This window comes from Hypanus sabinus, chromosome 1 (genome assembly GCF_030144855.1).
Source record: "Hypanus sabinus isolate sHypSab1 chromosome 1, sHypSab1.hap1, whole genome shotgun sequence".
NCBI classification, from domain to species: domain Eukaryota; kingdom Metazoa; phylum Chordata; class Chondrichthyes; order Myliobatiformes; family Dasyatidae; genus Hypanus; species Hypanus sabinus.
In genome coordinates this window covers 115,008,939-115,115,804 of record NC_082706.1, presented here as the reverse complement: position 1 = coordinate 115,115,804, position 106,866 = coordinate 115,008,939, and the positions used below count along the sequence as shown (strand labels likewise).

General features: G+C 43.8%; 1 protein-coding gene and 1 long non-coding RNA gene across 3 annotated transcripts; one reads left to right on the top strand and one right to left on the bottom strand.

The window, feature by feature from the left end:
* The first annotated feature begins 12,397 nt into the window (after positions 1–12,397).
* LOC132396934 (CMP-N-acetylneuraminate-beta-galactosamide-alpha-2,3-sialyltransferase 1-like) lies at positions 12,398–79,279 on the top strand. 2 transcript variants are annotated; one of them, XM_059975056.1, is made up of 7 exons: positions 12,398–12,989; positions 52,384–53,119; positions 64,373–64,566; positions 66,263–66,442; positions 66,980–67,025; positions 74,310–74,429; positions 74,849–79,279. In XM_059975056.1, exons 2-7 carry the CDS (start codon positions 52,859–52,861, stop codon positions 75,020–75,022), a joined length of 975 nt encoding a protein of 324 aa, XP_059831039.1. In that variant the 5' UTR covers positions 12,398–12,989; positions 52,384–52,858; the 3' UTR covers positions 75,023–79,279. The 2 variants fall into 2 exon arrangements, with proteins under 2 accessions (XP_059831039.1, XP_059831045.1); XM_059975062.1 differs by lacking the exon at positions 12,398–12,989 and adding an exon at positions 16,637–16,834.
* A 10,742-nt stretch (positions 79,280–90,021) lies between these two features.
* On the bottom strand, positions 90,022–98,812 carry LOC132396979 (uncharacterized). Its single transcript, XR_009513207.1, has 3 exons — positions 98,503–98,812; positions 97,702–97,823; positions 90,022–91,743 (listed from the first exon to the last, which is right to left on the bottom strand). It is a non-coding gene; the product is annotated as an uncharacterized LOC132396979 (long non-coding RNA).
* Between the last annotated feature and the right edge of the window lie 8,054 nt (positions 98,813–106,866).

The following is a 106,866-nucleotide window of genomic DNA, read 5'->3' as shown; positions in this document are numbered from 1 at the left end:
GGATAGGCTGCACCTGAACTGGAAAGGGAGCAATATCCTGGCAGGCAGGTTTGCTAGAGCTGTTGGGGAGGGTTTAAACTAGTTTGGCAGGAGGGTGGGAATCAGAATGTGAATGCAGAGATTAGGGTAAAAGGACAAGGGCATGATGCTATGTGTTCTGCGTTGGTGAGGAAGGACAGGCAGGGGACAAAACATAAAAGTAGCCAGTTAGAGGGGGTGAAATGTGTCTATTTCAATGCTGGCATGTAGGATTAAAGAGAACCCCAAGGAATTCTATGCATATGTGAAGAACAGAAGGATGACAAGAATGAGGATGGAACTGCTAAAGGATAAAGAAGGCAACATGTGCCTGGAGGCAGAGGAGATTGGGGAGGTCCTAAATGAATACTTTGCTTCAGTATTCACAAGTGAAAAGGACCTTGAAGAGTGCCCCAAAGAATGAATGACATTTAGAACAATAGAACCCCCTCCCTACTCCCCACCCCCATGCACAAGCAGCAGCAAAGCAATGGCCCTCCCCCACTCCCACCCACTTCTGCAAAAAGTATTAGCACTCACCACCTTGTAATTATTCTATGATTTGGATTTTCCAGGGAAATATGGTTAGAGTGAGAAACACAGTTGCCATGGGAGATATAAACCCTAAACATCCATTGTTAAAAATATTTACAAAGCGCACCCCTGTTGCATCATTTTGTTCTCTCCACTTTTCTATCTTTGCAATTTAAAACATATATTTGAGGAAACCTTGTACTGTAAGTTCTGATGGGTATATAGTAGGGTCTGTTTTATTGTTGCAGTACCTTGTCAGGCCAAATATTTGTTTAGCTACCCCTGCCTAAACTCTCTGCTCAGTTTGTTCAAGTTACTGGCACTCACTAACCCAATTCTTCTGGACCTCTTTCTAGCTTTAATGTTCCTCTTCCATCTCATTCATGAATCACTCCACCACCATCTCCCAATTGCTCAATTTCTTATCTAACTCAATTATCTCTTTCTGGAACTTTACCCTTGTGTAGTTTAATCCGACCAAGTGTGAGGAGTTGGGAGATGAAATCTAAAGGGACAGAAGAGTTAACTGTTTCAAATTGCATCTCTTTCAGACACTTCAGCTGTGATTAACAAGCCCTCATTCTCCCTAAACCCTTAATATTTGTTACGCAGTCAGAACTTGGGGTCCTTATCCACAGATCCTTGAAAAAGGCTACACAAGTTGATGTGGGTTAAGAAGAAGTATGACATGCCTGCTCTTATTAGTTAGAGAACGAAGTCCAAAAATCAGGAGGTTTTGGGTACAGCTTTATAAAATTGGCTTGGCTGCATCTGGAGTGTTGTATTCAGTTCTGATCATCCTGTTATAGGAAAGATGTGGAGGTTTTGGAGAGCATGCAGAATAGGTTTTCAGGACTCTGCCTGGATTAGAGGGCATGTGCCCTCTAGAGCACACCTATGAGAAGTTAGACAAATATGTCCTTGGAAACTGAGGGTAGACCTTATAGAAGTTATTTTTAAATTACAAAAGTACTTTTTCATAATGAAAAGTAGTAGTAGTAATGAGATCACTTGGGGCAGGTACTGTATGATGTATTCCTAAAGGATTGTCTATTGGTGGACCCTCAAGTGGCTTTAGAGAATGAGATCCATATAATCTGGGATGTTAGGGTGGACCCACTCAATGGAGAATGCCTATGCATAACTTGGTTTAACATGGGGAGGCTGATGTGCGGGGAGCCACCACACAGTCCTTGACGGATTGGGGTAACTGTCCATTGTCATGAAGTGCAAGATGCCTGGGGACCCTTCACTGCTGCTGCTTTCTTCCATCTTCACCGCCATTGTGATGAGTCATCATCTTCCACCAATTCCACCACTGAAGTCTTGGTTGGATCACTCTTTGTCTGAAGCCTCCTCTTTTGACCTTACTGCCATGGATGGCCCTACCAGGAGCTATGTGCCAGATGGATAAACTCCCAATGGCATCACTCTTGGGATCTTAGCATCTCACAAGCCTCTCCATTACGATAAGATGACAATCAAAGGAGATCCTCAGATAGTAAAAAGTATATAGAAAAGAAACAGTGTAAAATTTATGGTTATTACATTAAGTAGCATTGACTTATATATTAAAAAAAACTCATGTGACACCCTGAGGCGATGACCCTTTCATTGTCTGAGGGCTTCACCATCCTGCTTAGCCTCCCCATGTGAAGTAGCTGAAGGAGCCTCGACTGTGGTCCTTCCCCAAGTTTATAAGATTATGAGAGTTGTGGACAGAGAGGCATAGATAGAGTCATACAGTCTGTATTATTTTCCCAGGGTTGAAATGTCTAATCCTAGAGACGTGCATTTAAGGTGAGATGGGGTACATTCAATGATACATGTGGGGCAAGGTTTTTTTACAAAGAGAATAGTGAGTGTCTGGAATGCACTTCCAGGAGTGATAAGTATGACAGAGGGATTTTAGATGATGTTAGACACATGAATATGCAGAGAATGGAGGGATATGAACTTGCATTGGCCAAAGGGATTTGTTTAATTGGTTCAGCACAACTCAATGGCCAAAAGGCTTTTTTTCTGTGCTCTTTTGTGTTATGTCCTATGTCCTTACACTAGGAGTTCTTTGCAGAAAATCACTCTACTTTCCGACTTGCATCCATATTTCAGACTCAATTAATGCAATATCCCTTTCAAGGATAATTTGAGTCCATCTCCTTGAGGGGTAGTTTACTAGTGAAACACTTTTGTGTTGCAATGGACAACTGGGAAGCGGACCCAAGTGCAGGACACAGACACGTAAGTGGTACTAATAGAAGTGAGTTTATTAATAGTTGCAAGAAAGGCCAGGAAGCGAGGATTAGATGCTTAAATGGACGCGAACTTTGGACAACAACCCGATGGAGCCTGGACCTGAAGTTTGGTCATGGAGCCTATACTTGGATTTGAAAACGGAATCTGGACTTGGACTTAGACTTGGACATGAAGCTGGGACTTGGTCTTGAACCCGGAGCCGGGACTTGAACATGAAGTCTGGACTCGGACTTGACTTGGACTCAGAGCTGGGACTCGGACTCATAATGACAAAAACAAACAACAGCAGACAATTCATATCTTGGCTTGGAAGAGCAGCAAATGGCCAGCAATCCTCAGCTGGACACAAGATGACAAAACCAGACAATGACAGGCAATTCGTAACTTGGCTCGGAGTGACCAGCAATTCTCAGCTGCCCATGAAAATGACAGAATGTGTATCTTGACTCAGAGTAGTTGCAAATGGCTGCAAAACTCATCTGGACACGAAAACGACAGAATTCCCAAAGCAACCCCAGGCACTGAAGCAACTATTCTCAATGGCCCAGAATGTGTATTGCTGCTCTGCTCAGGAGATGGTCCAGCCGTGAGTGGGATGTCAGTCGGAGTCTTTATGCTGCCGGTTCAAATGAGAATCAGGTGCCCTAATCAAGTAGAACAGGGAGAACAGGGAATTAACATAAAGTGAGGAGTCAATGGACCAGACGATGATATTTTGTCACTTCATTGTCCACATCTAATGTTCATTATCTTCATTATCCCTTCATGGTCACCAAAATCTATAGAATGAGTGTTGCAACTAAATCCACCTACCTCTCACAGTGTACCCTGGCAATTACTGAACCTAAGTGTAAAGGGATGAAAGACACCCATGTAGAGACAAAAACAAGAGTTTATACATAGGAATTCCAACAGAACATCGGTAACTTGACCGAGCAAAGCAGCAAGACAAATCATTCTCAAAACAAGGACCCAGCAAAAAGTACTAATTGGGAGTCTGCTTTAAATAATCACAGTACACAGAAAACCCATGCCAGTCAAAATAAACTTGACAAGATTAAGCAAAAAGCACCAAGGGGTTAGCAATTCAAGTCAACAATTAACAAATGCTGGTGGTCTGAAAACATCAGAGCCTGATGCTCTGCAGCTCACCTCACAAGCCCGCAAGGCTCCTGACAGTACCTCCCTCCCTAAGGCTGGTGCTGACACTCCAGAGGGTCTTGGGGAAATCAAGACAGGGCTGGTAAACTTGAAACAGATCTGATGCTCTTGAGACAGGTTTTGTAAACTCAGGACAGACCTGATGCTCTTGAGGCAGGGCTGGTAAACTTGGGAACATTACACATAACTCGGAAACATAGTATACCATGGGAGACCTAGCAAACCTTGTCAACCTACAGATCCTAGGAAAAAACCTTGGATATAAACTAAAGTAGCTCGAACATAGACTTGGAAACCTCAGAATAGAAAGCACCCTCGCCTCCAGCCGACTGATGTCAAATCTGCTGTTCAGCCTCTGCTGGACTGAGTAAAACTGGTTTATGCAAAAAACTGCACAGGGTCATCTAATGTGTGTTATAATTTTACAATTAAATGACACCGCACATTGCAATCTGTTGAATTGTGCTGAGACAAATGTAAGGCTGATTTATGATTAACAAGGATGGTATTGTTGAAACAGAATCCTTACGTAGTTAAGGCTGAGTAATCCAGAGAATTAACCAGTAGGGTCCACAGCCTGCAGATAAAGGAAGGGTGGTAATCCCGAGCCTAAACGGGGATCAAAGTGGAATTTGGGAAGACAGTCGATAATGATTGGCAGAGTTTGGTCCTAAAAGAATAGCCTCGGCCTGGAGGACTCTGCAGGCAGGAAGGGATTATCTGGTTAGTCACTGAAACTTTGGTGGGTGATTACCAAATCAGAGATAGCAGTTCAGTAGGAGGTCACCTAGTCAATCAGTGTATTGTGATGAATTCAGGAATGATAAAAGGTCTTGGCCTGAAACATTGACTGCTTGTTCATCTCCAGAGATATTGCTTGACGTACTCAGTTCCTCCAGCATTTTGTGCATGTTGGCAAGGATGTTGATCTGGTAGATGGAGAGCTTAATATTGATCTTGATCAGTGGCAGATGTTATTGTTGAGGATTGTCTTCAATGAGTAGCGGCTTCTGAGACATAGGACACGTTTTCTTGGTTTTTTGGCTTCCATGGGTGGCATCATGGCCAGGTAGATGGCAGACCTTTTATATTACTGATAAACATAGAAAATGCCTCCCCCTGGTGCCAGAGTGAAGGTCTTCTTGCAGCAGGTATGGAACATTCTGAGAGAGGAAGGTTCACAAAGGTTGTAGACCATATTTACATCTGTTACATAGGCAGTGGCAGGAAAGAGGTCTTGCAGCGCGATTTGAGGGAGTTATATATAAAGTAAATAGGACTTCCATGGGTGTAACCTCAGGATACTACCTATGCCACATACTAGTGAGATGAGAAACAGATATACAGGGCATCTAAAAAGTATTCACCCCCACCTCCTTGGAAGTTTTTATGTTTTATCGTTTTACAACATTGAATCACAGTGGATTTAATTTGGTTTTTTGACACTGATCAACAGAGAAAGACTCTTTCTTGTCAAAGTGAAAACAGATCTACAAATCTCTACAAAAGGGGTGTTCACTCACAATCCCCATGTAATCTCACAGAGCTTGAGCTGATTTGTAAAGAAGAATGGGGGGAAATCTGCTCAATAGTCAGTGATCAGCCCTTTTCAAGTCCAGCCACAAATTCTCCATTAGGTTGAGGTTTGGACTCTGACTTGGCCAATCCAGGACATTGACCTTGTTTTTAACCCATTCCTGTTTAGCTTTGGCATTCTGCTTGGAGTCATTGTCTTGTTGGAAAATGAATCTTCTCCCAAGTTGCAGTTCTCTTGCAGACTGCATCAGGCTTTCCTCCAGGATTTCCCTGTACTTTGTTGCATTCACTTTACCCTCTACCTTCACAAGCCTCCAGGGCCTGATGCAGTGAAGCATGCCCACAGCATGATGCAGTCACCACCATCCTTCACGGTAGGGGTGGTGTGTTTTCAATTACGTGCAATGTTTGGCTTGCGTCAAACATAATTTTTAATCAGATGGGCAAAAAGCTCAATTTTCATTTCATCAGATCAGAAAACCTTCTTTCAGCTGACTCCAGAGTCTCTCACATGACTTCTGGCAAACTCTAGCCAGGATGTCATGTGGGTGTTTTACAACAGTGGCTTTCTCTTTGTCATTCTCCCATAAAGCGACAACGGGTGAAGCATGCGGTTTGTTGTAAGTACAAGCTCTCCCATGTCAGCCACTGAAGCTTGTAATCCCTCCTGAGTTGTCACAGGTCTCTTGGTGGCCTCCCTCACTAGTCCCGTTCTTGCACGGTCACTCAGATTTTGAGGACAGCCTGCTCTAGGCAGATTTACAACTGTACCATATTCTTCCCATTTCTTGATGATCAACTTAACTGTACTCCAAGGGATATTCAGTGACTTGGCATTTTCTTGTATCCATCTCCTGACTTGTGCCTTTCAATAACCTTTTTGTAGAGTTGCTTGGAGTGTTCTTTTGTCTTCGTGATGTAGTTTTTCCCAGGATACTGACTCACCAGCAGTTAGACATTCCAGATACAGCTGTATGGTTATTTTAAAAAATACGTTAACACCATTAAATGTTTTAACTATGAATTTAAAAGCTTTGCACCATTTCTTCATTTATATAAATGTTTTATTCTGAATAAGGTTTGTTTTTGACATATAAAACAGGGTAATTGATGATCTGTGTGAACATGGTGAGCTAAGGAGGCTGCTTCTATGCTATACGTGTTTCTGCCTCTATCGCATGGATTTAATGTTGACTTTTTGAGGTGTTTTTCCCTCGACAGTAATCTAGTTATTTTCCCAGCCTTTTCTGTAAATAGTTCCACCTCAAGTACACCCCTATTCTTTTTTGGCAATTATTTTGAATCAACGTCCCTTAGCTCTGTCTCATTCTTCCATAAATTGCCTTCCCCCAATTTACACCTTCTCACAAGATCCAATTTTATTCACTGTAGCCAAATGTTCACAGAATACAAGGTCTGTCAACTGGTTTGGCTCATTTCACAAAACTGGTTCCATCATGTTTTCTCCTCTAGATTCTCCACGTTCCATTCGAGAACATTCTCTTTGATGCACCAAAGAAATCATTCCCCTTATGAGCTTCTTGTATTAAGGAAGAAATGGTGCAAAACTTTTAAACTCATAACTAAAACATTTAATGGTGTTAACTTATTTTTAATAACCATAGCAACAATAGTCAACAGCCTGGAGGTCACACAGTATCGAAGAAAATGGCAGAGAATTGAACTGGTAGATATAAAACTGTTGTGCTTGTGCATGTATACTTCTGTAAGGGACCAGTTATCACACAGTATTTGGTAGTTTGGAGAGACATGACCACCAGTTTTGAAATGTGGCTACTGACTGTACAGGATCCCAGAAGGGAGTGCGGATGCTCTTTCAGGACTCTGAGTGTGTTCCTCTGTTTAAGAACAAGCCTGAAACTTTTGGGTACCAGGTTTGTATGAAAGGGAGTACAAAAGCCATCATGAGTTCAGTGGATAAGAAGAGGGAGATTGCAAAATATATAGTCTTAGGTGTTAAGTATATGCTATTTATTTTTATCATTCCCTTGTGTTTTGCTTAATGTGGAATTGTGTAGAAATATCTGAGGGAGAAGTTATACCCAGACATCTGTTGGTATGACACCTTTTAATATCAGACAACAGCAAGTCAAGAATTATGATGATCCCAGCCAGTCCTTGACACTAATTATTTAATTTTGTTTTACTGAGATACAGTACGGAATGGGCTCTTCCAACAACCCACCTATTTAACCATCGCCGAATCACAAGACAATTTACAATGACCAATTAACCTATGAACCAGTACAATCTGCGGAATGTGGTAGGAAACCGGATGACCCAGGGGAAACACGTGTGGTCACGGGGCGGACATACAAACTTCTTCAGACAGCGCTGAAATTGAAAGCCAACTCCCAACAGCCTGAGCTGTAACACCATTGTGCTAACTCCTCCACAATCTCCATCAGCACAGGTCCTTCAAGGAATGTGGACTTTGCCCCCAGCTCTACTCGCTTTACACCCATGACTGCGTGGCTAAGTACATGTCCAACATCATATACAAGTTTGCTGATGACACCACTATTGTGGGCCATATCAAAGGTGGTGATGAATCAGCGTACAGGAAGGAGATTGAAAAATTGGCTGAGTGGTGTCATAACAACAACCTCTCATGTTAGCCAGATCAAGGAACTAATTGTAGATATCAGGAGGGGAAAACCACAGGTCAATGACCCAGTCCTCCTCAAAGGATCCGAGGTGGGAAGGGTCAGTAACTTTAAATTCCTGGGTGCCACTATCTCAGAGGAACTGTCCTGGACCCATCATAGAAATATAACTGCAAAGAAAGCACAGCAGCTTCTCTACTTCCTCGGGAGTTTGCGAAGGTTTGGCATTGTGGTGAACTACATATACCTGTCTGGACATGCCCCCCTGCTGACTGCTCCTGTGGCTCCTCCCACAGACCCCTGTATAAAGGCGATTGGAGGCACTGCTCCTCCCTCAGTCTCCAGGATGTTGTCTGATGGTCTCTTGCTGCTGATAGTGCTTTCTTCCAGCTAATAAAAACCCATCTCTGGCCTCATGTCTCCAAGAGTTATTGATGGTGCATCAGGCATGTCATTGAAAACCTTGGCAAACTTCTGTAGATGTGTGCTGAAAGAGGGAGATAGTGAACCTGTGGTAAGTCGAATTACTGGTTGAACGAGTAGTCTTTGGGGAACTGTAAGTCTGTGTATTTACTGATACTTTGCTGCACGCTTCAGTGCTCAGAGGGCGCTGATGATTTTTTGCTGGTGCTGGGGGGTGGGGTCACTATCTTGCTGTTGCTTGTGTGTGGGAGGGGTTCTAACATTTAACTCATTCATTTTTTAGGGCACTGCTCTGTTTTCGTGGATGTTTGCGAACAAAAAGAATTTCAGGCTGTATATTGTAAACATTTCTCTGACTTTAAACGCACCTATTGAAAAGAGTACAGACTGGCTGCATCATGGCCTGGTATGGGAAGACCAATCCCTTTGAGTGGAAAATCCTACCAAAAATAATCGATTTGGTCCATGGGTAAAACCCCCCAAACCATTGAGCACATCTACGTAAAACATTGCTGTAGAAAAGAGCATCCATCATCAAAGATCCTCACCACCAGGCCGTGCTCTTTTCTTGCTGCTGCCATCAGGTAGAAGGTACAAGAGCCTCAGGACTCGCACCACCAGATTCAAGAACAGTTACTGCTCCTCAGCCATCAAGCACTTGGACAAAAAGGGATAGCTACACTTAGCAACACACACAAAATGCTGGAGGAACTCAGTAGGCCAGGCAGCATCTACGGAAAAGACTTACTCTTTTCTGCGAGAGCAGGAACAGATCAGAATGTCATCCAAATACAGGAAAGCACTGATTACACATGTCTCTGACCAGTGAGAGGGGACTCTATAGTCAGGGGGTCAGACAGGCCACTCTGTGGATGCAGGAAGGAAACACGGATGGTAGTTTGCCTCCCAGGTGCCAGGGTCCGGGATGTTTCTGATCGCGTCCATGATATCCTGAAGTGGGAAGGAGAACAGCCAGAGGTCGTGGTATATATTGGTACCAACAACATAGGCAGGAAAAGGGAGGAGGTCCTGAAAACTGACTACAGGGAGTTAGGAAGGAAGTTCAAAAGCAGGATCACAAAGGTAGTAATCTCGGGAGTACTGCCTGTGCCACGTGACAGTGAGTATAGGAATAGAATGAAGTGGAGGATAAATACGTGGCTGAGGGATTGGAGCAGGGGGCAGGGATTCAGATTTCTAGATCATTGGGATCTCTTCCGGGGTAGGAGTGACCTGTACAAAAAGGACGGGTTGCACTTGAATCCGAGGTGGACCGACATTCTGGCGGGAAGGTTTGCTAAGGCTATTGGGGAGAGTTTAAACTAGAATTGCTGGGGGGTGGGAACCGAACTGAAGCAATGGAGGAAGAGGTGGTTGGCTCACAAATAGAGAAAGCTGAGACAGTGTGAGAGGGAGTATAGGCAGGTGATACAGAAAGGACGCACTCAGACCGAAGGCTTGAGATGTGTCTATTTTAATGCAAGGAGTGCTGTGAACAAAGCAGATGAGCTTCGAGCATGGATCAGTACTTGGAGCTATGATGTGGCCATTACAGGGACTTGGATGGCTCAGGGGCAGGAATGGTTACTTCAAGTGCCAGGCTTTAGATGTTTCAGAAAGGACAGAGAGGGAGGCAAAGGAGGTGAGGGCATAGCACTGTTGATCAGAGGTAATGTCATGGCTGTAGAAAAGAAGGAAGACATGGAGGGATTGTCTACAGAGTCTCTGTGGGTGGAAGTTAGGAACAGGAAGGGATCAATAACTCTACTGGGTGTTTTTTATAGACCACCCAACAGTGACAGGGATATCGACGAGCAGATAGGGAGACAGACTGTGGAAAGGTGTAATAATAACAGGGTTCTCATGGTGGGAGATTTTAATTTCCTAAATATCGATTGGCAAATCCCTAGAGCGAGGGGTTTAGATGGGGTGGAGTTTGTTAAGTGTGTTCAGGAAGGTTTCTTGACTCAATAAGTAAATAAGCCTACAAAAGGAGAGGCTGTACTTGATCTGGTATTGGGAAATGAACCTGCTCAGGTGTCAGATCTCTCAGTGGGAGAGCATTTTGGAGATAATAATCAAAATTCTTTACCATAGCACTGGAGAGGGATAGGACAAGTTAGGAAAATGTTTAATTGGAGTAAGGGGAAATATGAAGCTATCAGGCAGGAACTTGGAAGCATAAATTGGGAACAGATGTTCTCAGGGAAATGTACGGAAGAAATGTGGCAAATGTTCAGGGGATATTTGTGTGGAGTTCTGCATAGATACATTCCAATGAAACAGGGAAAGAATGGTTGGTACAGGAACCGTGGTGTACAAAGGCTGTTGTAGATCTGATTAAGAAGAAAAGAAGAGCTTACAAAAGGTTAAAAAAAAACTGGCTATTGATAGAGCTGTGGAAAATTATACGGCTAGCAGGAAGGAGCTTAAGAAAGAAATTAGGAGAGCCAGAAAGGACCATGAGAAGGCGGACAGGATTAAGGAAAACCCCAAGGCATTCTACAAATATGTGAAGAGCAAGATGAAAAGACATGAGAGAATAGGACCAATCAAGTGTGACAGTGGAAAAGTGTGTACGGAACTGGAGGAGATAGCAAAGGTACCTAATGAGTACTTTGCTTCAGTATTCACTATGGAAAAGGATCGTGGTGATTGTAGGGATGACTTATAGCAGACTGAAAAGCTTGAGCATGTAGATATTAAGAAAAAGGATGCTTTTGGAAAGCATGAAGTTGGATAAGTCACCGGGACCGGATGAGATGTACCCCAGGCTACTATGGGAGGTGAGGGAGGAGATTGCTGAGCCTCTGGCAAAGATCTTTGCATCATCAATGGGGACAGAGGAGGTTCTGGAGGATTGGAGGGTTGCAGATGTTGTTCCATTATTCAAGAAAGGAAGTAGAGATATCCCAGGAAATTATAGATCAGTGAGTCTTACCTCAGTGGTTGGTAATTAGATGTGGAAGATCCTGAGAGGCAGGAACATGAACATTTGGAGAGGCTAATATGATTAGGAGTAGTCAGCATGGCTTTGTGAAAGGCAGGTCGTGCCATATGAGCCTGATAAATTTTTAGAGGATGTGATTAAACACATTGCTGAAGGTAGAGCAGTAGATGTAGTGTTTATGGATTTCAGCAAGGCTTTTGACAAGGTATCACATACAAAGCTTATTGAGAAAGTAAGGAGGCATGGGATCCAAAGAGACATTGCTTTGTGGATCCAGAACTGGCTTGCCCATGAAAGACAAAGAGTGGTTGTAGATGGGTCATATTCTGCAATGAGGTCAGTGACCAGTGGTGTGGCTCAGGGTTCTATTCTATGACCCCTACTGGTCATGATTTTCATAAATAACCTGGATGAGGGAGTGGAGGGATGGGTTAGTAAATTTGCTGATGAGACAAAGGTTGGGAGCGTTGTGGATATTGTGGAGGGCTGCCAGAGGTTACAACGGGACATCGATAGCAAAACTGGGCTGGGAAGTGGCCGACAGATAAGCCTGAGGTGATTCATTTTGGTACGTCAAATATGATGGCAGAATATAGTATTAATTGTAAGACTCTTGGCAGTGTGGAGGATCAGAGGGATCTTGGGGTCTAAAGACACTCAAATCAGCTGCGCAGGATCAGAGGGATCTTGGGGTCTAAGGACACTCAAATCAGCTACGCAGGTTGACTCTGACGTTAAGAAAGCATACGGTGCATTGGCCTTCATCAATCGTGGGATTGAATTTAAGAGCCGAGAGGTAATGTTGTAGATATATAGGACCCTAATCAGACTCCACTTGGAGTACTGCGCTCAGTTCTGGTTGCCTCACTGCAGGAAGGATGTGGAAACTATAGAAAGGGTGCAGAGGAGATTGCCTGCGCAATGATCACTTTTGGTTTTCATGGGAAAGAGTAAACAGTCGACACCTCCCCGAAGTGCCGCCTGCTTACTCCTTTCCGTAGATGCTGTCCCGCCGGATGAGTTCCTCCAGCATTTTGTGTCTGATTTCCAGCCTCTGCAGATAGTCTCGTGCTTGTTAAACTTTCCATGACTCCATCGTCCCATGTGTGGTCAAGGAAGGATTAGTGCCGCATAGCCCAACTCGCTCGCGAACCGGCCGGGTTTCGAAAAATTTGAACTTCTTACATAGACCGTACAGTTTTGTTGGCAGCTAGGTGGAGCCTGCCTTACGTTCCGCCATTCGTTTCAGGCGATTCAATTTCTTAAGAGAGTGACGGGAGAACCAGAGATACTAAATTCTGGAGATGCTGGAAATCCCGAGCAATACACACAATGCTGAAGAACTAATTTCAATGATGAGAAACGATCTCGCTGAGTGAACAAAACCGTTCAGAAGTTTTTGCTGCAAAGTTTAACTTGTATTAACTTCCTGACCTTTATCTCAAAGTGCAGACTGGTTAAGGACTGAAAATTCTCATTGTCGGGTAAGTCCAGCACTTTGTACCACAAAAATCAACTGTTAATTTCCCCCAAACCATTCGCTTTGATAACATTGAATCGTGTTGCATGCGAAATGATTTAGTAGAAACGAATTAAACGAGGCGCCTGACGGTTTAAATGGAGATTGAAATTGTAAACTTTTGGAGGAAGTAGGGTGGGTCGGTGATCACGATTGAGTCTTGTTTTTCATGTTAACGGCTCTCCACCCTCGAACGATCCCTCTCAGCGTCAATGATGTCGCGCACATCTAGATCTGTTAGTTCTTTCACAGTCTCCATATATTTTCTCCTCCGCGTTTGCCCGGCATACGGCCTCGCATTTTATTTCCCCCTTTCTGATGTCATCGCCCAGGAAATTAAGTTTCCTCACATTTAATGATCTCATTAAAGTTCTTTTTATATGGGCACGTTGGAGAATTGTCTGAAAAATCAAGGTCCTATATCTATTCAATGTAACCAGTAAGACTCAGATTAATACAGAAAAAGCGACTATTCTTGGTATTAAATCGTTGCAAGCTCTTTAGCAACCCCGCCCCGCACTCCACCACCATGAAAACTCCCTCCCCTACCTTTAAGGCAGGTGGAGAAGTGGCAGATGGTTCACGCTCCGTGTCGTGTCATGGTAGAATTTTCCACAAGCATCCTCGATGGAATTTTAACAAATGTCACAGGCATGGATCCCCAAATCTATTGCTAATCCATGTCCGCACATTGATGTTGAGGGGCTGTTGCGGTTCCATTTAGAACTTAAAAGAATCAGAATCAGGTTTAACATCAGCGACGTATGCCATGAAATTTGTTCAACTTCAGAGTGCGATTTCCCGCAATGGTACTCGAGAGTGTTGCGGACAGTGATAACGATATCTTAACTTAAACCTGTAAATGGTGTGTTTTATGAAGTGCTGAATATTGGATAATAGTGTATTGCTGTCATAATGTAATCATTTGAACAAACCTTAACATATATGAAAAGAACGGCCCTTAAGGTCACATTTTGAATCTGCCTCGATTCCTGTAGTAGATCAGACATCCCACCCTGCAAAAACTCATTTCGGGGAGGTAGTACCTCCCTGAAAAGCAGAACATGGGAGGTGCTGGGACTGGCTAAAGGCTGCTGAATTGACCAGAATTGACATTATTTCTTACATTCTTCACATACGTGAGGAGTACAAATCTTAACGTTATGTCTTCAACTAAATGTGCAATGTGCACTCACAGTAATTTATAATAATTTATCATAAATGGGACAGTCAATGTAACATAGAGTACACTCAGATCAGTGTGAGTTCGTCAGTCTGATGGCCTGGTGGAAGAAGATGTCCCGGAGTCCGCTTTCATGCTGCATTACTGCTTCCAGATTGTAGCAGCTGGAATGGATTGTGGTTGGGATGACTTGGGTCCCCAATGATCCTGTGGGCCCCTTTTACACATCTGTCCTTGTAAATGTCCTGAATCATGGGAAGTTCACACCTACAGATGCGCTGGGCTGTCTGCACCACTCTCTGCAGAGTCCAGAGATGAAGGGACATACAGTTCCCATACCAAAAGGTGATGCAGCCAGTCAGGATGCAATTGTGCCCCTGTAGAGAGTTCCTTGGACTTGGGGGCCCATACCAAATGTTCTCAACCACCAGAGGTGGAAGAAGAGCTGTTGTGCCTTTCTCACCACACAGCTGGTGTGTACAGACCATGTGAGGTCCTCAGTGATGCGGATGCCAAGGAACTTGAAGCTGTTTACCTTCTCAACCCCAGATCCATTGATGTCAATAGGGGTTAGCCCATCTCCATTGCTCCTGTAGTCCATAACCAACTCCTTTGTGTTTTGCAACATTGAGGGAGAGATTGTTTTCTTGACAACACTGTCAGAGAGATGACTTCTTCCCTGCAGGCCATATCATTACTGTTTGAGATAAGGCCAATCAATGCAGTGTCTTCGGCAAATTTAATTAGCAGATTGGAGCTGTGGGTGGCGATACAGTCATGGCTGTACAGGGAGTAAAGGAGGGGACTCAGTACACAGTCTTGAGGGGCTCCTGTATTGAGAGTGAGATGGGTGGATGCGAAGAAGCCCACTCTTACAACCTACTGGCGATGTGATAGGAAGTCCAGGATCCAGCTGCACAAGGCAGGGTCAAGGCCGAGGTCTCTGAGCTTCTTGTAGAACCTGGATGGAACTATGTTGTTGAATGTGAACTTTCAAGCATTAAGGATCAACCTTACTCACCATACGCATTTACACGTACTAGAAATTTGCTGTGGTGTGTCGGTGTACATAAAGCAAAAAGCAACTATTTAACAATTATAAAGAATAAAGCATTATATAAGAGTAAAGTGAGAAATCTGAATATGGAATAAAATGTGCAAAAGTACATAAGCAGCATCATGAAAAAGAATGTTTTTGGGCTCTGGGTGAGATGGTGGGTTAATTATCATATCAGTATTCTTACTGTGGCAGTAGGAATAATAGGTTTTCATTTGCCTGAAAAATAGGTTTGGATACTGCTGGGAGAATGCCTAGCAAAGGAAAGTCACAGCAGTCAGATCTCTGACACTGAAGGGAAGGTGGGAGAAGAACTAAACAGTAGTGATAGGGGACTTTTTGGTTAGGAGCTTTTGTGGATGAGAACATGATTCCCAGATGGAATGTTGCCTGCCAAGATCATGGATATCTCCGATCAAGTAAGTGGGAGGGTGAGCAGCCAGAGGTCGTGGTTCAAATCTGTACCAATGACTTGGGTAGGAGGGGTGATGTGGTCCTGCAAAGTGAGTTCAGGTTGTTCGATGCTAACACGAAGGACAGGACCTCCAGGGTTGTGATGTCAGGATTGCTACCCAGGCCATGTGCTAGTGTGGCCAGGAGTAGGACGATCATGTAGTTTAACGTGCGGCTAAGGAGATGGTGTAGGAGGGAGGGCTTCAGCTTTTTGGACCATTGGGCTCTCTTCCTCAGAAAGTGGTGTGTTTTCATGCATGCATAATAAAGAATTTCAGTCCCCAGAGATACACCCGGACCGAAAGTTACGATGCTGAGCTGTTGGCATGTGCACTGGGTTGAGCAGCAGTTCAGTAATAAAATGTTCCTACGTAAACCCACACCAAGTTTGTCTTTATTAAGACCAGAAATAGTTTAACACATGACTAAGGAGATGTGCAGGAGGGAGGGCTTAGCTGTTTGGATTATTGGGCTCTCTTGGGAAGGTGGGACCTGCATAGAAGGTACCATTTGTACCTGAACTGGAGGGGGACTAATATCCTAGCAGGAAGATTTTCTAGTGCTGCACGGGGAGTGGGGGTTTAAACTAGAGTTGTGGAGAGATCCGAACCAGAATGACGGAACAGATAGTGGAGTGTTGTGGAGAAAGATGTCGTTAAGCCTACCTACAAAGTCAGGAATCAAAAGGTTGAGAATGGTGGGACTAATATTCTGAGCCGTGAACATTTCAATGCAAGGGGTATTGTAGGAATGGTTGCTGATCTTTAGGGCATGGTTCAGCATGTGGAATTGTGAATTATAGTCATTAGTGAGACTTGGTTGCAGGAGGGGCAGGACTGACAGCTCAGTGTTTCAGAGTTCAGTTGTTGTAGATGACGACAAAGTTAGAGGAATTAAAGGGGGAGGAGTGGAATTACTAGTCAGGGAACACATCACATCAGTGTTCAGACAGGACAGACTGGAGAGCTCATCAAGTGAGGCTTTATAGGTAGAGCTGATGAAGAAGCAAAGGTTAATGGGATTATGTTATAGACTACCCAACAGTTTCTGGGATTTAGAGGAAACATTTGCAGAGAGACGGCAGACTATTGCAAGAAACATAAGGTTGTGATAGTAGGTAAGTTTAATTTTCTATTTATTGGCTAGGACTCCCATAATGTAAAAGGAGCAGATGGGGAAGAGTTTGTCAAGTGTGTTCATGAAGGTTTTCTTAATCAGTACATCGAAGCCCTAACTGGAGAGAGAGTGTGATTCTAGATCTATTAGGAAGAGACAGGGCAGGTGACAGAACATGGTGTAGGGAAACACCTTGCATTTAGTTATGGCAATGCAACAGTTTCAGGGTTTCAGGTTTGAGATTCTTATTTAGAGAAAGGCCAATTTTGATGATATCAGGAAAGATATGACAAGTGTGGATTGGGAAAGGTTGTTTTGTGGCAAAGGTGTGCTTGGTAAATCGGAGGCCTTCAAAAGTGAAATGTAGAGAATACAGGGTTTCTATATTCCTGTCAGAATAAAAGCTAAGGATGACAGGTTTAGGGAACATTGATTTTTGTGTGATACTGAGGCTCTGGTTAAGAAAAAGAAGAGTGTGCATGTCAGGTACAGGCAGGTAGGAACACATGAGGTGCTTATGGAGAATAAGAAATGCAAGAGAACACTTCAGAAAGAAATCAGGAAGTCTAAAAGAGGCAGATTGAATGAATCTAAATGTAGAAGATTGATAGAGGTATACAAAATTTTGAGAGATGTAGATAGGTAACTGCAAGCAGGCTTTTTTCACTGAGGTCTGGTGAGACTATAACTGGAGGTCATGGGTTAAGGGTGAAAGTGAAATGTTTAAAGGGAAGACGAGGGGAAACCTCTCCATTCAGAGTGAAGGACCATGATTTGCATTCTCTGATGAAGGGTCTTTGACCTGAAACAGTAACTGTTTCCGTAATCGCTAGCTGTGCTGCTGAGTCATAGCCATGGAGCAGTGTAACAGAGAACAGGCCCTTCAGTCCACAAGATCCATGCTGACCTTCCTGCCCAACACTTAGTTATTATTTCAGATCTGTAGTTTTCTTTTTATTTTCTCCAGTTTAACCTTTGCCGGTGAAAATTCTTATGAATTTCTTTGACATTTTGAGAGGAAACTCCTAATGCAAATGAGATGAGACATAACAAAATTCCAGAGCTCCACAGAAATATAGTGATAGTTAAGACATTAACAAGATTATAGTCTGTCACTACATTTCAGTGTATAACTGGTACAATAAAACATATAATATTTAATTTAATAATATGACAAAGTATTGCATGGTTGCACTCACCAATTATCATAAAATATAATTATCAAGCAAGTAAAGGAAAAGATGGTAATCATGTATTTTACCAATTTAAAAGTAATTACCTAATTACCAAATGCCACCAATGAGAAGTTTCACAATAATTTCTAAAAGGGTCGGGCGTAATATGTGTTCGGGGGTCTGAAGCAACTCTTGTCCCGGTGTCATCTGCTGATCTGTGGTACTGCGCCATAATACGACATACGGCCCAGGATTCCACTGACCTAGAGGAGACTGAGTGAGGTAGTTCTCTTTTGGAAGAGGACAGCGAGGCTTTGAGAGGAAGTGCGGCGGTGGCCATTTTCAAATTGTCCAATTGCGTCTCAGATCGGAGTTCTGAGAGGCGGGACTGCGCAGGCGTGTGAGGAGGCCTGGGAAGGAGGGAAGATATAAAAAGAACGCAGCCTTAAGAAGCGGGCAGCTTCGTTTGCGGGCAGCAGAGTGCGCCGGGAGCAGAGTGTAGGGCTTGGGCTCAGGGGGCTTAGGTGGAAGAGGGCACAGTAGGCTTATCTTTTAGTTCTTGTTATTTTTCAGTTATTCGGGAAGTATGAGCGTGAGGGCAGCTTGTTGTTCTCGGTGTCGGATGTGGGAGGTCCTGGAGTCTCCGAGCCTCCCGGACGTCCATATCTGCGCCAGGTGCGCCGAACTGCAGCTCCTGAGGGACCGAGTTAGGGAACTGGAGCTGCAGCTCGAAGACCTTTGCCTGGTCAGGGAGAGTGAGGAGGTGATAGAGGGGAGTTACAGGCAGGTGGTCACTCCGGGGCCATGGGAGGCAGATAGGTGGGTCACGGACAGGAAGGGGAAGAGGCAGGTACTAGAGAGTACCCCAGCGGCTGTACCCCTTGACAATAAGTACTCATGTTTGAGAACTGTTGGGGGGGGACAGCCTACCTGGTGGAAATGACAGTGGCCGGGCCTCCGGCACAGAGGACAGCCCTGTAGCTCAGAAGGGTAGGGATAGAAGAAAAGAGGACCATAGTAATAGGGGACTTATCTGGAATTATGATGTTGTAGCTACTAGTGAAACATGGTTGCAGGAAGGGTGTGATTGGCAACTAAATATTCCTGGATTTAGTTGCTTCAGGCGTGATAGAGTAGGAGGGGCCAGAGGAGGAGGTGTTGCATTGCTTGTCCGAGAAAATCTTATGGCGGTGCTTTAGAAGGATAGATTAGAGAACTGGAGGCTACTTGGGTGGAATTGAGGAATGGGAAAGGTGTAGTAACACTGATAGGAGTGTATTATAGGCCACCTAATGGGGAGCGTGAGTTGGAAGAGCAAATGTGTAAGGAGATAGCAGATATTTGTAGTAAACACAAGGTGGTGATTGTGGGAGATTTTAATTTTCCACACGTAGACTGGGAAGCTCATTCTGTAAAAGGACTGGATGGCTTAGAGTTTGTGAAATGTGTGCAGGATAGTTTTTTGCAACAATACATAGAAGTACCGACTAGAGATGGGGCAGTGTTGGATCTCCTGTTAGGGAATGCGATAGGTCAGCTGACAGATGTATGTGTTGGGGAGCACTTCGGGTCCAGTGATCACAATAGCATTAGCTTCAATATAATTATGGAGAAGGACAGGACAGGACCTAGAGCTGAGATTTTTGATTGGAGAAAGGCTAACTTTGAGGAGATGCGAAGGGATTTAGAGAGAGTGGATTGGGTCAAGTTGTTTTATGGGAAGGATGTAATAGAGAAATGGAGGTCATTTAAGGGTGAAATTATGAGGGTACAGAATCTTTATGTTCCTGTTAGGTTGAAAGGAAAGGTTAAAGGTTTGAAAGCACCATGGTTTTCAAGGGATATTAGAAATTTGGTTCGGAAAAAGAGGGATGTCTACAATAGATATAGGCAGCATGGAGTAAAGGAATTGCTCGAGGAATATAAAGAATGTAAAAGGAATCTTAAGAAAGAGATTAGAAAAGCTAAAAGACGAGACGAGGTTGGTTTGACAAATAAAGTGAAAGTAAATCCAAAAGGTTTCTACGGTTATATTAAAAGCAAGAGGATAGTGAGGGATAAAATTGGCCCCTTAGAGAATCAGAGTGGTCAGCTATGTGTGGAGCCGAGGGAGATGGGAGAGATTTTGAACAATTTCTTCTCTTCGGTATTCACATTGAATTGTGTAAGGTGCGGGAAACAAGTAAGGAAGTTATGGAACCTATGACAATTAAAGAGGTGGAAGTACTGGCGCTTTTAAGAAATTTAAAAGTGGATAAATCTCCGGGTCCTGAAGGATATTCCCCAGGACCTTGAGGGAAGTTTGTGTAGAGATAGCAGGAGCTCTGACGGAGATCTTTAAGATGTCATTAGAAACGGGGATTGTGATGGAGGATTGGCGTATTGCTCATGTGGTTCCATTGTTTTAAAAGGGTTCTAGAAGTAAGCCTAGCAATTATAGACCTGTCAGTTTGACATCAGTGGTGGGTAAATTAATGGAAAGTATTCTTAGAGATAGTATTAATAATTATCTGGATAGACAGGATCTGATTAGGAGTAGCCAGCATGGATTTGTGCGTGGGTCATGTTTGACAAACCTTATTGAATTTTTTGAAGAAGTTATGAGGAATGTTGACGAGGGTAAGGCAATGGATGTAGTCTATATGGACTTCAGCAAAGCCTTTGACAAAGTTCCACATGGAAGGTTAGTTGAGAAGGTTCAGTTGTTAGGTATTAATGCTGGAGAAATAAAATGGATTCAACAATGGCTAGATGGGAGATGCCAGAGAGTAGTGGTGGATAATTGTTTATCGGGATGGAGGCCGGTGACTATCGGGGTGCCTCAGGGATCTGTTTTGGGCCCAATGTTGTTTGTAATATACATAAATGATCTGGATGATGGGGTGGTAAATTGGATTAGTAAGAATGCCGATGATACTAAAGTAGGAGGTGTTGTGGATAATGAGGTGGGTTTTCAAAGCTTGCAGGGAGATTTATGCCGGTTAGAAGAATGGGCTGAACGTTGGCAGATGGAGTTTAATGCTGAGAAGTGTGAGGTTCTACATTTTGGCAGGAATAATCCAAATAGAACATACAGGGTAAATGGTAGGGCATTGAGGAATGCAGAGGAAGCATCGACTGAGAGGGAGAGAGATAGACCATTCAACCACAGGGAACCTGCTCTGGGAGCAGTGGATGAGAGGGAAAGAGAGTCCATCATACGCAGACACGTTCTTCTGGCAGTAGATAGTAGATAGTGCTTAAGAGCTGCTTGCCTTCTGCTCTCGGCTCAATTATTTCAATCTTCCTCGATGCTTTCTTTGGTGAGATCAGTGAGAAATGGAGTCATTCATGGGCCCATATCCCATCTCCAGACTTCCTCACCTTGAGGCCTCATGATTTGCTTGAAACCTCATGAAACACTGTTGGAGACAGCAAAGTGCCAGCTCATTCAATCAGCCCAAAAACACAACAACAAAATATAGATCACAGGCTCCAACAGCAGCAGAATCACAATTGAGAGAAAAAGAAGACATAAATGAAAGAAGTAGTTTATTGAACCATCTGGCAGACGTTGCATTGTTCTCTGTGCCATCTTCTTCAGGAAGAAAGGTTTCTTCCAGTAGCATGATTTGTCTCAAGAAGGAAGGTTGGACAAGCTAAGCTTGATACATTGGAGTTGGAAGAATGAGGTAGACAACAAAACGAAGTCCAAGGTATCACAGTGGATCCTGGTCTGGATGCTTTGTGGAAGAATAGAGAAAGATGGCCCGCTGTGTAAAAATAAAAGTAAATTAGTAAATAGTTTGATTATTGCCACATGTACTGAGGCACAGTAAAAATCTTGATTTGCATACAGATCAGTTCATTACATCAATACGGAAGCATAGTACAAGGGTAAAGCAATATTAGAATATTGTGCGGAATATGGTGTTACAGTTACTGAAAACGTACAGCACAGGTGGACAGTAAGACCATTGACTTTAAAATTATACTGTGTTGCAGTTATTCTTTTATTAAATGGATAATAAAATGTATGATAAGATGGACTCTTGACCTCACATTCTACCTTGTGATGACATTACAACTTACTGTTTAACTGTTTTGCACCTTCACTGTAACTGTAACACTTTCTGCACGGTGAATGTTTTACTTTCTACCACCTCAGTGCACCTTCGCACAGAATTGATCAGTTTGAACATGATGCAATACCGGATTTTCACCTTGGCAGAAGTTGCAATAATAAACTAATTCAGCAATTTACCAAAAAGGTTCAAGACAATGAAAAGGTGGATTGTGAGTTCATCTTTTCATACAAGGGATGTTTATTCATTTCATTCTGGTGGGAGAGAAGCTGTCATTGAGTCTAGTAATACCTGTTTTCAGGCATTTGTTTCTTCTGTCTGAAAGGAGGGGTGTTGTTGTGTATGTGGCCTGATTACACAACAATACTATTAACAAAAACATTGGAGATAGGAGCTAAGGTTCCTGGTTCTTCAGTGGCAGAAAACAAACTTGTCACACACGTACAGATCAATACACGCATGATAGCGCATTCAACGATGTGTTACTAAAAGTAGTCCCTTATTATACTGTAGGCTATACAGTACGGGTGTGAGGAAAAAATATCAGGGTTAGATGGGCCTTTCATTATGTTGACTGCCTTATCGAGATAACAAGAGTGTACATGGTGGGGAGGCTGGTTTCTGTGACGGGCTGATCTGTGTGGATAGCTATTTGCAGTTTCCTGCAGTCCTGGGCGGATCAATTTCCATATCAAACCATGATGTGTCCAGACAGTATGAGTTATATGGTGCATCGATAAAAATTGGTGAAGGGGAGAAAGATGTGTGCTGTGATGGCCGAAGGGCAGAGGGAGAGGCAATGAGGCGGATTTATAGATCACCAAATTTAATTAAGAAATGTGCAGAACAAAACAATGATTATAAACACCAGGCCTGCAAAGCTGTTAACTAAAGCTCTCAAACTAAAAGCTAACTGCAACACTGCAGCTTGGAAGCAGTAACTTAATGGGAAATAAATTCTGCTCCTTCGCGTCAATCTGAACTGTGGTCCTTTTCCCAAATGAGGACGAAGGTAAACAGGGAGCATTGCTATCACTATGCTTTGGTCAAGACTCGACAAGACTGAAACGAAAGGAAGGGAGTTAAATACAGCCAGAATGAAACACTAATGTGCATTCTTGTGAGTGTGCTTGCTGATCCTGTTCAGCTGCCTGCCTGTGAGGGCACCCAGACTCTGCAGCAGTCTGTGATTGTGGCAGAAGTTCAAAGAGAATGAGAACATGTCAGCACACTCATTCAGAGTCACAGAAAAGAACAGAGCAAGAAACAGGTCCTCCATCCCATTTAGTCAGTGCTGAACCATTTATGCTGCCTACTCCCGTTGATCTGCAGTGGGACCATAGCTCTCCATATCGCTGGAGTCCATGCACCTATGCAAAACTCTGTTAGACATTGAAATCAAGCTCACATGCAACGCTTGCAATGAAAGCTTGTTCCACACTGTGTCACAACCCTCTGAGTGAAGAAGTTTCTCTCATATTCCCCTTAAACTTTTCAACTTTCACACTTAACCCATGACCTCTAATTCTAGTCCCACCCCAGTGCTGTAGAAAAAGCCTGCTTGCATTTACCCTATCTAAACTCCTCATAATTTGTATTAAGTTATTAAATCTATTAAATCTCCTGTTAATCGTTTACATTCCTTGGAATAAAGTCCTAAACTATTCAAGCATTCCTTAGAACTCAGGTCCTCTTGGCACCATCCTCAATTTTCTCTGTACAGTCGGTCCTCCTTATCCGCGGATTCTGCATGTGCGGATTCAACCAACCGCGGATCGGAAGTTCTCTCTCCAGCACTTGTTGTTTGAGCATGTACAGACTATTTTTTCTTGTCATTATTCCCTAAACAATACAGTATAACAACTATTTACATAGCATTTACATTACAGGTATTATAAGTAATCTAGAAATGACTTTAAAGTACAGGCAGTTCCCGGGTTATGGACGAGTTCCATTCCTGAGTCCATCTTTAATTCGGGGTTGAAGTCGGAACAGGTACATCCGCTATTATTTAGCGTCAGTTAGTCAAACGTTTTTCTTAGTATATAGTACATATTTTACCTTTCTATGCATATAAAACACTTAAGAAACATATTTATGTCATGAGACAATTTGGCCCCTTATAGATTGTAAATCATGTCATTTTAATCTAATTCTACATTCCAGCACTGGGTCCTGGGGGTCATAATTACTTAAGTACATACATAAAATATTCCTTAAATGTGGTGAAGTATATGGATAGGAAACACTTAGAAGTATGTAGACCAAATGTGGGAAAATAAGACTAGTTTAGGTGAACACTTAGGACAGTTTGAAGCAGTAAAGCTGAAGAGCCTGTGTATTATTTCATGACTCTATCACCCTATCAGTTGTGAGGTCCAGACTTCGGAGTGAAAATATTTTAGCTCATATCTGCTCTGCTCCTTCTAACAGAATCAGAATGAGAATTAGGTATAATATCATTGGCATATGTTGTGAAGGGTAGAAGGAATCAACTTTAGAAAACACAGCACATTTATTTTTCCTACATTTACACACTTAGTCCAGCGGTCGTGGAGCATCCGGATCCCTTCTTTGTAGAAGTCGGTGTCTTGGACCTCCAGAAGTGGTCCATAGCAGGGGTGATTGATAAGTTCATGGCCTAAGGTAGAAGGAGATGAGTTATTAACTTTCTGCATTTTCACTCAAAGAGTTGAATGGCACATGCATGTAACGAGAGCTGTAGAACTCATTTCCTTCCACCTTAGGCCACAAACTTAACAGTGTGTGCGTGTGTGTGTGTGTATCTATATATACACAAACACACACATGCATGAACACATGATAATATAGAAAAAATAAGTGAATCAATTACAGTAAGTATATTTGTATATTAAATAGTTAACTTAAAATAGTGCAAACTCAGAAATGATAAAAATGAGGTAGTGGTCATGAGTACAAAATCCATTTAGGAATTGGATAGCAGAGGGGGAGATGACGTTCCTGAATCGCTAACTGTGTGCCTTCAGGCTTCTGTACCTTCTTCCTGACAGTAACAAAGAGAAGAGGGCATGTACTGGGTGATGGGGGTCCTGAATGATGGACACTGCCTTTCTGGGGCACCACTCCTTGAAGAAGTCTTGGCAGAGGCTAGTACCAAGATGAAGCTAACTAATTTTACAACTGTCTGCAGCTTCTTTTGATCCTGTGCAGAAACCTCCTCCCAGCCCCCATACCGGACAGCGACGCAACCTGTCAGAATGCTCTCCTCAGTACATCTGCAGAAGTTTGAGTGTTTTAGATGACAAATTAAATCTCCTCAGACTCCTATTGAAATATAGCCACAGGTTTAAAACTTTCACTTTCTAACCTCAATAAAATAGCTAACAGGAGCTTCAGGATATTTGACTTGGGAAGCCTATCCCCCGAGATCAAAACATCTTGCTTGCTGTGATTATTTAGGCTGTTGGAAGTCCATTGGGAATAACGATGATGTCAGTGATGCCTCTGATGACAGTAAAGCCCGAATAGGGAAGCGCAGCTGTGCCCGCAGGTTGGACACATTATGTCCATTGAAGGGTCGGCTCGTCTCTCCTGGCACTCTTGATTGAAGCCCTTTGACTGTGCTGGTACCCTTGTAGACTGTCAGCCACTAGGCCAAGGCCTCCCAATCAGGCACAGGGATATTGCATGCTTTCAAGGAAACTTTGTGGGCCCCCCTTCTTTCTGGTGCCACATGCCAGCTTGGAAAAGAATACCCTCTCTGGAAGGGGATTATCTTCCATCCAGACCTCATGTCTAACCCATTAGAAGCTGACCCTTCATGATCAGCGTCTCTGCGCCAGAGCTCTCAGCCCTTTGTAGTACTTGAGTGGTGGGGACTGTCTTGCCACGAGATGCCCATGATGTTGTGAAGGTCTCACGGGTGGCATTGGTCAAGCCTCCTGATGTGCCAGCGGTATGGGCTCCATGTTTCACAGCCCTACCGCAGAGAAGTCAGGAAGACGGTTCTGTGGACTGCCATCTTGGTCTTCAGCCAGAAGCGACATTCTCCCCACACACGTGTCCATAGCTTGCCAAAGGATGCCCCAGCTTTTGCAAGTCTGATTAAGATCTCTCGATCTAGACTGCAGGAGGTATGTAAGGCAGCTACCCAGGTAGGTGAAGGCATCAACATTGTTGAGCTGTGTGCCTTCAATCTCAATTCATGGCTCTGCAGGGTTGATAGGGGTGCAGGCTGATGGTTAAGCCGAACTTTCTTGCTGCCACAGTGAGGCAGGCAGCAAGCTCCTGCAGGTCCCCTTTACTGTGCACTGCAAGTGGGCAGTCATCTGCAAAGCAGAAGTCATGTATTATTGCTTCTAGCACTTTATTCTTGGCCTTGTGGCACTGCAGATCAAAAAAAGTGCCCATCAGTCCTGCAGGAAATTGTTACTTCCACGTCAGTCTGTGAGAGAGCAGAGAATAACATCATGGCAAACAGCAGACTGAACAGATTAGGTGTGAGGACACAGTCCTGCTTGACACTGTTACTAGGTAGGGGTCAGAGGAGCAGCTGCTTTTGATGACCCTGGTCCTCATGCTGTCGTGGAATGACCTGACAATGCTGACCAGCCTTGGGGGGCTGACTAACTCTGTAAGGATGCGCCGAAGGCCTGTGCAACTGATGGTATCAAATGCCTTCATCAGGTCCACAAAGAGGATGTAGAGATTCGGGTTCTGTTCCTGGCACTTCTCCTGGATCTATCTGACGGCAAAGATCATGTCCACTGCCCCTCTGTTAGATCTGAAACCACCCTGGCTTTCTGAGACAATGTCATCCTGGAGGTGAGAGGTAATCCTGTCCAGTATGATACGGGCAATAATCTTCCAGACTCTGCTCGGGAGAGATATCCCTGTGTGATTGTCACAGGATGCCCTGTCCCCCTTGTTCTTGTACAGGTAGATGACGTTTGCACCCCTAATGTCCCGTGGTACACAGGGTTTCTCCCAGAATACTGCATGAGCTCTGTCAGACGCTAAAGAAAGGTTTTGCTACACTCCTTGAAGACTTCTGGTGGGATCCCATCTGGGTCAGGGGCTTCCCTGGCTGCAGCTGGTTGACTGACTTCCTAGCTTCTACTAATGTGGGGGGTGGGGGAGGGGTTATCAAGGACCTCCAAGTCTGGGCACTGTGGCAAGTTTTCTATAACCTGATCATCGATCTGGGATGGCCTGATCAGCATCTGGAAGATATATACACTGTCTTTTACTCAAGTCAAGTCAAGTCAACTTCTATTGTCTTTTCATCCATAACTGCTGGTACAGTGCATAGTAAAAATGAGGCAACGTTTTTCAGGACCATGGTGTTACATGACACAGTACAAAAAACTAGACTGAACTATGTAATAAAAAAGTACAACACATAGAAAGCTATACTAGACTACATATCTACACTGGACTGCATAAAGTGCACAAAAACAGTGCAGGCATTACAATAAATAATAAACAGGACAGTAGGGCAAGGTATCAGTCCAGGCTTTGGGTATTGAGGAGTCTGATAGCTTGGGGGATGAAACTGTTACATAGTCTGGTCGGGAGAGCTCGAATGCTTCGGAGCCTTTTCCCAGACGGCAGGAGGGAGAAGAGATTGTATGATGGGTGCATGGGGTCCTTCATAATGCTGTTTCCTTTGTGGATGTAGCGTGTAGCATAAATGTCCGTGATGGCAGGAAAAGAGACCCCGATGATCTTCTCAGCTGACCTCACTATCCGCTGCAGGGACTTGCAATCCAAGATGGTGCAGTTTCCGAACCAGGCAGTGATGCAGCTGCTCAGGATGCTCTCAATACAACCCCTGTAGAATGTGATGAGGATGTGGGGTGGGAGATGGACTTTCCTTACCCTTTGCGAAAAGTAGAGATGCTGCTGGGCTTTCTTTGCTATGGAGCTGGTGTTGAGGGATTCTCCGTCAGGTGAACACCAAGAAATATGGTGCTGTTTACGATCTCTACCGAGGAGCCATCGATGTTCAGCGGGGTGTGGTTGTTCCATGCCCTCCTGAAGTCAACAACCATCTCTTTTGTTTTGTTCACATTAAGAGACAGGTTGTTGGCTCTGCACCAGTCCATTAGCCGCTGCACCTCCTCTCTGTAAGCTGACTTGTCGTTCTTGCTGATGAGACCCACCACTGTCGTGTCGTCGGCGAACTTGATGATGTAGTTCGAGCTGTGTGTTCCAGCACAGTCGTGGGTCAGCAGAGTGAACAGCAGTGGACTGAGCACGCAACCCTGGGGAGCCCCCATGCTCACTGTGATGGTGTTGGAGATGCTACTCCCAATCCGGACTGACTGAGGTCTCCCAGTCAGGAAGTCTAGGATCCAGTTGCAGAGGGAGGTGTTCAGGCCCAGTAGGCTCAGTTTTCCAATCAGATGCTGAGGAATGATTGTGTTGAATGCTGAACTGAAGTCTGTGAACACCATCAAAAAACTTCTTTGTGTTGTTCTGGTGTGTGTAGTGCTGAAGCTCTGTTGCTTCACTGATCACTGATCTTCCATCTTCCCCAGCACTGTCTGGACCTTACTACCGAGGTGCTTCAAGTGGTCATGTTTGGAGGGTGACTGCTTGACACTGACCCAGCTTGCAAAAGCTTTCTGCTTCTGCTTGAGAAGGTGATGATATCAGAGTTGTTCTCATTGAGCCAATGCTGGTGCTTCCTCTTGGGGTGCCCGAGAATGGCACCTACAGCCCTGTACGGGGTGTCTCTGAACACAGCCCATGCTTTTTCAGGGTCTGCTTCCTCAGGCAGTTGCTTAGTTGTTCCTCCAGTTTGCTGATCAGCTCTTCTTTGATGCTGGGGTCAGCGAGACATTGAATGTTCAGCTTCCTCTTAGTGTCAGCCTGCTGGTGCCTGTGTGCCCTGGCGATCTGAAACGACAGCTTGCTTCTCAGCCGGATGTGGTCAGTCTGCACCCCTCATCGCACTGGTGACGATCACATCCCCGATGTGATCACGTAATCAATCAGGTGCCAGTACTTGGAGCGTGGGCGCATCCAGATTGCCTTGCGGATGTCTGGAAGCTGGACGGGGGTGTTGGAGATTGTCAGCCCGTTTTCTGCACAGCAGGTGAGTAGTAGCTGCCCATTTGAATTCCCCTTTCCAAGGCCATGCTTGCCAATGGCTTCTGGCCAAGACTGATGGTCACTGCTTACTCGGGCATTAAAGTTGCCAGGTAGCAGGATCTTGTCATCTTTGGGGACAGAGGGTTGTGGTTGGACAAGTTCCTGGCAGAACAGTTCCTTCTGTTCAGAGGTGTAGGTTATGGTGGGTGCGTAGGCACTGATCAGAGGCAGATGAGTCTTGGCTTCCAGAGGCAGCCTCTTTGCCATGAGGCGATCGCTGATGTCTCAGGGGAGGGACTCTAGGTTCCTGACGATGGTGGTTTGGATGGCAAAGCCAATTTCGGCTTCATATCCTTTCCATTGCCACTCCAGAAAAATACATGGCCAGCTCCTACTTCTGTGATTTCACCAGTCTCGGCCAGGTGTGTCTCACTGAGCGCTACAATGTCAACATTGTACTTCTGAAGCATGTGTCCTACAAGTGCAGGACTGTCACTGATCTTGTTGTCCATGAAGACCCTGACATTCCATGCCCCAACACAGCTTTTGTTCAGCTTTCTGGTGGTTCTTCTCTCTTTTGTGGTTTTTGAGGAAGTTCAACTGCAAAATAGTTTGCTGACAGGATAGGGTGAGGCAAGCTTTCTTTAGGTCTCTTTTTCCAGACCTTTCCCATGAGCAGGGAGCAGCTTGGGCCTGAAGAGGGCTGCTCTTTCGCCACGGTGGCTGCCAAACATTTGGCAGAGAAGAGAGCGACCATCCTGCCTTGGCCACCTGAGTGGGGTGGCGGGTGGCTGGGGTGAGGGCAGATGTGTTGGAAATGAGAGAGATGCGTTTGAGAGCAGAGTTGATGGTGGAAGAAGGGAAGCCCCTTTGTTTTGTAATGAATCCCGTTGAAGTCTGATGTCACTATTTTCAAATGTTTTATTTATAAAGGGACACAAAAGTAGGGTTAATACATACATTCAGATAATGCACATCGTCAACACTCAATCTAAAGCGCGGGTATAGTAATAATCATCATTAAGAAGTGAGCTCTGCTGTTGTCTAGGGGTTAATAGATTGTCCGTTGGAAATATAAAAGTCACTCAGAAAGTCTGCAGGCCTCAGGCTTTTGAGAATCGCTGGGTTTCGCGTGGGGCGACCGAGAGAGAGAGATTGAGGGAGAAGAGAAAGAACCTGCCGAGTCTTGATGAATCTTCTGTGAAATCGGGGGAGCATTGGTTTCCTCTCCCCGATGTTAGTTAAAAGCGGTTTTTGTGATTCCAGCCACAAATTCCAATCCCGGAATCTAACGCACGTGGCTTCCTTCAGAATGGCTTCCCGCTACTGCGGGAACACTCTCTCGTGTCTTCTTGGTGCGTCTGAGGGGCTGTCCCCCTGAGACTCTCCTTTATACTTCCTCACGGGGTCGCAGGTGTCAATCAGGTTGGGATGATGCAATCTCTCTCTCAACCAGCCCACCTTGCCCGAGGGCTTTTCACGTGGTCTCCATGAGGCAATAGTCGTTGTCGTCTCATTCTGTATCCCGGGTGGGACGGTGCAATTTGGCACGTTTCTCTCTCTCTCTCACTTCCTGGGTCTACTGACCCCCCCTCAATGGGTGCTCTTGCAATTCTCACAAAGGAGGAGGCTGGGATCATAACACCTCCCCTCTTAAAACGTTTTTACCAGTTGTTAAAACGGAGTGGTACACAGTCTTACAGGAGTTTTGAATCTAACACGATACACAAGTTTTTCTTTTCACAGAGTACTACCGTTATACATTCAAGTCAGTATCTAAATAGTTAACGATTACAGTGTCCCTTTCTTTAATATCTTAACATTGCGAACCGTACATCAGACTTCAATTCAATAACCACCTATTTATTTTTTTTCTCCTAAGCAACAAAACTAAGGAGGTGTGACCTTAGCTTAGGTGCATTTACAAAGTTTACACGAATACTGATCGTTTCAGTCGTTTAACTTAATTGGCAGGTCTCCAAAGGGCTGTCTTTATTATTCACAGGCTTTGGCGCAAACCTGGTCAACCTGCTTGGCTGTCTAACAATGGCATCCCCATTAACCGTCGCCTCTTTTTCGGCGAGCCGCCCCCGTGGGGAACTTGAGTAGTTTTGCGTGGTGAACTCCCACCCACCCCGTTCATCGGGGTTATTTTAGCAACACCATGCCCCAGACTTAGACCACCTCCACCCAAATCTTTGATTTCACCCAGGTGGCTGGCCCTTTTATCAGTCCCCTTCAGGCTATTGGTGTTTGATTGGAACTCTTCGCTCAAGTAGCCTGTCGAAGGCAGTCTTTTCACACCCCATCCTGGCATTACAATAGAGTTGGGGGCCCCCGCTATTCCCCGGCTCACTCTGTGAGCGATCTGCCAGGTTTAAGATTTCTTCCTTCGATTTGGAAACTACAGACTTTTCGTTTCCTTCGCTAACAATCCTCACCCCCCCCATTCTTAAATTCGGCGTTAACTTTGAACCCACCTTCGAGTACAAACACTGGGGAACTCACACTTCCCCCGGTTACCAAGGTTAACCCTTTTCCCACTGAACCAAGTCTATCTGACCCACAAGGATGGCCGCCCCGTTCCACTGAATCAGATACCTCAGACTCCTTCTGAGCTCCGTTACCAGGTTCAGCACCTTGTGCATCCCCATCTCGGACACACTCAAACGGGACATTGGCCTCTTCCAGGCTTTCAACACCTGTACCTTTTTCACATTCTAATTTCCCCCGATCCTCCTAGTTACTCTCTGGGCAGCTCCCACCCGGGGAAGGCGCAACCCTGCAAGCTGAAACAATCTCCTCGGCCCTTTCAGCAGACCCCTTCGAGGCAAGGGTATCCTTTCCATCTAGGACTGCCCTCCTCTCATTATCGGGAACACCTTTAGAACTCTCAAGTTCTTCAAACAATTCTGCCACACCAGACAGATCATCCATGTCCAACTCTGGACCTTTTAACAGCTTTATCTGTTTCTCATCTTTATTTCCTACCTTTAGGACCTTTCTCTTACGCCCTTTCACTTTACTACTCTTAGTCTTACCACCCTCTAAACCCTCATGGCACAGGGTCAGCAAAGATGTCTCGGCCAAATCAAAACTGGCCAGATTTAAACTGCTCTCGTTCACAGCTCTCTCTCTCGACAGGCTGCGAGTGACCGCGCAGGCGAGATAGTCCTTGGGCGCTAGGGACGGGGCCACCATACTCGCTGGTCGCCAGGTTGGCAGCATGGCTGACCAAACCTTACCCCCTGCTAAGTTGTTCCCCAGCAGGATGTCCACGTCAGTTCTCGGGAATTCTGAGGGCACCCCTATTTCAACTGATCCATACACCAGCTCACAATCCAGAATGACCTTATATAAGGGCACCATTTCTATCCTTTTATTTATTCCTTCCACCTTTACCATGCCCATTTCCCGACCAAATTTTAGTACCTTACGGCTAACCAGGGATAGTTCAGCGCCCGTATCCCTCCAGATTCGTACAGGAACTGGTGTGTCTCCCTCCGTCACAGACATGGTTCCATGTGACAGACAACTCTCGGAGCCTTCTCGTACTCTGTCTACCCTCGGCTCTCTGGTCGATTTGCTGATTACCACGGCACACCTGATAGGGACTGTGGCTTTCCCTCTTCCTATCTCCTTTCTCGGAGCAAAGCATCGAGATGCAATGTGCCCCTCCTTTCCACAATTAAAACAGGTCAAACCCGGAACCCTCTGGCCGTCTTGCCTTTCCCACTCAACCTTACCGCTAGCTCCCGGTGGGACCTCTGCCTCACTCGTCGGACTTTCTCGATCGTTCCCACGGTCTCTCTGGGGACCTTTATTCGAGGAAATCTTTGTCTTGTGGGTTAGGACATATTCGTCCGCAAACCTAGCAATTTCTGACATGGACTTATCCGGCTTCTCATTCAAATACATCCGGATCTCCTCCGGAACACAACTTTTAAATTCCTTGATCAAAAGTAACTCCCTGAGACGCCCATAATCCTCGTCCACCCTTTCCGCGGTGCACCAACGGTCCAAGAGCACCCCCTTTTCATGGGCTAGCTCAGTATACGTTTGATTCCACCCTTTCCTTAAATTTCTAAACTTTTGTCTATAGGCCTCAGGTACCAATTCATAAGTCCGGAGAATGGCCTTCTTTACCTCATCATAATTCTCCACTCCTCCCTCCTCCAGGGACAACGCCGCATATGCTCGTTGGGCCTTCCCCTTTAACACACTTTGTAACAACACCACCCACTGCTCTTTTGGCCACTTCTGATTTACTGCCACCTTTTCAAAAAGCAAGAAATAACTATTGACATCTGTCTCCTCGAATGGGGGCACCAATCTCAACTCCCTACTAACATTAAATCGCTCCGCTTGGTCTAACCCTTGATCTCTTCGCTCGTTTCTCATCTTCTCAATTTCCCGGTCATGTTGCCTCTGTTTCTCTTTCTCGACCCGTTCCCTCTCTTTCTCTTCTGCTTCTAGCTTCTTTAGGTGAATTTCATGCTGTCGTTGCCTTTCCCTCTCTCTCTCAGCCGCTTCCAGCTCTTTTAACTTAATTTCACGTTCCAACTTTAATTTCTCTACCTCTAACTGAACCGTCCCACTTGATGGTACTTTGTCAGGGATATCTTCCAATACCTCATCTTCAAGCACATTCTTCTCAACGTAATACTGAGTTATGGCCCTTCGTACCTCCCGCTTTTTCATGGACGACCTCACTTCTGTGAGGTTCAACCCCTTCGCTAAATTTAACAAGTCTGATTTTGTGGCCACCTCTAGCGCCCCCACCGTCGGGTTTTCCATAAATTCACCCACGTCCATCTTTGCTGGTTTCCCGTCTGGCTACCTGCGTACCCAGATTCAAGTTTTTGATTTACAAGCCCGATTCACTGGCCTCCCAATTTGGTGTCAAATCCCGAGACGAGAACCCCAACTGTTACGTATCCCGTAACTGGAGAACTTACCAGCAAAGATAGAGAGGTCCGTTGAAGTCTGATGTCACTATTTTGAAACGTTTTATTTATAAAGGGACACAAAAGTAGGGTTAATACATACATTCAGATAGTGCACATCGTCAGCACTCAATCTAAAGTGCGGGTATAGTAATAATCATCATTAAGAAGTGAGCTCTGCTGATATCTAGGGGGTTAATAGATTGTCCGTTGGAAATATAAAAGTCACTCAGAAAGTCTGCAGGCCTCAGCCCTTTGAAAATCGCTGGGTTTCACGTGGGGCGACCAAGAGAGAGAGATTGAGGGAGAAGAGAAAGAACCTGTCGAGTCTTGATGAATCTTCCATGAAATCAGGGGAGCGTTGGTTTCCTCTCCCCGATGTTAGTTAAAAGCGGTTTTCTGTGATTCCAGCCACAAATTCCAATCCCGGAATCTAACGCACGTGGCTTCCTTCAGAATGGCTTCCCGCTGCTGCGGGAACACTCTCTCGTGTCTTCTTGGTGCGTCTGAGGGGGCTGTCCCCCTGAGACTCTCCTTTATACTTCCTCACGGGGTCGCAGGTGTCAATCAGGTTGGGGTGATGCAATCTCTCTCTCAACCAGCCCACCTTGCCCGAGGGCTTTTCACGCGGTCTCCATGAGACAATAGTCGCTGTTGTCTTATTCTGTATCCCGGGTGGGACGTGCAATTTGGCACGTTTCTCTCTCTCTCTCACTTCCTGGGTCTACTGACCCCCCCCCCCCCTCCCAACGGGTGCTCTTGCGATTCTCACAAAGGAGGGGGCTGAGATCATAACAGTTTAAAAAAGGAAGACATCTCCTTCGTCCTGGAATGAAAAGCCTCCTGAGAGCAGATGCAGCGGAGATGGAGGAATTGTGAGAAGGGAATTCCATTTTTGCAAGAGACAGGGTGGGAAGAGGAATAGTCCAGGTAGCTGTGAGAGTCTGTAGGCTTATATCAGTAGATAGGCCATCTCCAGAGATGGAGACAGAAAGTTCAAGAAAGGGGAGGGAGGTGTCGGAAATGGACCAGGTAAATTTGAGGGCAGGGTGAAAGTTGGAGACAAAGCTAATGAAGTTAACAAGCTCAGCATGTGTGCAGGAGGCAGCGCCAATGCAGTCGATGTAGCGAAGGAAAAGAGGGGGACGGATACCTGTATAGAGTTGAAATATGGACTGTTCATCAAAGCCAGCAAAAGGGCAAGCATAACTGGGACCCATGTGGCTGCCCATGGCTACAACGTTGGTTTGGAGGATGTGGGAGGAGCCAAAGGAGAAATTATTGAGAGTAGGAACTAATTCCACTAGATGGAGGAGAGTGGTGGTAGAGGGGAATTGGTTAGGTCTGGAATCCAAAAAGAACCGAAGAGCTTTGAGACCGTCCGGGTTGGGGATGGAGGTATATCTGGACGTCCATGATGAAAATAAGGCGGTGGGGGCCCATATGTCCATGGATAAATTAGCTCATTTTTACTCTCATACAAGTCCTATTTGTGATAGATGTCATTCTGAAATTGCGTCTTTAACTCACATGTTTTGGTCGTGTTCATTTTTGGAGAAATATTGGAAAGATATTTTTGATATTATTTCTGCGGTTTTGAATATTGATTTACAACCTCATCCTATTACCGCAATTTTTGGTTTACCAATGTTAGATTCACAGCATTTATCTTCTTCAGCCCGTCGAATGATTGCATTTCTAACTCTGATGGCTAGAAGATCTATATTGTTGAATTGGAAAGAAATTGATCCTCCCACTGTATTTAATTGGTTCTCTCAAACTATGTTATGTTTAAATTTAGAAAAAATTAGAAGTGGTACTTTTGAGACTTCTATTAAATTTGAAAAGTTATGGAGACCATTTATTCAACATTTTCATATGATGTAATATGACCCTGTGCCAAGTACATTTGATTTCCTAGCTTTTAGCTTATGTATTTTGAGAGGACCGGAAGTGACGGCATTGATGAATACTTATTTTTGTGAGATATTATAAACAGCCCACTTTTTTTTTCTGCTTCTCTTTTGTTTGTTTTTCTTTCTTTTATATTACTTATTAGTTATAGTTATTAGATTAGATTAGTTAGTTTTGCATTATATAAATTTTTTTTGTTTTTTTCTTTTTTTTTCTGTTTTTTTTATATTATACATTATGAAATATTTAGATTTACTAGGTCCATACATATATCTTATGGCTTATGTCTTGGTAAACTCATTTATATTGTAACTATTATGTATGTTTTTTTTCATATGTAATGGAATGTGTATGTTGGTAATTTCTTTATCAATATATCATCTGTATTCTGTCCATATTACTAATATTAATAAAAAGATTTAGAAAGAAAATAAGGCGGTGGGGGCCAGGGAACTTAAAATCATTGAAAAATTGCAAAGCATGAGAAGTGTCACGAACATAGGTGGGAAGAGATTGAACAAGGGTTGACAAGGTATGCAGAAATGAGTTCAGTGGGGCAGGAGCAAGCTGAGACAATAGGTCTACCTGGACAGGCAGGTTTGTGGATCTTGGGTGGGAGGTAGAAACGGGAAGTGCGGGGTGTGGGAACTATGAGGTTGGTGGTAGTGGATGGGAGATCCCCAGAGCTGGTATTCATCAATATGAATATAGCATGTAAATATGATAAGAAATATTCTACAAATTTACAAGAGAGAACACCGAACTAAACAAGCAGCACACACAAAATGCTGGAGGAACTCAACAGGCTAGGCAGCATCTATGGAAAAAAGTGCATTTGATTTTTCGGTCCAAAACCATTCGGCAGGACTGCTGAGTTCCTCCAGCGTTTTGTGTGATCTGCTCAGATTTCCAGCATCTGCAAATTTTCTCTTGTTTTTGACAGAACAAAACATAAATGCATTTTAGTGCAAAGTGCTCCAACTGTTACTGAAGTTTAGTGGTTACATTTGTGTGGGTTTGTTCAATAACCAAATGGTTGAAGAGAAGGAGCTGTTCTTGAACCTGGTGGTGTTGGATTTCCTGTACGTATTGCCTGACAATAACTTTGAAGATGACGTGGGCTGAATGGCGGTGCTTTTTCATTGCAGATTTTCTCTTTCTGAGTCAGGGCCTCCTATAGATACTGCTGGTCATAGGGAGGAGGAATGTGCCTGGAAACTATTGGGCTGAGTCTACTACTCCCTGTAGCTTCTTACATTCCTGCACATTTGAATTGTCATACCAGACCATGATACTCCCAAAACCACAAGTGTAAATATTTGTTAGACAGCTTGGTGACAAATTGAGCCTCCTGAACCTCCTAAGTAAGGCACGATTTCCTTGTGGTTCCATTGATTGTATCACCTTTGCTGCTAGCCTCTGCACATTTCTATATCTCTACAGATTCTTCTTGAGTCACTGAGCTCTAGTAGATTATTTTTAACTCCTGAGTAAAATCAACATTCAATCCCTAAAACATAGTATCAATGGGCAGTGGAGGAGTTGTTTGAAAGCTCGAAATCGTGAAAGGCACTACATACTTCAAGACGAGTAGTCTTTGTTGCTGAACAGGGTAGCCATACCAGCTGCCTGTTATAGGGCCATAGCTAAAATATAACAAGTTGAATGACTGCAGGCAGGGGTTATACAGTTTTAATAGGCAGTAGCTGGTCTATCAATTACCACAGATTATTGTAGAATATTGAATATTAGAGGTAATAAAATGACAAAACTTAGCAGTTCCTGTAGTCTGGCTTTTAACAGTGCCTTGCCACTCATGTTCAGCACTCTCTTATTTCAAAGCTTGAGGCGCTGGTATGAAGTAAATCTCAGTGATACATATCAAGTGAATCTGCTGAGAGAAGAAATCATCAGAAGGCATTGATTGCTGCCAGAAAACCTCAAGCTCTGCTGCCTTCGGTTTGGATTGCTTCTTTGGGTGTTGTGGCCACTGACTCTGTATGGTCCCCATCACTCCTGTTGAAAAAGCTGGAGAGGACAGTTAGTTCCTTCATTAAGAAGTAGGTGGGCCTGCCAAGATCCTTAAGTAGCATCTACCTGTGTGGCATAGGAACTCAGGAGTTGCCTATTATGGGGCTGACTGCGGAGTTCAAAAGTGCCAAGGTGAGGCTTGAGATGACTCTCTCAGAATCTCGCGACAGTGTTGTCCAGGATACTTCACCCAGGACCTTACCAGGTAGAAAGTGGTGTCCAGCACAGTCAGTAAAACAGGCAAAGGGAACACTTGGGTTTGCAGACAAGATGGGCCAGGTGAAATCTGGAAAAGGCTCAAATAAACCCATTTAGCAAAGGGTGACGACACAAAAGCAAAGGCAAGCTGCGGTAGTGGAGGAAGTACAGTCACAGGAGGAACAGATGAGGTATGCAAGGGCAGTGCCTCAGTCAAAACAGAGACAGTGGACAAGGTGGGAAGGCTCAGAGAAAAGGAAATTTAGCTGGAGAAACATGGGCAAAGGAAGGAAGAAAGACTAGCTTCCTTACAAGAGCTGTTTATGATGTTCTGCCAACTCTCCAAAATCTGAACCAGTGGCTCGGTGAAGACCCAGCTTGTTCGCTCTGTGAACAAGCAAACCTTAAGCACATCCTCTCATCTTGCAGAGTAAGCATCACTCAAGGAAGATACACATGGAAGCACAACCAGGTCCTCAGATGTTTGACGTCCATTGTAGAGAAGTAAAGGCTGAATACCCACTCTAAGTCCCACGTGACGGAAAGAACCACCATCCCCTTCGTCTGACAAATGCCACTCTCAGTAACATGGTTGGTGTCAGGCATACTGGAGCCAGCTCATGACTGGAATATGGCTGTCAATGTTGACAAAAGGCTAATATTTCCCCTGGAGATAGCCACTACTAGTATTTCAGAGCTTGTGGTGCTCTGGGGAGATGCCGTCTGTGAGGTGTATGAGCGGAAACATGTAAGATCTGCTGAGCCACAGATGTTAGCAGCGCAGATGGAAAGTGCAAAGAGGTTGACTGCTGAGGATTTGTGGCTACTTCCGTCGTCAGATTGCTGAAGGGATTGGGAGTCCGAGGCCAGGGGTAGCAGCAAGCTATAAAAGCACTCTCGAAAGTAGCCGAGTGAAGCAGCCCTTTTCTCACTGTTACCATCAGGGAGGAGATACACAAGCCTGAAGGCACTCACTCAGCGATTCAGGAACAGCTTCTTCTCCTCTGCCATCTGATTCCAAAATAGACATTGAACACTTGGACACTACCTCACTTTTTTAACATATATATTATTTCTGTTTTTGCATGATTTTTAATCTATTCAATATACATATACTGTAATGGATTTACTTATTTATTATTATTATTATTTTACTTTGTTTTTTTCTTCTATATCATGTATTGCATTGATCTGTTGCTGCTAAGTTAACAAATTTCTTGATTATGGATAATAAATCAGATAATAAACCTGATTCTGATTCTGATTATGGATGAAGAGTGAAGGCAGCTGGGCTCTAAAATGACCCATGGGTGACCAGATGTGAAGGGAGGTGCAGCTGGGTCGCCGGGTGGCAGTGCTGAGCCCTCTGGAGATGTAGTGGGCTTAAATTGGCAAAACATCTAAGGGGGGGTGCCCACCTGATGACCCGGGGAAGCATCTGCCACCCACCAAGCCCCACCTCAAGATCTCTATGATGTGACCTGAGTTAGGACCTGCTTATCAAAGGGATTGAAACATCTGGTCCTATAAGCTCGAACTGACTTCATCCACGCTTATCCTGTGCAGATCTTCAAGCAGGAATTTTGTGACGGAAATCTGCTCCAAACTGGTTGATGAGGTCCCATGTTCCATTTGCAAGTAGTTTCACAGACTGAGGGTGAATAATTGTTGCCCATAGGAATACCAAGAAATATTTAACATTCTGTTAACAAATTTAAAAACATATTTAACAGGTTGTTAAAATGTCATTACACTATCAAAAAATCTTATAAGATTTTTTATATATGATGTCTTAGTTAAATAAAAGCAGAATAAGACACTCAGTAGACACTTTATTAAGTACATCTGTACACCGATGCGTTAATACAAATATCTAATCAGCCAATCATACGGCAGCAACACAAAGCATAAATGCAATCAGACAAGGTCAAGGGCTCAGCTGTTGTTCAGACCAAACATCGGAATAGGGAAGAAATGTGATCTGAGTGACTTTGACCATGGAATGATTGTTGATGCCAGATGGGGTGGTTTGAGTATAGCAGAAACTGCTGATCTCCTGGGATTTCCACACACAACAGTCTCCGGAGTTCACAGAGAATGTGCAGATAATATAAAGCATCCAGTGAGTGGCAGTTCTGTGGGTGAAAATGCCTGGTTAATGAGAGGGGTCAGAGGAGACTGACGAAATTGTTTCAAGCTGACAACAGTTCAAGCAGGCATTCATTACATCGTCAGTGTGCAAAAGAGCATTTCTGAATGCACAATACATCAGATTTGAAGGGAATGGGCTACAGCAGTAGAAGACCGTGAACATGCATTCAGTCAACACACACAAAATGCTGGAGGAATTCAGCAGGCCAGGCAGCATGTATGGAAAATACTCTTGTTTGTGATTGGGCATACATTTAGTGCCACTTTATTAGGTACAGGAGGTCCCTAATAAAGTGATGACTGAGGATATATATGTACTCACTTAGAGAATGAAAATTACTTGAAACCATTCTCTTTTGCTATCCGCTTAAATGAACGAAGACCCCAGAATCAAATCATGCAGATTGAATGGGCAGGTTTTCCAACGTAAATTGCAGAAACATTATTATAAAAAACATTGCGCAACAATTTGCATGCTTTGATATGCAAGTGCTGGATGTCTCAAGAAAGTCCAATTTAATTTTTATTTTAAATTGGATTATTTGACATCCCACCCTTTAATTAGTCCAGGAGAGAGGTACCAAATGCTGGATCATTGAATGTCAAGTCCAGAAGTTTGGGTAATTTTTTTTCAGTTATTGTTCTGATCACTACTTTTACTGAGCAAAGATTGGAATTGACAGGCATAATTTAGTTGCATTAAGAGGCAAGAACAAATACAGCACGCAATTTATTTTGTGGAGTTTCGTGTTATATCACTGAGATGCCACTGAACTTCCTAATCTGTCTTCTAGTGAAGCTGTCCCTTTGGATCAAGGATGTCTTGCTTCTACTCTTATGGGTTCTGGGATGGCCATTCAGGTCAATATAAGTGCTGCAATCCCTTCCACAGATGGAACAAATAAATAGTTTGTAAGGTGATGCACTACTTCTGCCACTTGTTCAGAGTTTACTCATGCTTCTAGATTTTGGCCTTGAAGTTCTCAAACCCATCCCAAAAACTGTATTTCCACCAGTCCAGAGCAGAGGGTCCCAGCAGTCGGGAATCTTCAACGCCTTCTCTTCTGCACATTCTTGAATCTTTTTCTCCTTGCAACTGCTAAACTTCTCCCACGGCAGAGACTGGTAGGAACTCTGATGTTGTAAGCAAACTACATGTCCTGGCCAGTGTCACTGACTGACTCTGAAAAGTACGTCTTTGCCAATATCTGACCCTTAGTAAATGATTTTAAGATACAATTGGGTCAATGTCACCTTGGGTGTTTGGTTGAGCTTGCTGGATGTAGACAAATTTGCAATGGTGATTACACTTCAGACACATTCCCTTAGCATCATTGTTGTATTCCAAAGTCACTGCAAAATGTTTCCTTATTTCCTTCCTCCCTTCCTTCCTCCCTCACTCCGTCCCTTCCATTCATCCATCTATCAAACGATTAAGGAGGCTTCTTATAAAGGTAATGAAGTCCTTTTGAGTGACTTTAATCTTCATATAGAGGCATAAAACAATTTGGCAAAGGTGGTCTGAAAGTTAAAGTCAAATTTGTTATCATGTGTGCATGTATATACAGCTGCAATGAAAATATTGCAGATGACTCTCAAAATGAAACTGCCTGAGATGCTTTTATGTGCTTTTTGAAATTGACATAAAATTCTTTGAAGTTTCAGTAATCTACTTAAGCATATTAGGCATGACATTGCTTATTTGTCAGAATTATTTGCAACATTTAATGAAATCAATCTTCAATTGCAAGGAAATGATGTGAATTTTGAAATCAAATCAGTCACCTTCACATTTCTATCCAAGTTAACCCTATTTAAGTGCAACATTGGCCATTGTGACCTGTTCCAATTTCTGAGCCTCTCTGAGTTGAAGGAGAAAGAAAGAATAGCAGATGATGATCTTCAAGTATATAGTGCCCATCTGGGTGAGCCACATAATGTCATGTCAGAGAGATTTCAGGATCTTCCCTTGATTCTAATTCCAGATTGAGTGTAAAATCCATTGCCAAACACTTGTAATGAGGTATTAACAGAAATGATGGAGGAAGAACTGATCTCACTACAAAATGATTTTGAGTTGAAGCCGAGATTCAAAAAATCAACCTGTGTTGAAAAGCTGATGTCACTGCACCAAGCCCATCGATCTCATTGAAAAGAGAAATAGCAATGAAATAGTGAATAACTGGACTACTAATGTATGGTTTAAAATCGTTGATGTCAATAGGAGCTAGCTGGCCTCCATTCCTCCTGTAGTCCACAACCAGTTCCTTTGTTTTTGTGATTTTGAGGGAGAGGTTGTTTTCTTGACACCACTGTATCAGAGAGATACATGTGTCTGTCCTCATTAAGGGAACAATAGATGGAAAGCTTTAAATTCCTTGCTCTCAACATATCTGAGGCTCTATCCTTGGACCAGCACAAAGTATCATCACAAAGAAGGCACAATAGTGCCACTACTTTCTTAAGAGTTTGCATAGATTTGGCATGTCATCAAAAACTTTGACAAACTTCTATGGATGCATGGTGGAGAGTATTGTAACTGTTTACATCACAGCCTGGTTTGGAAACACCAATGCCCAGGAATGAAAAAGGCCGAGGATCATGGTGGGTACAGCACGGTCCATCCAATCCAAAGTCCTTCCCACCACTGAGAACATTTAAGTGGAAGACTGCCACAAGAAAGCAGCATCTATCATCAAAGACCTTATCCATCCAGACCATGCTGTCTCTTTGCTATTACCATCGGGCAGGAGGGACAGATACTTTGGCTCCACACGATAATTTGTGCAGCTGATCACTTACGTACTGAAGAACAATTATTACCCTACAACCATCAGGCTCCTGAACCAGCATAGATAACTTCATTCACCATTATGAACTGATTCTAAAACCTACAGACTCACTTTCAAGGACATTACAACTCATGTTTCCAGTATTTTTATTTGCACGGTTTGCCTTCTGCATATTGGTGTTTGTCAATAACTTGTCTGTTTAAGTAATTTTTTTGTAAAATTCTGTTATATTTCTTTTTCCTGCAAATGCCTGAAAGAAAAAAATGTTAATGTGGTGTATGGTGTCATATGCATACTTGATAATAAATCTACTTTGAACTTTGAACCAATTCCATCGTGCTCCTGGCTTGTACCACATACATAATGAAAAGGCCCTGTGTCTAGAGGGTTAATCATTCAGATAAGTAACAATATTTATATGGCTGTTTCAGTTGAGCTGAGTCTCTAGTCAGTGGTGATCCCTGAAAATTGGCGATGGGACCTCAACAATGAATGTCAATAGTAGTTGGTAAACACTTACATACTGAGGATGATAATTATTTGGCACTTTTGATATGCAACCATTTGTCAGCTCATGTCAGCATGTTGTTTTGGATGTTTAGAGAAACAACATTGTAGAGAGATCGCAGACAGCTGCAAGAAACATAAGGTTGTTTTAACTTTCCACATTGACTGTGACTTCCATACTGTAAAAGGGTTGGATGGGATAGAGTTTGTCAAATGTGTCCAGGGAAATTTCCTTAATCAATACACAGAGCGAATAAGATTTTTGAGAGTGAAACAAGGTAGGTGACAGAAGTGTGCATAAGGGAACACTTTATTTCTGGTGATTATAAATCTGTTATGTAGAAGGATGGAACAAATTCTCAAAATGGAAGAAAGGCCAGTTTTGATGGTATCAGAAAGGATCTGGGGGACAAAGGTGGACTGGTAAGGGAGAGGCCTTCAAAAGAAAAATATTGAAAATAAAGAGTATGTATGCTGCTGTCAGAATAGAAGGCCAGGCTAACTGGCATAGGGAACCTTCATTTTCAAGAGGTATTAAAGTCCTGGTTAAGGAGTAGAAAGAGGTGCTTAGAAGATATAGACAGCAAGGACCAAATAAGGTACTTGAGAAGTATAAAGAATACAAGACAACACTTAAAAAGGAAATCAGAAGAAGGCATGAGCATGTTCTAGCAGACAGGAATGAAGGAGAATCAAAAGGGCTTCTGCAGAGATTGGTACTCAAGAAGATTGGAGTGGCCATCTATGCATGGAGCAGAAAGAGTGATCTTAAATGGATTGTTTGCAAGAAAACAATGGCAGACCATAAGATATAGGATCAGAATTAGGCCCATCGAGTCTGCTCCGCCATCTTATCATGGCTGATCTATCACCCGCTCAGCTTCAATCTCCTGCCTTCTCCCCATATTCCTTCATGCCCTGACTTATCAATAATCTATCAACCTCTGCCTTAAAAATACCCAATGACTTTACCTCCAGTGCAGTCTATGGCATTGAATTACACAGATTCACCACTCTTTGGCTAAAGACAGTCCTCCTCACCTCCTTTCCAAAATGTGTGTCCTTCTATTCTGAGGCTGTGTCTTCTGATCGTAGACTTCTCTCGACATCCACCTAACTGAGGCCTTTTAGCATTCGATAGGTTTCAGTGAGATCCCCCCTCATTGTCCTGAGTTCCAGTGAGTACAGGCCCAGAGCCATCAACGCTCCTCACATGCAATGTTCACTCTAATTTGTAATGACCAGAGTGTGAAAAATCTTGTGCTGTGCAATTTTTAGAGTTATTGATTTTAACAGCTAGCAAACACTGTCAATAGGAACTTTGATCTCCTCTGGGTTTGATCATTTTCACTTTCGTTCATCTGCACTCTTACGAAGGATACATAGCTGGCCTGCAGCGGATAATGAAGGATTTTCTCACTGGAGCTTTAGCCCACTGTCCATATGTGATTTGTTTGCTAAATGATGCTTTTGAAAGTCAAGTTACCAAATATCACTCCACTTCTTCCCACTTGCAAATTCTCTAGTGACTCTTACATTGTGAAAATACATGTAGCTTCTGTTACGTACATAAATATTTCTTGTAGCTGCATGCTCCTGACCTCATGAGCTTTCGGTGTAGCTGTTTCTACTGTTTCATTAAGCCATTCCGCATTAAGTGGGCTAGCAGTACTTTTGCACTTCACACCCTTTGCTTCTTTGGAATTCAACTGTGAATCAATAATGTCTTCAATAAAAACAGTATAAATAAGCCAGTTCTAAAACCTGCAGGCAAATCATCGCAAACTTCACGTCATCAAAACCATCCACATCAGAAACTGGAAAAGGAAATGTGATTGTGCACAACCATGAAAGATATTTAACATGCCAATTAGGTAAAGGGTGACAACCTTTTGTGTGCTAGAAGAAAAAGATGTGTGCATGTGCACACCTTTAAGGAAACGTTCATATCATATGATAATCATATGATGATCATATGATAATCCTTTCAATCCCAGAATAGTTTTTGGTAACCTACTTTGAACCCTCTCCAACATCAGCACTTCCTTTCTAAGATAAGGGATGCAAACCTACTCACAATACTCCAAGTGAGGGCTCACCAGTGCTTTATAAAGCCTCAACATTACTTCCTTGCTTTTAAATTCTAGTCCTCACGGAATGAATGCTAACATTGCATTTGCCTTTCTCACAATGACTCAACCTGCAAATTAACCTTTAGGGAATCCTGCATAAGGACTCTCAAGTCCTTTTGCACCTCAGATTGTATAATATTCTTTAGAAAATAGTCTGCACATTATTTCTTCTACCAAAGTGCATGACGATACGCTTCCTTACCCTATATTCCATCTGCAAATTTCTGCCCATTCTCCTTGTATGTCTAAGTCCTTCTGCAGCCCCTCTATTCCTCAACACTTCCTGCCCCTCCACCTATCTTCATACTGTTGTCTTCTTCACATGTACCATGGGTTACTCATAAACAAACATATTCTGGAGGAACATAATTAGAACTTTTATTGAACAGCAAACAGCAATCATGCTTAACATACAAGCTTCTCGATCATTCTGTCATTTCTGCGCATTCTCCGAATTCTGTCCAATTACGTACTTACACGTGACATGTGATATCACCACACATATCATTCACAAACTTGGTCACAAAGCCATGAATTCCATCATCCAGATCATTGACGTGTACTGTAAAAAGAAGTCATCCCAACACAGACCCCTGTGCAAAACCACTAATCACTGGCAGCAACCCGAAAAGGCTCCCTTTGTTCCCACTCTATGCCTTCTGCCAGTCAGCCACTGCTCTATCCATGGTAGTATCTTTCCTGTAATACAATGGGCTTGTAGCTAGTTAAGCCACCTCATGTGTGACACCTTGTCAAAGGCCTCCTGAAAATCCAAGTAAACTCCATCAACTGATTCTCCTTTGTCTATCCTGCTTGTTATTACTTCAAAGAATTCCAATGGCAAGATCTTTCCATGCTGACTTCGGCCTACTTTATTATGTGACTCCAAGTACCCCAAAACCACATCCTGAACAATCAATATCTAGATCTTCCTAGCCACTGAGGTCAGACTACCTGGCATATAATTTCCTTTTTTCTGTCTCTCTCCCTTCTTGAAGAGTGGAGGGACATTTGCAATTTTCCAGTCTCTAGAACCATTACTAATGCCTCCATAATCTTTTCAGCTATCTTTTCAGAACCCTGGGGTGTACTCTATCTTGTTTGGGTGACTTATCTACCTTCAGCCCTTTCAGTTTCCCAAACAGCTTCCTCTTTGTATTGGCGACTTCACTCACTTCTGCCCCTTGACAATCTCTAACTTCTGGCATACTGTTAATGTCTTCCACAGTGAAGACTGATGCCATATACTTACTCAGTTCATCCACCATTTCATTGTCCCCCATTACTGCCTCTCCAGCATCATTTTCCTATAGTCCGATACCTACTTCCACCTTGCTTTTACACCTTATAAATCTGAAGAAATTTCTGGTGTTATTTTTAATATTATTGACTAGCTTACCTTCAGATTTTATCTTTTCCTTCTTTATGACTTCTTTTACCTGCCTTCTGTTGGTTTTTAAAAGCTTCTCAATCCTTTAACTTCCAACAAATGTTTGCCCTATTATTTGCCCTCTCTTTGGCTTTTATGTTGGCTTTGACTTCTCTTGTCAGCCACGGCTGCATCATCCTGCCTTTAGGATACTTCTTTGGGATGTACCTATCCTGTGCCCTCTGAATCTCTCCCAGAAACTATAGCCAATGCTGTTCTGTCATTATTCCTGCCAGTATTCCCATCCAATCAATGTTGGCCAGCTCCTCTCTCATGCATCTCTAATTCTCTTTAGTCCACTGTCATACTGATGCATCTGACATCTTAGTTTCTGCTTCTCAAACTGCAGGGTGAACTCTATAATATTATAATCACTGGCTTCTGAATGTTCCTTTACCTTAAACTCTCTAATTTATTCCAGTTCACTGCACAACACCCCATCTAGAATAGCTGATCCCTTAGTGGGCTCAACCATGACCTGCTCTAAAAATCCATCTCGTAGCTATTCAACAAATTCCCTTTCTTAGGATCCAGTACCAAGCTGATTATCCCTGTCAACCTAGATTTTGAACCTCTCCACGATTATTGTAACATTGCCCTTTTGAAATACATTTTCTATCTCCCATCTCAAGTAGCAGAGCGAACCCACAGTAATCAAAAGGTAGACAGCCAGTGCTCATCCCCTCTTTGATGCTTCAGTGCTAATGAAGGCTGGGAGTCTTATATTGAGAAGTTTGAGTGCTATTGTAAAACAAACAAAGTGGAGGAGCAGAAGAAAGCCCCTATACTTCTTAGCTTAATTAGTGCAAGAACGTACAGTCTCTTAAGCAGCCTAGTAACCCCTGAAAAGCCAGCAGGCAAGACGTTGAACAAAATGGTTACAATTTTACCAAATCCTTTGAGCCCTAAACAGCTGGTAATAGCTGAGAGTTTTAGATTTTACCAAAGGAACCCATCAAAAGATGCAAACACGAGGAAATCTGCAGATGCTGGAAATTCAAACAACAACAACACACACAAAATGCTGGTGGAACACAGCAGGCCAGGCAGCATCTATAAGGAGAAGCACTGTCGACGTTTCGGGCCGAGACCCTTCGTCAGGACTAACTAAAAGGGAAGATAGTAAGAGATTTGAAAGTAGTGGGGGGAGGGGGAAATGCGAAATGATAGGAGTAGACCGGAGGGGGTGGGATGAAGCTAAGAGCTGGAAAGGTGATTGGCGAAAGTGATACAGAGCTGGAGAAGGGAAAGGAGCATGGGACCGGAGGCCTCAGGAGAAAGAAAGGGGGGGGAGCACCAGAGGGAGATGGAGAACAGGCAAACAACTAAATATGTCAGGGATGGGGTAAGAAGGGGAGGAGGGGCATTAACAGAAGTTAGAGAAGTCAATGTTCATGCCATCAGGTTGGAGGCTATCCAACCGGTATATAAGATGTTGTTCCTCCAACCTGAGTTTGGATTCATTTTGACAGTAGAGGAGGCCATGGATAGACATATCAGAATGGGAATGGGACGTGGAATTAAAATGTGTGGCCACTGGGAGATCCTGCTTTTTCTGGTGGACCGAGCATAGGTGTTCCGCGAAACGGTCTCCCAGTTTGCGTCGGGTCTCACCAATATATAAAAGGCCACACCGGGAGCACCGGACGCAGTATACCACACCAGCCGACTCACAGGTGAAGTGTTGCCTCACCTGAAAGGACTGTCTGGGGCCCTGAATGGTGGTGAGGGAGGAAGTGTAAGGGCAGGTGTAGCACTTGTTCCACTTACAAGGATATGTGCCAGGAGGGAGATCGTTGGAAAGGGATGGGGGGGGGGGACGAGTGGACAAGGGAGTTGCGTAAGGAGGGATCCCTGTGAAAAGCAGAAAGGGGGAGGGGGAAATGTGCTTGGTAGTGGGGTCCCATTGAAGGTGACGGAAGTTACGGAGAATTATATGTTGGACCTGGAGGCTGGTGGGGTGGTAGGTAAGGACAAGGGGAACCCTATCCTGAGTGGGGTGGCAGGTGGATGGGGTGAGGGCAGATGTGTGGGAAATGGGAGAGATGCATTTGAGAGCAGAGTTGATGGTGGGAGAAGGGAAGCCCCTTTGTTTAAAAAAGGAAGGCATCTCCTTCATCCTGGAAAGAAAAGCCTCCTGAGAGCAGATGCAGCAGAGGCAGAGGAATTGTGAGAAGGGGATAACATTTTTGCAAGAGACGGGGTGGGAAGAGGAATAGTCCAGGTAGCTGTGAGAGTCTGTAGGCTTATTGTAGATATCAGTAGATAGGCCGTCTCTAGAGATGGAGACAGAAAGGCCAGGAAACGGGAGGGAGTTGTCGGAAATGGACCAGGTAAATTTGAGGGCAGGGTGAAAGTTGGAGGCAAAGTTAATGAAGTTGACGAGCTCAGCACGCGTGCAAGAGGCAGCGCCAATGCAGGCGTCAATGTAGCGAAGGAAAAGAGGGGGATGGATTCCAGTATAGCCTTGGAACATGGACTGTTCCACAAAGCCAACAAAAAGGCAGGCATAACTGGGACCCATACGGGTGCCTATGGCTACACCCTTGGTTTGGAGGAAGTGGGAGGAGCCAAAAGAGAAATTATTGAGAGTAAGAACTAATTCCGCTAGACGGAGGAGAGTGGTGGTAGAGGGGATTTGGTTAGGTCTGGAATCCAAAAAAAACCGAAGAGCTTCGAGATCATCTCGGTGGGGGATGGAGGTATATAGGGACTGGACGTCCATGGTGAAAATAAGACGGAGGGGGCCAGAGAACTTAAAATCATTGAAAAAATTCAAAGCATGAGAAGTGTCACGAACATAGGTGGGAAGAGATTGAACACGAGGGGATAAGACAAGTCAAGGTATGCAGAAATGAGTTCAGTGGGGCAGGAGCAAGCTGAGACAATAGGTCTACCTGGCCAGGCAGGTTTGTGGATCTTGGGTAGGAGGTAGAAACGAGAAGTGCGGGGTGTGGGAACTATGAGGTTGGTGGCAGTGGATGGGAGATCCCCAGAGCTGATAAGCTTGATGATGGTATAGGAGACAATGGCCTGGTGCTCCTTAGTGGGATCATGATCAAGGGGTAAATAAGAGGAGGTATCAGAGAGTTGTCACTGTGCTTTGGCCAGGTAGAGGTCAGTACACCAGACAACAACAGCTCCCCCCTTATCAGCACCCAGCATTTGAAGTAACCATTCCTGTCCCTGAGCCATCCAAGTCTCTGTAATGGCCACCACATCATATCTCAAAGTACTGATCCATGCTCTAAGCTCATCGGGTTTGTTCACAATACTCCTTGCGTTAAAATAGACACATCTCAAACCTTCAGTCTGAGCGCGTCCCTTCTCTATCACCTGCCTATCCTCCCTCTCCTACTGTCTACAAGCTTTCTCTATTTATGAGCCAACCTCCTCTTCCCCAGTCTCTTTAGTTCAGTTCCCACCCCCAACTATTCTAGTTTAAGCTCTCACCAGCAGCCTTAACAAACCTCCCCACCAGGATATTGGTCTCCCGGGATTCAAGTGCATCCTGTCCTTTTTATACAGGTCACACCTGCCCCAAAAGAGGTCCCAATGATCCAGAAATCTGAATCCCTGATCCCTGCTCCAATCCCTCAGCCACGCATTTATCCTCCACTTCATTCTATTCCAATACTCACTGTCGCGTGGCACAGGCAGTAATCCCGAGATTACTACATTGGTGGTCCTGATTCTCAACTTCCTTCCTAACTCCCTGTTGTATTTTTTCAGGACCTCTTTCCTTTTGCAACCTATGTCATTGGTACCAATATGTACCACGGCCTCTGGCTGTTCTCCCTCCCACCGCAGGATATCTTGGACACGATCAGAAATATCCCAGACCCTGGCACCTGGGAGGCAAACTACCATCCGAGTTTCTTTCCTGCGCCCACAGAATCGCCTGTCTGCACCCCTGACTATAGAGCCCCCTATCACTACTGCCTTCCTCTTCCTTTCCCTACCCTTCTGAGCCACAGGGCCAGACTCTGTGCCAGAGGCACGGCACTGTCGCTTCCCCCAGGTAGGCCATCCCCCCAACAGTACGCAAACAGGAGTACTTATTGTCAAGGGGTACAGCCACAGGGGCACTCTCTAGTACCTGACTCTTCCCCTTCCCCCTCCTGACTGTGACCCACTTGTCCGTCTCCTGTGGCCCCAGTGTGACTACCTGCCTGTAACTCTTCTCTGTCACCTCTCATGTTGAGCCAAAGCCCTCACTCTGCCTCCCTCTCACTCCGCTGATGCTGCCCACTGGATGTGACGATCTTCTTTTTAAACCTTTCCCACTCTAATGGCTGACATCACGCACCTGTGCAGTCTTGCCTCTCTTTTACCCCGAGTAGTAAAACTACCCTCATTCCGGAAGGAAGGAAGCTGTTCTGAAACAGTTGTTCTGCACTGCTTATAATTTACCTTGCAAAATGTTGATAGCACTTACTTGGTTAAAGATTCGCAGCTTTTGTAAATATTAAATTTACTGCTCTTTACTGATTCTACCTTTGGATACAAAGTATGCTTTAAAAATAGTGTAGAGTATGAGTGTGGTGAGGGGTGGGATTTATTACCCCACCAGTAGGTGTGCGGTGAGGGGTGGGATTTATTACCCCACCTGTAGGAGTGCGGTCAGGGGTGGGATTTTTTGCCCCACCTGTAGGAGTGCGGTGAGGGGTGGGATTTATTACCCCACTAGTATGAGTGCGGTCAGGAGTGGGATTTATTACCCCACCAGTATGAGTGCGGTGAGGGATGGGATTTATTACCCCACCAGTATGAGTGCGGTGAGGGATGGGATTTATTACCCCACCAGTATGAGTGCGGTCAGGAGTGGGATTTATTACCCCACCAGTATGAGTGCGGTGAGGGATGGGATTTATTACCCCACCAGTATGAGTGCGGTGAGGGGTGGGATTTATTACCCCACTAGTATGAGTGCGGTCAGGAGTGGGATTTATTACCCCACCAGTATGAGTGCGGTGAGGGATGGGATTTATTACCCCACCAGTATGAGTGCAGTGAGGGGTGGGATTTATTACCCCACCAGTATGAGTGTGGTAAGGGGTGGGATTTATTACCACTTGGTGGAATTGGTGATAAAATGGTTATGGTTTGCCTTTGTTTTTTCTTCTTTTAGGAGGATGATCTTCTCTTCCATTTTGAAGAAATTTCCCAGTTACAGAGATATAAAATAAATTTGAGGAGAAAGGCAACCTCATTTCTAGACTCCAAAGCATCAGTTTATAAAAACATCATCTGACTCAATATAATCGCTGCTCCACATGCAGTGGTTGTCTATATTGTATTGTTGATCAATCTGCCTGCCTACTGAAAAACATTAAAAGGTGACTCGATGTCACAGAGACTTTCAAAAGTACTGGCTTGATTTGGAAGAAAACAATGGCCGATTCATCACAATCTTTCTGAAAACTTCAATTACTCTATCACGTAGAGTCTGTTTCATCAAAGTACTCCAGAACAGAGCTGGGGTTACTGCGCCCCCCTGTGAGTCATACTGTTTGTTCAGTGCACATTTGCCATTATTCACTGATTCCCTGACGAGGATCCATTCCTTGTTCCTGATTTTGCACTGCTATCAAGCACATTTCAGCATGTTGGCCACGGTGAAGCCTGGGTATTTCTTCTATTTCTTGTCTTTTGCATTGCTGCTGTTTACTGCATTTATCGCTATCACGAACAAGACGTACCTTTTACAACACCAGTTCACGACACCGAAACAATGCAGCTGCAAACGCTGTGTCTCTGAATTAGGTGTGTCGGAATGGTTTGACAAGCGCTACGTTTCCAACATGATGCCCTTCCTGACCAAAAGTAACAAAACTATTCCCTTGGTGGCTTATAATTGGTGGAAGGTAGGTACACTACGCAAATGATATTGCAAACATTTCTGGACTAAAAATAAATTTAAGAAATGATTGATGATTGAGTCTGGGGACTGTTTTTTTATGCATGTTTAGTGGGGCTGATGTTCTTGGTGCCATTTTTTTTTGCAAGTGAGTGTGTTGATGTTTTTCTTTGTATGGTTTCATGACAGTCTGGATAAGAAGAATCTACCAGATGTACTTTAATAAGAAATGTACCTTGAACATTGGTGCTTTAGTAGGGCATAACTTAAAGAAGTTCTTGAAGAGAAAAGAAATTATGCGATTAATGATAATCAATTAAAAGATACATGTGCATTTTAAAAAACACCAGAAAGGCTTATGTGAAAGATAGTTTTACTATGAATTTTAGGAAATATATCCACAAGTAGGGAGAGTAATTTGAAAATCTATATGTTTAAAGTATTGACAAAGAAGGAATTGATGGAAAAAATTGAAAATGCTGACTTTGGAATGTAGAAGATTGAGAGCAGATTTGATATAAGTATACAAAATTATGATCTGGTAAAAGCAAGCAGGCTTTTTCCAATGAGGTTGGGTTACTCCCCCACTGTAGGAAACATCCTCTCCACATCCACTCTATCTGTGTCCTCTGGTCCTAGACTCCCCCACTACAGGAAACATCCTCACCACATACACTCTATCTGTGTCCTCTGGTCATAGACTCCCCCACTTGCAGGAGATCAAGAACCAGGAAGGTGAAAAGAGAATCATGGACTACAACTAGAGGTCATGAATTAAGGGTGAAAAGTTTAAGGGGAAAATGAGGGGAAACATCTTCACTCAGAGGCTTGTGACAGTGTGGAATGAGTTGCCTGTGCAAGTGGTGCATGTGAGCTAGATTAAACAAAGTTTAGATAGGTACATGATTAATAGGGGTATGGATGGCTGTGGTCCAGTTGCTGGTTGATGGAAGTAGGCAGCTTAAATGGTTCAGCATGGACTAGATGGGCTGAAGGGTCAGTTTCTGTGCTGTACTTCTCTATGATTATAGGTAAAACTAATGATGGTTGTAAAAGATTATAATAGATTCAGATAAGCTGGAAAGAAAGCTTGTTGTTAGGTGGGAAGGAAGAATTGCATTTGTGTTGCATTTTTAACAATGGTGTATCCTTAAATGTATGTTCTTAAATCTTTACAGCTAAGAAGTCCTTTTTTAAATTTGGCCACTTTCTGGTGTAGGAAACAAGATACTTAATGTGGGAAAAGCAAGGGAAAATGACAAGTGATATATTGTTACTGTTTTGAATGAGGTGTAAGTATTGGGCCAGAATACCAAAGATATCTGTTTTCTATTTGTTTATATATACATAATGGGTACAATATACAAACCCTGATGGGACCAGTGATATTACTTTGAGGAAGATGAGCACGGATGTAATCTTAATTTGTTAAGGATGTGACCACGTAGTTATTGGTACTGAAACCACTTAAGATATTCAGATTACTTGCAGGGGATCAAGACCCAGGAAGGTGAAAAGAGAATCATGTAATCAACCGAGTACTAAATCCTGATGTTGGGCCCTGATGGTGTACCTGGATGGGCACAGGAAGCCTGTGCCAACCAAATAGTGGGAGTGTTCAAGGACATCTTCAATCTCTCACTGCTGCAGTCAGAGATTCCCACCTGCTTCAAATGAGGAAAAATCATACCAGTGCCCAAGAAAAACAGAATGAACTGAATCAATGACTATCACCAAATTGCACTCACATCTATTGTGATGAAGTGCTTTGAGAGGTTGGTCATGGCCAGGATCAACTCCTGCCTGATCTGGAGCCGCTGCGATTTGCCTGACGCCACAATTAGTTGATAGCAGATGCAATCTCATTGGCTCTCCACTTGGCCTTAGATCACTTGGATAACAGCAATACCTATGTCAGGCTTCTATTTACTGATTACAGCTTAGTGCTCGACACAATCATCCCCTCAATTCTAATCAACAAGCTCCAAAACCTGGGCCTCTGTAGCTCCCTCTGCAAATAGATCTTTGACTTCCTCACTGGGAGACCCTGGTCAGTGTGCAGGTAGGAAATATTTCTTCCTCACTGAGAATCAATACTGGAACACCTCAAAGGTATGTGTTTAGCCTATTTATCTACTTTCTATGCACACATAACTGCGTGGCTAGACCAGCTCAAATGCCATCAATAAATACTTCAACTATTGTTGGCAGAATGTAAGGTAGTAACAAAGAGGCATACAGAAGTGAGATAGATCAGCCTTCTGCACTCCCCTCGATGTTTCAACATCATTAAGAACAAGGAATTGAGGAAGGAGAAGCGGAGGGAACACACACCAGTCCTCTTTGAGGGATCAGCAGTGGAAAGGATGAACAGTTCCAAGTTCCTTGGTATCAAGGATGTGATGGTGAGACTTTATAAAGCACTGGTGAGGCCTCATGGAGTTTTATGAGCAGCTTTGGGCCCTTTATCTTAGAAAGGATGTGCTGAAACTAGAGAGGGTTCTAAGGAGGTCACGAAAATACAGGAAGAAGACAGGAGATTGGGGCTGAGTGCAAAATTGGAGCAGACTTGATGGGCCAAATGGTTTAATTCTGCCCTATATCTTATGGTCAACAACCTGAAGATTTATCCTGTGCCCAATCTATTGATGCAATTACAAAGACACAACAGTGGCTCTATTTCTTTAGGAGTTTAAGGAGACTGGATATGCCACCAAAGATTCTCGCAAATTTCCACTGATGTACTGGGGAGAGTATTCTAACTCATTGCAAACCATCTGGTATAGAGGGGTCACTGCACAGGATTAGAAAATGCTACAGAAATTATAAATGCAGTGAGCTCCATCATGTGCACTAACCTCCACAGCATCAAGGGCACCTTCAAAAGGCAATGCTTCAAAAGAGTGGCATCCATTATTAAGGAACCCCATCACCTAGGACATGCCCTCTTCTCAATGCTACCATCAAGGAGGAGGTACAGGAGCCTGAAGACACCTACTCAGTGTTTCAGGAACAGCATCATTCCCTCTGCCATCAGATTTCTAAATGGACAATGAACACATGAACATTACCTCACTATTTTTTGCTCTCTGTTTGCACTGATTATTTAATTTTTTAATATACTTATTGTAATGTTTAGTACTTATTGCTATGTATAAGGATGTACTTCTGTCACAAAACAACAAATTTCATGACATATGCCAGTGATATTAACCTGGTTGTGATTCCACAATTTGAAATTGGGGCAAAAGTTTGAACTTTAATAGTTTGTTGGGTACATCAGTTGGAGCAGTTACCATCGTACCAGATCTATTTTCCTTGTAAACCTATATCATTGGTAATGGTTATGTTAGTTAAATTATTGTAGTAATTCATGTATGGACTATAACTCCAACTAGACACATCAGATTTTGAAAACTTAAGAACTAATTTCGGCAGGTGATTCGTACAAGACTCAGTAAAACGCAGGTAGCAATGAAGTTTGAATTCAGTCGGTGCTATGCCTGCAACTATCTCTCTGAGGTTTTACGGGCACGAGTACCAGAGAAATCAAATGTGATTTCCTCTTCCCGATCATCAAGAAGTCTTGTTAATTGGTTGATGAGGAATGGAATAAGAAAATGTGATTGAGACGAAGATAAGCTGATTATAAGGCTAGAGTTTCTTTTATTTATTGTAATACACCAGAAAACAGTTTTAACGTAACCTGAGAAAAAAATAAAATGGTTGAGTTCTGTAACATTTTCACCAAATTTCAATTATACAGACACTGCAGCTAAAGATTATACTAAAATAGCCTACCTTGTGGTTTTGGAGAAGTCAGGGGGAAAAAGTTGCCCTGCGTTTATGTTGCAAAAAGTTTTATGTTCCTTCAGCATACTTCAATGGAACAGGCTTGGAGCTTTAATGAAATCTTGATATGGGAAGTGATTAAAATTTTAATTGGTGCCAACATTGGAGGCAGTGCTCAAAGTCTGAATGGGAGAATAATGGAAGCCTGAGAGGGAAATGATAGAATAAATAGCCTGGGGGCTGCAACTAATAATTGAACTCTGAAAAGCCGAAGATGTAAGGAAAATACAAGTGAATATGTGAATGTTAATAGTCCAGATCCAAACATTTGCTTGTCATTCATGAAGAGTTATCATGAGCTGCCCTGAAAGAAACAGAAGGTATTTGTTCTGTCTCATGTCTCTAAATGCAGTTTCTTGAAGAGGGTGCAGCAAAGTATGTACATAGGGAGGATCCTTCCCAAATGTAGGGCAGTTTACAAAGTTAAATAGCTAGCTCTAACAGTTGCAGTGAAGATGAGCATAGCACTGTTGGTTTTTTGAAACAGTATAAGGAGTGAACTGACAGATCACCATCTTCCCATTATATAGGTTACAAATGTAACAAGATCCGGGTGATTGTGCACGAAATAATGATGCAGAGAAATGACTAGTTCCAACAAGGGGTAGTCTAGCCAATTCAAGTCAAGTCAAGTCAAGTCAACTTTTATTGTCATTTAGACCATAACTGCCGGTACAGTGCATAGTAAAAATGAGACGACGTTTTTCAGGACCATGGTGTTACATGACACAGTACAAAAAACTAGACCGAACTACGTAATAAAAAAACACAACACATAGAAAGCTACACTAGACTACAGACCTACACTGGACTGCATAAAGTGCACAAAAACAGTGCAGGCATTACAATAAATAATAAACAGGACAGTAGGGCAAGGTGTCAGTCCAGGCTTTGGGTATTGAGGAGTCTGATAGGTTGGGGGATGAAACTGTTACATAGTCTGGTTGTGAGAGCCCAAATGCTTTGGAGCCTTTTCCCAGACGGCAGGAGGGAGAAGCGATTGTATGAGGGGTGCATGGGGTCCTTCATAATGCTGTTTCCTTTGCGGATGCAGCGTGTAGTGTAAATGTCCATGATGGCGGGAAGAGAGACCCCGATGATCTTCTCAGCTGACCTCACTATCCGCTGCAGAGTCTTGCGATCTGAGATGGTGCAGTTTCCGAACCAGGCAGTGATGCAGCTGCTCAGGATGCTTTCAATACAACCCCTGTAGGATGTGATGAGGATGGGGGGGTGAGAGATGGGCTTTCCTCAGCCTTCGCAAAAAGTAGAGACGCTGCTGGGCTTTCTTTGCTATGGAGCTGGTGTTGAGGGATTCTCCGTCAGGTGAACACCAAGAAATTTGGTACTCTTTACGATCTCTACTGAGAAGCCATCGAGGTTCAGCGGGGAGTGGTTGCTCCGTGCCCTCCTGAAGTCAACAACCATCTCTTTTGTTTTGTTCACATTAAGAGACAGGTTGTTGGCTCTGCACCAGTCCATTAGCCGCTGCACCTCCTCTCTGTAAGCTGACTTGTCGTTCTTGCTGATGAGACCCACCATGGTCGTGACATCGGTGAACTTGATGATGTGGTTTGAGCTGTGTGTTGCAGCACAGTCGTGGGTCAGCAGAGTGAACAGCAGTGGACTGAGTACGCGACCCTGGGGACCCCATGCTCAGTGTGATGGTGTTGGAGATGCTGCTCCCGATCCGGACTGACAGAGGTCTCCCAGTCAGGAAGTCTAGGATCCAGTTGCAGAGGGAGGTTTTCAGGCCCAGTAGGCTCAGCTTTCCAATCAGTTTCTGAGAGATGATTGTGTTGAATGCTGAACTGAAGTCTATGAACAGCATCCGAACGTATGTGTCTTTTTTGTCCATGTGGATTAGGGCTAGGTGGAGGGTGGTGGCAATGGCGTCATCTGTTGAGTGTTTGGGACTGTACACAAACCGCAGGGGGTCCAGTGATGGGGGCGGCAGGGTCTTGATATGCCTCATGACGAGCCTCTCGAAACACTTCATGATGATGCAACGGGATGGTAGTCATTTAGGCAGGACACTGAAGACTTTTTCGGCACGGGGACGATGGTAGAAGAGGGTAAGAGGGACACACTCTCTGACCCAACATTACATCACCTTTTTAAATGTTAGTGAGCAAAGGTAGAAACTGGAGAATTTCTATAGTAACAATACCCCCACGATGTTTCTTTGAGTTACAGGTAATTTTCCAAGCTCCTTGTTCTTCCCACCAACACACCCAAAATGAATGTTAATTATTGTGATGTCTGTGGCAATTGGATGTCTCCTGTTCTGCAATTTGCCCTAAATGCTGTGGTTTCTGTGTCATAATCATGCAATGGGGTGTTCATGCATATGGAGACATATATCAGCCAATTGGGTGTTTCCTGGTCTGCGATTTATTTGAATACAGCTTCAGGAAATCAAAATTCAAAATTCAATCTACAATCCATATTCAGATCTGAAGGTTGCTGTTGAAATTGAAATTTGGTATATACCCTAACTCCAGAATACACCATAACACTTGTCACTACCTGAGATTTTACTAATAACAGTGGGGCCATCTGAAAATTTATAGATGGTATTTATGATGTGTTTGGCCATACAGTCATGAGTGTTGTGAGAGTAGAACAGTCGAGCACACATCATTGAGGTGTGCCTGTGTTGATCGCCAGTGATGATCGCAGAGCATAACAAAAGGCCCAAGTGATCCTCAGTGGGCTTAAATTTTCCCACTCAACCTGTCACGGTCGTGATTGTTTATTCCCTAGTCTCCTCTAATTTCCTTAGATTGTGCCATGGTTCTGACCGTTAATTTTCCAGTTGTTTCCAATTTTCTTTGATGACGGCGCATCAGGTTTCTATCAGGACCTGAAGTATAAGAACCCCAGCATTACAAACCCTAGCTGCCAGATCGTTGGTCTTTTTCCTGAGTGATAACTAATGTTTCCCAACCGCTTAGAACCGTTTGTACCAAGTTTAGCTCTAGTTTTAAGGTTTACCTATGAGACTCTGTCTCTCTGAGTCAAGGCTCTGTATCAGGGCTCTGTGTCAAGATCCCTCCTGTTTGCTGTTCGGCGTTTACACCCATGTAAGCGTCCTAACTCAATCTCCGTGCCTGTGTCCTGCACTTGGGTTCGCCTCATTCACCACGTTCCATTGCAACGGAACGAACTGGCCAGCATGAACCCAGCAGACACCAATACCCTGCAACAAGCCCTTGGCAGCCAGGGCTGCGTACTGGGTCTGCACGATCAACTTCTCCGGGATGTCATGGAGAACCTGTGTTCCCTGTCTGCAAACGTAAAGAAGATCAGTGACCAGGTGGACCAAGTATCCACTCATCTTACCCCATCCACTCCTGGAACTCTGTCAAACCAGCCCAGAGAGCCTGTAGTGGCAACCCCCTACCTGTCAGAAACACGCCTGCCAAAAGAGCTACGCGTAGCTGAACCAGAGCGCTACGCCGGGGATTTGGGGAAGTGCCAGGCCTTCCTTCTGCAATGCTCCTTGGTGTTGGAACAGCAGTCATCCCCGTACTCCACGGACAAGTCAGAGGTAGCTTATATCATGAAGCTGTTGTGGGGAAGTGCCTTAGTGTGTTCTACAGCTGTTTGGGATAATCAGCTGGATATCAGCTCTTCATTCCCCACCTTTATCACAGAAATGAGAAAGATCGTTGACCATCCCATCCGTGGTAAAGATGCCGCTAAGCGTCTACACACACTCTGTCAGGGCTCACGCAGTGTTGCCGAGTATTCCGTGGAATTCTGGACATTAGCAGCCGACTCGGGCTGGAATGATGAAGCTCTCCAAGGGGTATTTCGGAATGGCCTCAGCAACATGGTGAGAGATGAGTTGGTGGCAAAGAATGACACAGACAGCCAGGATACATTGATCTCCCTAGCCACCAGGTTGGACAATCGTCTTCGAGAACGCCATAGGGAGAGAACTGGTCGTCCACCACCTTTGGCCACTCCACGGCACTCTTTACCATCTCCCATCATCAAAAGCCTCTCTTCACCTCCAACTCCTAGATTAGCTCCCAGCCCGGCCATTTCCACCACCCCAGGAGAGGAACCAGTGCAGCAGGGACGGAACCGTCTTCCTCCCACAGAGCAACTCTGGACATTGAGAGTGGGGTAGTGTCTCTATAGCGGCCAGTCCAGCCACTTCCGTGCTATGTGTTCCCTTCGGTCAAAAGGGAGGGCTCCCCAGTAGAAAGGAGGTCCGTGGTGATCCGGACAACACTCCCTTCTGTCCCCTGAACCCAGATGCACATCCAAGCTACTTTAAGTTACAACCAACAGTCCCTGGCTTAGTCCGTTCTAGTGGACTCCGGCGCTGAGGGAAACCTGTTGGATGAAAATGTAGCTTCCCAGGCCGGAATTCCTCGGGAGCCATTGAGTACCCCTCTGGAAGCAACATAGACACTCCTCAAATATTCATGCTTAGCCTACTGCTCCCTCTCTATAAATTCATGACTGTGTTGCAGGCACAGCTCAAATGCCAAATATAAGTTCGCCACTGTTTTTGACAGAATCTTAGATGGCAAGAGGAAGTGTAAGATAAGTTGTGTCAAAAGTTCAACTTTGCACTCAACATCAGCGGGACTAGAATTGATTGTAGACTTCAGGAAGGAGAAGTAAGGAGAACACAAAGCATATATTATTGAGGGGTCACGGTGGAACAGATGAATAGATTAATATTTCATATTGATGTAATCACAAACAAGGCATCTCAGCAGCTATATTTCATTAAGAATTTGAGGAGATTTGGTATGTCACCAAGGACTCCAGCAAATTTCTACAGATGTAATGTGGAGAGCAGTCTGCTTGGTTGCATCACTGCCTGATATGGAGGCTCTGATGGACAGGACCACAAGAAGCTGCACAGGGTCGTGTACTCAGCCAACTCCTTCATGGGCTCTTACCTCCCAGCCATCAAGGACATCTTCAAAAGCCAAGCCTCATGAAGGTAGCATCCTTCATTAAGGACCCCCTTCATCTAGGACATGCGCTCTTCTGATTACTACCCTCAGAGAGGAGGTAAAGGAGCCAGAGGATGTATGTTTAATATTTTAAGAACAGCTTCTTCCCCTCTGCCATTGGGTTTCTGAATGACCCATGAATCCACAAACACGACCTCACTATCCCTCTTTTGCATTATTTTTTTTAAAAGACTACCATAGGGTAACTTCTTTATGCCTGGTTCTGTACTGCTGCCACTAAAACAAATGTCATGACTTGTGTCAGTGACAATAAACCTGATTCTCATTAATTTATGTACAGTACGTGCAGTCTTCATGAACCCTGACTTACCTCGATTTCTGCTGGGTTTCAGTGTGTTCCTTGCAAATGGATTCTAGAATCCTAAAAGAAATGCTCTCAATGTCAGCTTGAATACTCTTCCATTTCCAACTGTCATGGTCAAGGATTCCCAAGGGATGGTGTGGATTTTACACATTTTCTACAAGGCTTTCAGAACATCCTGGCATCTTTCTCTCGGTCCACCTGGTAACTTGTTGCCTTGATGGAGCCATGCCAAAGTACAGTGGATGTTGAACTGGGAGAGATCATTCATGCTGGTTCTCCTGTTGTGTGAGTAATGTTTTTGCAGTGATAGCATTGGTGTCTTCCTCTCTCTCTCTCTCTCTCTCCCTCTCTCCCTCTCTCCCTCTCTCCCTCTCTCTCTCCCTCTCTCTCCCTCTCTCTCCCTCTCTCTCCCTCTCTCCCTCTCTCTCCCTCTCTCCCTCTCTCTCCCTCTCTCTCTCTCTCTCTCTCTCTCTCTCTCTCCCTCTCTCCCTGCACTACAGCACTGACATCAGTAAATTGGCTTTGGCATCCTGTCGACACACAATCTACAGTGGACGCATGGAAACAGACTTTGCTCCATGCCCCATGCCCCTTGTCATCTCCTACATACCTGTGGACATGCTTGACAGCACAATTACTATCTCTCATCATGAAGGTGTGGCCCTCCCCAGTTTGCTCCAGGGCAGGACAGACATTTGAAGGCCCTCCAGCAAGCCCCACGCTCCAGATTGCCCTTGCCTCCTGCTAGAATGCAGATCACTGGTGCTGCTCGATCACCACGTGGCACTGCTGTGGAATCCACTAGGAACATTACCATCGGAGTGAAACTTTGACGGCTAAATCTGGCCACTTTCACTTCCCACCTGATCCTCTGCCCATCAGTCCCAGGGTGTTTAACTCCTAATTGATCAGACATTGCTTTTGGCCGCCCCATCCCCTTCCCATGTAGGATGTTTTCTCCTATTCCTGTCGATTTTTAAAGGGGTTAATGGAGGATGTTATTCATTTATTGCCTTGATTGACTAGTAATTGGAGCTATGGAGCTGGAAACATAAATGGCAGAGAACATGTGAAGGTTGTCAATAGTTGTGGCAATCTATATTATTAAAACCATTTGTGTGTGCACCATTCCCCCTTCTCCAGCCTTGCATCTGCTTTACCAATTCCCCCTTCTGCAGCCCTGTATCTCCCTCACCAATCAACTATCCAGCTCTTTGCTTCCCCTCCCAGTTACACTTGTTACGTGACCACGGTTTCATTTTTCTATGAGTATCACTTTAAACCGCCTGGATGAGGTGAGACTATGACGTCAGTATAACAAGCTGTGACAGTCACTATTGTGTAAAGCTGCTTTCATAACATTTTTACAAGTTGTTTACTGTAAGACAACATTCTGGATTGTGATGTTATCTGTTGCATGTACTTTGTAGAGCAGAGATCCCCAGTATTCAATATCTAGGCATTGTCTTCAGTTTTCATGAAAATAGAAAGAAACAAGCATAAAAGGAGACAGGCTGCATTGACCCAGATTTAGTTGGATTTTTCTGCAGTGAACATACTGCTGAATGGGTCAAAACAGTTAATCTTTGATACACCTGCTCCAACATACAGGGAGGTGTCAGCAAAACTCCATACCAAGCTGGTGTAAGGAGTGGCTACTGAGAATTGAAACAGAGCTTTCATCCAAAGAATAGTAATGTGAAATACTTCTCTAAATTGCACTTGATAACGTTCTGCCTAATTACAATGATATCCACTATTATCATTTATGCTGAAGGAAGTATTAAATGTAATCAATAAAAGAATAAATTATTAAACAATGGCTTACGGACTCAGAAGAAAGAACAACATTAATCCCAATTGGTTTATAAGGGAATACAATTCTCGTTATCAGTAAATTTTAACCCAAACAAGCTTCCAGCACTCTCTCGCAACAAAGAAGCATTCCTATTTTAACAAAGCAAAGAAGCCATTTTGATGAACACACGCAGTAACAAAGAAAAAGAAGAAACCCCCTTTACACTAAATTATTTCAAGATCATTATTAAAACATAATAAAGTTAGTAATGTTTACTCATATAAAATTATCTTCCGGTAGAGGCTTCAAGGTAACGCCAATCAACCCAATATCAGCACTGTATTAGAGGAACTATTTGAGGTGTTTCCAGGAGACAGCCTGCCCATGGACGCCGGACCAAAAAGGTGCAGGACATGTGCTGTGGTAGGGAATTCTGGGAATTTGATAGGATCCAAATATGGACCATCGATTGACTCTCACAATCTTGTGATGCGGTAAGTTGCCTGGAGCAGTGGATTTGTTTAAAATATTTGTGCATATAGAATTTACCAAATGACCCCATAAGAATAGTTATTTCCTTAGAATTATGCTAATAGATAGAAAATGGAGGATGTGAATTAAGAGAAATGTATGTACCTCAAAATTTGATTCTATGCTATTCTGAAGTTTGTTCAGCTTTTAATATAAGATAGTATTTTTGATTTTAAAAAGGCGGGGATATTGAAATCAATAAACTATGGGCTAATTATCTTAGCATCTGTAATAGTGAATGTTTTTAGAGATGCAAAAGAGCACTTAGAAGAAAATAAGGCAATCAAGAAAATGTAGAGGGTTCATCTTTGACCGTTTTATTGCTGTTGATGAAGTTATATCTATTGCGAGGTTGATCATTACTTAATTTCAAGAAAGCTTTGATAAGGTGTCATATCAAATTTTATTGCCAAAAAAAAGCAAATAGAGTAGGAACAAATATGTTGGTGTAGATTGAAGAGAAAGCTATTTGCCATACGTGTTTTCTCTAACATGATATAATGAACAGTGTGTCACAGAATCAGTTCTGGACAGAGTAAAGGATTGCAAAACATGAGTACCCAAACAAGTACTGCAAGCAAATAAGAGTCTAGATAAAATTAAGAATATCTAATAAAAAGTTATTGTTTATTGCATGTGGAAATAAATACAAAAAAAACACAGGTAATATGTAAGTCATCAGCAAGACCTCATCTGGAGCACTGTGTACAGAACTGACCTTTTTATTTAAGGAACAACATTAATACATTGGAAGCAGTTTAAATAATGCTTACTTTTGTCTTGTTTTCATATGAGGAAAGATTATAGAAAGTAGCCTTGTAATTAATATCCAGAATGGTATGGGGCTTACTTAATTGCAACATATGAGAATCGTAGGACATTTGTGAACGTGTTTTTCCTCTTGTGGAGAATCAAGAACTTGGGCGTCAATGTTTAAAAGTAATAGGGTGACTGCCCATTTAGGGAAGAGATTTTTGTTTTTCTTAGAGTCACGAGCTTTGAATAATTGTAAGGCAAATTTAAATAGTTCTTGATAAGCAACGGGATGAAAGGTTATTAGAAATTGAAAAATTCTAGAGTAGATTCAAGAGGAATAACGGAAAAGAGCTCCAAAAATTCACAACCCTCAGAGTGAAAAGTGGTCAGAATTTGGCTCATTTGCTTCGTTTTCATTTTTTCCTGTTAAAGTGGACAAGCTCACACTTTCCCACATTATGCTCCATTTGCCAGATCTTTGATCACAGAAGGAAATATTGACCACGACTCTGGATCTCTACAAAAAGAAGCACCACACTTCCAAATAGTGGTCTAGCATGTGTAACCTTTCCTCATAAGGCAACTTCCCAAAACAAATTTTAGAAAACTTCCTATGAACTCTTTTATTTCCTCCCTTCTATTAGAGTCACCCACTCCTAATTTGTATATTTGGAGTATAGAGGGATATGGACTAAACACTACAAAAGGGGACTAATTCAAGTTATAATTTGGTTAGCGTGGATAGTTTGGAGTGGTTTGTTTCCACGCAGTGTTTCACTTTCACTCGAAATGTAAATAAATAAACATTGTCTATAGAAACCAATTTAGATCTCATTAAAAGAATGAGCAAGAATTTTCTGTGCATTTGCAAAATGAGCTGCTCTTTTTTTTCTTTTCGTATAGGATGAACCATGCAAAGACCGTTGGCTACGAGGCGGATGTGGGTAGAAAAACCACACATCAATTCATGTATCCTGAAAGTGCACAAAACCTAGCAGAAAATGTTTCTTTGGTCCTGATACCATTTAAAATATTGGACTTACGGTGGCTAATAAGTGCCTTTACCACGGGGAGGATCACCCGGTGAGTCAGATGTTAATTCTTCCCAAAAGAAATACACATGAACATATAATGATTCCAAGATAGTTAGATGTCCTCCACATTAATGTCACTAATTTTGTTCTTTTTTGCTTCTGTGCCCTGAAAGCATTGACTCATTATGAATTACAGCATTTAATGGGCCTATAGCTCTTTCTTAGCGCACACAAGTAGCCCTTGACAGGCTGTCTGACTTAAATCACCATGGGCTGTCAATGATGTGTAAATTCCACTCTAAAACATACATGATGGTGCTTAATACAATTTAGCGATTCATTGATTACATCCCATTAATTGTCCACACAAAAGCAGTTTAATGGTTGTGGAGGTAACATTGAAATATCCATTGAAAACAACAAATAGTAATTGTTACATCAATGGTCCACAACAGGTCACAGATTTTTCAGTAAGTAGAAGGAACCACATTATTTAGATAAAATTGTGATATATTTCTATCTATTTGTGTGCTTGGAATAAGATGAATTGATGAAAAGTTCTGCATGTTACCTTTTTTATTAACAGTACGTATACTCGAGTGTTGAATAAAATCAAGGCAGATAGAGATAAGGTGAGTTACAATTTATATATGCTGTATTTAACTGATGGTTAAGCACAGATGTATGATCTTCAGTGACAATGGAAGTGGCTTAGTTGTAGCTTATCTACTTATTTTAATTGAAGAACAGAACTAGATGGTACATATTTGAGTAAATCATTGCAAATATAAATAGAGTACAACAAAAATGATGGAAGCACACAGCAGGTCAGTAAGTATCTGTGGAAAGAGAAATAAAATTAAGGTTTCAGGGTTGACGACCACTTATTAAAAAACCAAAAATGAAAAATGAAAGTTTGTTTTAAAATACAGAGGGATGAATAGAACAAAAGGAACATCTCTCACGCGTCGAGGCCAGGGCTGCTGGGGCTGTGTTTTAGTTAGTATCTTAGTAATGGCAACGAGGGAGAGATTACACCTCAAGTATTCTGTGTAATTTCGGCTTCCGTATCCAAGTAAGGTTACATTTACCATTGAATGAGTACAGCAGAGGCCTAACACATATTGGAGAGAGTGTGACTACCCTATGAAAAAAGATTAGGTCAACTAGGTCAACACACAGAATATGCAGGAGGTTTTGGAGCTCAGTTAGGTTTGCATTTACTAGAGTCTAGAAGAATGAGAGGAAATCTCATTGAAACTGACAGGGTTTAGCAGGCTTGATGTTGGGAGGATCTCTTCTTTACTGGGAGTTCTAAAACCAGTGGTCACAGACTCAAAACATAGGGTGAGACATTTAGGGATAAGATAAGGGAAAGTTCTTCTTTCAGAGGATGGAAAACTGCTGGAGTTCCTTCCCACTGAACTCACTGGAGGCCTGATCACTAAATATAATTAAGAAGGCAATAGATAGATTCTAGACATAAAAAGCACAAAGGGACATTTGGGTGAATAGCGAAACAGTATTGAGAGAGAGGACCAGTCACAATCTGGATTTTACTGGGCGAGGAGAAATTTTAAAAAGTGAATGTGCATATTGATTTATGGTCAGTTTCATTGTGACATCCCAACCAGAGCACAGATCTTCCCTGCATTTACCTAGTCAACCCATAAGAACTCTGTACATTTCAAAGATCACATCTCTATCTAAACTCAAGGAATAAGTCTAGTCACTTATTCCGTCTTCTGTTACTCCATCCAATGGCAACCCCCATAAATCTCTTGTTCTCTAAGTCTATCCTCTTAATTCATATATTTGTATGTTCATAAAATGCCTCTTTCTCAACATTAAATTTTATTGACCATAGAACAGTTCAGCAGAGTACAGGCTCTTAAGCCAATGATGTTGTGCTGAAGCTTTAACTTACTTAATGATCAATCTAGCACTCACATAATACTGTAATTTCCTTTCACCCATGTGCTTATCTGAGAGGCTTGAATATCCCTGATGTATCTAGAGCTACCACCATCCCTGGCAGGGCATTCCACATACCTACTACTGTGTGCCAAAAAAACCCTTCTGGCATCCACCCTGCCCCAGTAGCTTTCTCCCAACCCTCTCCAATCTTCCTGTACTACTCCTATGACCAGTAAAGTTGCAAAGATCATCGTGAAACACACAAGAATCTCTTCCCTCGCTTCCTGTAGCAAAGTGGTATATCCTAGCCGACCCCCTGAACTTAACTTTCCTAATGCTCTTTCTTAGCATTGACATTTTCCAGCCTATCAGCCTGTTCTATGCCTACCACGCATTTATCAATTTCCCTCTCACTGGCAAATACTGAAGCAAATTATTCATTACAAATCTCCCCTAACTCCTCCAACTTTAGGTACATGTTTCCTCTTCTATCCCTGATTAGTCTTACCTTGACTCTAGTTATCCTACAGTCCACATTATATGCAGAACAGCTATCTAATTCTCAACGTCGGAATTGGTGCATTAACCATCTGTCCCATCATATTCCACTATAAATGGTTCACCTTGCCTCCAGATATTTTGTGTTGTAATTAGTAATTGTGTGCTTATAGTCTCCTCTTTAATAATACCTTCTTTTGCCCAATCCCTGGCCATTAGAAACTGTCCCCATAAGGATATTTTTAATCCTGTGTCTACTTCTCCCAGAAATGGTCTAAAACCCATTGGAATCCATCTTGTGCCTTTAATGGTAAAAGAAAACCTGTGTGATGCAGAAATAACAGACATTGAGCATCTGAATGCCCAATTTGGTGTTCTTTAAATTTAGTTGCAGAGCAGTGCCAGCTGGTGGTATAGTGGCATCAGTGCTGGACTTCAAGGCAGTTGGTCCTGAGACCCAGACAGGTCCCAGCCTGGGCAGCCGCAGTATCTGTGCGGGAGAAAGGCCTGGAAACCTACTTCCGTATCTTGTCATGAAAACCTTAGGCTCCATGAAGTCATGAATAGTCAGGCTCAACTTAACAACTAAACAACAAATTTAATTAAAAACACACAATACAATTTTGATATATTATCATGCATATATTTGACATTTGAAAAACTAACACATGGATGATAGAAAAATGGAGGGTTACATAAGAGGGAAGAGTTCCATTAATCTTAAGGGAAGGTTAAAAAGTTGGCACAACACTGTGGGCCAAAAGGCCTATACTGGGCAATAACATTCTGTTTTTTTTCCTCTCTTGTTAGTCCAATTTAGCTGACAGCTGTATCCTGGAGTACTGAAACCAGTACATATTTTAGTTAAGAGTCATCAAACTTTGATTTAACAGTGTAATCATACCATTTGGAGCTGCACCCAGCCACTGTAACGATACTTGCTTTGCCTGAATGAACTTTAGCAATGGATTTGGAAGTATGGCATAACTTGGCTTGTGGATCTAAGCTTCTGTTATGCTGCCAAAGGTGACATCAGCAAGCTTAAATTAAATGTCAATTCTACAACATTGTGAAATTCTCCTCTGAAAACAATAATTTGACACAGAAAACAAATGTCTGGAGGAAGCAGAAGCGCTGGAGGCAAAGGGATGATTGATGTTTTAGGCCAAGATACAGCACTGAGATGTCATTCAAATTTGACAAGTGCAAAAACTAACTGGAACTAACCCTATAACATTGCCATCTTGTTACTAATAATCCCAAATAAATAAGAACAGACGATACATTAAAATGGTAGACTACATTTCTGTTAAGGAGAAACAAATCAATATTTCAATGACTCTTCAAATAAAAAACTACTATTTTGTGGTAAATTATGTGTATACCTGTCTGGACACGCCCCTCTGCTGACTGCTCCTGTGGCTCCTCCCACAGACCCCTGTATAAAGGCGATTGGAGGCACTGCTCCTCCCTCAGTCTCCAGGATGTCGTGGTCACGTTTGCAGCTAATAAAAGCCTGTCTTTTGCCTCACGTCTCCAAGAGTTATTGATGGTGCATCATATTTATACTATGAAAAGATCATCAACTTCAAGCATTAATTCTCTCCTGTTATGCCACCTGATTTGCTGAGTGTTTCTAGCAAGATTCTGCTTTTTTTGCAGATCTTCACCAACCACACTGCTTTGGTTTTGTGTTATTGCTCTTAAACTTTCTAAATGCCATCTCATGCTAACTTATAACTCAGAAGTCATGATTTATCTCTGACTGGAATGGGAATCTCAAATTGTAAATTAGACATATTAAAGGTAAAGTAGACAAAATCATTGGAGCTCAGTTGTCACATGAGAGAGGAAGATTATCATCAAAGTTAAAGACAATTTTTTTTAATGTGAATCCTTCATTATCATCTTCTCACCACATTTCCAAAGGCAATTCAGAAAAGGTTATATAGGGTTATGATGGTTAAGCTAAAGGACCAGGAATTAAAAATGTGGATTATTTGTCAAAAGATATATGCTGAGGAATTTAAATTTTAGAAAAAAATCTTGTAATAGTGATCATGAAGATATAAGATTTTTGCAAAGACTATGGCAGTAATGTGAGTGATGAATTGCTTGCCAATTAATGTGCTAATTTTTCAGATGTTAATTATGCATACTAATATGTCAAAGATTATCTGCTGAAACCAATAATATATAAAATGACTCAAATATAGAGTAAGATTTCAATATTTGCCATTGACAAGGCCCTTCCCAGGGTAGAAATGTCAAAAACAAGAAGGCATGCATTTAAGCTGAGAGAGGGAAAGTTTGAAGTAGATGTGCAGGGTGATTCTTTTTTTGTATGGAGAGTGTTAAGTGCCTGGAATGGACTGCAGGGATAGTCGTGGAAGCAGGTAAGATAATGATCAATCAAATGGTTTTAGATGGGCATGCAAATATGCAGGGAATGAAATGTTATGGACTATGTGCAGGCTGAAGAGATTTAGTTTAAGCTAGCCTTGTGTTCAGCTCAGATACCATGGGCCAAAGGTCCTGCCCCTTCACTGTAGTTATCTATGATCTGTGTTTTATACTCCAGATGTGGAGTTATGGTGAACAGTGAGTTTATAGGGAATGGATGAGCAGAACAAGCAAAGTTCATACAGAGAAATGTAAGGTGTTGTACTTCGGCAGACTAGAGTGAGAAATGCATGCTGTTAATGACAGCCATATAAAGGGGAACCTAGGCATTTATGTGCATAGTTATTTTAAAGATACCAGTTCATATTTAGAAAGAAGAAAATAAAGTACATGTGATGGTAGACTCTGTCAGTAGGGTATTGAATGCAATATGTGAGATGTTATGGTGAACTTTTGTAACACATTGGATAGATTATAACGGGGTTGTTACATCTAGTTCAAGTCACCAGATTTTAGAAAAAAATGTGAAGGTCTTTGAGAAGGTGCAAAGGACACCTACCAGAATGATTCCAGTAATGAGGTATCTTAGATACAAGGGGAGGCTGAAAGAGCTGGGATTATGCTTGGAGCACAAGAGGCTGAGGTGAAGTTTTATTGTGCTGTACAAGGCAAGGATAGATTTTACATAAGGAAACAAGAACTAGAGGACACAGATTTAAGAATTATATTGGGTATATGAGGAGGACCGTTTTTAACACCTGAAGCTTATTGCCTAATAAAAGAGTAGTGGAGGGGAGAAGGTCAATGGTTTCAAAAGTAAATCAGAGATGTACTGGAAGGAAATAGAATTGCAGGCACTGGGAAAAGAGCAGAAGACTGCTGTAAAATAGAAACAGCATGTGAGATGGGCTGAATGGTCTGCTGTGCCACAATGTCTATATGAATGGAAATATTCTACCCCTCCGGTGGTTCGACATCAGTGAAAGCGTATACTGTATGTTGCTACATTGATCCTTTATGTGCAAACTGAAGAATGTGACTCTGTCAATATCTGGATAGTGTGCAATCAAAAGAATTGAAAGGCAGGTCAACAACTGTTCAAAGTTCAAAGTAAATTTATTATCATATATGTCACATTAACAAACCCTGAGGTTCATTTTCTTGTGGGCATCCTCAGTAAATCCAAGAAATGCAATATGAAGGATTGCACCCAACAGGATGGACAAGCAACTAATGTGCAAAAGACAACAAACTACAAATACAAAAAATAATAAGGTTGCTGTAGCGGTTTAACACAATCTGGCTACTTACACAGACACAATCAAGTGGCAAGCATCATACGGATAGGACAATCCATAATAACCGTCTGGATATAATGATATGGGATAAACAGACAAGAACAACTTATTTAATAGATATAGCCATTCCAAAGACACATAATTCACAGAAATCTCTAAGTGAAAACACCAGAAATATGCTGCATTGAAAGAGGAAATTGAAAGATTTTGGTGGAGATAGCTGGGACCCTGACAGAGATTCCTTGGACATCCATTAGCTACAAGTGAGGTGCTTGAAGATTATTGGTTGGTTGATATTGGTGCTGTCTTTAAGAAGATCAGCTGATAAGCCAAGTACCAATGACTAATGAGCCTTATGTCAGAAGTGGGAGACCAATGGAAATAATCTTAGGGAGGACTGGTGCACATTTGGAAGGGCAGGGTAAACATAGTCTTTGTAGGTCTTGAGTGAGAATATATAAATATGACAAGCAAGGGGGTAAAAGATTAGTGGGGTATGCAGGAATTGAAATATACAATAGGAGTGATGGTGATACAAGATGGACGAAGTAATGATGGTGTGGAGAAGTATGCTGACAGGAAGAGGAGTTGGGAAAAATTTAAGCCATCGAGCCTGGTGTCATATTTGCTTAATCTTAGTATTCATAGATCTGGAAAATATTAACCCAGCTCATAAACATGCAGCTAGATTTTCTGGGTATGTTCAAGCTTTGCATTTATTTTGCATGTTCACATCCTTGCTCTCCAAGTGCCTCTATTAACCTGTTGGCTCAGTCATTTATATCCCACTGCAACCCTGCCCTCAACAAAGGAAACCACGTTTAAAAAAAAATGTCAAAGCTCCCAGCATGCAGAAAAAAAAGAGCAAGTTGCGCGAATGCCAACCAAAAGGGTGGGGGGGGGGGAGATGAAGAATACAGAATATGAAACACTAAATCACAAAAACGTCAAAGGAGTCCGGACTCTCCAGCACCATGTCTCTCGTTATCTGCTGGCTGCAGTGCTAATCCACTCCAGTTGAAATCATACAACACAGCAACAAAAAAAAAGAGCATCCAGAAACCAGAGGCACCTCATAATGTGAACTACAGAGTCCAATCCATAAATGGCATCAATTAAACTTTGCCCAAGATCCATATAATTTGGCAACATCAAGCAAGGGGAGAAAGGGAGAGAGGTAGGGAGGGAGAGAGAGAGAGAGAGGTGGGGAGGGAAAGTGGGAGGGAGAGGGAGAGAGAGCTCACCCACCCGCCTTCTGCTCTCATGCCCCTTGATTTGAATCTGGATTGATACTTTAAATAGTGGGATCAGTGAGAAACGGAGACCATCTTGGGAGTGCGCTCCATCTCCAGGCTTCTTGGCCTTCAGACCGCACGCCTCACTCGAAACCTTTCTGAACTCCCTCAAAGTTAGTAAAGGGCCAGATTGCTCAGTCAGCCTGAAAACAAAATGTAGATCACAGGCTCCAACAGTAGCAGGACGAAATTTGAAAGAAAAGGATGAAGAAAACAAAGTAAAAGAAGTAGTTTTGTGGTCTGTCGTGAAATATTCCCATCACCTTATTTGCCCTCCCACCCATACATAGTCTGCAATTGAAAGCCAGCTTATTTTCTCTCCTCCCCATTTTTGATGAAAGCATTGAAATGCCTTTACCTGTTTCTATTTGCCTGACCTGCTGAGAGTTCCCAGTATTTCCCGTTATTTCAGATTTTTAAATATAATTTTAAAAACTTATTGTTTGTCTTCCTCTAGACCAAAGACAAATCTCTAAATCAGATTTCTTGATCTTTATATTTTCAGGTATTAGTTGTGAACCCACATTTTTTTAAGTACATTCATAACAACTGGACTGAGAATCACGGGAGGTACTCATCAACAGGAATGATAACCCTAATTTTTGCACTTCATGTCTGTGATGAGGTAAATGTAGTTTCTTATATAAACAAAAGAATACTTATTAATTTTGAACACCATGATAATACAGAGCGCAACCTGGTAACTAACAAGGGCAACAGTCACAGGCTGTAAATGTCTCCTCACATATCTTTCGGTTGAATTCAGGTTTTCTTTAGTTAATTAATATTCACGGCACACAAGGTTCTGGTGTTCTCTTGTGAATTGATGAATGGTGTTGAAAGGAGCATGGATGTCAACTGAGTCCCAAACAATTGCACTGCCTTCCACATCTCCTCCAGTGCTTCACACATAGTCTGGAAGTCATGCAAGCAGACATTTGCTTTGCAGACTCATTGCATGCCAACAAGGGAAAAGGATGAGAGTAGATGGACACTCCTCACTTGCAGTGTTATTCTAATATCTACAACTTCTCTTGCCTGCAGGTGGATGTTTATGGATTTGGTGCCAACAAATTGGGGCACTGGCATCATTACTGGGAGAAGAATCCGGGAGCAGGTGCTTTCCGAATAACGAAAGTTCATGATGGAGATTTTGAAGCCAATGTCATCCAGACACTTGCCAATATTAGCAAAATACAGTTTTACAAAGGTGCTTAAGCCTGCAAGAATGTGACTCATGTCCAGGCAAATGCATATTGTATCTATCTGTATTCATTGAGGTGATGGAAATGGGAACACTATCTTAAACTCAGGCAAATAGAAAGAAAAACTACTCTATACCATAATGTGCTTTAACTTTAAATTTAAAAGGGCATTCTTACTGTGAGATTTTGGTGTTCTTCCGATTTTTAGATTCCCTCTATCATTTTGATTCTATCGATTGTAATTCTCAATACCAGCCTAGTAAGATAATTAAGATATTGTGTAGCCAGCAACTCAGTTAGCATCATCTCAACTCTTCGCATTCACCCTGAGCTTTGGTGAAGAAAGATTGCCAACCTGGCATGAATTTTCGTTGCAAGTCTAGAAAGATTCAAGATTCATTGGGGTCCTGTGCATGGTTATCTGGTTTTCTGGACAGAATAATTGATTTAAACGTTTCAAAAGGCAGGAGAAAAACTCTCTTCTTGGTTTAGTGCCTTAGCAGCTCAAAAGTTGACTTGGCAACATATGCACAAAGGCATCTGATGAGGCTGGCGCTGGGACTTCAACATGATTCTTACCATCCAGATTTGCAGTTGGGTGAGATTACCCAGAATCACATATTAGCATCCTGGAATCATATCCTAGGTTGTCCTCAATTCTATAACATTTAGGAGAATAGTGAAGATCAGAGAGTAAGTACAAGGAAGTAAAAAACATGGACACAGTCCTGTCGTGCAACTGCACTATGTCTATATGTTTATAAAAAGGCTACTTCTTAACTGTGATTAAGAATTGTCAGTTAAGCTTTTTCTTCCATTCTTGCTATGAATTACTCAGACAACTTAATTTCAAGACTTTTGAGATCTTGTGCATTGAGGTGTTTATGAGGAAGACTTCCCATTCTGATCTCAGCGTGAAGAAGTATTCCTGTGCTGACTTACGACAGCTGCAAAGGATACTCTTGTAGTTGTAAAGTGAAGGTTAAATCAAAAGAATATTGTTATTCTTCAAAACAACTTGCCTTACGTTCCCTATTAAAGGTTAGCTGAGCATTTAAGCAAATGCATCCTGTGGAAAAGGTATTACATCAGAATTCAACTTCCTCCATAAAAACTTCTGCCAATAGTTTGATTTTCTCCGTTGAAGTAATAGCACAAAATATTTATGAAGACAAGTCAGGACTTTGATAGAACTGTAATGTTCACAGGAGAACATCCACCACAGAAAGAATAAAAATTACTTTATGGACAGAAACAGGACTTTTAAAAAGAACAAATGTTAATGTTTCATATGTTAACAGACAAATGGCCTTAAAAGGGTGGTAGAAGGAACTGAATTTACTAGTCCAGTGAAGCTAAATGCATTTGAGGCAAAGAAAGGATCTACTGTGCATCTAATCACAAACAAGAGAAAATCTGCAGATACTGGAAATCCAAGCAACACACTAGAGCAGGGGTCAGCAACCTTTACCACTGAAAGAGCCACTTGGACCCGTTTCCCACAGAAAAGAAAACACTGGGAGCCGCAAAACCCGTTTGACATTTAAAATGAAATAACACTGCATACAACGTTTTGTTTTGCCTTTATGCTATGTATAAACAAACTACAATGTGTTGCATTTATGAAATTGATGAACTCCTGCAGAGAAAACGAAATTACATTTCTGCATGCAACAAAAACATTTTGAACTCCGAAAAAAAGAGGTTGGGTTTCAGGTTACTTTTAAGTAAAATACTCAATGTCTATTTGAGTTCTTCTTGTATTTATGAAAAACGCCAAACTTAAATTTGCCGCCAGCAGCAAACCAAAAATAACGTCAGCCAGCTGTCAACCTGAAAAATAAAAGGACTATTTCACTGAACAATGAAAACATATGAATATACGTAAAATAATAGGCAATTAAAATATTTATCATACTTGTTCAGGTTGACTCACACCTGACAATGCAGTCGTATTCAGTAGGGATGGATCGATGCTTAGGGGAGTGACCGGGAAGGATAATGTCTTTTTTTCCTCTCTGAACTCACAGAAGCGTTTCCCAAATGATGTTTGCATTGCGATGATTGCAGAATGTAAATACTCCGAATTTATCATGTCGTGACCTTGTTTGAACTCTCTCAAATTGGGGAAGTGAGACAATGTGCCTTTCTGTAAATCTCTGGCAAGCACTGTCAACTTGCGCTCGAATGCCAAAACATCCTCCAACATGTGCAGAGCTGTACGTCCTTACCCCGTTGAAGAGCTGTGTTCAGCGTGTTCAGGTGCGCTGTCATGTCTACCATGAAGTGTAGCTTTTCCAGTCACTCTGGCTGTTCCAGCTCAGGAAAGTTGAGCCCTTTGCTGCCCAGGAAAGTTTTCACTTCTTCCAGACACGCGACAAAGCGTTTCAGCACCTCCCCTCTGGACAGCCAGCGATAAAAACACGTTGTAGCGGTGTGCTACACGCAGTCAGTAAACTGCAGTCAAAGATAGCTTTATTCGAACTAAACAGCCTTGCTTTTAAGCCTCCCTCAACCCGCCCCCCCATGGGCGCGGATGCTGCAAAAGACACGTACTCACAAACCCCCGTAGGCTATCTCCCTTAGCCTGAACGCTGGCTAATTGTGAGCCGGTTCGGATGTGTCAGGAAATGGGTCGCCACAACGTCTTATTTAGATTGTACAAGATCACCATAATCTTCACATTTAGATTTACATTTCAAAAACTAACAAACTAACATAAAATACATTTTAATTAAATACTGACCATGTAGCGGTGTGCTACACGCAGCGCTAAAATTACGACACGGAGTCGGTAACTGCAGTCGAAGGAAAAAACTTTATTCGAAATCTTCAGCCTCACTTTTAAGCCTCCCTCAACCTGCCCCCCCATGGCGCAGAGGCTCCAAAGCTCTGTGCTCGCAAACCCCCGTAGGCTATCTAATTGTGAGCCGGTTTGGATGTGCCAGGAAAAGGGTCGCCACAACCAATTATTTCCCAAAGCAACAGGGAGCCGCAGCATAGACGTAAAAGAGCCACATGTGGCTCCGGAGCCGCGGGTTGCCGACCCCCGCACTAGAGGAACTCAGAAGGCCAGGCAGTATCTATAGAAAAAAGTACAGTTGATGTTTCAGGCCAAGACCCTTCAGCAGGACTGGAAAAAAAATGAGGAGTAGGATTAAAAGATGGGGGAGGGGAGAGACAAACACAAGGAACCTCCCTCTGGTGCTCCTCCCCCCTTTTCTTTCTTCCATGGCCTTCTGTCTCTTCAATCAGATTGCTCCTTCTCCAACCCTGGATCTCTTTCACCAATCAACCTCCCTGCTCTTTACATCATCCCTCTCCCTTCAGCTTTTACCTGTCACCTTATGTTTGTCTCTTCCTCCACCTTTTACACATCAAGAGAGTTCATATTGAAATAAGGTCTACCCTCATAGGAACCTACTCAGATTCACACAGACCCGTTGGGTCTTCAGAGTTAATTCCCTGAATTAACCTTTAAAAGCCTAGAGATGAAGAAGTCGCTAACTAAACTTAACCATTTTTCAGTGGAGGGGTATTGTCACTAATTTAGATTCCAGGTAAATTCTGACTTCACTGGTGAACAAGTAATTTTCTATCAAACATATTGTTGAGAGCCAACTTGACTTCTGTGGGTCCGTGAATTATTCTCAGAATCAAAGGCTTTTACGGAATTATTTTTTAGTTTAAACTTAATAATGGATGGAATGAAAAGTAGGGTCCAGTTTTTGAAGTTGAGGTGATAGGGGTGTAATAATTCTGAATTCTCTTGAATTTTGTATTCTATTGTATATTGTTTACTATTTAGGATTCAAGACACAAACCTATATTAGTAATATTTTAGCATTACAATAAGTTTAATATATAATCTATTTAATTATCTCTAATTATTCATCGCCTACTTTGGTGTTACTTTTTTGAATAATAATATGGGAAATTACTTCATAAATTAGTTTAAAATCAAAGTAATTATATTGTGCAGAGAAGTCCATTTGTAAATGAATCATATAGAACAGGGCTGTTCCAGCCCTTGTCCAATTTTGAAATGATGATAATATCATTCATGTGAAACGTGATAATACTGCCCTGTCAGGTGTCTGGTTTTGATTAATGTCCAGAAAGACTTCATTGCAAGCTGTTGAATTGAGAATCAGTTATATACAACTAGGTAGAAAACAAAGAATTCTACCAGCTTGTTGTAACTCTATGACACTACTCTCTGGCTGTAACAATACAGAATGAGACCCTGGAAAATATTGACTGTGTCTCTTATTTCATGAGTGATCTTTCAATGAAGGGAGATGTCAGCATTAAACATCATTGTTGCCCTCAATACAGCAACGCAGCTTTCGTGAGCAAAAAATGAAAATTAAGATCTCAAATATAGCACAAAATTCATATTGCAGCAGTGATGGCTGACCTCTGCACACTTAAGATACATGGACTAGCATAACAGGCTATGTAATGGGGAGCTATTATCAATGCTGCTTCTGAAAAATTATCCAAATCTACAGGTAGGGTAAGTGAAGAAATGTCACATTATCTCCCAGGTCTATGTCGCCAGCAGAGTGATTACACTAAATGATCCCTGATGGATGGTTCACCCTGATTGCATGCTCAAAAGTAAGCTCCTAGAATAGACTTTTATACCAAAGTCTGTCACAGTAGAGATAAAATTTGAGTATTTAACTAAGATGCTTGACATCCTAAACCTTTCCTCCCTTCCATCTCCAGTTCACACTGACTGCAACCAACAGAATACTCTAAAATAATCCATCCATGCGACTAAAAAGGAAAACTGCAAATTTATTATCAAAGCACATATATGACACCATATACAACCCTGACATTCATTTTCTTGTGGGCATTCACATTAACTCCAAGAATCATAATAAGGAATACCAGTGTTTTAGGAATCTTTCTTCATTGTGAGCTCATCTGGAATACAATCAGACACTTTACATCCTTTCAAAGTCTAATAGTATCTGTGATGCTGGTATTTTATCTTAAGGAGGTGACAAATCAATTCTGATACCTACTTCCTGTAAAGAAATCTTTGAAAGCACCTCATTTAGGAGCAAAGAACAGAGATATTGTAGCGGTGTGTTACACGCAGCGCTAAAATAACGACACAGAGTCGGTAAACTGCAATTAAAGACGATTTTATTCAAACTTCACAGCCTTGCTTTAAAGCCTCCCTGATCCCGCCCTCCCCGGGCGCGGATGCTGTAAGGGACACGTACTCACAAACCCCTACAGACTTTTTCCCTTTGTTGGTGAAGCAGACCCGGCGCCCTTTTGGGACTGGCCTTTGTGCCGGCACGCTGGCTATTTGTGAGCCGGTTCGAATGCGCTAGGAAGTGGGTCGCCACATAACCCCCCCCCCCAGAACCGGCGATACACCACCCAATGTCCACAGTCTGGGCTGGACCGTGTTTGGGAGGTCGGCCTCTGCGCCGCGGTGCCAGAAACTCGACCGGCTGCACCAGGTCCACATGGGCCGGTTTGAGTCGTTCCACCGTGAAACCTCCTCTCTCCCCCCAACGTCCAGCACGAACGTGGACCCGTTGTTCCGGAGCACCGTAAACAGCCCCTCGTAGGGCAGTTGCAGCGGTGGCCAATGCCCGCCCCTTCATACAAACACAAACTTACTGTTCTGCAGGTCTTTGGGTATGCAGGTCGGGTTCTGCCCATGCTGCAAAGTGGGTATGGGGGCCAGGTCACCGAGCCTCTCGCGTAGTCTGCCCAGGACTGCTGCGGGTTCTTTCTCTTGCCCCCGTGGGGCTGGTATGAACTCCCCGGGGACAACCAGGGTTGTGCTGTACCCTAACTCGGCCGTTGAGGCGTGCAGATCGTGCCGTGCGGATGCCGAGTAGGACCCAGGGAAGCTCGTCCACCCAGTTAGCTCCTCGCAGGCGGGCCATGAGAGCCGACTTTAGGTGACGGTGGAAACGCTCCACTAGTCCGTTCGACTGTGGGTGGTGCAGCTGAGTCCCCAGAAGGCTGGCCATAGCTGACCACAGACTGGAGGTGAACTGGGCACCTCTGTCGGAGGTAATGTGGGCCGGTACACCAAAGCGGGACACCCAGTTGGCGATCAGTGCCCGGGCGCAAGATTCGGAGGTGGTGTCGGTGAGCGGGACCGCCTCTGGCCATCTTGTGAACCAGTCCACGATAGTGAGGAGGTGCCGTGCTCCGCGAGACACTGGCAGGGGGCCCACGATATCCACATGAATGTGGTCGAAACGCCGGTGGGCGGGATGGAACTGCTGCGGTGGGGCTTTGGTGTGCCGCTGCACCTTGGCAGTCTGGCAGTGCATGCACGTTCTGGCCCATTCACTGACCTGCTTGTGGAGTCCGTGCCAAACAAACCTGCTGGAGACCATCCGGACGGTTGTCCAGATGGAGGGGTGCGCCATGTTATGAATGGAGTCGAAGAAACGTCGCCGCCAAGGTGCCGGGACGACGGGACGGGGCTGGCCGATGGCGACATCACAGAGTAGGGTCCTCTCACCTGGGCCTACGGGGAGGTCCTGGAGCTGCAAACCAGAGACTGCGGTTCTGTAACTCGGGATCTCCTCGTCTGCCTGCTGTGCCTCTGCCAGCACCTCAAAGTCTACCCCTTGGGAAAGGGCATGAATGTTAGGGCGAGAAAGCGCGTCCGCCACGACATTGTCCTTACCTGAGACATGCCGGACATCCATTGTGGATTCAGAGATGTAGGACAGATGGTGCTGCTGGCGGGACGACCAGGGATCGGACGCCTTCGTGAACGTAAAGGTAAGCGGTTTGTGGTCCGTGAACGCGGTGAAGGGCCTACCTTCCAAGAAGTACCTGAAATGCTGGATTGCCAGATACAGTGCCAACAGTTCCTGGTCGAAAGCACTTTATTTGAGCTCGGGTGGCCTCAGGTGTTTGCTGAAAAACGCCAGGGGTTTCCAGCGACCCGCAATGAGCTGCTCCAGTACCCCACCGACAGCCGTGTTAGATGCGTCCACTGTGAGAGCGGTAGGGACGTCCATTCTGGGGTGCAATAGCATCGCGGCGTTCGCCAAGGCTTCCTTCGTTTCAAGGAAAGCGGCGGCGGACTCCTCGTCCCAGGTAATGTCATTGCCCGGACCCCACAGCAGGGTGAACGGGGAGCGCATGATCCGGGCAGCTGAAGGGAGGAAGCGGTGGTAGAAATTGACTATACCTACGAATTCCTGAAGGCCTTTGATCGTGGTGGGTCGGGGGAAATGGCGGACCGTGTCTACCTTAGCGGGCAGAGGGGTTGCCCCGTCTTTAGTAATCCTGTGGCCCAGGAAGTCAATGGTGTCGAGCCTGAACTGGCATTTGGACGGGTTGATTGTCAGACCGTATTCACTCAGCCAGGCATAGAGTTGACGGAGGTGGGACAGATGCTCCTGACGACTGCTGCTTGCTATGAGGATGTCGTCCAAATAGATGAATGTGAAGTCCAGGTCGCGTCGCACCGCGTCCATTAACCGCGGGAACGTCTGTGCTGCATTCTTCAGGCCGAACAGCATGCGGAGGAACTCGAAAAGGCCGAACGGAGTGATGAGAGCCGTTTTGGGGACATCATCTGGATTCATCGGGATTTGATGGTATCCTCGGATGAGGTCTACCTTGGAGAAGATCCGTGCGCCGTGCAGGTTTGCTGCAAAGTCCTGAATGTGCGGCACAGGGTAGCAGTCCGGTGTGGTAGCCTTGTTCAGCCTGCGGTAGTCGCCGCACGGTCTCCAGCCCCCTGTCGCTTTGGGCACCATGTGCAGGGGGGAGGCCCATGGGCTGTCGGACCGCCGGATGATCTCCAATTCCTCCATCCTCTTGAACTCCTCCTTTGCCAGTCGGAGCTTGTACGGGGGAAGCCGCCGAGCACAGGCGTAGAGGGGTGGTCCTCGGTTGGGATGTGGAGCTGTACGCCATGTTGGGGCATGGCTGCCATGAACTGTGGTGCCAGAACCGATGGGAAATCCGCCAGGACCCTAGTGAAGTCCTTGTTGGACAGCGTGATGGAGTCAAGGTGAGGGGCTGGCAACTGGGCTGCACCCAGGGAGAACGTCTGACAGGTCTCGGCGTCGACCAGTCTCTTCCTGGGCAGGTTCACCAGTAGACTGTGAGCCCGCAAAAAATCCGCACCCAGAAGCGGTTGGGCTACGGCGGCCAGTGTGAAGTCCCACGTGAACTGGCTGGAGGTGAACTTTAGCTGCACCTGATGGCTGCCATAGGTCCTTACTATGCTGCCATTCATGGCCCTCAGGGGGGGACCCGGTGCCCTGTTGCGGGTGTCGTAACTTGTTGGAGGTAAGACGCTGATCTCGGCACCAGTGTCGACCAAAAAACGGCGTCCCGACCGCTGGTCCCGCACATACAGGAGGCTATCCTGATGGCTAGCCGCCGTAGCCATCAGCGGCGGCTGGCCCTGGCGTTTCCCGGGAACTGGCAGGGCGGGCTACAACAGCAGGTTTCTGCACCCCACAGCTGGTGGTAGAAACACCATTGTTCGTTGGGCTCCCCACCCCTGCCTCTGGGGTTAGTGGGCTCTGCGGCTAGGCCGGGACTGATTTGCCGCTGGGAGCGTGGCCGGGTGATCTGTGCGACCAACGCCCCACTCACCTTCTTGGCGTTACACAGCAAGTCCGCCCGGGCTGCCACCTTCCGGGGGTCGCTGAAATCCGCATCGGACAGCAGCAGGCGTATGTCCTCGGGCAGATGCTCCAGGAATGCCTGCTCAAACATGAGGCAGGGTGTGTGTCCGTCGGCCAGAGACAACGTCTCATTCATTAAAGCCGATGGAGGTCAGTCTCCCAAGCCATCCAGGTGCAGTAAAAGGGCAGCCCGCTCACGCAGTGTGAGTCTGAAAGTCCTGAGGAGCAGGGCTTTGAATTCCGTGTTCTTGCCGTCCGCTGGGGGAGACTGTACGAACTCCTCAACCTGGGCCGCTGTGTCCTGGTCGAGGGAGCTCACCACGTAGTAGTAACGTGTGTCCTCTGAGGTTATCTGCCGAACGTGGAATTGGGATTCTGCTTGCTGGAACCAGAGGTGAGGTCGCAGCGTCCAGAAGCTTGGCAGTTTCAATGAAACTGCATGAACAGATGCGGCGTCGGTCATCTCCGGTCCAAGAGTCGTTTGGACCGTCGGGGTCACCAATTGTAGCGGTGTGCTACACGCAGCGCTAAAATAACGACATGGAGTCGGTAAACTGCAATTAAAGATGATTTTATTCAAACTTCACAACCTTGCTTTAAAGCCTCCCTCATCCCGCCCTCCCCAGGCGCGGATGCTGTAAGGGACACGTACTCACAAACCCCCGCAGGCTTTTTCCCTTTGTTGGTGAAGCAGACCCGGCACCCTCTTGGGACTGGCCTTTGTGCCGGCACGCTGGCTATTTGTGAGCCGGTTCGAATACGCTAGGAAGTGGGTCGCCACAATATTTATATAATTTAGAGTGCGGGGAGGAATTATCACGTGGTTCCACCTGTGATTTGCCTGAATTCGAAGGCTCAGTAAACGAAATATTGATGAGAAAGGCAGTGACTCCTTCTACTCCTCCGGCAGCTCTAGCTGCAGCTGCAGTAGATGCCGTTTATGAGAAAGGGCTGGCTCGGTTAAAGATCCAACCCTTCGAGAAACTGAACTTGAATGAGCGCTTAGAAAAGCTGTTGGAGGAGGTGGAGCAGAAGATCACAGCCCGAGTGGATAAGTTTCAGATAGAACTTGAAAAGAAAAGCTCAGGACTGGAAAAAGCTAAGCAAGAAAGCATACAGTTGAGCCAGTTGATGATTTATAGCCAGTTGAAAACTTGAGCATATGGACATTAGCTGGAGCTTTTAAAAAGCATTGTTAGAAAAGTCACTGGGACCGGATGAGTTATGGAATGGTGGTGGAAGTGGATACAATAGGGTCTTTTAATAGCCCCTTAGATAGCTACATGGAGATTAGAAAAATAGAAGGCTATGTGCTAGGGAAATTCTAGGCAGTTACATGGTCAGCACTACATTGTGGGCCAAAGGGCATTGTAATGTGCCGAAAATTTCTAAGTTCTAAGAATCAACGTAAGACTGCACCCAAAAGGATAAACAGACAACCATTGTGCAAAAGACAGCAAACTATGCAAACACAAAAGAGAAATGAAATAATTTGTAAGCAATAAATGTCAACAACATGAGATAAATGTTACTTGAAAGTGTGTCCAAAGGTTCATTTATTATCAAAGTATACAACTCTGAAATTCTTCTTCTCTAGATGGGCACGAATCCATCTAGAAAGAAAAGAACGCCAGCACAATCATCAACCCTCCCCCCAAATCCCTGTCGCCCCACACAAAAAAAATGATAAGGACCAGGCAAAGAACAGAATATAAAAAGCTGTATGATGGAAAAAGGCCCATATTCAAAACGCAAAAACCTGGCTATCATTCATCAGGCACAGGAGCAGTCTCTCCCTCTCCAGCGGCAGAGTGATCCCACCAGCGATCAAAAAAGCAGCCTCCCCCCCTCCAGCAGCAAAGCAATCCCTTCAGTGTTCATCCCACCTCCAGTAGCAGAGCAACTCCGCCACAATCAAAAGGTAGGCAGCTGGCATTCACCCTCCCTTCAATGTTTCAAACTCACTCTTCACTTTAATTGGCAAACAGTAGAAGCTTTAATTGGCAAAATGGAGTCAAACATCAGTTTATGCCCCATCCCGCAGCCTTCTCACCACAGGGTTCACGCGTGCTGCCTCTGTCTCCCACAATCCTCTCGGAGACCGCAGAGTGATGAAACACCCAAACAATCTCCAAACTGCAAATCGCAGGCTCCAACAATCACATTCAAGTTGAAAACCACTGTAGAAGACACACAAGTGAAATATATGGTTTCAAGACCTATCCAGAAGATGGCGACCATGGGAGCATTGTACACACGCAGCATCCAGGTTGTGAGAACAGTTCAGTGATGGGGGCAAGTGAATTTCTTCCCACTTGTTCAAGAACCTGATGATTGAGGGGTAATAACTGTTCCTGAATCTGGTGGTGTGAGTACCTTCTTCCTGATGCTGTGGTGAGGTGTACATGACCTGGGTAGTGGAGGTCCTTAATGATGGATGCTAGTATCCTGCAACAGCGCAATCTTGTAGATGTGCTCAATGATGGAGAGGATCCAACAGAACTATCAGAGGATCTTCTCCAGTGGACTGTGGTGGTTCAAGAAGGCTGCTCGCCATGATGTACTCAAGGGTGTCCAGAGCTGGGCAAGAGCTGGTCTTGCTGGTGTCTGTCATATCCCAAAAATGAATACACAGTGATTATCTAACTGGATCCTGCCTATTGGGAATGAACCCCATTTAAGTCAATTAGATCACATTATTAAAGCAAAAGAGTGTATTTTTTGTTACTGTATGCGCAATTAAGGAAAACATGATATTTAGTGGGTCACATCTTTCATAATTATGTGTCACAGAATCAGTTCTGGACAGAGTAAAGAATTTGCAAAAGGTGAGTACCCAAGCAAGTACAGCAAGCAAATAAGAGTCTAGATAAAATTAAGAATATCTAATAGAAAGTTATTGTTTATTGCATGTGGAAATAAATACCAAAAAACACAGGTAATATATAAGTCATCAGCAAGACCTCACCTGGAGCACTGTGTACAGAACTGACCTTTTTATTTAAGGAACAACATTAATACATTGGAAGCAGTTTAAAGAAAGCTGACTTTTGTCTTGTTTTCATATGAGGAAAGATGATAGAAAGTAGCCTTGTAATCAATATCCAGAATGGTATGGGGCTTACTTAATTGCAACATATGAGAATGGTAGGACATTTGTGAAAACGTTTTTCCTCTCGTAGAGAATCAAGAACTTGGGCGTCAATGTTTCAAAGTAATAGGATGACTGCCCATTTAGGGAAGAGATTTTTGTTTTTCTTAGAGTCACGAGCTTTGAATAATTGTAGGGTAAATTTAAATAAGTTCTTGATAAGCAACGAGATGAAAGGTTATTAGAAGTTGAAAAATTCTAGAGTAGATTCAAAAGGAATAACGGAAAAGAGCTCCAAAAATTCACAACCCTCCGAGTGAAAAGTGGTCAGCATTTGGCTCATTTGCTTCGTTTTGCAATCAGACAAGGTCAAGGGCTCAGCTGTTGTTCAGACCAAACATCGGAATAGGGAAGAAATGTGATCTGAGTGACTTTGACCATGGAATGATTGTTGATGCCAGATGGGGTGGTTTGAGTATAGCAGAAACTGCTGATCTCCTGGGATTTCCGGACACAACAGTCTCTAGAGTTTACAGAGAATGTGCAGATAATATAAAGCATCCAGTGAGTGGCAGTTCTGTGGGTGAAAATGCCTGGTTAATGAGAGGGGTCAGAGGAGACTGACGAAATTGTTTCAAGCTGACAACAGTTCAAGCAGGCATTCATTACATCGTCAGTGTGCAAAAGAGCATTTCTGAATGCACAATACATCAGATTTGAAGGGAATGGGCTACAGCAGTAGAAGACCGTGAACATGCATTCAGTCAACACACACAAAATGCTGGAAGAATTCAGCAGGCCAGGCAGCATGTATGGAAAATACTCTTGTTTGTGATTGGGCATACATTTAGTGCCACTTTATTAGATACAGGAGGTCCCTAATAAAGTGATGACTGAGGATATATATGTACTCACTTAGAGAATGAAAATTACTTGAAACCATTCTCTTTTGCTATCCGCTTAAATGAACGAAGACCCCAGAATCAAATCATGCAGATTGAATGGGCAGGTTTTCCAACGTAAATTGCAGAAACATTATTATAAAAAACATTGCGCAACAATTTGCATGCTTTGATATGCAAGTGCTGGATGTCTCAAGAAAGTCCAATTTAATTTTTATTTTAAATTGGATTATTTGACATCCCACCCTTTAATTAGTCCAGGAGAGAGGTACCAAATGCTGGATCATTGAATGTCAAGTCCAGAAGTTTGGGTAATTTTTTTTCAGTTATTTTTCTGATCATGTCGTGGTTACTTGAAATGACCAGGAGACGCAGACAATTCTTCGAGAAGTTTAAACCTTTATTTGCAAACAAAGGCTGAGGCAATCAATGAACTTGTCACCGAAAGCCCGCCGAGCTCCGGTGTACAGCATTCTTTATAGTAATTTCTTATCTCAGTTACATTCCCGTTTCATCAGCATACCCAATCAATTTTTAATTGCACACCATCTATACATAGATAGATAGATAGATAGATAGATAGATATAGATAGATAGATAGATACTTTATTCATCCCCAAGGGGAAATTCAACATTTTTCCAGTGCCCCATACACTTATTGTAGCAAAACTAATTACATGCAGTATTTAACTCAATATAAATATGATATGCATCTAAAATCACCCTCCCAAAAAGCATTAATAAATAGCTTTTAAAAAGTTCTTAAGTAGTTTACTAAAGTGCATTGAGTGGTAACTTAAGCTCAGTCCTAACCCCGGCACTTGAACATGTCTTGCCCCTGGTGGTTGAATTGTAGAGCCGAATGGCGTTGGGGAGTAATGATCTCTTCATCCTGTCTGAGGAGCATTTCATTGACAGCATCCTGCCGCTGAAGCTGCTTCTCTGTCTCTGGATGGTGCTGTGCAGAGGATGTTCAGGGTTTTCCATGATTGACCGTAGCCTACTCAGCGCCCTCCGCTCTGCCACCGATGTCATACTCTCCAGTTCTGTGCCCACGACAGAGTCCGCCTTCCTTACCAGCCTATTAAGACGTGAGGCATCCCTCTTCTTAATGCTGCCTCCCCAGCACGCCACCACAAAGAAGAGGGCGCTCTCCACGACTGACCAATAGAACATCTTCAGCATCTCACTACAAACATTGAATGACGCCAGCCTTCTGAGGAAGTACAGTCGACTCTGTGCTTTCCTGCACAGGGCATCTGTGTTGGCAGTCCAGTCTAGCTTCTCGTCTAACTGCACTCCCAGATACTTGTATGTCTTAACCTGCTCCACACATTCTCCATTAATGATCACTGGCTCCATATGAGGCCTAGGTCTCCTAAAGTCCACCACCATCTCCTTTGTCTTGGTGATATTGAGACGCAGGTAGTTTGAGTTGCACCATATCACAAAGTCCTGTATCAGTTTCCTGTACTCTTTCTCCTGACTAATCATTAACTAATCAATCGGTCTTGCCTAGCTCTCGGTGCACCACCATTATTTCTTTCCAGTTCACATTGGGGCCCCATTCCTGGCCAAGGTTATTTTTTCAGACAACTTCCATCACATTACAATTCCTGCTCGTACCATCCTGTCCGCCACTTTTATCTCTTATTAAGCAAAGGCTGAGTATAATACATGGAGTACATTTCAGCTAATTAGTGCTGCTAGCTAAACAGGTGCTCTGTAATTGCCACAGTATGCAGCTAAGAGAGTACAAAGTATCCAGTTTAATCAATACATAGCAAAATGTGTCTAGTAAAATAATACATAGTAATATTCAGTACCTAGAAGTGATTACATAGTAAATAGCTAGTATATAGTGATTATATTTCAGGTATATATAATGATTATGTCAGGTATATTTCTCAATATAATCCACCCTTTGAGACCCACAGGGTCTCACACAGAAAGAGAACACTCAGAGGCCGTGCACCAAAGCCAAAATAAAGTCCAGCATTTTAATCCCAAATTTGGGTCAACTACAATTTCCGTACTCGGAGCTCAAAATGATCTCTCTCTGTTACCCTAGCCTAGGCTGCTGAGCCAAAAACCTGTCCCGCCGTAGCTGAGATGGGAAAAAAGACTCAGACACCTTTACAAACTAGTGTCCACATCATTAACACCCTCTAGTCCATCTGATGCATCGCGCGACTGTAACGGTACATCATCGGTTTTGTTTTGCTGTCGCACGCACTATCAAAGTCCTGAGACATGGAAGCAAACAGCACAGAGTAATCGCACAGCTTATCAACACAACACTTGCAGCTATCGCCATTTTGGTCAGCCACGTACCCCATCCCCCCCCCCCCCCCACCTAGTCCGCTTTCTAACCAGTTAAACCACTTATGCCCAAATCCTGCATTCTGTTTGACTTCCTTCCGCAAATTCTTTAATTTATTCATTGCTCTGGTGAAAGACCATTCTGGGCTAGTATTGTTTGGTATGAAAGTGCAGCATTGTTTTCCAAACATTACACACACACACACATTTTCTGCCAAAAGCCAATCCAGTACCTGTCTGTTTTGCCACGCCATGCTGCTAGTTGCATCTAGCTGTTGCCCTAAGGACTCCAGCGCATCATCGGTGTAGTTGATGAACCTCTGTTGATTGTAGTATATATAATTCATCCATTCAACATTTTTGCTTACCCCTATCACAGGTATGATAGCTTCCCAGCCTGCAGCAATCTCATGCCTTGAATTCGTTAGGTATACTTCTCGGCTGTCCTATACTGTCAATCCGGATTGTCGGGTCAGGTTCATATTTTCTCTTCTGCCATAGCAGCGTCCGCTGCTCAGGGAAGTTAGCGTTGGACTGTACTTCAGGGGACATTATAACTTCTTGAAGCAGCATGACACGCGTGCATGTTCCTGCCCAATTGAGGGGGAGTGTAGATCTCAGACCTCCTTTCTGTCCACACAGCCACCAAGTGTCTACTAATGGGATAGTCTGAGAGTCCAATGCACCCTCAGGAGGAGGGGAACCCGTTAAGTGTCTTTTACATGGGGTTACATCCCACGTCTGAGTGGAGTTGCCTCGGAAGTGGCCAACCGGGTGAGTGCCCACCCGCATGAATCGTTCATAACTCAGATGGTCCTGCATTATAAGCTGTTGCAGTGTAGGTGTCTGTCTTCTTTTATTTGTAGCCCAGGGTCTGCTGTAATTGCATTCAGAGGCAAGCTTGCTTTGATCAAGCTGCGAGGAAGCCTGATATAGCATACACCAATAGGGGCACATTGGTGCATTGTTCATACAGTTTCGATAACAGGGATCTGCTTTAAAGCAAATCCTCATGAAACAAGCCCTAACCGGACCTGGACACCGGCGTTCCCATTGTTCCCCGTGCTCTCTTCGCCACCGCGTGCAGGTGGAGGAGTTATAAGGCATGGGAACTACATGCTGAGCAGGGCTTGCCCTTGAGTACAGGTAGCAATTCTGTCTTTCCATCGTGCTTGCTGTATACATTGCCCGTTGGTACCATGTGTTCTCTTGTCGTGGCAAACCGGTGCGTGTGCTACTTCTCTTACTGCGTGCTCCCGAGTTTCCCAGGGTTACATCATTCCCATGCCATATCCTCCACGTTGATGGTTTCCAAATCTGCGCTATAGTAGGCGGGTGTGTTATCCTGTGGGGCAAAACTGACTATACCCAAACCATCCCCACTATCTTAAAGAGTACTACTATCCCCAACTTCATTCTCAGAGTCATCAGAATTACCAAAGACTTCCCATACCACCTGGTCAAATTCCTGTGTTGCAGTGTCAGCTTCTTGTTCTTCCTGGCTGGCCTCTGCAATCTGCTCCTCCTCACCACTTACCTCGGGTTCCGCCTCTGACTGTACCTGCGGAACTGCCTTAGTGCAGTGGTTGAGATGATACCAAGTGGAACGCCCTTCCACTTGAACCGCCGAGGGTGATGCCTTGATTACCGTGAAAGGCCCTTCCCTTCTTGGTTCGTCCCACTTCCTTTGAAACGCTTGCACGTAGACCTGATCTCCTGGTTGGATTGGTCCTTCCCCTTGGACCGTCTCCGGCTCTTTCTGTTTTTCCTGCGTATAGATAGACTGATGTATCATAGTTAGTTGCCGCATGTATTGTCTTAGTTCAAGTTCCAATTGCTCTAAACTGGGTTCCTTAAATGGTCCTCTCCATTGGGGCACTGGCATGGGCCTTCCAGTTAGCATTTCATGTGGTGTCAAGCATGTTACTCGATTAGCCTGCGTACGGTAGCTCATTAGTGCTAACGGTAATGCATCAACCTAATTCAGTCAAGTCTCTGCACAAATTTTGTTCAGCTTGGCCTTCAGAGTGCCATTGATTCTTTCCACCATGCCCTGTGATTGTGGGTGGTACACACATCCAAACCTCTGCTTTATTTTTAGTATCTGTAATACCAACTGAACTGCCTTTTGGATGAAGGCCGAACTGTTGTCCGAGCTAATCTCCATAGGTATTCCAAATCTTGGGATCACTTCATTTGTCAGGAACTTTACCACTGTTCCTGCTCCTTGATCCTTCGAGGGTACTGCCTCTACTCAGCTGCTGAACCTGTCAATAACCACCAGAATGTATCTTTTCCCTCTTACCGACTTTATCATATCTATGTAGTCGATCACCAGATGTCGAAATGGTCCTTAGTCACAGGTATGTGACCTATTGGGGTTGTAATCCCCCTTCGAACATTATTCTGTGAACAAACCTCACATTGTGCTAAAACATAGTCTACCGTAGACTGTAAGCAATGTGACAAGAAACCGTCCTTTTTTATTTTACTTCCCCCTTGCACAATGGTCCACTCCATGTGCTTCTGAGATTAGGTTAGTCAACAAAGGAGTAGGTGCTACCCACAAACCATTCTCCGTGCTCCACAGGCCTTCTGGGTTCTGTTTGGCCCCTCTTTGCCTCCACATTGTCTGTTCTGCCAACGTTGCCCTACCTTGCATTTCAATCAGGTCCTCTATCATGGGTTCCGGCTCTTGGCTTACCTGGGGTGCAATAACAGCCGATGTACACCCCGACGCTTTCCTGGCCGCTTCGTCCGCAGCCTGATTTCCTTTGGTTATCACATCATTCCCTTTCTTATGTGCCTGGCATTTCACTATAGCCAGTGCTTGGGGTTTCATAAGTGCTTTTATTAAGTCTGAAATTTGCTAACAATGCTGTATGGGGTCTCCATTACTTTTCCTGAAGCCTCACTGTTTCCACACTGCCCCAAACAGATGACATACCCCATGGGCATATGCCGAATCAGTGTAAATGTCTACCTTCTCGCCTTCCATCATCTCACATGCTGCTGTCGAAGCCTTGAGTTCTGCTAATTGGGCGGAGCACGGTTGTGGACAAGCTTCCTCTCTGATGGTCTTGAAGCTTGACTGGTCCTGCTGTACCACTGAGAATCCTGCATGATTTCCAGCATAATCCCTATAGCAAGAACCATCTACAAACAAAACCTAGGTATCCTGCAATCCTCCAGTACCTCACCTGTCGCTAAGGATAATCCTGACAGAGGGTCTCAGCCTGAAACGTTGACTGCTCGTTTTCACGGATGCTGCCCGACCTGCTGAGTTCCTCCAGCTTGTTGTACGTGTTGATTTGACCACAGCATCTGCAGTGTACTTTGTGTTTTGATAATATAAATATATCTGCTGGGGCCCTTGAAATTTCTCCACTTGCCTCCTACAGGGTCTGAGGGAATTATTCATCCTAATTTGCCTCAATACAGCAAACACCTCCTCCTCTGTAATCTTGATCATGTCCATAAAGTCAGTGCTAATTTGCCTCGCTTCTAGAGACACTGTGGCCATCAGTTGTGTAAATTTAATTTGCGTTTTTTGACACCGATCAACAGAAAAAGACTCTTTTATGTCAAAGTGAAAGGAAATCTCTACAAATTGATCTACATTGATTACAAATATGAAACACAGGATCATTGATTGCATAAGTATTCACCCCCTTTAATATGACACACCAAATCATCACTGGTGTAGCCAATTGGTTTTAGAAGTCACATAATTAGTTAAATGGAGATCACTGTGTGCAGTCAAGGTGATCTGTTTGATTGTACTAAAAATACACCAGTATCTGGAAGGTCCGACTGCTGGTGAGTCAGTGTCCTGGCAAATGCTACACCACAAAGACAAAAGAATACTTCAAGCAACTCCACAAAAATGTTATTGAAAAGTGAAAATCAGCAGATGGATAAAAGAAAATTTCCAACTCACTGAATGTCCTTTGGGGTACAGTTAAGTCAATCATCAAGAAATAGAAACAGCTGTAAATCTGCCTAGAGCACTCAGAAACTGGGTGACGGTGCAAGAAGGGGACTGGTGAGGGAAGCCACCAAGAGACCTATGACAACTTTGGAGAGGTTATAAGTTTTGGTAGTTGAGATGGGAGAGAATGCGCATACAACAACTGTTGCCCAGGTGCTTCTCCAGTCACAGCTTTATAGGAGATTGGCAAAGAGAAAACCATTGTTGAGAAAAAGAACCTCACATGAAATCTCAGCTCCAGTTTGCCAGAAGGCGTGTGGGAGACTCTGAAATCAGCTGGAAGATGGTTCTCTGGTCTGATGAAACCAAAATTGAGCTTTTTGGCCATCATTCTAAACGCTATGCTTGGCATAAGGCAAACACTGCACATCATTAAAAACATACCATCTCCACTGTGAAGCACGGTGGTGTCTGCATCACGCTGTGGGGATGCTTCACTGTAGCAGATCATGGAAGGCTTGTGAAGGTAGAAGGTAAAATGAATTCAGCAAAGTACAGGGAAATCCTTGAGGAAGACCTGATGCAGTCTGCAAGAGAACTGGGACTTGAGAAGATTTGTTTTCCAGCAAGGCAATGATAGCAAGCATAACGTCAAAGCTACACAGGAAAAATAAATGTCCTGGCCAAGTCAGACTCCAGACCTCAATCCTATTGAGAATTTGTGGCTGGACTTGAAAAGGGCTGTCCACTCGTGATCTCTGTGCCATCTGATAGAGCTTGAGCAGTTTTGTACAGAAGAAAGGGGGAAAATCGCAGTGTCCAGATGTGCAAAGCTGATAGAGACCAATCCACACAGACTCAAGGATGTACTTGCTGTCAAAGGTGCATCTACTAAACACTGGCTCGAAATGGGTGAATACTGAATGCAATCAACTTTTTTGTGTTTAATAATTGTAATAAATTTAGACCAATTTGGATAAATTTGTTTTCACTTTGACACAAAATGATATTTTCTGTTGATCAGTGTCAAAAAGCCAAATTAAATCCATTGTGATTTAATATTGTAAAACAATAAAACATGAACACTTCCAAGGGGTGCAAATACTTTTTATAAGCATTTTATCTGTAGGATCCCTTAGTATTCTCCTGCGCTTTGCCTCTTAAGGCAAACTCATGCCTTCTTTTAGCCATCGTAATTTCTTTCTTGTGTTCTCTTGCATTTCTCTTACTCCATAAATATCTCATTTATCCCTAACGATGTATGTCTATCTGATATGCACTTCTGTTTTTTCTTAAGAAAGGCTTTGATATCTCTTGAAAACCAAGCTTCCCTAAACGTGTTATGTGGTATGTGTGTTGAAAGTATCACACATTCTGTTAAGATTTCCAAATACTGATGATAAGAACTTTCTGGAACACATTTGTAAACTCTATGCCATCTAGTCTTTTTACAATAAGTGAGGCCCTATCAATAAGTGAGAAGTTAAAATCGCCTACTAAAACAACCTTATGTTTCTTCCAACAGTCTGCGATCTCTTTACAAGTTTGTTCCTCTAAATCCCGTGGACGGTTGGGTGGTCTGTAATATAGCCCCATTAACATGGTCGTATCTTTCTCGTTCCTCAGTCCCACCCATGTCACCTCATTCAATGAGTTCTCTAATCTGTCCTGACTGAGGAATGTTGTGACTTTTTCCTGACAAGTAACGCCACCCTTCCTCCTATAAACCCTCTCACTCTGTCATGTCTAAAACAATGGAACCCCAGAATATCGAGCTAACTGCCCTGCCCCTGCTAACCAGGTCTCACTAATGGCTACAACATCATAATTGCAGGTGTTGATCCAAGTCCTGAGCTCATCTGCCTTTCCTCTGACACTCTTGCATTGAAATATACGCAGCTCAGGAGACTAGTCACACCATGATTCCAGACTTTGTCTGAGGTCTGTCTCCACAACCACTTCACTATCTGTCCTGCAACTCTGTTTCCCATCCCCCTGTATTAACCACAATTCTCAAAGGCTGGGGGAGGAACAATTCGTGAAATTTTTAAGAAAGCAGAAGTAGAAACATAGAACATAGAAACATAGAAAACCTACAGCACAATATAGGCCCTTCGGCCCACAAAGTTGTGCAGAACATGTCCTTACCTTAGAAATTACTAGGCTTACCTATAGCTCTCTATTTTACTAAGCTCCATGTACCTATCCAAAAGTTTCTTAAAAGACCCTACCGTATCCGCCTCTACCACCGTTGCCGGCAGCCCATTCCGCACACTCACCACTCTCTGAGTAAAAACTTACCCCTGACCTCTCCACTGTATCTCCTCCCCAGCACCTTAAACCTGTATCCTCTTGTGGTAACCATTTCAGCCCTGGGAAAAAGCCTCTGACTATCCACACGATCAATGCCTCTCATCATCTTATACACCTCTATCAGGTCACCTCTCATCCTCTGTCGCTCCAAGGAGAAAAGTCCGAATTCACTCAACCTATTCTCATAAGGCATTCTCCCCAATCCAGGCAACATCCTTGTAAACCTCCTCTACACCTCTGCACGCTTTCTATGGCTTCCATGTCCTTCTTGTAGAGAGGCGACCAGGACTGAGAACAATACTCCAAGTGGGGTCTGACCAGGGTCCTATATAGCTGCAATTATATTTCTTAGAATCGACTTGATGAAGTTAATAAGTCCCACATGGGTGCAAGAGGAAGCACCAATGCAGTTATTGATGCAGCAGAGTGAGTGTTGGAGAGCGGTGCAAGAGAAGGTTTAGAGCACGGACTGCTCCACATATCAGGTACCGTGGCTACACTGGTCATTTGGAAAAAGTGCTGGGAAGTAAGAGGGATACAGCTCAAGGTAAGCACAGGTTGTGCCAAGCACAGAATAAGCTCCTGATTGACGTTGTGGTGAAGTGTAACCGTGGAGAGACTGGAACGTGTCTGCCTAGTCCCGTCAGATCACAGTGATTTTATTAAATGACAGTGCACATTTGAGTGCCATATGAGCTTCTCCAAGGAGGGTGCCTGAGAACTGGAAGACTGGAAAACTTGGAGACAAAAGTGAACTGTGCTGAGATTAGGAGGAGACTTCAAGAATTACAAGTTTTGATGCTGGGAGGCTAGTGCTCATAATGCAGATGACTAAGTTTGCAGTTTCCTGCAGTTTTTTCCAATCCTGTGCACTGGCTCTTCCACGTTTGATGGTGATGCAGCTATTAGAATGCTCCGCATGGAACACACAGTCATAGAGAATTATAGCACAGAGGCAGGCCCTTTGGCCCGTGCAGTCTGTGCCAAACCATTTAAAATCCCTAGCCCCATTGACTTGTACCCAGAGCATAGCTCTCCTTATCTCTCCTATCCATGTATCTTTCCAAATTTCTCTTGAGTGTTCCAAACATTTGTAGATATCCGTGAGAGTCTTTGGTAACATTTCAAGTCTCCTCAAATTCCTCATGAAAACAAGCTACTGTCATGCCTTCTTTATAATTGCATCAATATGTTGGGCCTGGGGTAGAAGTTGAAAGGTCAAAGATGTTGACACTCAGGAATCGGAAACTGTTTACTCCTTCCCCTGATAAGAGCTGGTGTGTGTTCCCTCGACTTCCCCTTCCTGAAGTCCACAATCAACTCCTTGCTGCTGCAAAGACACAGAGGGCCTGCTTCGTATGCCAGCAAGGGTGTGCCAGGATATACAAAGAAGGGTAAAGATGATTTGTTACAGCTGTAGCCTCTCAAGCCTTGGCTGTGGGCAGTGTGTTAATAAGGGAAGAAGATGTGAGAGTCACTTACCAAAGAATACCACAGCAGTGCCCTCTGTTCGATCTCCTGCCGACCAGATCGTTGGACTCACGCAGACAGCATCCAGGTCGGACAAATGGCAGGGAACAACAATCATTTTCAGTAGTGATCATCTGCAGATGGATACAGATAGTTATAAGGGGACAGCAAAGTAATATGACAGTGGCCACAGGGTCATCAGTATCAATACCCGATGAACCTTTCTTCATGACTGCAGAGCTGGTTTACGTTCGCAGTGCAGGGGGTGGGTGGAGACAATGAGCTGAGAGAGAAGTGCACAGGGAGTGCAGCTTCCAGTGGATTTTAGCATGTGTCACAATATTAAGGGACAGTCAGACCGGACGGTGAAGGGGATGTTGGATTGGTCAGACCAGTTGCCGAACAGCATAGCATCACTCTCCCTCAATAGGAACATTTAATGTCAAAGAAATGTATACAATATACATCCTGAAGTTCTTTTTCATCACAAACATCCACAAAAACAGAGGAGTGCCCAAAGAATGAATGACAATTAAATGTTAGAACCCCAAAGCCCCCCCAGCTCTCCCCTTCTACACAAAACCAGCAGCAACACAATGACCTCCCTTCCCATCAGCAAAAAAAAGCATTAGCACCTCCCACTGAGCACTCAAACATGCAGCAAAGCATCAATAACACACAGAATTGCAGTACCCCAAAGACTACTCATTCACCCGGTAATTCGACATACCACAGGCTCTCTCTCTCCCTAATAATGGAAAAAGATGTGTCCCCGTTTCACAGTGAGCACGGAGACATAAGAAAACAACTCACTGATTTATGGTGTTAAATGTCTGTTGCCTTGGTTTCTCCAAAGTTTCTCTGTGTCCAAAGAACGCGGGTCTCTGGGCACCCCACACCAGCAACCAGCTCGCTGTTTACAATCGTCCATCTGCCATGATGCACCAGGCAGTGGCATCCACCTGCCTCCAGAGCCTCGAAAATCTGGCACCCTGAAAGCGCACTAGACTTCTAGGCTGCATCCTTGGCATATTGAAAAGCAGCCGGTCTTGAGGGCCCGAGAGCGGGTTCCATTTCCGCAAAGAACCGAAGTCTGCGTGTAACTCCAGTTCAGGGTCTTCAAAAGAACCTTGAAAAGGGAAAAAAGAAATATCAAAGATAGAAATAGAGCAAGCAAAGGAGTCGCCACTTTGCACCATCGCCCTCCTAAGCTCCGCCCATATAACCACGTAAAACTCCTTGAAGAGGCATCTGAGTTGCACTCAGCTCTGTGAGACAGGATGGGCCTGGGCCTGCTGGAAGTGGACAACACTACCGTTACTGTTAAATGTACCTCCTAATGCTGATTCAAACTGATCGCAAATGTTGATCAATCCTACATTCTTTTGCTCTCGTCCTTCCTAACGGATTTGAGAAGGATTCTATACAATGCACAAACAAAGCAGGGGAGAATGACAAACCTGCCTGGATCTAGACTTTGCACTATACATATGTTCATGTAGAGCAGATCGATCCATTTCAGAGAGGAGGTCCATCTGCGGACCTCAAATCCAAGATGGCCTTGGGGAGCTTAGAAACTTCCAGACACACATATCTATAGCCAGGGCTTGGCTGCCATTGAAGTGTGGAGAAGTTGCTCTGAATGATTCCAAGATGTAAGTTCAGACAATTCTGGATGTTCATAAGAAGCATCATGCATTAGTCTGTCAGCCTGTTGGGCCCTCCTGCCAAACCCCCCTCCACCCACTTGGGTCGTCAACAATCCGGGCAGGCCTGGTGGATCACCGGGAGGCTCGCGTTGGGGAGGGAATACTGTCACGGTCCCGACTGTTAATTTCCCTTATTACCCTATTTGTCTTTTCCCCGTGTTCTCCTGGGCTCCTTGATTGTGGCACCTGATTCTCTTCTAAAGCTGCAGCATAAAAACCCCGGCTTTGTATCCACTCGTTGCCAGACCGTTGCTTCAGCCAGTGCAGTAATTCACGTTCCCAGCCGCTTAGAATGCTGTATTCTCAGTTTAACTTCAGTATCGAGGTTTATCTGTGTAACTCTGTCCCTGCCTGTCAAGATAATTATTCTGTCTTATTTCAGTATCGAGGTTTATCTGTGTAACTCTGTCCCTACATGTCAAGATAATTATTCTAAGTCTTATTTCAGTATCGAGATTTATCTGTGTAACTCTGTCCCTACATGTCAAGATAATTATTCTATCTTATTTCAGTATCGAGGTTTATCTGTGTAACTCTGTCCCTACATGTCAAGATAATTATTCTAAGTCTTATTTCAGTATCGAGATTTATCTGTGTAACTGTCTCTCCATGTTAAGAAAAGTATTGTCTGCCACTTGCCTTTCTGCGCTCCATGTCAAGGTAAGTGTTGCCTGCCGCCTGGCTCCTGTTTGCTGTTCAGCCCCAGCAATGCCCTGTGTCAAGAAAAGTGCATTGCTTGCCTCCTGTCTTCCCGATCATACTTCTGCCTGCTGTTCTCAAGCCACACTCGCACTCTTGTCTGCATCCCTGCTCTGCTTCGTTCTGCCGCCCGCCTACACTCTCCGTTGGCTCGGTGGTTAAATGCCGCCTTCCCACTGTAGCAATCCGGGTTTGATCCTTCCTCGCTCCTCAGCTTTCCTCTGCCTAATCCTTGCTCCCCGACCTTCCTCGTAACTGTTAATAAACATTTTAGATTACACTCCCTCCATGTCTCTATCGTGCGTTTGGGTTCACCCCATTCCATTGCAACAGAACGGTCTGGCCAACGTGGACCCAGCGGACACAAACACTATCCTACAAGCCCCTGCCGGCCAGAGTTCCCTACTGGGACCCTGCCCAGAGAACAATTTGAGGAAAGTGACTCAGAGCTCCCAGGTATCAAATGAGAAAATTGTGCAATTAGAAAGACAATGTTTTTTTACAAACTGAATCATACTTCAGAGCAATGATTAAGGGACTGCCGCCGTTTGACAAGGTTGGGTGTGGTATGACATGGTGTATTACAACATGCAACGTTGATATTGATATCGATTTGCTTTTTTAAGAAAATTCTACAATTGGTCAGAAAATAGCCTTGACTGAGAAAATTGTGACTGTGTTGCCAAACATGAAGTACCCGCACCATTTGGAACCATATCAAATTCATACACACATTCTCTGTTGTAAAACATGCTATTGAAACCAAAACAACGGACAAACCTTCTTAAAGATGGTGAAGATTTGAAGGATGAAAATGTTTTGAAATTTTATACCCAGCAGTGGGAAGATTACCGGTTACCTAGTAAAAGTGTTGAATGGTATCTGTGCCTACCTCAGTCGACATTGGGTCCGTCGTGAATGTGCTGAAAGTACTCAGGATGAGTTGCCTCATAAATGTGAACAGGTGTTTGTACTTATTGAGAAACATCTAGAAATTTTTCATACGAAATTCCGGAACTTATTAGATGCTGATAGAAATGTGAACTTGATTAAAAGTATAACTTAGTGTCTCAAATCCAAGATGGCCTTAGGGAGCTTAGAAACTTCCAGACACACATATCCTTAGCCAGGGCTTGGCTGCCATTGAAGTGTGGAGAAGTTGCTCTGAATGATTCCAAGATGTAAGTTCAGACAATTCTGGATGTTCATAAGAAGCATCATGCATTAGTCTGTCAGCCTGTTGGGCCCTCCTGCCAAACCCCCCTCCACCCACTTGGGTCGTCGACAATCCGGGCAGGCCTGGTGGATCACCGGGAGGCTCGCGTTGGGGAGGGAATACTGTCACGGTCCCGACTGTTAATTTCCCTTATTACCCTATTTGTCTTTTCCCCGTGTTCTCCTGGGCTCCTTGATTGTGGCACCTGATTCTCTTCTAAAGCTGCAGCATAAAACCCCGGCTTTGTATCCACTCGTTGCCAGACCGTTGCTTCAGTCAGTGCTGTAATTCACGTTCCCAGCCGCTTAGAATGCTGTATTCTCAGTTTAACTTCAGTATCGAGGTTCCCCTGTGTAACTCTGTCTATCTGTGTCAATATAAGTATTCTAAGTTTTATTTCTGTACAGAGGTCTACCTGTGTAACTCCGTCTCTCCATGTTAAGAAAAGTATTGTCTGCCACTTGCCTTTCTGTGCTCCGTGTCAAGATAACTGTTGCCTACTACCTGTTTCCTGATTGCCGTTCAGCCTCAGCAATGCCCTGTGTCAAGAAAAGGGCATTGCATGCCTCCTGTCTTCCCGATCATCCTTCCGCCTGCTGTTCTCCTCAAGCCATGCTTGCACCCTGGTCTGCATCCCTGCTCTGCCTCGTTCTGCCGCCCGCCTATGTTTTCCATTGGCTCAATGGTTAAAAGCCGCCTTCCCACCATAGCGACTTGGGTTTGATCCCCGGTCAAGCCTTCCTCTCTCCTCAGCTTTTCTCTGTCTAATTGTCGCTTCCCGGCCTTCCCTGTAACCGTTAATAAACACTTTAGATTACTCTACTTCCGTGTCTGTATCCTGCGTTTGGGTTCACTTCGTTCCATTGCAGTACCGTCAAGTACATGTGCAATATCCTTCCAGTTTCTCTGCTCATCCAAGCTTACCGGGCAAGTATTTACCTGTTTGCACAGCATGTATGCGATAGTATCACTGAGCAGGGCAAGGTTGTCCAAGATCTTTCTGCCAGGTGTAGCATCACCTGTCCTAGAGCTAACCTGACCCTGTTGGTGAAGGCCTTGCACAATGAGATGGGTCTGCCTTTCCCTATGTTCCCTATGCCTCTCCCCCTTCTGCTTGGTGATGAGGGGAATGATCCCCTTCCTCCTGGAATATGACAGGGTCCCAGCCAGAATCATACATTATGAAACTGTAACGTTTTACAAACAAACCAACAGCAATAGATTACACCTGGAGTCTGGTTTTGATGTAAAAACCACTATCTTCATTAGTAACTACTTTTAATATTGTAACTTAAACAAGATAAACAGAAGTTAACAGTGTTATATACACGTGTGTAAATATGACTCCCAAACTACCGAGCCTGGGGGAGCAAGGCTTAGAGTCTTGAGATGGTGAAGTAGAAAAGTTCAGTAATCCAAGGAATAAATGATGGGAGAGAGATATTTGTAATCCAAGGTAAAATGTAGAGAGAAGGCAATTAAGTTGAATTCCACATGTTCCATGATGGTAATTAATAAATATCAGTTGTTGAAGATCCTCCGTCGAGCCGTTCCGGATCCACACACAAATTACCACCAGAGTGATCTGACACGGGGATGTCGTCTTCAAGGGGTTACCACTTAACATTCCCAGGCAAGGGTTAACTTCGAGTAGTCCCACAGGACTTTCCTAAATCCACTCCTATGGATTACACAAAGTGACAGCCACACATTCAATGTGCACGGGATCGATAATCAACCCACCCTTGTGGGTATAGCAGAGTTCCAAATTCCCAGCTTCAACAAGCTGAAGCTGCTACCTTTTTCCAGGTTTGCTCTTCTCTCTCTCTCTCTCTCTCTCTCTTCTTCTGACTTCTGACTGTGACTGTATCCTTGTTTCAAAGGTAAACAAGCTGCGAGTCAGTCAGTGAAGACCATCATAGTCCTGCCTCACTGAAGCGCTCTTTTAAAGTGACAGTCCACAGTGAACGAAACCTACGGGTTCATAACAAGTGTTAAACACTTCTGGCAGGTCCAGGCCCATTCAATTCCACAGAGCTGAGTACAACTCAAGTGTCTCTTCAGGGAGTTCTACTTCAATCAAAGGAATGGATTTTTGGATTATTGGGCTCTCTTCCAGGGAAGGTGGGACCAATACAGAAAGGACAGTTTGCACCTGAACTGGAAGGGAACTAACATCCTACTGGGAAGACCATAAGACAGGGGAGCAGCATTAGGCCACTTGGCCCACTGCCATTCAATAGTCGCTGCTCCATTTTTTTCCCCGCTCTTCAACCCCATTTTCTGACCTACTCCCCATAACCTTTGGTGATGTGTCCGATCAAGAACCTATCAATCTTTGCCTTGAGTCCACCCAATGACCTGGCCTGCACAGCTGCCTATGGTAACAAATTTCACAAATTCACCATCCTCTGGCTGAAGAAATTTCTCCGCATCTGTTTCAAATGGACACCCCTCTATCTTGAGACTGTGGCCTCTTGGCCTGGACTCACCCACCATGAGAAACATCATTTCCACATCTACTCTGTCTAGGCCTTTCAACATTTGAAAGGATTCAATGAGATTCCCCGCCCCCCCCCCCCCACACATCCTTCTAAATTCCAGCAAGTACAGACCCAGAATCATCAAGTGTTCCTCGTATGGAATCATCCTTGTGAACCTCCTCTGGACCCTCTCCAATGCCAGCACATCTTTTCTAAGGTGAGGGGCCCAAAACTGTTCACAATACTCAAGCTGAGGCCTCACCAATGCCTTATAAAGCCTCAGCATCACATCCCTTGTCTTGTATTCAAGACCTCTCAAAATGAATGCTAACATGGCATTTGCCTTCCTCACCACCGACTCAACCTGCAAGTTAACCTTCACGATATTCTGCACAAGGACTCCCAAGTCCCTTTGCATCTCAGATTTTTGGATTTTCACCCCATTTACAAAATAGACTGCCTATTTATTTCTACTACCAAAGTGCATGACAAAGTCCACCATTGTATTTCATTTGCCACTTTCTTGCCCATTCCCCTAATCTGTCTAAGCCCTTCTGCAGCCAACATGTTTCCTCAACGCTACCTGTCTCTCCACCAATCTTTGTATGATCTGCAAACTTGGAAACAAAGTCACCTTTTCCATCACCTAAATCATTGATACACAACATAAAAAGAAGTGGTCCCAACACCGACACCTGTGGAACACCACTTGTCACTGGCAGCCAACCAGACAAAGATTCTTTAATTCCCACTCGCTGCCTCCTACCAATCAGCCAATGATCTAACCATGTTAGTAACTATCCTGTAATACCATGTGCTCTTAACTTGGTAAGCAACTTCATGTGCGTTACCTTGTCAAAGGCCTTCTTAAAGTCCAAATATACAACATCTACTGCATCCCCCTTTATCTATCCTACTTGTAATCTCCTCAAAGAATTCCAACAGATTTGCCAGGCAAGATTTTCCCATGCTGACTTTGTCCTATCTTGTCCTGTGTCACCAAGCATTCCATCACCTCAGCCTTAACAATTGACTCTAACATCTTCCCAACCACTGAGGCCAGGCTAAATGGTCTGTAATTTCCTTTCTGCTGCCTTTCTCCTTTCTTAGAGTGATATTTGCAATTTTCCAGTCCTCATTGCTAGATCATTGCTAATGCCTCCACAATCTCGACTGCTATCTCTTTCAGAACTCTAGGGTGCAGTTCATCTGGTCCAGCTGATTTATGTACCTTTATGCCTTTCAGCTTTTTGAGCACCTTCTTTCTTGTAACAGTAACTGCACTCACTGCTCTTCCGTCACACACTACAACATCAGGCATACTACTGGTGTCTTCCACAATGAAGACAGATTCAAAATTCTCATTTAGTTCATCTGCCATCTGCTTTTCCCCCATTATTATTTGTCGTGCCTCATTTTCTAGCGGTCCTATATCCACTCTCATCTCTCTTTTATTTTTTACATAGTTGGAAAAGCTTTTACTTTGATATTGTTTGCTAGCTTGCTTTCACATTTCATCTTTTCCCTTATGATTCTTCTGTTGCTCTCTGTAGGTTTTTAAACGCTTCCCAATCCTCTATCTTCACGCTAATTTTGGCTTTGTTGTATGACCTCTCTTTTGTTTTTACATTGGCTTTGACTTTCCTTGTCAGCCATGGTTGTACTATTTTGCCATTTGAGTATTTCTTTGTTTTTGGAATACATCTGTCCTGCACCTTCCTCATTTTTCTCAGAATCTCACGCTGAATATCCCTGTCCCAAGCTCCTTCCAATTTGTTTTGGCCAATCCTCTCTCATACCACTGTAATTTCCTTTACTCCACTGAAATATTGCTACATCAGACTTTGCTTTCTCCCTATCAGATTTCAAGCTGAACTGAATCATATTGTGATCACTAACTCCTAATGGCTCTTTTACCTTAAGCTCCCTAATCACCTCCAGTTCCCAACATAACGCCGCATCCAGTACAGCTGCTCCCCTGGTTTGCTAATGCTGGAAGATGAGGTTTAAACTAGAGTTGCTGGGGAATGGGAACTAAAGTGCCAGAATAGTTAGTGGAGAGGTTGTGGAGAGAGATGATGGTCAGACCTCAGACATAGTCAGAAATCAAAAGGAAGAGCATGATGCGACTAGTGTCCTAAATTGCAAGAAGTATTGTAGGAAAGAGAGATGTAAGAAGTATAAATGCAAGCAGTATCATAGGAAAGGCAGATGAACTCAGGGCATGGATCAATACCTGGAATTATGATGTTGTAGCCATTAGTGAGGCTCATCTGCAAGGAGGGGCAAGACTGGCAGCTCGATATTCCAGGGTTCTGTTGTTTTGGATGCGACAGAGTGGGAGGGTTTATAGGGGGAGGGGTGGTGTAACAGTCAGGGAAAAAGTCACGGCAGTGCTCCATCAGGACGAATTGGAGAAGTCATCTAGTGAGGCATTATGGGTGGATCTGAGAAATAAGAGAGGTGTGAATACGTTAATGGGACTGTATTACAGATCACCCAACAAACCGAGGGATTTAAGGGATTAAGGTTGCAAAAAGACCGCAGACTGCCGCTAGAAACGTAATTGTTATACTACGTGATTTTAACTTTTCACATATTGATGGGGACTCCCACACTGTAAAAGGACTAGATGGCATTGGGTTTTGCAAATGTGTTTTGGAAAGTTTCTACAATCAGTACTTGGAAGCCCCAACAAGAGAATGTGTGATACTTGATCTGCTATTAGGGAACAAGGCAGGGGAGGTGTCAAAAGATTGTGTGGGGAAACACTTTGCATCCTGTGTACATATGCCATTAGATTCACAGTAAATTTGCAAAATGATAGATGTGGTCCATGGGTTGAGATTCAAATTGGAGTAAGGCCAAATTTGATGGCATTAGAAATGACCTGGCAAGTGTGGATTGATACAGTATTTGCTGTCCTGAGGCAAATCAGGGTGGAGAAATCACCAGGGCCTGACAAGGTGTTCCCTTGGACCCTGCGGGACACAAATGTAGAAATTGCCAGGGCTCTAACAGAAATATCTAAATCATCTTTCACATCAGGAGAGGTACCAGAGGATTAGAG

Excerpts from the sequence above, each read along its gene's own strand:
- LOC132396934 (XM_059975056.1), top strand. The coding sequence starts at position 52,859 with ATGTTGGCCACGGTGAAGCCTGGGTATTTCTTCTATTTCTTGTCTTTT. Across the intron at positions 67,026-74,309 it reads TCAAGGCAGATAGAGATAAG|GTATTAGTTGTGAACCCACA; the intron begins GTGAGTTACAAT and ends TTATATTTTCAG. Across the intron at positions 74,430-74,848 it reads CACTTCATGTCTGTGATGAG|GTGGATGTTTATGGATTTGG; the intron begins GTAAATGTAGTT and ends TCTTGCCTGCAG.